Source organism: Rattus rattus, chromosome X (genome assembly GCF_011064425.1).
Source record: "Rattus rattus isolate New Zealand chromosome X, Rrattus_CSIRO_v1, whole genome shotgun sequence".
Classification (NCBI taxonomy): domain Eukaryota; kingdom Metazoa; phylum Chordata; class Mammalia; order Rodentia; family Muridae; genus Rattus; species Rattus rattus.
This window is the reverse complement of record NC_046172.1, coordinates 115907869-116052047: the sequence shown is the minus strand read 5'-3', so window position 1 is coordinate 116052047 and position 144179 is coordinate 115907869. Positions and strand designations below refer to the sequence as shown.

The 144179-nt window shown below is 40.8% G+C and overlaps 2 protein-coding genes across 2 annotated transcripts; one reads left to right on the top strand and one right to left on the bottom strand.

The window, feature by feature from the left end:
* Positions 1 to 43246: 43246 nt before the first annotated feature.
* On the bottom strand, positions 43247 to 69336 carry Fam122b (family with sequence similarity 122B). Its single transcript, XM_032890152.1, is given in 9 exon segments — positions 43247 to 45176; positions 53658 to 53754; positions 58730 to 58791; positions 59618 to 59700; positions 59986 to 60087; positions 60336 to 60390; positions 60487 to 60530; positions 65733 to 65823; positions 68377 to 69336. Coding segments are annotated over 9 exon segments (702 nt in total). The 5' UTR covers positions 68475 to 69336; the 3' UTR covers positions 43247 to 45106.
* A 9152-nt stretch (positions 69337 to 78488) lies between these two features.
* Positions 78489 to 99252, top strand: LOC116888163 (protein FAM122A-like). The gene is made up of 7 exons (XM_032889486.1): positions 78489 to 78673; positions 83235 to 83313; positions 94460 to 94516; positions 95221 to 95264; positions 95365 to 95419; positions 97540 to 97635; positions 99202 to 99252. Exons 1-7 carry the CDS (start codon positions 78489 to 78491, stop codon positions 99250 to 99252), a joined length of 567 nt encoding a protein of 188 aa, XP_032745377.1.
* The last annotated feature ends 44927 nt before the right edge of the window (positions 99253 to 144179 follow it).

The following is a 144179-nucleotide window of genomic DNA, read 5'->3' as shown; positions in this document are numbered from 1 at the left end:
GAATCCATTTCATTGTGTACATGTACTACAGTTTCTTTCTCTTTAATCTGTTAATAGGCATCTAGGTTAATTCTGTGATTTGGCTATTGTGATAATATTACAGTAAGCAGGTGTCTCTAGGGTGATCCAATTTTCATTTCAAGAAGACTAACAGATGAACAGATGTGCCTTCTTTTTATCCAAAACACTCAGCAGTAGTGAAATACGACTTCTCTCCAAAACTGACCTAGAGGTGCACTGCAATACTAAACTAGAAATGTCAGCTGGGCTTCACGTATCAATTGACATGTTGACCGTAACACATAGAAATGCAAGAGACGGTCCAGTCTAGTTAGATGGCTCAGTGGGGGAAAGTGTTTGTCTTACAAACCTGAGGATCAATCCCTGGAATCCCCAGGCTTGAAGGAAAGAGCTAATTTTATTCTTCTTGAGACAACTTCTCCCATTGAAACTGAAGTCGACATTTTGATTACATTAGCTGTCTAGCAAGCTTTTGAAATCTTCTGTCTATATCTTGCCATTCAACACTGAAGTTACAACTTTTTTTTAACCTGGCTGCTGGCAATAAGAACTCAGGTTCTTACACATACACAGCAAGCACTTTATCCACTAAGTTCTCTAAACTATAAATGTTTTAAAATACTGTGTTCATATGTTTTTAAAAATAAAATGTTGGTGGATAAACTCACTTTGGTATTTAAAGTCATTGAATTCACTTCAAATAAAATAACAATTCTATTTTAAATGCTAACCTTTATAATAGATTGGAAAATAACATCTCTGCAACCATTTACACTTATGATTTTGAAATTATATGATAAAAATTTACAAGGAGACACAGTTATTAAAAGGTCAAGGATAGCATGATGTCACTTCTTTGGTATTCTTGCCAGAAAGGCCATAACTCCAAAGAGATTGTAAAATGAGGGACATTCCACAATGTAGCTGCTGAGATTGTCTTAATTAGCACCAACGTCATGGAAGAAAAGAACCAGACTGAGGACTTGTCACAAGTTGGGCTATTTTCGCCTAATCCTTCCATATACGCGAACTGTATGTGGAGCTTTGATACAAACACTAATCCTATTCGAATTCCAAACCACTTTTTACAAAGCAGTACCATAAAAGACTACATCACCTCATGGTTTCTGACATCATTTTCGACTATGAGAGAAAATTCCATTGTGTGGATAGACCCAAACTGTTTCTGGAGCGCATGCTCAGTTTTGTCAGTAGGTGTTAACCATTGGAGGGGTGTGAGGACTTCCTCTCTTCTGTCAGAGTCTCTACACACACAGTAGGTACCTAAACCAGGCTATGTAAAAGAAGCTGTGGCTTCTGTACTATCAACACATAACTAGGCTGCAGTATACTGTTATTCCTCATGGATGATGGAGGATTAGATGTCTAACTCGCAGCCCTATTTAGAAAAAAATCCTTTTATATATTTTAATACTTATCATTGCATGTGTGCATAACTTATGAAGAGATGCTTCTAACTAACAAATTATACTAATGTACTATATGTTGAAATATTAACTGTGGACAGTACATAGTATATACAAAATAAAAAATGAGATATTACATGTGCATTTATGATTTGTAAATTGTAAACAGGCACTGATGAATATATATATATATATATAAAATTGAATATGTGGAAAAAAACTAGAGGCTTAAAAATGATTTAAAAAAGAAACAATAGGGGTTGGGGATTTAGCTCAGTGGTAGAGCGCTTGCCTAGCAACCGCAAGGCCCTGGGTTCGGTCCCCAGCTCCGTATAAAAAAAATAAAAAGAAAAAAAAAGAAAAGAAAAAAGAAACAATAGCTGGATGTGGTGGCACATACCTTTAATCCTAGTACACAATAGGCAAAATCAGATGGTTCTCTGTGTGTTTGAGGCCAGCCTGGTCTACAAAGCAAGTTTCAGGACAGCCAGAGCTACATAGAGAGACCCTGCCCCAAAGGCAAAAAATGAAATAGAAAAAAAAGTTCTACTATTTTTTCTGCATACCATATTCCACACCACTGTGGGGAAAAATCACTAGATAGGAAATTGTCAATAGGATCCTTTTTTTTTCTTAGAGAGAAAGCCAGCGCATCAGTTTTCCCCCCAAACCTTCAAACTTCTGTGACTGAATCTAAGGAAGGAACTCCACCCCAAACCCCCTGGACGCCACCAGGCATTTCAAAGTGAGTCCTGCAGGGGTCTGCTGACCTCTGTGCCATGTGATTGTTCATTACACAGCTTGTATGTTGTCTATTAACTTGAGATTCTTGGAGTCTGTAGGCAAGAGGCAAGTCATTCATGTGTCCAGTACTTAACGGACAGTTAGCCTTCATTGTTCGAGGCCACTCTGATTTGTAGACCAAACACTAGCCCTGGAGTCAGAAAATCTGGATTTTAGTCTTTCCTGTGTCCCTTGCTTAATTGCATGACCTTGAACATTTATCTCTGTGGAGGGATCCTCGGTATGCTGCATGAGGCAGTATGACCTGGCAGAAGAGACATATGCGCCAGAATCAGACAGGCTATGCTTATATCTCAACCCTGCCACTCGGGCACTGTGCCATTTCAGGCAAGCTTATCTTCTCTTGGTTTCCACACTTGCATGTTGAATCAGGGCAACAGAATAACTATCTCAGGGGCTTGCAAAGAGATGCTGTGAGTGTAATGAGAACAGACCTCAATCAATGTTTGCTGTGTGTGAGTCCTTGGAAGGTAAGCAGAGTCACCAAATGTCAGAGCTCTCAGAGATCATCTGCTCTAACCTCCTCAGTCTATAGCACATTGAAGACAAGAGATTTGTCCAATGCCATACCTTGAGTTCCATCTCTTCTATAAAATGAATGAATCTGGATTCTCTGCCTAGTCCTATGACCCTCTGCAGGCAAATTTCCCTTGAGCAACCTCCTAGCTTGTAATAAATGTTTAATAGCTTTTTAAAAATGGGAGACCAGGAGGGGAAGGCAGATCTATGACAGTAAACTAAGGCTCATAAGCCATATTAAAAGGATTAGGCATTGAGAAAGAATTTCTTTTTCAATGCTGCAGATCAAACACAGCCTCATGCCTGCCAGGCAAGCACTCTACACTGAAGGACATTCCAAACCTTTGGCCTTTACAGACAGAATCTCATGGCATAGACCAAACTCCTTCTTGACATTCTCCTGCCTTTATCTCCTACATTCTGGGATTACAGGATACAAAGCCATGTCTCCCCAGAAATAATTTAACAGTGGCAGCCACCATCACATGTGTTCACAGCTTGTTAATGGGCCTGGTATTATTCTAAGCATCTATGTTAATGAATGTATCCAATCCTCATAGCAATTAAATCCCCATGCCATAGTAGAGGAAACTGGACTTCCAAAAGGTTCAAAAGTTGCCCAAGATTATCCAGTAGGAGAGCTACAATTCCAACCTAGGTAGTCTGTCCAAGAAAAAGGTCCTCCAATTTGAACAGTTGTCACAGTTACCTGGAGAGCTTGCTCACAGACAGATGGCTTAGTAGATGTAGGATGGCGTACAATTCTGCACATTTGTGTTGAGAAAATGGCTCATGTAGTCAAGGATGGCCTCAAATGTAGCAAAAGTTGATCTTCAACTTTGTGCATGTAAGTCAAGCACTCTATCAACTCTACCACATCTCCACCCTCAAGGATTTAACATTTTAACATATTCGAATGACATTGATGCTGCTGTCACAGGGGCCACATTGTGAATATCAATAGTTCTAAAGTCTGTGGTCTTTTAAAAATGTTTTGTATAGTTATGATTAATTCATAACGTTCTTGATTGGCACATAATATTTATGGGGTAGAAAATAATGTTTTGATTAACATACATGCTGGGCTAGGGACATAGCTTTAGTAGTTGAGTACTTGGTTTGCCAAGCATGTGTAAGCCCAGGCCCAATTCCCAGAGGGGGATGGAAGGATGGAAGGATGGATGGATGGATATAGGTAGGTAGATGATGGATAGATAGATAGATAGATAGATAGATAGATAATAGACTTATAGACAGAATTGATAGATATTATTATGTTAATAAGCATACCCATCGCCCTCTACTTTTACTATTTCTTTATGATGATGATATTCCAAACCATTTCCTATTATTGTTACAGCCACCTTATTTACAATAAAACAGAGGAATTTATTGTCCCTGTCCAATTATAATTTAGCACTCATTGGTCAACTTTTACCCACCCATCCTATTACCATAGCTCTGCAAATTCTCTGGTAATCAGTATTCGGCTACATACTTTTCTTTCCTTAATATTCCACATGAGTAAAACCATGCAATGTTTGTCTTTCTGCATCTGGCTCATTTCAATTAACATAATGTCCTCCAGTTCCTTCTATGTTGTTGCAAATGACAGGATTTCGGTTTGCACTCTTAACTACCTCTCTGCCATTATCCAGGTCATTCTCCTGGGAAATCTTTCATTGACTCCTCCATAAGCTTCAAGATAAAGTACAGATGCCTCCTTAAAGCATGCAGAAAATTTTGTGATCTGGCCTTACTTAACTTTCTAATCTCATTTCCTTCTAGAATTCCTTATATATCCCATATTCATCTTCTAAAACTATTTTTCCCATTGTAGATGTACCCAAATATGCCAGAAATTCTCTATGGCTTCTGTGTACATTTGCTGTTCCTTTTCTCTAGGATAACTGTACCCTTACACATTCCTACATGTGACAAAGTCGCCATTGTGAGTTTCAGCTCAAACGTTACTAGGGGTTATACTGAACCCTACTGCCTACTCTCACCCCTGTCTGAGCTCCCCAGGCTTCCCCCTGTCACAATCTTGTTCTCACTGTAATACTATTTTCTATACCCCAATTTCCTGAACAATCTTGAAGGATCTGTTTTATTCATTTCAGTATTTCCAGTGCCTGACTATTATCTGTTCAATGAGTATTAATGGGTGATACTTGAGAAACATTATAAGAACTCAGATGATAACATTACATGCTTCTTGGAGAGACTATGAACTAAGGGAGAAAAAGGCCAACTTTCTCTTGCTCTAAGCCTGTCTCAGAAGCAAAGTATTTCTGACCATTCTTTGTCTCAGTGAGTTTCCATTTCTCCCTTTCTCTCCCAGGTCCCATGACCTTCCAGTGTTGGAGACATTCATTCTGGCCACATTCTTCAGGCTTCCTTTCCAATCTCTCTGTTGTACATGTTCTCTTCCACCTTGACAGCAAAGCTGTTCCTTTTGCTGTGGAGGGAAAGCCTCAAGTGCCTGTGTCTGGCAATATCACACAATTCTAGTTTCTAAACAACTGTAACTCCCCCCAAACTCAGGAAGTTTAGGAGTGGAAGGAAATGGGTAGGGCCATCTTTCCTGGGTTATTTTATTTTTCCTCCTGCCTTGTGGTTTGTTTTTATTAGAGCATTTTCGAGCCCTTTTAGAAGAATGGAATGAGATCTTCTCTCATGCCTATAAATCTCTTGTTATTTTTTTTCTCTTCCTGACATGAAGGCAGATAATGAATACTGATTGGCTTTGTGATTTATGACTTATTTGAATGGAGGTTGCTCAGCTAAGATCTAAGAAGCATCAAGAAAAGCTTAATATTTATGCCTTTCTTTTCCAAGTGACTGGCCTCGAGTTTCATCAAAAGAGTTGTTCAGCAGCCAAAGCAAACAGTAGGGAGAGTTCTACTTTATAAACTATAGCTATGAAGTAGGACCAACCACTTCTGCTAGAAGTTCAAATAGAATGTCTCTGAGCAAACAGCCACTGCTACTACAAGCAGCACCCACAGCAAACCTGGGAGAAAAAGAATCCAGCTTCCAGGGTTGCTACATACCGCACTCAGAAGGTCAAGTTTCAGAGGAATTTGATACCTGAAGATAAACAGTCCATACGCAGGATTAAGAACAAATTATTAGAAAGTATATCCACAAAAAAGAAAAAAGAAATGAACACAAAGAGAGAGAGAGACAGAGACAGAGAGACAGAGAGAGACAGAGAGACAGAGAGACAGAGAAAGAATCATTTTTTGGATTTTTTTTAGATGAATTTAAGTCAACTATTTTAATGTGTTAAAAAAAAGCTAAAGAGAAACATATCTAAGGGCTAAAAGAAGATAAGAGAATGATGTCTCAAACAAAAGAGAATACACTCAGGCATAGTGTGAAAATAATCCTAGCCTCTCAGAAGGCTGAAGTAGGAAAATCATAATTTCTGGACCTGCCTGCATTACAGAGTGAGTTCAAGATCATTCTGGGAAGCGTAACGAGATAACATTTTAGAAAAGAAACAAGATGGCTGGAGATGAAAACAGTGGTAGGCCATTTGTTTGGCATACACAAAATCCTGAGTTCAATTTCCAATACCAAGGAAGAAAGAAGGTGGGGAGGGACAACCTGAAAAGTTTAACAGCAGGAAGAAGCCATTTACTAGAGCTGTTTGATGGTAGGTATGGATGGACAATAGAATTAATTAAAAGCCTTGAAGATCCAGACGTAATCCAGTGTGAGAAGCAGATAGGGAGAAAGGAAGAGACATGAGGGACACGAGGGACCTGAGGGACCCTTCCTAGCATACCAACAAATTATCATAAAGAGAGCACAGAAGGGACAAGTGGTAAAAGGTCTGTTGGAAGAAAGAATAGCCAAAAATTTCCCCAAATGGCTGAAAAACATTAATGTACACAGGAAAGAAGCTCAGTCAGTTCCACAAAGGAGGATCTCAGTGCGATTCACACCCAAGCATATTGTCACCGCACTGGAAGAGGCCAAAGACACGGAGGACCTTAGAAACAGAAACACAGAAGCCATGCATCATCTCACAGAGATCTGAAGCCAGCTGTGATGGCGCATGTCATCCCAGCACCCGGGAGGTAGACTGTAGCTCACCCATGACTACATGCAGACTTCCAGGCCAGCCTAGGCTACATGAGACCCTAACTAGAAATAGTCTCCTTAAAACTGTGCAGGACATAAGCGGGTGGAATTGGATTAATATGTTCAAAGGACAACACATACACACACACACACACGCACACGCGCACACACACACACACACGGGACTGTAAGAAAGGGGAAAAACACCCGTTAAGTTTGTATGTCTAGTAAAAATCCTTTAGAATGAAGAATAAATGAAGAAGATTCAAAATGTGAGAGAATATACTACAAGAAGAGCTGCATTGTAAGACACAGCAGACAAGAACAAAGTGTAATGATCCAGCTGTATGAGAAAGCCACAGAGAAAGCAGCTCCTTCCGATGCTGACTACAGTTCTTTAAAGAAGATTGAAAGTCTAATTTAAAAAAAGAAGCGATTAAAAGGCCAAACTTTATATTGTGCCTATTTTGCCTCCAATACAAATATACATACATACATACATACATACATACATACATACATACCTCACGCACACATACACACATATACATATATGTGATAGGAGCCTACACAGTCTTGTCAGAACCTTATATCGGGAAATAAACAAGCCTGTAGATACGTTTGAAATAAAAGGACACCAAATAGTAATTATAAGCCACCGGAAGAAATAAAGAATGCTTGTAAAGTAATATTTAAAGGCATATTTTCTTTTGTTTTGTTTATCGAGACAAAATTTCATGTATCCCAGGCTGGTCCCAAACTCACTATGTAGCCAAGGATAACTCAAACTTCTGATCCTTCTTCTTTCCCCCACTGTGTGTGCTGAGATTACAAGTGTATGCCACCACATGTAGTTTATAGGTAAGGAGGGGGACATGGAGGTGTTGGGATGAGCAAAGGGAAGGAGAATATACATTCATATTTTAATTAAAATATGATTTAATATATTAAATATAATATAAGAGAAATTTCAAAGGTTTAAGTCTATTCTCACAATCCCCATATCCTGACTCTTAAAGTATAGAGTGGTAATTACAAATCTATTTGGGGCACATGATACGTAAAGACAGGAGGAAAGCAAGGCAGGAAAAGGAGGTGCACTTGTCTAGGGTCACACCAGAGCAGAGGAGTAAAGACTAGGACTGAACACAAACCTGGTTATGGAACTTTGAGAACTAGAGTTGAAAATGCTGGCTGTGTTATGTAAGGTGACAATTCTGGGTCTTTTTCCACGAAGCTGTCAGTTGGCGCTATTGAGAGAAAGCTCACAGCATCCCAGCAAAGAGGCTCCTTCCTTCGTGGGTTTTTGAGGTATCCTTCATGCACAACAGGGTAGGGGCACACCAGATACTCAATAGTTTATGCAAACATGACTTACCTTTATCATGAACCTGAAGTTTAAGTCATTTTTTAGTGAAGAAATGGTAAGACTATCACTCACAAAGTGCCTCCCATTCTCTATGCTCTGTCTCTGTCTCTGTCTTTTCCTCTCTCTGTCTCTCTCTGTCTCTGTCTCTCTCTGTCTCTCTCTGTCTCTGTCTCTGTCTCTCTCTCTCTCTCTCTCTCTCTCTCTCTCTCTGTGTGTGTGTGTGTGTGTGTGTCTGTGTGTGTGTATTCAAGTTACCCAAATTTACAACCTCATGAGAACACGTAGTGAAAAGGCATAATACCTATCCCATTTACCGAATGAGGAAACTGAGGCAGCAACACACAGTCATTTACACAATGTCTCATAGCTAGTAAGGGACAGTTTCAATATGACCCAAAGCAGTCTCCAGTATTCGTGTCCTTTCTACTTGATCATGTCAGTCAGTCCTGGCTGGGACTGCCTCCACTATATAATCTAGTTCTCAAATGGGGTGGGATTGCTGGCATTCTGACATAAGAATATAACTTCAGGAGATCGAGAAAGTTACCTTCTCTCAGTACCTCTTGACTATCCCACTTGCCTTGCCGACTAAGGTCTAAAATTTCACTTAGAAGTTTGTTCCTTTAGCTTATTATCCCCGATTCCCAGAACACAAGCCTACCAAAGCATAGAGTTTATGATGTGCTAGAGAGGACTTTATTGCCCACATGCAGACAGCCAATGGAGGATGCTATGGGAGAAGTCAGGAAGGGACCATGAGATCAGGAATGACTGAGGGTTCCACGGTAGAGAAAGTTAGACAGCTGCAACCCACAGATGTGACCATTCTGGAGACACTCAGCCTTGTCAAATGCCAGTCACTGCTCTGGAAGCTCATCAATTCATCTTCACAGCCAACAATGAGTCTCTCTCTCCCAAGGAAAGACTTTTCTGTGGGAGCCACTGGAGCAAGGTTTCCCAGGAGAACTGACTGCTCACTTCCGGGAGTTGTCTGTTTATGTCAGAATCCACTCGCTTAGGTTGGAATTGCTTCTCAGCAAAACCCCTTTAAGTGTCATTGCTACCTGGGAAACAGGTCTTGTCTGACTGTAAAGAGAGCAGGGAAGGGAGAAGCAGAGGTGGGGTGGCCTCCGGGTGTGTGCAGGTTGCAGCTAAGAGCTGTAATGGGGGATGTGTTTTTGCCTGATCTTGGCTCTGCCCTTGATGGTTGGATGACCTTGAACGTCTTTCCGGCTGCTTCTCTCATTTTTCCTGGTGTCTCTGTGATAGGTCCCATGTCTATCTCTCCCCAAGCTTGGAGCTACAGAGCTGTTGTCTTAGGCTAGGCAGAGTTCTCTTCCAGAGAAAACTTACAAAAATGTGACGAGGCTTATCTTTATTTACTTGTCCATAAAGTGACCACTATTTCTGCCACCTGACTCTGAAATCTACGCTCTAAGCTATTCTGGGTTTGATTTTCAGTGCGTCCACTTCTAGTGTTGGATTCTGATAAATGTGTCTAAGCCGCTGTTTACTTAGCTACAAAAGGGGTATGTAGTTGTACATACCTATCACCTGGAGGATTTGCAACATATCTGGCACACATTTAATATTTAACTTAAAACACTCAACTCTTAAAAGTGAGCAAATGAACAGTGGCTAGATTTGATTTCCAAACTCATGCTATTGTAACATTAGAAGGTGAGGTAATTTCTCTATTTTTGAGACATCAAATCAAATCAAGGCCAGTTCATGTATAAATGCTGGCAAAGTCTTCAGCCTCCTCATCTAGTCTCCCTCCAAGGCTATGCAAAGGCATGTGCACTATCCCATACTTCCTGAGTGCCCCGTCTGAAGGCCATAAGCCTAGCACACTGTCTGAGGGAAGAGAGAGATTGGCAGCATGCGGCGGGGACTCATTGTTCTGTATTATGTGACATTTCTGAGGCTCTGGCCCTGTTAGCCCAATCACTCCTCCTGGTGCTCGAAATTCCCACTGTCCTCGGAGGAGAACGTTTTAAAAAAAAAAATCCAAATGCTGAGCTCTCGTCCCAGCACTTTGGCCTCCACCCCTGGGGGACTCTTACCTCCTTGAGTTCCCTATTAAAATGCCACAGTGTCCGCAAGTCCTGTCCTAATAATCAAGGACTCTCATCTAGTGAGTTACTTACCAAGGCTTGACTCACAGAGTGGGGGTGGCCCAGGCACCAGGACTGGAACCAGAAGGCTGCCTGCCAGCAGAAAAATCGAGCGATGTGGGCGGAGCTTGGGCTGCGTCCTGTCTTCCTACTATACCCCACCACATGCAGTCCAGTACGTTTCCTGTCTGTTTACTCTTCTAGAGGGAAGTGTAATCTAACACCTGATCAGCCCAAGACTGGACCCTCAAGTCATACCAATTTGATCTAATCCGTGCAGAGGAGGCTGGGGTACATGATGGGCCATTTTGTCAGAGATACATTTTTATGACTGCCCAGCAAGTACAGTAGCATAGAACTAATAGCTAACTAAAGGCTGCCAAGTACTGGGCCTGCCAGATTTGCTTTAATGACAAGATAAGAACATTTACAATTAGCACTTTCTGCCTGCAAGTGGGCTTTCACTACACTCCTCGCCAACAACGTCTTCCCAGGATTTTAAGTAGTATGAGCCTCTGTGCATAGTCCAGTTTGGAGGAATATCTAGTGAGGAGTGGGGCATAGCCAGAAGGGAGGGGTGTGACTTCAAACCCAAGAGTTACAAAAAAGACATTTGGAACAAACTACAAGGATGGTGAGAAGGCCCCCTTGCTGGTCCCTGATACTGCCAGGAATAGACACCCACTTCTGCTTCCTCCCCCCCAAAATGGAATGAATTGACAAAGGTCCTGTGTGCATTCTCCCATGGTATACACACACATTAACACACACATGCATTCTATACACAAGTCCTTTGTTAGGCTTTGAAGCAGGAAGTGGGAAATTAAAAAAGAGAGCTTCCTGCCCTCCATTGAAGGAGCCAGCCCTGGGTGATACAGACCAGAGTCCCTTTCACGGAATCTTCGAGTTCATCCTAGATGCAAAGCAGCAAACTTCCAGGGCTCAATGCAGGAGACAGTTTGCCTACTGGATGCTCAATAAACCCCACAGTTGCTCTGAAGGTGCCATGGGTCTGTGTGTGTTTTCGTGAGGAAACCAACAGAAAAGGCTCCAGTCACCTACTCTTGCTATGTCTGGACAGGCTTCATACTTTTTTTTGGTTCAGGGGATTTTTGGTGTTTGGGTTTTTGGTTTGTTTCTTGCTGTTGTTGTTGTTGAGGGGATCCCCTGACTACCAGGGAGACTTGGACTTGGTGGGGATGTGCATATAGGCATTTTGTGTCTCACAACTCCAGGCTGGCTACAGCAGAGAGGTCAGAGACACTTGACCCTCTTTCCTCAGAGAGCAGGACATGTATAAGGTGGAGAAGCCATAACTTATCAAAGGACATTCCAGAAGGAGCCCTGCAAGGTGGCAGGGGTGGTGGGGACAAGGATGTCCATTGACCTGGGGACCTGAGGCCAAGAGAAACAATAAGGGAAGAAGAAAACAGATTGCTCTTGTAGGAAACTACAAGTTACTAGTATAAGAGAGTTCGATACCCTTCCTCCTCCTCCTCCTCCCCCTCCTCCTCCCTCCCTGCCTCTCTCTCTCTCTCTCTCTCTCTCTCTCTCTCTCTCTCTCTCTCTCTCTGAGACCTTTGAGTGTGTACATGAGTGTATGTGAGAGAGTGTGTGTGAGTGACTGTGTTAGTATGTGTATAAGTGTGTGTGAATGATTGTATGTCTGAGTGTGTGAAATGTGAATATATGAGTGTGAATGTGTCACAGTGTGTGTGACAGTGCATGTGAGTGCGAGCATGTGCGGGTGTGGGAATGTATGTGTGTGTTGTGGGGGTTGCAGACTGATGTGATTTCGCTTGCAGCACGTCCAGCACAAGGTCTGTCTAGTAGCCTCATCTTCGTAGAATAAATCTCTCATCTTCAAAGACCTGAGTGGATCCTGGGAAACCTGCTTGAGGTTCTTGCCCAGATGAAATAGAGTGAGCCAGGACAGCTGTGCCTGATGTTTCCTGAGGAAAACAAAGAAGCCTGTGCCTGGCTTAGCCTTGTCTGGGAGAGCAACATTCTGGTGCGAGCCTCCACTACCAGACCCCACTCAGCTTCTCTGCTTCCACACCACTTCCTCAGCCCTAGCTGCGACCCCCTTCAAATCAATTGGGTGGACGGTTGGGAATAAATTGTTGCGGTGAGGTGGAATTTTTTTTTGTCCTTTGTTTTGTTTTGTTCTTTGTTTTTGCCCAGACTCCATCCCGGTGGCCTTTTCACACTTAGCCTATTGTCCACTGCCCAATGACACCAACCTGGACTTGATCCCAAAAGCAAAGCCTGCTAATTTCTAGATAACTGTTGAGTACTGGGAAACCGTGGGACTCAGGGTGTCCGCAGAGCTCAACAAGCCAGCTCCCTTTTTCTGCTCTTGGGGGCTGGCAGGAGTTAAAATGCAGGCCGAATCCCTGCACTCCACACCTGCAGAGGGGACAGTGAGCCTAATCTGCCCCCAGTGGCTGCCTATACAGGGGCCTCATTCACAATTCACTGCCTTCTAAGGGGCACTGCCTCTCATGAACCGTTCTTTCAGGAGCCTTTAATCTAAGAAGCTACTGCTAACAGCAAGCTATCCTAATCTGGTGGATAGGCCTCAGCTTCTCTCCCTCAGCACATTTTTTAAGGAATGGTGTCCCTCCCCCCCCAGCTTTTTTTTTTTTATCATCATCAAAATATATTCACAAAACACCCACATCTCTGTCCACACTATAAATCAGGGTGGGGAACCTCTGGCTCGCAGCCCAGATCTGGCCCTCAGCTTGATTCATCTGCCATGTGGGGGATACTGTATTGGCCGCCACAGCTGCAAGCTGAAGAAGAATGCCTCCCTCCCCATAGCCCCCACCCCCACCCTGCTGGGGCCTTCCCACTCCAAATAGAACCTCAAAAATAGCCAGGCTCCAGTGTGTGTGACTGTGACTGTGACTGTGACTGTGACTGTGACTGTGACTGTGACTGTGTGTGTGTGTGTGTGTGTGTGTGTGTGTGTGTGTGTGTGTGTGTGTGTAGGGGGGAGCATCTCCTGCAAGGTGTTCACTTGCTATTAAACAGGAAACGGCATGACAAAGCCGATGAGGTGATTTTCACATTGAGCACACTCGATATTTCGTGGCCACTTTGCTAATTTTCAGGAGTGGCCAACATTTTCTTCTCTAACCTTCTTTGCACTAAGACCTCATGTTTCCCTCTACAGGGGAAGGGAGGCAGGCGAGTGAGTAGCACAGCTGGGAAGCAAACAAGTTCCCACACAGCTTACAGCAGAGCCACTGTAACCATTCTGCCCCACGGGTGTCCTTGGAGGAGTCTGCCTCCAAGATGAGGCTTTAGTTTTTTGGTTTTCGGTTTTCTGTTTTGGTGTTGTTGATCTTTACTAATTTATTATCTATCTCTCTACTTGCTGATTTCAGATAGAGTCTCATTATGCAGCTCTGGCCTGACTGGTACTTATGAAAATTGTCAGGCTAGCCTTGAGCTCCCAGTAATTCTCCTTCCTCAGCTGTACTGAGATGACCACCACGTCGGCCACCACACCTGACCTACAAATTGGGCCCCAGTAAATTAATTCTCACAACTTGTGCTCTAAAGAATCAATTTAAAAGAGAAGGCCATGGCTAGAGGATAGAAAGTGTGTTACTTATTTAGTTAGAATACAGCTGAGACAAGGTCTCACTCTGATACTCAGGCCATCCTGAATCTCACCAGGAGAACAGACTGGCCTTGAACTTGAAGTGATCTCTTTGATTCTGCCTCCTAGGCTGGGATTCTAGATATATAGCAACTTGCCTGTTTAAAAACAGTGAAATTCTTCTGAAGTTCAAAACACTTTCTTATTTGTCTATATATGCCTTACTAATTCAGGGAAATGAAAGGAAGACACACACACACACACACACACACACACACACACACACACACACACACAAAGGACTGGGATCTCAGAGATACAGAGATCATGGGAGCCCCCAGGTCTCATCTACCAAGTGACCTCTTCAAATCTTCCTACAGCACTTTGTTGCCTCAGCTCCTAGAAAACCAAGTTGGGTTGGTGGCTCTGAGTGGGTCAGATGAAACCCAGAAACTATATCCCAATAAAATTGTCTGCTCAAAAAAACAAAAAAAACAAAAAAAAAAACAAAAAACAAACAAAAAAAAAAACAAAACAAAACAGGATGTGTTCAGGAGCACCAGAAGTGGAATGGTTAAAGGCAAAGAAAGGACACATAGTCATTTCCAATGCCAGATCATCTGTTTGTCTTTTTTTTTTTTTTTAAGTGCGGGTATGTAGTATAAAATGTAATCTACAGATCCTAGCAGGCTCACAAATGCCCTTTGCTGACACTGCAAGGAAACAACCAACTGTTTGGGTTTAGGAAAAATTAGGGGGAACTCTAGAAAGAAACAAGAAAGAAAGACAGCTGCTCGATGACAAAGCTTGGGGGGAGAGGGGCACATTCCTATTTCTTAAGGCCAAGCGACTAGAAGTATAGAATAAAAGGAAAGCATGGTTGGGCTTCTGAGCCACCAGCACGGGTGTCTCTGCATCCAACAGCTGGTACTAACGGTCCTGGCAACACAATACTCCAAATGAGAACATCTTGTCCTCTCAAGATCCTTGGTGACTTAGGATTTGCTATGCTCATTATGAGAGGGTCCTGGCACCCTTCAACCCATTTGTACCTCTTCATCATTTCACCAAACACTTGTCATCTGGCAGGCACAGCTGCAGGCTCCTAAGAAACCATGGCCCTAGACCTGTGGAAGACCACACTGAAAGGCACCAAGTGGAAGAGGGCCTCGAGAACCATCATTCCTAGAAGTCACTGGACTCTACAGGACTGACCACAGGAAAACCCACGCCTCTGTCTTCACAGATGTCTTGCACGTTCCCCCTGGATGGCATTCCACACGTCAGCAACTCAAAGGAGGCTGATTCTCCTCAGAGGGAAGTGTATAAAAACTACAGGAGTGTAAGGAAGTAAATCAAAATAGCAGCGCATCTTGCAGCCTGGTGACCTATTTCCTGAATTGGATGCTGGAATCTCCTTCTCATAGAACAGCCAATTGTAATGTGTTAGTATTTTCATGCTGTGCAGCCCTCTGGCATAGAGGCGCTGCCCCATTCCTTCCCAAGGAAATTCCACTGCAGGCAATGTTATGATTAGTGGACTAATAACACTTGTCGTTGGAATACTCCAGACAAAGCTCTAGTGTGGACTGGCCTCCAAGTCCCTTAATCACCTATTTCATCATCTCGACACTGAAGCCCTGGCAATGGGGATGGGCTTGTGGATCCCAATAATTAACCAAAGGGACAGCTGCTCCTTTGCATGGGGATCTCCCTTCCTTCCATTCATAATTCCAACCCAATCTGGGGTGTTAACTAGTGTGGTTACATTGGCCAATACTTAGGGTTTGGGGGCTGCTGCAGGCTAGTTCTGAGGCAAGTCACTTGCTGGTTCACTCATGACATTCATGCACGCACAGTTTCCTTGTGATTAGCTTGCTGGCATTCTGGACCAGGGCCAGAGGAGGAGCCAGGAAATGCATGAATGTGCCTGAGAGATGGTTGGGAGCACCGCTGATTCCCAACTACAATGGTGTGCAGATTTATATTTCCCCTTGACGTTGTAAAGGGGGATGTGGAGGAAGAGGTGCAGAAACTCCATACATACCAAAGTATGTAGGAAGCCAGTTTGGGTGTATGTGAAATCAAGAGGAGAAGGGGGAGGGGGAAAACAAGAGATGATTTTTTTTTCTGGTCCCTTTTGATTGAGTTTCAAACCGAATGGGAGTTAATTAGCTGAAGGCAGGTTCTTATAGGTTCTGAAGGAACTTAACTTACAAACGAAGAGTAGAAGAGGGTGAAGCTGACATGATCAGAAGGTGAGAACAAGAGCTTTCGGGGACTTACTGTTTTCTCACAACTTCTGTTTATCACCAGGCCAATGGACCTGACCTCCTTTGTAATCCTGAGAGCCCTCAGAGCTCTTTGGCCACATCTTTGAGGAAAGAAATAAACATATAAGGAGAGCACTGTGATGAAGGGAAAAGCGCAGAATGGGAACAAGATGGTATATGAGCGAGAAAGAAAGATTGACTGTGAAGGAGAAAGGCCAATTATTGTTGGGAATGGGTTTCCTAATGGCAATGCCTGGGAGTCCTCAGCTGAAGCACTGGAGCTCAGGAGCTCCTGGAAGTGACCTTAGGGAGAAGCTCGTCTCTGATGTACAGAACTGGACTGTGTGAAGCATTTCAGCAGAACTCTTGGAAACCACACCCAAAGCACACAATTCTCCATGAGTTCCTTCCCACAGATGTTCTGCTCCAACCCCAGGTTCCTTACAGACATGTATTGGTCACAGGGTTCAAACAAGCTCTTTCCCAGGATGAGATGGCTCCCCGTGCCTGGAGTCAAGTGGGAAAATCTTAGGTTTCTAGCCCCACTGGGCCCAGGTACCAAGAGAGAAGAGTTGTATCTGCTCCCTTCTCCACCCACTTTGGGAAGGACAAACTGTGCAGTGACCAGAAGGCTCCTGGAGCAAAGGCCCAAACATTCTCTGGGAAAGTCCCACCCAATCCTGTTCCCACTGACCTTTCCAACATTCGTTTGGCTTTGTTTTGGGCTCCACAAGTTATGAAAGTTAAGCTTCCAAGGGATCTGGAGAGAGGCATTCCCAGTGTGGGATTTAAAATTCTTCATTTCCACTCAAGTACCATAGTAGAGTTTAAGGCTGTTTCTCCCTCATATTTAGACAATGACGCAAAACCTGTTGATTTGTTTAGATATAATTGTCCCTCAGCAGGACAGATGGTTTCCGACAGAATGGAATAATTAGGAAATTTAAAAGAAATAATTATGTGGAAAATACAATTGGAGTCAAGGAAGCTTAATAATCTATATGAAGAATTCAGGTTAAAACTGCATGAAAATTGTCATTATGGATTTATTGCCTTGCTATTCTCAAGTAAGATAACTCCATCAAGAAGTCATGTTGTATATTATCCTATTAAAGACAAACTTAAAAAATGTATTCATGGGAACAGTGACACAAAATGTTCAGTTTTTGAATTTCTTCCTGTGGAAACTAAAGTTGCTGGTGAAAAAATTATGTGAAGCAATGACTTCATTGCACCAAATCGTTTTTTAAGAAATAACACAGTAGGGTGTGGGAAAGCTATTTTATTAAATTATTTTGTTATTGTTATTGTTTTCCAACTTTGAGCTGCATTTTGGTGCTTTGAAGCTCAGAGTCCAAAAGATGGGGTTTTTTTTTTTTTTTGTTGTTGTTGTTGTTTTGTTTTGTTTTAAAACAGATCTTTCTTTAAATGAAAGTGTTCAGGCTCTGGAGGTAGAAGTCTGTGGTAGAGTGCTTGTCTGCTATGTGTGAGGTCCTGGGTACCATTTCCAGAACCACATAAATAAATAAACAAATAAATGTTTCATGCTTAATACTCTTTTGCTCTCACAAATGAGGGGAAGATCTTGCCTGAGACACTTAATCCTGAGCCAGTTGACTCTTCCAGCAAACAAGAGGCCTAAGTGTAGGGAAGAAGTAAATTGGCCTTCCTTTCCTCTGCTTTACTTCCTGCCTCTACCTCCCGAGGACACTTGTCCACACAGTGTACTTCTTACCTTACCCAACACCCCATGCCACTGACTCGTTTTCAATCCCATGATCTGATAAGGACTATACAGCAGGAGTTTGGCCTAGCATGTTGATGGGAGTACTTGAGCCCTTGAGCCAGAACGACAATGTGTAATTCTTTAACATTATCCTTCTAAGCTGAATAGACATACATCTTAGGACCCATAAATTTTACTCTGCGTGCGAGAGAGAGAGAGAGAGAGAGAGAGAGAGAGAGAGAGAGAGAGGGAGAGGGAGGGAGGGAGGAAGGGAGGGAGAGAGAGAGGATGCAAGTAGAGGTCAGAGAGCAACTTTTAAGAGTCAGATCTCCCTTTGTACTGGATGTACTGGATGTACAAGGATGGAACTCCTCAGTCTTGTGAGGCGAGCACACACACACACACACACACACACACACACACACACACACACACAGAGTCGCTTGCCCATCTATTCTTTTGGTTTTGTCATTTTTTTAAGGGGTCGAATATTGTTAGACTAGTCTCAAACTCTTTAGGTAGCTTAGCAGGCCTTGAACTCCTGATCCCCTCTCATGTTCTGGGATTATTGCTGTGTACCACACACCCAGCTTAATTCTATTGTTTCAAGCCACTAAATGATAGCCATTTTGCTGAAGTCACAGCTTATTATTATAGGAAAGTTAATCCTAGGTCTTATTCTGGTCATTTGTTTTGGTCATATGAGTAGTTGGTTTTTAAAATTCAACATCTTAGCCAAAAAACATGTTAAGCAAATAGGCCAGATTAAAAGAGACAAATGTTGCTTGTGTTCTCTAATAAGAAAATCTAGATGTAAATATAAATAATATGGCAGGAAGGGAGATTACTAAAGGAGGAGGAAGAACCTGTAGGAAGGGGAGAGAAAGGAATAGGAGACACAATATCATGTTGTTTTTTTTTTTAACTATATACACATGTGATGTGAAGGCAGATGGGGACTGAGGGGAAGGGGGAAGAATGGGGCCATCAGTGGGGGAGGATCAAGGTAGCAGAGACATGAATAAAAGAAAGTTACCATGCATGAAAAGACCATAATGAAACCCATTCTTTGGTACACGAATTTCAAAGAGGAATGCACCGAGAGGGGCTTTCCATTTACAGTCTTCCCAGAGATGAGTAAACTAAAGACTCGCTTAAGAGGAAGGCACAGAGCTCAAGCGTGTAGTGCCAACTGTTTGGACGGCTGGGCAGGGGTCTCTCTTGAGCCAGGAGGCGGAAGCAAGCCTGGAACCATAAGGACACTTAATCTAAAGCAAAGCAAAGTTCGGATTGTCCGCCGATGATTCCCATTCCTTTTTCCATGTGTACTCTCCTTCAGTAAAAATCTATTTTAAAAGTCGATGATTCTCTAATCTATTTCCAAGTACTCACCACTTTGAATAAACAGAGGTTGGCTTTATGAGGTTTTTTTTTTTTTTTCCTTTGAATTATATGAGGTTCTGTTGTTTGTGTTTGAGCCTGTCTCTACAATAGGAGGCACCCCTACCCCAATTTTTTTAAAGACAGGATTTCAGGTAATATGGGGTGGGATGAGAGAGGGGGTGGGGGTCTTGAACTCACACTGTAGCCAAGTGTAGCCTTAAATTCTTGATCCTTCTACTTCTCCCTCCAGTTTGTCGAGATATAGAAGTGCCATCATGCTCAGTTTATGTGCCCACCAGGCAAACCATCTACCATCTGAGCTGTACCCTCAGCCTCAGCAACTCCTTGTTACCAAATCAAAAATAGAGCAAGCATACACACACACATACACAAACATACACCACATACACACACCACACCACATGCACAACATCACCCCCACACACACCCACACACACACAGTCCACCACACACACATATACACATATACACACACATACACATACAAACACACACACATACACACCACACACACCCCACACACCACACACACACACACACACACACACACACACACACACACACACACACACCACATACATACACACAGACATATACACACAAACACCACATACACACAGCACACCACATACACCACACCACAGACACACACTCTACCACACATACACACACACACACCACACCACACCACATACATACACACACACCACAAACACAAATATTGCATCATACCATAAACACAACATCACACACACATACACACACACACATCCAAAACATACCATCCACACACACACACCATACCACATACATACACACACTCACCACACACACACTCACCACGCACACACTCACCACGCACACACACCACACACACACACAGACACACACACACTCACCACACACACTCACCACACACACACAGACACACACACACTCACCACACACACACAGACACACACACACTCACCACACACACACACTCACCATACACACACCCACCACACCACACACACACACACACACACACACACACAAATATGCGCGTGCGCGCGTGCGCACACACACTTTGGACTAGGAATACAGCTTAGCAGTAGAATGTTTGCTTAACATATTTGAGGCCCTAAATTTCACCTGAAGCCAGCCTTTCCAAACAACAGTACACTTTGCCCAGGCCTCCATCCCCCTCTAGTACAATGAAACCAAAATGCCAGAGCAATGTGCAAACATCCAGTGTATATGGACTTCTTTCTTTCTGAAGTAGGTAACAAAATACTGAAGAGACAGCACATGTCTGGACGTCTTAGGTTGGGAGTAAACATGTTCAAATCAGAGAGGACCAACAGTGTGGCCAGCGCTGTACTTTTGCTCAAAGTGGACAAGTTTTGACCCACTTGAGATGAACACATTTTTTTCCCAAACTCTACCTAACTTCATCTTATGTAACAATTCTATAGTGTGTTGGAGCAAGAAGCCTTCCACAGTGTTGTTAAGAATGGGATTCAAAGACAGTTTCCTTGTCTTGAAGGCAGGAAAGGAACACACTTGGCAGTTTACAAACAATAAACCAGTGGAGGTTTCATATTTTTCCAAAAGAGTGAAATGCCTCCAAACTGAGCATGTTTTCCGTCTTCCACTCTCTCCAAGCCCCGGCAGATGATTCTGAGCACACACTCTCCTCTCACTGGCTCTGAAGACGTTAGCCCTTGCCAGAACTGTGGACTCAAGGCGAAAGCCAAGTGCAGATGGAAGTGGCTGCGCAGAGCAGGCCCCAATTCCCTCAGCAGGGATTACTGTGGAACGAAGCTGGCGGGGTGCAGATTTCAAACAGTCACAGGTGCAGAGAGGCCCAGGGTGGAAGGTCCAAGAAGGGGTTTTGGGAAAGGGTGTTTTCCCACCCTTGTTTGGGCAGCTCTCATGCAAGTCTTTTTCAAGGGGGCCATTGCTGCCCGAGGACAATGACCAAATGTGTAAATTCAAGGGGGCCTCATCTCTGAAGATGAGCATACAGGCCTACTCTTGCCTCCATGAGAAGGTTGGCCCTCCCTCACTGATTGTCCTGGCAGAGAACACAGAATGTGAGCATGGGACATTGGGAAAAAAAAGAATAGAGTTTGGGCTTTAGTTTTCAACTCGGAGAGGACTTTGGAAGGCCCAAGGAGGAACGGATCAGGTGTGGTGATGTATGCCTATGCTCCCAGTACTCTGAAGGTGGAGACAGGAGAATTACTGCCCATTTGAGGCCAACCCAGGCTACACAGTGAAACCTTGCCTTAGAACACCAAACAAATTAGTAAGTAAAATGAAATCAAATTAAAATAACACTAAAAAAAACTAAGAAAAGTGACAGAGCAGAGGCAAGATAACTCTGGCATTGATTTGGCGCTGACTTCCAAGAGGTTAAATTGGGTTCAAATTAATGAGTCCTCAAGTCCTGTCCTATGCTGGACTCCCCGAATGTGTGTGTTTTCTTCTGAACAAATGTCTTGTCTTTCCCCTTTTTGAGTACAAGCAACAAAGACAGCAAGGACTGTTGTCACCTTTGAGCTGTTGTCATCTACGTGCAGCTGTTAATATTTAAAAAAAAAAAAAGACACAAGAGGAAAAATGAAGGCAAGTGAAGACAGAAGTGAATGGCCGTGTGTTCCAAATTAAGTCACTCTTGGATGGCCAGAACGACGGGACTTCTTCAGCAAGATGAAAAGCTGTGCTAGAGGGAGAGAGAGGAATCGGGGGAGGGAGGGGAGGTGGAATAAGAGAAAAGTGAAAAACAAAACAAAAAAAAAAAAAAACCCCAAAGCGGCTCCTCTATAGGGTAGGAAAGCAAAGCAATGCTGTGAGAGCAGATAATAAGTAACCAAGTTGTCAAGATGTCAGAACATTAGGTAATGTGAAATGTTCATCCTGAAACCTGGACTCCAACATGCATTGCATATTTTCCCCCTAATTCGGTTTTGTCTGTGTGGCATTCCAGCCAAATGTTCTAACTGAAAGCCCTTGAGGAAAGCCGGAACATGAGACAATGGCTCCCAACTCCATTCTATCAGCATTCGCTGACTGCGGACTACGTGCTCTTTCTGCTCGGGGTTGTGCTGAAAGGGTACGAAGCAAAAGGCACAGGCAGGACATGCGAGGAGCTTACCAAGAGGCAAGTACAGAGTCCAGTGTAAAACAATGAAAACCATTTGATAGGACAATAAAAACAGAGGGCTGGTAAGATGACTTAGTAGGCAAAGGCACTTGCATTCAAGCCTGGTGATCTGAAGTCAATTCTCAGATTGCGAGTAGCCAGTTGGATGCTGCAAACTGAACCCAAGCCTTCTGCAACAGCCACGAGCACTTTAACCACTGAGCAATCGCTCCAGTCCCTTGTTGCTGTTGGCTTTTTTTTTTCTAATCATAAAAACTTTCTGATTGCCACTAAGGTTTAGAGAAGTTCACAATTACGAATCTCTGTCTAGGACTCAGTCTATCACTCAGATATTTGGTGCTTTGCTCTTTGTCAGATTTGTTCTCAATATTTTATAATTTTTTAGATGTATTTACCTGACTGTTATGTGTAGTATGAGTGGTTGGGCTACGTTTATGTATATGCAATCTGAGCATACCTGGCTCCTGTGGAAACCAGAGGAGCGTGTCCATTTCCCTAGAACTGAAGTTGCAGACAGTTATGAGCAACCATGTGAGTGCTGGGGGCGGAACCTGGGTCCTCTGCAAGAACAAGTACTGTTATGTATGGAACTAGCTCTCCAGCCCCTGCCCCCTACCTCCCCAATCCCCAGTTTTTGAGACAAGGTTTCTCTGTGTAGCTCTTGTTGTCCTATAACTTACTCTGTAGACTAGGCTGGCCTTGAACTCAGAGATCCACTTGCCTCTGCCTCCTAAGTGCTGACATTAAAGTGTATGCAACCTCTGCCTAGCCTCTTATGTCTGTCTGACAGACTCTGTATGTAACCCTCTCCCAATCTGCCTAGAGTTAGGATTACAGACCCACACTATTGGCTCTTTCCTCCTTTGTTCTTCTTTAAAAAATTGTGTGTGTGTGTGTGTGTGTGTGTGTGTGTGTGTGTGTGTGTGTGTGTGTGTGTGTGAGATGAAAGGTCTTTCCTTAGAGGCCCACAAGAAATTTTCCTTTAGCTTTAATTTATGTACTAGGTCATATACCCATTCGAACTGAACCTTGAAAGCAGAGATAGATCTGAAATATCCAGGGCATAAAATTACCAAGACTGCTCAGGCCAATTAGACTCCATCTTCAGGAGCTGGAAGTAATAGCCAAAACTAATTTGCTAAACAATGTTCAAGGGGTAGAAAAGAATGGAAAGTTGTGGGACCACAATGGCCACCATCGTATGCATAGTGTAGCTGAGTTCCTTAACTTTAGAGATAATGAAAAAAATAGCCCTGCTACGAGCAATTGGCCTCTCCCTGAGAGCCAGCTGAAGTTCAGGTCTACCCCAGTGACCTCTTTGAAACTATAGTCATATCCGGAGTACCAGGAATGCCACTGCCTGGAAAAACAGGCTTCTTTTCTAAAATGGGCTTTCCCTTCTGGCCAGACTGCTTGGTCCATAACTTCAGTTGATAGGATCTTTGGGAGAGGTTTCCTTGGCCTTTTGTTTGAATGTTGTGCCCCCTTTATGATCCTATACATGAATAGGAAACCAGCCCTTTCCAGCTATGTCAGGACCCTGATTAATGCCTCAGTAGCAAGCACGACCCAGGCCATAGGGAACTGGGTTCCTTCCTTTCCCAGAAGGAAACTAACCCACTCTCCCTTTGTTTGAAGGTGCTGCACTAAAAAACACCAGCATCAAGTTCAGAGGGAAGTGGGGGTCGGGGACAATAATCTGCTCTCTTCTCTGCTCGTTTTGTTAACTTGAAAATAAGTCAACCTTGAGAAGGGAAGATTCATCCAAGACAATGTGCATAGCCATGGGTAAGGCTGCAGAACTCAGTCACAGGCAAGACTGCAGCACTCATTGTGACCCATAGTTCTTGGGGGCTACAACCAAGGGAAGACCTGTGGGCCTCAGGGTGAGACTCTCATCATCTACTTCTTCCTTGACCTGTTTTTAATTTTCCAAATCCCTGCACCTCCTGTAGAATAGTTTCAGTTCCTTGTCTGCCCTCTGCCTTGTCTTTCCTGGGCATGGTGACTTGTTCTTTCTCCCCTGGCCTGTCTGGCTAACTGCCTAGTCATCCCAACAGACAGGAGGGTACCCTTTACATCTCTGCTTTGGGTCCATTTTCACTACTTTTCTGAAGTTCACATCAACGACTTAAAAAAACCCTTTGGTAAATGGAGATATAGAAGCTAGATAGGACTGTGGTCACTTTGGCCCTCATTTTTCTTGTTGCTTACAGAGTAGGAAAATTCAGTGCTGTTTTTGGATTTGACCCAATACCTTTTCTGTCCAGAACGCCAATAATTCATTCTCCAAGTGACTTGTTTGGCTCCACTGACCATATCATATACCATATATTACAGATAATTTATCACAGTCATTGGCAAAGCTGACCACTGCCCAAACTCCACTCATGGGCCCGTGTCAATACTGCCAGAGGCAAGCATTCGTTCACATTAGGGAGACGTGGTGGGACTGTTAAACCAATCTCTGTTATTTGAGGTGAAGGAGTGGAAGCAAAGAGACTTCCAGGGCTCTTGGATTAGTATCAGTACAATTGCTTTTGGACTGCAAATACTTTTTAAAAATTGCATTTTCAACATGACTTAGAATTTGTTTTTCAAGTCATGTGAACTGTTGTGTACAGACCACTTTTCTCAGTGTTGAGAGAGCTACAGGGTTGGAGTAGTAAGGGGACATACCATACACTCTGAAGTAACGTTGAACAAACGACCCAAGGCAGAGAATAGACTAGACTACAGAAGTAGGGAACTCTATCCTTACTTGATGTAGAACAGCTTAACTTATTTCTAAGCATTGCCCTTAGGCTTTTTTCATTTAGCACAATGACATACTCAGGGAGAGGTGGGGTGGAACACCACTGGCCATATAGAGTTAAACGAAACCTCTCATTAACCTATAGCTTCCCTGTACCCAAAAGTTCAGTTACTGGTTTGCTGTGGCTAGAGTTGAACTATCCAAGAGGCCAAAATAGTGTGGACCCCGTGGTTTATATGACAACTTGCTTTTTGCTGGGAAGGGAAGATAAATGTGTACAGGGGTGGGGAGAATGTTGATCGGACCTCCGTGGGAAACACCCTGCTATATTTTGAGTTGCCTGGTCACTGAGCTTAAAAAAGTTTAAAAGAAGACATTATTTTGTTTGGTGACCTGTAACAAAGCTTGAACTCTGCCAAAGAAGAGAAAATAAATATCTTGGGGAGGATATAGTGGGATGCTCCTTAAGAAAGCCTCTGCTGGTCATTCAGGTTATTAATATTTAAAAGAGACACCATGGGGTCAAAAGGGAACCATGGCCTGAAAGTCAGGAAACTTACTATAAGTGGGCTCAAAAGCAGATGTAGGGAAAACTCTGGCTTTTGGAAACCTACCAGTGGTATTTAAAATAACAATAGTGGCATGAGTGTTTTGTGTGACGCAACTTAATTCTTCTTCAAATCACTTTCAGACTTTCTACCATAGAACCATAGCATCCTAAGCACAGGATGGAAGAGTAGAAATTATCTAACACAGTAGCATGGAGTTGGAATCAATCCTAGCACTCAAGAAACAGAGGCCATCCTGTGGTGCATGGAGACACAGTGTCTCTCAAAGGAAGAATGAGATGGAGGGAAAGAAGAAAGGAAAGAGAGCTAGAGAAGAAACTAGCCAATGTAGTCTGCTCTTCCAGAGGACCCAGGTTCAACTCTACAACCTTTAAGGTGGCTCATAACCATCTGTAATTCCAGTTCCAGATATTCAATGACCTTTTCTGGCCTTATTGGGCACTACATGCACATGGTGCACAAACAAACGTGTGGAAGTGGGGGAGCACTCATGACCCAAAAAATAAATAAATCCTAAAATTACATACTGAGAAAGCTGTATATGTGTACTTAGGGAAATATATGTTTATACATATACATATATGCATATAACAACTACTAAAAAAGAGACCGTGAATTTGAAAGAGACCAAGGAGGGGTATACAGGAAGGTTTGGAGGGAGGAAAGGGAAGAGAGAAATAAAATTAGAAATAAGGATCTTTAAAAAGATTTATTTATTTTTATTTTGTATATGGGTGTGTTGTCTGCATTTATATTTGCATACCATTTGCACCCAGCACTTGCTGAGGTCAAATAAAGGTCACTGGGTTCCTGGAACTGAAGTTGCAGATGGTTGTGGGCTACTGAGATGGTGCTGAAAATTGAACCTGGATCCTCTGAAAGAGTAAGCAGTGTTCTTAACACTGGGACATCTCTCTAGCTCCTTTCTCTTTTTAAAGATTTATGTTTATTTGTCTGTATGTGTGTCTCCGTGTGTGATGTGCACATGAGTGTAGTGCCTGTGGAGTCCTGAGGAGGGCATCAGACCTCTGGAGCTGAAGTTGTAGGAAGTTCATGACTAATTGTGAGTCCCTGACTAAGGCAATTTTTGCTGATAAGAAAAAAAAAATAAATCAACCAAAACATATGTCAAGCCATAATGATTCCCAAAGCTACAATTTAGAATGAACTCCTTTTTTCTTTTAAAGATTTATTTATTCTCAGTACACTGTAACTATCTTCAGACACACCAGAAGAGGGCATCAGATCTCATTACAGATGGTTGTGAGCCACCATGTGGTAGCTGGGATTTGAACTCAGGACCTCTGGAAGAGCAGTCAGTGTTCTTAACCACTGAGCCATCTCTCCAGCCACTAGGATGAACTCTTATACACACTGAGGCTCAAATTAAATGAAAATATTAAAAGTCCACTAATAAGTTAAAACCAAACAGTTGTTCAAATGCAATACAGAACCTCATGTTCTTTAAATATAAGAAGAGAAAATTAACTCAGAGATTGTATATTCGATGTTCTTGCGTGCGTGCGTGCGTGCGTGCGTGTGTGTGTTTGTGTGTGTGTTTGTGTGTGTGTATGAACTTGCTAGTCTATTCCACCCAGTTTTTTATATGAAGAAGACTTCAATGAGATATCAACTGATAGGGAGTGGCCTCTGAACAACTGAAACAGTTTTGCCTTTTAGAATAAAGAGTGTTATTCTTTATACATTAGAAACATGTTGAGTTCTACTCCTAGCAATTTGAAAACTTCTTTGAAAACTTTGTTTACTTGTGGCTCCTGTACTTACTAAGGCAGCTTTATGTCTTTGTTATTATTATCAGGGCTTAAGTGGAGAAACCTTGATATTTTATAACCAGTTGCATTTCTTCTTTTAAATTATTGTTTTATTATTTTATGTGTGTACACATGCTTATGTGTGTGCTAGTGACTTTTCTATTATTGTGACCAATACAACTTATAGAAGAAAGAACTTATCAGGCTTCCGGCTTCAGAGCATTACTCTATGCCCATCATGGTAGAGTTCATGACCAAAGACAGGCAGGCATGGTGCTGGAGCAGTACTGAGAGCTACATCCTGATTCATAGGTACTAGGCATAGAGAGTGCTAACTGGGAATGGCCTAGGTTTTTGAAATCTTGACACCCACCCGCTAGTGACAGACTTTCTCCAACAAGGACACATCCCCTTAATTCTTCCGAAACATTTCTACCAGCTAAGGATCAAACATTCAAATATATGAGTCTATGAGGGTCAATATCATGCAAACCAGCACAGTGTGTGCATGTACGGGCAGGCGAGCATGTGCAAACAGCACGTGCAGAGATTAGACTTTGGAGAGAGCTTGTTCTTTCCACTGTGGGATCTAGGGTTTGAACTGAAGTCAAGCTGTCAATCTTGAATGGCGAGAACTTTTTACCAACGGAGCCATCCTGCTGCCCTGGACTGCTTTTCTTTAAGCATGAAATGACTGGCAAGAAAGGAAATGACTTAGGTCTGATATTGGCAAGTTAAGGAGCCAACATCTGTTTTATTTCCCTTCAATCCTTGGCTGGAATGATAAAGAATGGAGAGACCCTGATGCTCTTTTCTGACCACCAGGCTATAGTAAATGAGACGTGTGCTCGGTTTTAATCTGATATTGGAGGAAGTGTTCGAATAAGGATTACTCATAATGGGCTTTTGACACAATTTAGCTACTTCCAAGAGTATGAGGATGCAAAGAAAAATGAGACAAAGCCTAACAGGAAAGCCTAATTAAAAGACTTTTATTTCTTCTGTATTTAAAAATATGAAATTGAGGGCTGGAGAAGTGGCTCAGTGGTTAAGAGCACTGACTGCTCTTCCAGAGGTCCTGAGTTCAAATCCCAGCAACCACATGGTGGCTCACAACCATCTGTAATAAGATCTGATGCCCTCTTCTGGTGTGTCTGAGGACAGCTACAGTGTACTCACATACATTAAATAAATAAATCTTTAAAAATATGAAATTGAGTCAGGCTTAGTGGTGTAGACACATAATCCCAGATACTCAAGAGGGTGAGACAGGAGGGCTGAAATTCACGGCCCATATGGACAACACAGAGTGAATTCAAGAACAGCTTGGCCAGTTTAGTGAGACCACGTCTTAAGATCAGAAGAGGGCTGGAGATGTAGTCAGTGACAGTACACTTGCCTAGCATGTGTTATGACACTAAGTAGAGAAAATAAGAGAAGGACTGAAGAAATGTTTCTGTTTTTAAAGAAGAAAAAGTTTTAAACTTCGTTATAATTCTTAGGCTTGAAAACGAACCCCTGTATAGTTCATAAATTTTTGAAACATACAGAAAATTCTACCTAATCAGTTTCTATATGCTCATTCATTTTATTTTTCTTCTGTACAGAAGTATCCATATTGTAAAAAGTTTCACTTGACCCTGTCTCCCATCCCAAGAACATCTACAAAGGGTATTTGTTAAATGGGAATGGATTTACCCTACACTGTACTATAATACTATACTTTTTATGTCTGTATGGAAACCCCTGCCAGCACTAATCCCATCACCAGAGATGGGTGGGTGAGTAGCCCTAAGCTTTGAGAATAAGAGGTAGGCAATGGAATCTGCCAGGTCACCTTACCTTGACCCTATCAAGGCTTAGATTTACCAGAAAAGAAAAGAAAATTAGCTAGGCAATGTTTAAATTATGAAACACAGCTCTTGGAAATACACTTAAGCATAACTTTCTAAGATTAAACTACACAATAACCCCCTCTATATATCCTTTACTTTTCTTTCTTGTTTCATAAGAAACTTTCTCTGGAATGAACACCCAATTAGCCTCATATAAATTTGAGTCATGTTGGGCCATAGTTTATGCTGCCAACTTCACATTTATTTCCATCACTGTCCTGTTGTTCTTTATATTGCAAGAGTCTAACTTTCCTCCTGAGTCTCCACCCCAGTCCTCTTCCTCACAACTTGACAATTACATTCATCAAAATTTGAAACTGTGGTCAGAATTCCCCTCCCCAAACCCCAGCAATGAGCATCTTGGGGCACATCTCATCAGGTGAAGTTTTAAGTTGTACTGTTTGCATACTGGTGGGGAAAATGCATGTGTGGATGTGGAATCATACTATTCTCATCACAGAAAATTCTACTAAACAACATTAGTTGCTTTGCTTGGTAGGGTTCTCTGATGTCTTATGTCATAGCCTACTGATGGTCTTTTTATCCAACACCAATGAGAACCATCGCACAGGGACTGTCCTTCTCTCCTAACCACCAGAGCCTAAAATGCCACCAAAGTTTTGGAATAAGTGCCACTTTCCTTTCTTGGTCTCGCAGGATCTGTCTAGTCTGCAGAAATGGATCTAAGACTCTACAGCATTCTTCACCGGGTCTTTTCAATCATTAACCTCCTAAAATGTCTTCTCTGGTCTGTTCCTGCCACCTCTTGTCTCTTTCACATCACCAGTGCTATAGACGTGCTGGTTAAATAAGGCAATATACACTTGCTTCCCAGGTCACTCACTCCACTAGGCGCTTTCCTCCCACCTTTCCTCCATCTTCATGGTCTGGTCTTATGTTCTTCAGTCAGCCCTCCACTTGTGAGCTCACCTTCTCTCCTTTGGCTGTGTCTGCTCGTGAATATGGGTTAGTGCTGTCCTATTCAGCAGAGGCAAGATATGAAATCAGCCTAGATAGCCACAAGCACATGAAAGGCTAACGAAAATGTTATTATCTATATAGGGAAATTTTAAGCAGCCATAAAGAAAAAATAAAATTGATTTTTCTTTTTTTATCCACAGGATCTGATGCCTTCTTCTGACCCCTGCAGTCACCAGGCATACACATTGTGTGGTGCACACACGTGCATACAGGCAAATATTCATAAACATAAAAATGTTAAAAAAATCTTTTCCAAGAATTAAAAAAAATTAATAAATCTTTAAAAACAAACATATAAAAATAAGTCTCAATCTTACCATTTAAGTGACTAATTCTCACCTATATGACTGGCGTTACAGAAAAAGCACCAAGAGCAAATGTTTATATTATCCGTGAATGGAGCCAGTGATACAGTGAGACTTTTCTCCCCATCCCAGTTCGCTCTGCCGTTGTACCACCATGGGGGACATCTAACTCCAAGCAGTGGTCTGTCCTTTCTTTGTGGCTGTGGGGGTGGCTGAAAGAAAACCTGCAAACTAAAAGGCACAGGACATTCCTAGTCAAAAGGAAGAGAGCTGTGTTACTCTGACACAGTCCTTTCTTCAGGACAGCATGAAAAATGCCTTCCCCTTTTTCTTGTTTCTCCCTTTTTGAATGAATGGAGGAATGGGTTAACAGCTTCTCTCTTGCTTCTTTCTAGAGACCCCCACAATCGTAATGGAACACCGGTCACTTCACCAGGGCAATACCGTGCCATAAGCCTGAAGCAAATTAGACGTGGGTGTTAGGTGAAGAAAGCTGACAGGGCAGCGCGGGTTCCCTTCTCAAAACGCACACAGAAAGTACACGGCACCGGATGCCGAGAACTAACTGAGAGGGAAGGCTTTTTTCCAGCCTTGCCTCCCTCTGCCGCTTTCAGTACACACATCGCTGTGCTGATTACAAGGCTAAGCACACGGGAGTTAGGAATATACAGCTTATTCGGTTCCGGGAAAATAAAAGAAACATTGACAACGTGGGCTAAGATCCTTGATTTCTCACATGTAACTAAAAGAGCAGGGGTCCCCGACCAATATCCTTAAAGTTAAAGTCAATATTACGAACCCTTAAGTGACATTAAGAACACTGGGGAAAAAAAAAAAAAAAAACAACGGGAGAAATTTATGTTGGACACACGTGGGATGTCCCGATACTTCGCGACCTTTTATAGCTGCAAGGTCAAGGGAGTTTTTCCACAGTGATTTGCACAGTTTGCTTACAAAAGAAAAACAGATTTAAGAGAGCATTCAGCTACGTACAAAATAATCAGAGTAATAAAAGATAACTCCCCAAATGAACCCTGACTGAACAATTGAGACGAAAATTCTATAAAAGGCGGATTGCTCGGGCCAGCGGCGCAGCTTTTGTTGCACTGGAAGCAAATCAGTAGGTGAAGAAACTTCTTTACAAATAGAAAAGGGAACGAGGAGAAAGGAAAGGAGGAAGGCCTCCTGCTTCACATCTGTAACCCCAGCATTTAGAAGGCTGTAGGCAGAGTGACCATCACGAGTTCAAGAGCAGCCTGGACTACATCGGGGTTTGATACCATCCTGGGCTACAGAGTGAGAGACCGTTTCAAAACTATCTAAATTATAAATCAAAACACACTAAAATAAAAGTGAAAAAGAAATGGAAAAAATCAATAAATTGATTTTTTTTAAAGAAACTTACTATCTTCCAAAAAGGCTGCCTTCTCTCAGCCTTCTGCCAAACAGATTCTGTTGCTAGGTAAACATAAGCTAGCAACAGTTTATGTACACACACACACACACACACACACACACACACACACACACACACATGCACGCACACATGTGCGTGCACATACACATATTTATCTCTATTATATATAATTATAGTTAAGAGGAAGCTTATGAGCTTATAAAGCAGATGGTAGATTTGTGTCACAGCCTGGGAATGAATGGTTCTTTTGATATGAGAAGCCAATGCAAGTGTATCTGACAGTTTCCTAGCTGAATAAATGTTCTGGCCATACATGTCTGGAAGATGGATAGAAGGGAGAATCCTGCAGGGCAGAAAAGACGAGCCCTGGCATCGGCGACACTGATATTCTTTATGGTGGGGATTTGAATTTTCAGCTTTGTGCTCAAACATGTTTTACCAGCAGAAAGTAAACCACCCTGGCTCAGAAGGCGACATGGGGCTGGCAATCTGGTTTGGAGTAAATTTTAATAAACCAAAGACATTAACTCTACTTGTCTAGCACTATAACTAATCAAAGGAAGGCTGGTCAAAGCATCAGGGATGGGAACAAGAGGACATAATTTGTGAATTGTGTTACTTGAGTTTCCATTGCTGTTTAAATTTTGAGAGAGAGAGAGAGAGAGAGAGAGAGAGAGAGAGAGAGAGAGAGAGAGAGAGAGAGAGGCGCGCCTGGGGGGGGGAAGAGGGAGAGGTTGATTGATTTCAGGCACATAAAGGCCGTTGCAGCTCATATTTCTCATCGACAAGGAACTGGTGTTTGTTTAATAAGCAACTGGTTCACAACTGGGCTTCAACTGTCTGACCACATCCTGGAACACGCTGTTGAATCACACTCAGACCCACACTGACATCTGCAGGTAATTGAAGCAGGGCTTTCCAGGACTGGATTCGAGACTCTGGATCGTCACTCAGGCCTTTCAGCTTATCCCAGTAGGGTGCTAACCCATAAAACTTCAATATCCTGCATGGCAAGGAGTTTCTTTCCAACAGATTCTCAATGTTTAAGTGCTCCCCTACAACAAATTAACGCAGCATATAGAAAATGTGCTTGATTTCATAGCAGAGGCCACTGACACGGCTGTTTCCACCTGGTGTAATTCCAGCAACTTTTATTTTCACTTTACACTGTTTCCCCTTCTCACAAAGTCTCCAAGTGGCCCACAGCACTTTCTCAGTACCTTATGGAACGATTATTCCCCAAATCTAAACTCAGGTTGGTAGTTATCGTATAGTTCACATCCATGAAAGAGTTTACACACACACACACACACACACACACACACACACACACACACACAGAGAGAGAGAGAGAGACAGACAGACAGACACACACACACACACACACGCACACACAGCACAATTTACTGTAATAAATCTTTGCTAATCGGCACGTTTATTCTTATAGTCCATTAAAACTCTAAACCACCTTTGCTGCACCATTCTGTCTAAGCATTTAATTTGTCTATAATGCTTTTCAACCTGGCAAAAATGACAAAGTAATGTTTATTAGGTCGATTTATAATTACTGTGTTAGCAACAATAGGATTTGTTAGCAAGAGGCTCCTTTTACAATGACTGTCTTAGGGAAAGCCTGGTTTTCCAGGCTTGTAAAATCAAGTGACTCATTCCACTTCTGAGACAAAAATCTGCATATAAAGAAGGCCTTATTCTACACGTTGAAAACACAAAATTAAAAAAACACGTCAACAATGCATGTAGGATTTCCAGTGGTAAGAAACCAAGATAACTAGGATGAGCGGGTGTGGTTGTGCACACCCGGAATCCCAGCAGTTAGGAGGTAGATATTGGATGAGTGTGAGAATCAGGCTATCGTAGTCTGTATAAAAACAACCAAGCAAGTTAAAAACATTTATAAAGGGCGAGCATGGTAGCTCACACCTTTTAATCTTAGCACCCAAGTGACACGGTTATCTGTGAGTTTGAGGCCAGCCTGACCTACATACTGAGTTCTAGGCAATCAAGGGTGATACAGTAAGACCTTGTCTCAAAAAAATGATTTTAAAAAGAAAAAAAAGAAAAGAAAAGAAAAAGAAGGAGAAGGAAGAAATGAAAAAAAAAAAACCCAAAACAAAACCACGAGGGTAATTGCTAGCTTGAAGGCTAATTAATACATTCCATCAACAGGCACTCAGAAATAGACAGTTACCCAGTTTGACAATGTGTTCCATTTCAAATATTTGTTGATATATTTTTTTTATTTTGGGTGCCCAGAATGTATTTTCTTAAAGAAATGAAGCTATAGCGGTTAGAGTTGCAAGTTAATTAGCGAAAGTTAAGATACTGTATGTCTGCAATGAGAGGGTGGGAAACAGTTGTGGCAGTAAGATGAAACATATGTTGGAATGATTTTAGCCCTGGTTAGTTCTCAGTGTTCTAGTTTGCTCCATGAGGACATCATTACAGAAAGATAAGAAAGCAGGACATTTCAAAGCACTTAAATGCTAGTGTCTGATTTCACTTGAGAATTTCCAACTTTTCTTACTTTTGATGACGGCCCATAGTTTATGCACATAGGCACCCCTGAAGGTTTTATTTAACAAATGGAAACATAAATTGGGGAGAAAAGATAGAATGGAGATACTGGCATGGAAAGAGAGGAAGTGGGGAAAGAGCTGGAGAAAATATGTATTTAGACTCCAGTCCTGCTCCCACGTGTTCATTATTTCTTCTTTCACCTAATATGTGGTGAGCTGTATTAGTGAGTATGAGGACCACCTAGTTCCATCATTTACTCATTTAAAAATGCTAACTGGGTATTAACATTATGCAGGGACTAAAGTATAGCAGCCTGAAGCAGATAGATGAGGTCACTGCCCTCACAGACATGGGACAGCTAGAAGCATTAAAGTAAGGAGGCTAAGTCTATCCCTGACTATCTGCTCTTGAAGGCTTCAAAACAAGAACAAAACACTAACAAGCAAAAAAAAAAAAGCAAGCAAATAAATGTAAACTGATGCCCGGAATCCCAGGTACTTAGGAGGTTGAAGCAGAAGGATCACCACAAAACAGAGTCAATATAGCAAAATCTAAACCAGCTAGGGCTACACTGTAAACATTTCTCTGTCTCTCTGTCTCTCTTAGTCTGTCTCTTAGTCTGTCTCTGTCTCTCTCCTCTCCCTCTCTCTCTCTCTCTCTCTCTCTCTCTCTCTCTCTCTCTCTCTCTCTCTCTCTGTCTCTCTGTCTCTCTGTCTCTCTCTCTCTCCCCACCTGGGTGTGTGTGTGCGCGCGCGCGCGTGTGTGTGTGTGTGTGTGTGTGTGTGTGTGTGCTCACACGCATGTGTTTTTAAAAGTTGAGGACCAGTCTGGGAAGCAAAACTATATCTTCAAAACCAATAAAGAAAAATAAATCAAGGTCAGAGGAGCCAGGCAAGGTAGCACAATCCTGTAATGTAAGCGCTTGGGAAATGGAGGTAAATAGATCAGGAGTTCAAGGCCAGCCTCAGCTACAAAGTTTGAGGACAATGTGGACTACATAACATCCTGTCTAAACCTAACCCCCACCCCCCCACACACACAAAGAAAAGAAAAGAGCAAGTGTAAGTGCCAGGAAAGGCGAAGCCAGCCCTCGGCTTGCCTCCTGGCAGCACAGTCACTCGTTTCCACTAGATGGCTAAGGGTAGCAGCCTCATAATACCAGCTGGAGCCAGGGCAGCAACTGGTCTCCAAGTGACTTAACTGATAAGTTAAGGGCAGTCAGGCTGGGCCCTGAACAAAAGAACCATCCAGTTTACACACAGAGCACTGTGGAAAACAAACAGTTGTTAGTAAGTCTCATTTTCAAGGGGTAAGGTAGTCTATTTTATGACAGCTCATCCGGCTGCTCAGGATACATCAGTCCTGTAACCCTAGTGTTTGGGAGGCTGAGACAGAGAGACTTTTTTAATGAAGAAATTTTACTGTGTATCATTTTTAGAGGGGGGGGGGGGGGGGGGGGGGGGGGGGGGGGGGGGGGGGGGGGGGGGGGAGGGGGGGAGGGGGGAGGGGGAGGAGGAGGAGAAGGAGGAGGAGGAGGAGGAGGAGGGGAGGAGGAGGAGGAGGAGGAGGAGGAGGAGGAGGAGGAAGGAGGAGGAGGAGGAGGAGGAGGAGGAGGAGGAGGAGGAGGAGGAGGAGGAGGAGGAGAGGAGAAGGAGAAGGAGAAGGAGAAGAAGAAGAAGAAGAAGAAGAAGAAGAAGAAGAAGAAGAAGAAGAAGAAGAAGAAGAAGAAGAAGAAGAAGAAGAAGAAGAAGAAGAGGAGGAAAACAAGGCCAATTTGTGTTGCCCACATACTCACTGGAGCATGGTCAAACTCCCAGTGGGAAGCCCTTTAAAGAAAACTGAGTCCTTCCCCACCCCCACCGTGCCAGAAACCATCAACTGTGAAGAGGTACACAGTCATAGTACCCTGACTAGTGTCTTCTGGTCTCAGAAGCTAAATGGATTAGTGCTTGGATAGGAGACAACAGGAGTTTTTAGAGGCCAGCCTGAGCCACATTGCAGGCAGGCCATATGAGAGTGAAATTTCTTTTCAAAAATAATGTTCCCCTCCATGCCCAAACAAATAAGCTGCTTATTGTGCAAAATGTTGGAGAGAGAAAAGAATATGTGGATACTTTTTTTTGTACGTGCAAACTTTCTCTGCCAGTGTGCAGGAGAAATGGAAAACAATTGCTTCTGGGGGAAAGGAGCTACAGTAGATGGGACTGTGGCAGGGAATTCATTTAGAATTTAAAATTTAGAAGCATCTGAATATATTTCCTATGAATGAATGATATCTATTCTTTATACTGGGGTCTTTCTAGAATCCTCAAATAATATCTAGGGGAAACTAGGAAATCATAAACTGGTATAATCTTTGTAGTTTGAAGGCATGGCTTAAGCAGTGCCTATAAAAATATGCAAATACATATGCAATTCCCAGAGTATTCCTGTGAGAATCTGCCAGAAGCTGTTAGCATTGGTTGCTTTTGAGGGGAGATATATTATACCCTTTTCCCTATATACCCTTTTCACAGTTTGATTTTAATTTTAAAATTTAAAATAAAATGTTTTATTAATTCATTGAGAATTTCATGCATGCAAACAATGTATCTTGATCATATTCCCCTCCACTCAGCCCCTTAAACTCCTTTCAAATTTACCTTCCCACACTATTCACATCCAACTTTGTGCCTTCTTGTTTTTTTCTTTTTTGTACCCACTAAGGTCCAATTTTGTGCTGCCCATATATCTCTGAGTGTCGACTGTCCACTGGAATGTAGTGGACCTAGTAGGAGTCACACCCTTAAAGAAAACTGAGTCTCCCTCCCCTAGAAGCTATCAATTATTGGTAGTACCGTGGCTAGAGGCAGGGGTGGGGAGCCCCACCCCTGCCATGCTGGAAACTCACTGGTTTGTTCTGCAAGTTTTGTGCAGCCAAGCACAGAGATTTTAAAGTACGTACTAAACTTGCATTGTCTTTCTGGGGGGAAACAAAGTGAAAATGCACATGGCTTTTGACCTAGACATGTTAGTACACAATTGTAATCTCAGCTACTCGACAGGCTGAGGACCAGAAGTTGGAAGTCCAGTCTCTGAGACACAGTGAGAATCCTTGCCTCTCCAAAATGTTTCTTACAGAAATACAAAAAGAAACAAAGATGTAAGATCCTTAAGTTATATACACTAATATGTTACTTAACAAACCATTTAATGGGGCATGTGAGATGAATCAGTGGGTAAGGACACAAGTACAGTCCCCCAAACCACATGGTGTAAGAAAAGAACTGACCCCCTCAGGGTGTCCTCTGACCTCTAATACTGTGGCATTCTCTACCAGGCCCATACACACGAACAAGTAGGAATTAAATAAATGTAAAGAGAAGTAGAGAACCTAAATGACCATCAATTAAAGATTAATCAAAAATGTAGACTGTTCATAAAAGAGAATACTATATAGATATGAAAAATGTATCCATAATTCACCACCTTGCTCAACTTGTAATATATTTTTGTTTGTTACAGGGCCTCACTGTGTAGCCCTGACTGTTGTGGAATTCACTCTGTAAAACAGACTGGCCTGGACCTCACAAAAACCCACCTACTTCTGCCTCCTGAATACTGGGACTGAAGGTGTGTGCCATCACATCTGGCTAACACAGAATATTCTTGAACTCCCAATGAACACCCCTTCCAGTCATCATTTTCTAGGAACAATCACAAACTTTGTAAACCTTCTTGCCTCAGCATCCCACGTGCCAGGATTGCAAGCACATGCCAACACACATGGCAGAAAGCCTCAAATTCTTGACCCTTCACCAACAAACACTGTCGACTTTTCAAAACTCCACAGGTCCCTGAGGAAGATAAGTGTGTAGAGTGCACACCTCTTAGGTTCAGTGTAATCATCTTGTCATCAGAAGACTTAGGATGAAAATTCTTTGGGCCCAAAGCATCAGGCCTCAGGAACTAAATAAAACTAACTAACTAACTAACTAACTAACTAACTAACTAACTAACTAACCAACCAACCAACTAACTCTATCTATCTATCTATCTATCTATCTATCTATCTATCTATCTATCTATCTATCTATCTATCTATATGTTTTTATATATAGCAACTACATATGTTGCTATACTCCATATAACAACAAATCTATAGTTTCAGGATCTATTTTTTATATGTATGTGACACTTCAAAAATTTTTAAGCTAGATGTCGTGGCCCAGCCTTGTAATTTCAGCACATAGGGGATGAAGTAAGAGGATCTTGAGAGCATCTGGACGACATAGCAGGTTTGTGGACAACCTGGACCCTGTATGAAGACTCCATCTTCAAAACTTTGAAAAATGTTTTAAAGTGTGTGGGAACCATCTCAAATGTCTTTGTGTGTGCATAGAAGATGGTAATTATGTGTATAAAGAAAACAATCAGACTATTTGTAAAAGGTATGTAAGAAAAGGGAAGATTAACTTCAACATTTTCCTGATTTGAACTTTTTCTCCTGATTTTTCCCCTTAACTTAAAAATGAATTAAAATAAATATGGAATAAGAGAATTTTTGAGACAGAGTCTTGCTATATAGGCCAGGCTGGCCTCAAACTCTCAATCCTCTTGCATCAGCTTTCCATGTGCTAGGATTACAAGCACATACCAATACACATTGCTGAAATCCTAGAATTCTTGATCCTTCACCAACCAACACAGTCCCCTCTCTTTTCAGAACTCCACAGGTCCCTGAGGGAGAGAAGTGTTAGAGTGCAGAGTCACCCCAGTTAGATTCAGTGTAGTCATTTTGTCATCAGAAGAGTAGGGCTGAAAATTCTTTGGGTCCAAAGCATCAGGGCCTCAGGAACTTGACCAGACTCTTCTTTCTCTGAGGAATCCATTCGGACCTTAGCTCTCCTTTAATTGGAGAGATAAGAAGCACAGGCCTTGAAGGGCATTTTAAGCCCCTATGCTGTAAGCCTTATGCAAGTTCCCTCTTGTCTTTGAAGACAAGATGGGGTGGTGTTTTAAGAATGTAAGGGCAAGAGTGAGGCAAGCAGACCTTTTTCTTACCATACTTTACAAAGAGTAGAATCCCCAAAGGAGAATCCAAAGACCCCTAAAAGCCTATTCCACAAAGACTAAACAGCTTCTCTTTTCCACACATCAACACGACCCACTGTGTTTCTGTATCAGTGTTCTTATATATATTTATCCCTAAGATTTTGTCCATATCTAAATACTGCTTAGACCCATTGCATCCCTAGTATGGTTTTTTAGGTCAGCCTTTTCTTTGCTATTTATTTTTTAAAACACAGGACCTTAGAAACCTTATTTTCTACATTTAGCTCAATAGAAAACTTCATACTATTCATATAAATGGAAAACGAGGATCAGAATCAAGAGAGAGAAAGAGAATATTAATAAATATTACCTAAGATGGAACTCCTTGTCAAAGGCTCCTCATGCAAGTTCTCCTCAGAGATGTCTGAAAGGAGGGCCCCTAGTACTCCTCCTCCTAAAGGTTATAATGTCTGGGAAACACTCTCCAGGAGATTTAGTTTCAGCTTCTCCTATAGGTTAACATCCCCCTGTGATTTTCTTTTAGCTCCGCCCATAAGTGAGAGTGACATTCTTTCAGCTCCCTCTATAGGTTAGAGTGTGGGATTCTTAGCCAGCACAATTTTATTGAGTGACTATTCTTTTTCAGATACAGCGCTAACTGCTTGAGATACAGGAGAAAAGGGAAGATAAACTGTAATTGAGCCCAGATGGAGAAAGGCAAGCGACAGGGGTGCGGTTAGAAGACATAGGACAGACTAAACACACCAATAGCCTCCATCTTCTGAGCCCATCTATTTAAACTATGACTCAAAGCACACTGGCAGGAATGACTCAGGGACTTTCAAATGATCAGATACAATGTGAAACTATCAGCCCCAATGTTAATTGACCTTAGTAATCACTCCCTCCTTTGCTTCACAGAAGCAGTTGGCTGCAGGGATTTCTCCTATCTCCCTGCCACCTTCTCTCTTCTTTAACCAGATGCCTAAATGTTGATGGTTCCCAGGATTTTCCCCTTCACCGTCTCCTCTTGACCTTCCTGTTGACGTCTGCACATAGCTTCTACCTACACAGTAAGCTAGATTCCCAGACCCCAAAAGAACACAAAAGTTGTTTCCCTCTCTGTTCAGCCTGTTCCCTAGCTCCATCTACCTAATTCCTGTTTCCATCCCAAGTTCGTTCAAGGTTCAGTCTCAAGCCACTGAGACACATCAACTGTGAGAGCATTTGACTGAAGACCCAGCTCCAGCCTTCACTGTGCCTTCCGAGAAGCCTTCTGGAACTGCAACCTTTCTTTATATGTTCCAAACACACTCTACTCAGTCCCTTTGCTGATTATTATCACTATTATTTATTTATTTATGTATTTATTTATTTATTAGAGAAGGTCTGTTAGGCTTGCTGGCACAAACCTGTAATCCAAGCACCTGGGAGGCCAAAAAAGCATGAATTCTAGGCCAGTTTGGGCTCCAGGGCTAGAGAAAAAAATCTGTCTCAAAAGAAACAAACAAACAAACAAACAACAGAAAGAAAATGTGAGCTGTAAATAGTCAAGTGTAAATAAAAAGGAACTTGGAGGCATATGGGGTTAATCACTGGTGTTTAAAATGAGGTTTTGTTTTGTTTGCTTATTTGTTCTAGCCTATTTCCTTCCTTCTGCAGGGACACCAATGCAGGGAGCCACAAGGACAGTCCTACAAGAGGGCTCGTGCTAAAGAAGCCCAGTGATGCCTGGCAGGACACTGGTTACATATCTTATAAAGGAATAAATTATTTTTCAGATAAAAGAATCACATCTTTAACTGCCAGAAAATGGAGTTGCAAAGGTGTTTAGTGAAGACACTGAAATGATGCTTGTGATGGTGAATTGAAATCAGGAGTACTAGCATGAACTCATAGGGTTTTTATTTTCTTTTACTGAGTCAGGGTCTAAATAGCTAGGCAGTCCTGGAACTCAAGATCCTCCTGCCTTAGTTTTCTGAATGCTGGGATTCCATGTGCATACTATAACAGAATTCATTATTTTCTTTCTTTTTAGTCTTTTTTTTTTTTTACTTTATTTATGAGTACACTGTAGGTGTTTTCAGACCCACCAGAAGGGGGCATCAGATTCCATTACAGATGGGTGTGAGTCACTTTGTGGTTGCTGGGAATTGAACTCAGGATCTCTGGAAGAACAGTTAGTGCTCTTAACCGCTTAGCCATCTCTCCAGCCCCAGAACTCATGATTTTCAATAAACAGACACTCAGTCTGTGCAAGAACATTTAGGTGGTATAATATGCTTGTTGAGGCCTTTGAACAATTATGCCCTGGTGGCAATAGTGATCATTCCTAGTGCCTTACCTAGTTTTCAACATCACTCTCTATTCAAATGAATCAGAGCCTCTTGAAGAAATGGCTGATCTCAGAGGCTAGGATATAGAAAATATGAATCTATGATATCTTGTAATCAACAGCTTAAGAAAAAAACCACACTCGTAAACAGCATCCGGTAAAAGGACACAGAAGGGGCTGGAGAGTCTGCCAAGTGCTTGAGAGAATTTGCTGTTCTTCCAAAGGGCCCACGTTATGTTGCTAGTGCCCTACCTTGGGCAGCTCAACTACCTGTAACTCCAGTTCCAGGGGACCCAATGTTTTCCTTTGGCCTCAGCAGGCACCCATGCACATTCAGTGTATACATACATACACACAAAGGGTGAAGGGCACATATTTAGAAAGAGTGATAAAACAGATGTGGCTCAATATTAAGAACTGGGGGTGAGGTGAACATGGAATATTAAGAACTGGAGGTGAGGTGAACATGGAATATTAAGAACTGGGGGTGAGGTGAACAGTACATGGAATATTAAGAACTGGGGGTGAGGTGAACAGTACATGGAATATTAAGAACTGGGGGTGAGGTGAACAGTACATGGAATATTAAGAACTGGGGGTGAGGTGAACAGTACATGGAATATTAAGAACTGGGGGTGAGGTGAACAGTACATGGAATATTAAGAACTGGGGGTGAGGTGAACAGTACATGGAAAGTCTGGGTGTTCTTGCACTTCTTGTGGACTTAAGAAATTATTTCACAGTGTACTCTTTTAAAAGTAAGTTGTCTATTTCTTTAAAAAGTACTGAAAAAAATCAAGTGTTTATAATGTGAAACATGCATTAAAGTCTTTATTTTTGCCTGTTTATAGAGGCTTATAAAGGTTTTCTTTAAAGATAAACTGAAAGCAAGGAAGAAATTACGTCACCCTGGCCAAAGCCATCTAAATTGTTGAATTCGACAAAATACTCTTGAATTGACAGATCGTGCGGAGAGATTTCTACTCCGCTGGGATAGACAGCTTGAACTTGAGGAGAGCTACCTGTTAGTCGCTGCATGCAGCATAATCTTTTACTCAAAACAGAGAATAAGCCCCTGGGATATGGCAACAGAAAACAATATTAACAAGGAATAAGAGAGGCAGACTTGTATGATTCCATCTTTTTATACACGTATATATACTTTATTAAATTCACAATCTCAGGATATACACTAGGTCAACATTTCACAAAACTTTCTATTATCCCAAAAGCAGTTATCATAAAACAGTGATTTATAAGTCATTCAAGCAAAACCAGTATCTATAGGATTTTATTATGGTTTCATTTTTGTAGTAGTTTTCAAATAGAACCTTAAAATATATGATATAATATGAGAATAGGAAGAAAGAATTTTACTTTGTAACAATAACTACATTTCAAATATTAGACTTTATATAAAAATAAAGGGGTACTGTCAACAAAGCTGCTCTGTGGATTAGCATATTACCATTTTTATTTGTTTCCAAACAATCCCTGCACAAATTTAGCTTTCTAGTCCATTTAAACAATAGAAGACAACAATAACAAAAGGTTAGTTCACAAAGGAAAAAACAAGAGTGTGGCAAAGGAATCTGTAGAAAGAAGTGGTGACTGATGAGTAGGAGAGAGATGAGGGAGGGTAGGGAGCAGAGTGATCAGAATGAACTGGATACGCTTATGGCAAAGAATGAATTTAAAACACTCAGAATCATTAGTAAAGGAGTTGGTCTAAAACAGTAAACTGAATCCTCCTGCCTCTTTCACCTCACCACACCATTGGGACGATTTCAATCTCCTGCTTTTACCATCGAATTTTAAACACACCTTCAGATAGCATCACATTTCAACGATTATTTCTTAACAGGCCTAAATTTGGACTCTAAATTTGAACTGCAAAGTGTCCCTTTAAGTCAAATAAAACAGAAGAAGAGTGAAGGCAGACAAATCTCCTGAAAGAAAAACTCATCTCTTATCATTATGAAGGCAAAAGTCTTTCAATATGGTTCATTAACAGAGTGGATACACCAGTGCTATCAAAGAGACGGTTCTTTAAAATAGCACACAAGTGAGTGATTCTTATAACAGCACGTTTATGTTAGGTTTGGAGGATTCTGAGCTTTTCACAGGCTAAAGTAACATGGGAACTCAAGCCAGTAATAGCTGTTATGACAGTGATTACAATGTAAACATAAGAACAAACCCGATTCTATAATGGAACTGCAGCAAGTTAAGTGATGTTCTGTGATAATTAGAATAGAGGTTTTGCTTCAAGCACACTAATTTCTAGTCTGTAAATACCATCAAACCACCTCCAACGATTTTAGACTTCAAAAGACTTAGGTTTAACATTTTCTGTTTGTTTCTTACATTCACTTAATATCACGATTCTAATGGGTAAATTAAACAAATAGTCCACCCACCAGGTTGAACATTAAAAGAAATCTAACAACATAAACATTGTACTATTACACTGTTACACTATTTCTAGTGTAATACATAATAAATAATGCCACAATAGATCACACTTGGATTTCTTAAATATTTTAGTCAGAGTTTTCTCTTGTAAAAATGACAGAGTATATGTTCGTCACACTGCATATACACTGCTTAGAGCTCAACAAAACTTCTGGAAGCAGAGGGCACAGGAGCACACTGACCTTTTCAGCTCCTCAAAGCTTCCTTAGAGATATCGAACTGACCTCTATAGGGCAACGAGGACAAGAAGAGGGTTCTGACTCTAGCACAATACAAAATCAGAACACCAGGTCACCACATGACAGAACAAACGCAAGGACAATAAGGAATCGGGAACAAAGCAAACAGAATAGCAGTCACATACAGAAAGCTTCCATTTCCACAAGACCCTACGACACATGTCCCCTACATGACGGCAACGTACCCCAAGGCACCTAAGGCCTCATAATACTACCCAAGACACTGACAGCTTCATGGACGCTTGCTTTTGTACAGTGCTTTGTGTAAATAACTATTCGTTCATTTGTAGATGCTCCACACATCTGGTCAAGGCAGGAATTTCTTCTCCTTGATAACACCACCTAGAAATATCAACAATATTTTACATATTCCTTAAGGCACCAGGTTTGGGGAGAGAAATAACAACTGTGGTAGCAATGTCCTAAGAACCTGGGGTGACTAATGCAGGCATACTGTGAGTCTAGTCACATTCTCCACTCTACAATCAGTCTCCACTGCATACATTCCAATAGCAAAGAAGCAATATGGGTGGTGATGGAAGCGACTATGGGTTTCTTCCCCAGGGTGAGAAATGGCAAGGAAGCAGCTCAAACAGGCAAGGGAAACAAAACAATGTCCTTTAAAGCTGATGCAGAAGAAATGAAAATTTGATAGCAATCAAAAAAACAATTTGAATATTACCATGAAATAAAGAGATGGGAAAGTATGTAGTCAACAGAATTTTTATCAATCTCTCAAGCAAGAGAATTTCTGATCAACTCTGTTTTGCCACTGTGAGGGAAATGAACAATTATAGAAAATATGCATTAGTGTTCCCCTTAAATGTTTGAAAGTAGGTGCTCTTTGAGGCACTAGGGAAAAAAGTCATCCAAGCAATCAAAAACGTGTATTTGAGTTTTAGTCATCAAAGGCAAAATGAGGTCAGCCCAAACAGATGTTAGTAAGGTGACTGCTTGCAAAATTGAACTTTAGAGGAGAGATGCCCAGAAATAGGCGCATCATCGGAATGATTGCAATCTGCCAAACTTTAATCCCCACTGTGGATCAAAGTTCAGATTCCTCACTGAATGTTTTATGTGGGAAACAGTTAAAACACTCAATCAGAAATGGGTGAATCACTTTGGTGGAGAGATCATCCATCAAGATGAACGAAGAGCATGGATTGGAGCATGCTACTGGAGACTCTGCGGGAGCGCTGCCTGTAGCCAGTGAGTCTGAGGACAAGCCACTGCTGATACTACTGCCATCCAAAATATCTGAACTGAGGACAAAGCAAAAAGAATTATAAGCGAATGCATGTATCAGGGTCAACATAACATGCAATGACATGATTTCAAGGACACACACATCAGTACAGCATTGGTAACTAAGAAGAAGCATAAAGGCCACAGTGTTGAAATGCATACTGCACTATGTTGAGAGAGCTGTGAAATTCATAAAGCCACAGAAACCCAAAGTGAGACGTGCTGCGCCATCCTGTATTATTTGATTTTCCTTCTGTAGGCACCTGACTGACATATGATAAGTGTTCCTCTGGACGTGCCATGTTTATTATGAAAGGGGTCCTGACTTCTGTCTAAACCATTTTCTCTTCATATTTATCTTCTTACCTTTCAAGAGCCCTAGAGCAAGAAAAACTGCTGTTCTTAATAGTTACTAAGCTATCTGTTCTCAAACTTGCTGAGTGTGCCTTCAGACATAGCACTGCTATTTGTTGAGGAAAGTCTTTCAACTGCCCCCAAACTGACCATTTTGCTTGCCCACACCCAAGAGGCTTCAAGGCACATATTTTGAATGATTTCCCCCTGTAACTACATGCCTTTGCTGTTCTCATTTTATGAATCTGTTCTCCTGTTTCCTTTCAGACCCAAAGATCCTCCTGCTCTCCATAAAAGCCTCCTTTTCTTCCACCTCTCAGTTCCTCTCCAGCTAAGCTTCTGAAATGCTCTCTTCTCACAGTCCCCATCACATCCCTTTAATCTGAACAACTGGCCTCTGGTCTCCTCTTCTCTCTGAAACTGATGCGGACACCAAGGGCCTCCATAAGCCATCCCAGGAATATGCTTCCCACCCAGCCCAGAGGCTCACTGTTCCCACAAATCAACCTTGTCCCACCTTAAAAACCTGGTTTCTTTATACTTTTCATGGAAATGAAAGCCTTTGCCTGACATCGAGCTGCCTTTCTTGCTTCGATTCCCAGAGCTCTATGCTCTGCATTTGCCTTGAATTTACTCACTCACTTATTCTAATATTTACTAAGTGCCCGCCAAGTGTAGAAGTTAGGTAGATTTACAGGATAGTAGAGGAGACAGAGATTTAAGTATTCAAGTTCATATGAAAATAATTACACTTTGTGACATGAGTAATACACAGAAAAAAAGATTCAGGGAGTATAAGAATCTGATCTGATCTAATGTGGAGTAACAGTGAAAGGATTCTCCAAGGTGAGATCTGTGTTCTCATGTGAAAGGTGAGTAGGCATTAAGTCGGGAAGGGTTAGGAAGAAGCAAGGATAGTTCTGGAATTAAAAGCAGGCAAGTACAGAGGCAGGATAGAGTCAAGAGAACATAGTGCGAGCCAAACTGAAGGAGTAGTCCGGCAGTTTAAGTTTACACAGACTTTTTTATTTTTTGAAATGGAAGAAAAACATAGAATCAGAGAAGGAATTATGACTCAAGGCAATATGGGTTCTAGTCTGCCACTAACTCCTTGGCCAAAGCCCATTTTGTTCTAATGGGGGGATTGAAATGTTACGTCTTTGATATTATTTGTGTAAGTTTCCAAGTTGATTTCTTTCCATTGTAAAGAAGCTTACAGTACACTTGTAAGTCTCTGGCCTACACTGTCCTTCTGAAAGACGACCTTTCTCTCCTGTCTTTCTACTCATGCTTTGTGGATGTCATCTCTTTCTTTCATGATTTTACCTGCAGTGCTAAGCATGGGGCCTAGGCCCTCATACATGCTGGGCGAGCATGTTATCAGTGGAGCTATAGCACAGTCCCCTCTGCCATCTCTTTCTGTTGCCTGGGGGTTGTTTTTAGGTGGAGACAGATTACAAATAGGTTTTGGAAGACTAAAATTAAAAAATGGAAATAGTCTACTTCACATTGCTCCTACACTACGTGCATAGCTGTCAAATGCATCATTAATAATACCACTTTTAAGGAAGAAGTCTGGAAAACTAAGTTGGCACTGATATTTGCTAAACTACATGGCCAAATGGTCCAAAAATATGAATTATTCAACAAATGAAAAAAGTCACACAGATAATCCAAGACACTGGAAAATCAAAAGGACCTTTCTATTTGCCTTTGGAACATATGTGGATTTTCCCCTGCAGCTTTCTGCCTAGACTAATATTAAAATGAATTGACTTTCCTAAGGCACATATTGGCCAAGCAGCACAAGGGCATGCTCTATGCCATTTGGCAGGAAGAAAAAGACTTAGATTAAAATTTGGCCACCAGTTAATCTGAAGATAGAGAAAGAATTCCTTATTGCACACAGCAGGATGACAACAAGCCTAGGATTAGAAGATTTTATGTACCAAGACCTGGTAGCTTAGGTGACTCCTGTATTCATTCCAAAACAAAATAAGACTATGCAGTGAAATGGTTTTTCTTAATATTGTTGATTACTTTACGAAAAAAAAAAAAACTAGAAAAAAAAAAACCCTGAACATTTGAAAATGTCTTCTTCACCTCTACACCTGAAAGTGTCTACTTTTTCTCACTGTTGGAAAAGTGGCATAGCTACACTTTGTCTCCACGATAATTTAGCTTCAAAACATAGTAAAGATTAAAGTAGATGTTGCTACTGAACTAAGACTGGGCTTCTGTTCTAGTTAACCTGGCAGAACAATATATGGTCATAGAAGCTGAGGCTGCAGGCATATCACCCACCTCAGGTCATTACTTAGGTCCATGTAGAGCAGGGCTTGTGCAACTATGTGAAGATAAATTGTATGGCTCGCCACCACATCTTATACCATAGCTTCTAAAAGCAACAGAGCCTGGCCAATTTGAGGTTTTATTTTCTTCCACCACCTCTGATGAGACTGCTAATGGCAATGAACCTTACTTTCACTAGGGGCCCAAAGCTAATCAATCATAGGAAAGGAAAGATAATTCAGACTAGACATAGGACTCTCTGAATTGAAAGTGAACTAATTCATTCCAGCCAGGATGGGTGTGGTGAGATGGTTCAGTGGGTAGAGGCACTTGCTGCCAAACTTGAGGACCTGAGTTCAAAGGACAGAACAACTCCTGATCTCCACATTTACATGCCCCCACATAAAAAATAAATGATAAATAAATAAATGTAGAAAACCATCTAGTCATGGTGACACATGTCTGCAATCCCAGCATTTCAGAGGCATAGGTAGGACCACCAGGAGCTCAAGGTCATCATCCTTGGCTACATAGTGAGTTTAAGGCTAGCTTGGATAAAGAGTAAAATTCTACTCCAAAAAATTAAAAAAATAATAATGATATAGAGTGTGAGAGCTCATGCCTGTAGGCACAGAACCGGAGGAGGCCAGGGCAGGGAAATTGAAGTTCAAGACTAGACTGGGCACACACTAATTTTCAGACCAGCCTGAGCTATGTAATGAGAAAACTCAAACTATGGGCATAACTCAGAATGTTAAAATTAACCATCACATTAAACACTGATGCACAGGGCACAAAACTTAAGATTTTTTTCCTCTTATAGGCAAAACAGGGTACCACTTAATCTTTACCACAGGCCGGGTAGCCTGAAAATGCCTTAGTTTGCTCTGCAGTTCTACAGACACATACAGTCTTATTCCCAGTTCAATAAGGAACAAATGGGGAATCTTATTATGAAAAACAAAATAAAACAAAGTCCCATACAAGGCATATTCTGAATTATGCTCAAACTCTTGATGTTCACAAATACTAAATGTAAAAAGGTATAATGCTAGCTTTGTAGTAGCAATGTTCCCTGCACTTTGTTGACAGTGACTTTGGGATTTTGTACTTTTAGGGGGGGAAATGAGCTAAAAATTGTTCCCAAATGGACACAAAGCCTAAATGGGTTTACATCCAAAGTTCTAATTTAATTTATACTTCAAAGATGTCAGATTTTAAAGATTATTAAGTAGCACATAAACTTTAAAGACTGTAAAATATATCTTTTCCTTCTCTTTGTGGTATGGGACAGGGAATAAAGAAAAGTTTAAAAAGATGAGATCATATCTGCTAGTTATCAGATTTTGAGATACTCTCTAAAAGATAGTAGAAGAATGAGTCCTTACTTATCAAGTATACTGCCACATTTAGCAGCAGAAATAAGGACACAGGTGGTTCTTATCTCTGGACCTTTTTCTAAGAATATGGATATCCGATTTTGACCAATTGAACTGCATTAAGAGACAGATGTTTCTGACAATGCAGAATCCAGATTCAATATTAAGAGTAACTCCCACAAAATCTCCTCACTGTAGACATAAACGTCAGCATCCTTAGTATTTAAGGTGCCCCACAGATCTTAACACAATTTTAAGCTTTAAGATGATTTGAGACTCCACGAATTTAACTAAAAACATTCCTTGAAAGCTAATTAAGTGCTTTTGCAAGGCTTGTGTATGTATTTGTATGTGTAGTGCATTCATGTGTGTGCACATGAATATTCATGTCTATCACTGCTCGTGTAGAGACCAGAGGCCAGAGAATGCTGGATGCAGGGTGGTCTGCTTTATCACTGTGCCTTATCCCTGGAGTTCCCAGTTTCTTGGCTATGCTGGCTAATCAGTAAGCACCAGTGATGCATCTGCTTCTTCCTCTCCCCCAAGCACTGAAGTTATAGTTGTGTGTGGCCATGCCTGGCTTTTATGTAGGTGTCACAGATGCATGCGCGCGCGCGTGTGTGTGTGTGTGTGTGTGTGTGTGTGTGTGTGTGTGTGTGTGTGTGTGTGTGTGTGTGTGTGATGTATGCATGTGTGTGCACAGAGGAAGCCATTGGGTGTCATGCTTTCACAGCAAGTGTTCTGACCCACTGAGCCATCTTTCTAGTCATTGGTTTTGTTTGGGGGAGGGAGTCTCCATGTAACCCCTGGCTGAAACTGCTAGGCTCTAAGATCCTTTCAACTTAGTTTCCTGAGTATCCAGGGCTATAGACATGCGCCACTAGACATGGCTAGCACCTGACAACTTACTTTTTGTGAACTGTGAAAAGTAAGTTTCTGTATTAGTCAGTGCTGAGCCAGGCTTCCACAGTCTATAAATTTTCATGAATTAGGCAGATATCTTTGAGGTGATACTTTTTTCTGTTTTGCTTTTGTTTTGTTTTTGAAATGAGGCAATCATGTTCGAGGCTGGTCTGGAACTCACCATGTAGCTGATGCCACTCATTCACTTTAAGTTTCATTTAACATTAATGTCCATGTCTCCAGGACTTGCACAGCTACTACAGGTTTACTCATGGTTTACAACAACAGCACTGCCATAGCCAGCTAAGGCTGCTTAGAACATGAGTGGCCGCACAAGGAGTGAGAACCGCAAATAAATACTGTGACTTTCCCTTTTCTTTCTTGTTTCATTTTGGTTTGAATTTTGGTATTGTTGTGGATCAAACTCAGGGCTGCAAGCATGCTAGAGAAGTGTTCTATTATTGGGCTATGCATTCCTGTTTTTCTTTCATATGATACAGACTTACTATATAGCTGAGGCTATCCTGTTTCACTAAGTAGCTTAGGCTGGCCTCCAACATGGCAGCATGCCTCAGCCTGCACTGTGCTAGGATTACAGGCCTGTGCTACCACAACCAGCTCCCTAGCCTTGCTTTCTAATTTGCATGAACTTCTTTTGCTGTTTTGTGGCAATGTAAAAAAAAAGACATAGAAAAATAAATATATATAAATCTCACCATGCATTATTTTGCCATGCTGGAGAGAGAATGCAGAGCCTTATAGAAGCGAAACACGCATTCTCCCACTGAGTTACACTCGCTCCTCATTATCTTTGTTTTCTGCTTGGCAGAATGCTGTGAACTTTTCCCTCATTGGATCACTTGATAAACAAGTGGATCTGCAAATCTCTTTATAGTCATGTGCCTATGCTTGCACTTTACCATAACAGCCGCATGCAGTCTGCAGCAGGTCAGGTATACAGTTTCATCCACTAGTCCTCCTGAGCAGTTTCAGGAATTGCTCTTTGCAAGCTCTCCATATCTGAGAAGACACTCTGCACCAAAATTAGCACACTGAGCTACCAAGGACACATGGAGACGGTGGAAGATACAAATAGGAATGATCTAGAAGGCATTCCAACAGTACCAGTCAGCAAGTCTCTTTAACGGTAATGAGCTAGGACTTGCTCACCTACAAGTACAAGTTATCTTAAATAAAATAATACACGTGCAATTTAGGAAGAAGGAATTGTCAGCCCTTAGATGAGTGAGTGGCTTTTATACCTTTTCCATTTGGAGAGTACCATTCTATTTTTAAAGTGAGTGCTCCCATGAGTTTTTAAAAAAGGATTCTCATCTTTAAAACCCAGGGAACAGAAAGTCCTAAAAGGTGTTACACAATTGTATATAGAATATGGATACTCAGCAAGGTAACTAGGATATCCTGAAAGATTACAAAACATTACCTAGGAACTGCTACTATGCCTTCCTCCCAGATGTCTGTCGGCTTCCAATTGCTCAACTTCAAGAATAGGAAAAGAAGTCAATTCTCTCATAAAACACCGAAAACCCTTACATTACAGACCTAAACTAGAAGAAGACTATTTAGTCATGTGACCTGAACCATAAGAATAAGTAACTGTTACTAACAAACCTCACATTTAAGCTGGGGTTGATGGGACATGCCCATGGTCCCAGTACTCAGGAGGCTAAAGCAGGAGGGCTATAAGTTCTGGACCAGCCTTGATTACAGTGAGCTTGAGGCGAGCCTGGGTTATAAAGTAAGACTATGTTTTGCAATGTAAAGAGAAACTGCAATCTTAATGAGCATTCTGATTGACTACTATAAATTTCCTAAAAAGATGTTACCACATTAGATCACGTTACTTAGCAAATACCACAGGCACAATGTTTTGATATGAAATGTCCCGAACCAGCTCATGTGTTGAATGCTTGATTGCTTGGGCACTGGCACTATTTTGGGTGGCAGAAACTTTAGGAGGGGGAACCTATTTGGAGCAGGGAATCTACTGGGGGCATGAACATGAAAGTAATACCCTGTCCCTCATCTCTTCCTTCCTGGCTTTTATGAGGGCAGTGGCCCCTGCCAGATGTTCCTACTCATGATGACCTGTGTCACCACAGCCTCACAATCAAGCGAGTCCGACGACATCAGACTGAAACCTCGAAAACCATGAGCTGAAATAAATCTTTCCTCCACTGTTTACACCAAGGGCTCTGTCACAGTGATCCAAAGGTCAACTGATACATGTAGTGAAGATGTAGCCATCTCTTATAAGTCAACAGCATGGAGCATGAAATGCAAGGAAAGCAGTGATGATCAGTACATTTTCTCCACAGGAACCCAGAGATTCTTTCTCAGACCAGTTGGTTGATAATACTATATACCACACCACCCCATCGTTGAGAAAGGCTCACCTAACAGAAGCTAGGAACAAAATTAAAGGTGGAAAAAAAAGGATACATACACTTCCAAAGTAGTACTTGGGACTTTCAGAGGACCTGGTCATTCAAAAATCACTTACACCTCCGTGGAGACTCCCCCTATGTGAGCATGGATTATATTTTACATTATCTCAATATTCTTTCAATGTGGTTCTTTTTAAATGTGAGTCATACCCTAATAGGTTTGTTTTTAATTTCATTTTTACCATGAACTGAAATCAGACAATTGTGTAGCATCTGTAGACAGCATGTTGGTGGCTCCTTGGAACGGTCTCTTAGGCTGGCTTTCTATCTCCATTTCCCCTACAACAAAACAAACAATTTTACACACACAGGACTGGTGCTAACTGACAGCAATATTTGCTTAGTCAAATGAGACTACTTTTAGATATTATGTAAAAAGCTCCCGTGACTGCCAGGTGCCTAGAGTTCCAGACACTAAGGCAGAAAGATCGAGAGTTCAAACCTGGGCTACATGGCTACTTCCAGGTCAGCTTGCTCCATATAAAATCACCTCTCAAACCATACCCCCCCAACAGTGACTTTTCCATGTGCTTTAACATAAAAGAAATATACTTCTAGATACTTTGGCCAAATATTAATAACTTTTTATGCATTCTGCACAGCATGTTTTATGCACACACTTTAATAAAAGAAAACAATGATTTTATCAGACAACTTAAATAAAAACTAACCAATGGTAGAAATAAAGTATGAATTCCCAAACAGTTAAAATGTACAGCGAATATTTTATGACTAGCAAAGAAGATTTATTTTATATCCTTTAATATCTTAACATTTCTTGAGATAGCAACAAAGTGTATTTTCTGATAGGTAGAAAATGGAATGTTGAGTTGGAAGATATACTAAAACATAGAAATAGAGTTGAAAGTACAGCTTTGAGAAGGCAATGGCAGTAATTCGGATCACACATTTGCAACTATGCTGGTTTACTCAATCCCAGAGGTTTTCACAGAACCAGTAACCACAAAGCGCAGCATCCACAGTAAGAGCACCTAACACTTGGCTGCTAACTACTGAGTGCTGTTTGCCAATTCTCCCTGCCCCACGCTGTTTTTATTTCAAATGTGAACATTTTAAAAATTTGATGCTGTTTATATGAGCTTAAAAAGAGAATAGAAAATACAATTTAAGATAAATGTGAATATGTGTGCAATCCAGCATTTGGGAGGTAGAGGTAGGAATATAACACCAAGTTTGAGAGCAACTGGGCTACCCAGGAAGTCACTGTAGCATGCACTACAGAGTAAAACCCTGTCTCCAAAGAAGCAAAGAAGCAAGCGAAAATTATCAAATCTGTCTACACTTCAGCAGAACCATGGAGCCGGACTGAAAACTATATGAACTACTTATGACAGAAAAAGATCCAACAAGAACACATGTAGCCTTTATTTTCCCCTATTATGAATGAAATCATATTATTTTTCTTCTGGAGCTACTGTGAAAATTATTAAAGTTCATAAAAGCTATGTTTCTTCACTTGCTTTGTTCAGTGCTTCAATATGCAGCTTTGAAAATACAGGGTCTTAAGCTCCAGCAAAGAATCCCTCCACCTACTGGTAAATACTGGAATAGCTACTAAACAAACACTCATTCCATTAACTTTCTGGACAGATTTGACTTTAATAATAACAACAATAGATTTAGCTTAAAGTGTACTTTCACCTAATACTCCTGAGAATATTCCTAAGGTTATAAATAATTGCTTGCAAGATTAAATAAAGGAACTTTTATTCGCTAAATACAATTATTGTCACTATCAGGATGTACTTTCCAAAGCACATCATCTTTAATATTTTTTGAGACTTTCATGTATGTATAAAATTAAAATGATCATATTTACCCCGAACTCCTCTCTCCTACTCTCCTTAAGTCTTTTACCCATGCCCCCATTCCAATTTCATATCTTCCTTATTTTTTATAACCTATTAAGTCTAGTTGGTATTTTTATATATGTATGAGTTTGAGGCTGTCTACTGGAATATGGGCAGTTTACTCCACTACAGAGTGGTCCTCTTGCCTCTGACTTCCAAATATATGCAACAACATGCTGGGTATATCCTCCCTATACCCTGCCCCTGGGCCTTTGTGTCTTCCCAACCCTCTTTCTTTCATAAACATGTTTTCATGTATCCATCCTAGGCTGGTTTTGAACTTCCCAGTTAGCAGAGAATGACCTCGGCTTCCTGATCCCCTGCTTCTACCCACCAAGTGCTGTCATTACGGGCATGCACCAACGAGCTGCTTATGCCACAATAGAGAGGAAACTCCAGTTTTCATAATGCTGTATCCGCTACCAATTATACTATGCCCTCAGTCCTATTTGATTTTTTGAGACTGAACCTCATGAGGCTGTGATGACCTTGAATAAATCACTAGGAAGAAGAGGAATAATCTTGAACTCTTAGTCCTCCTGTCTCCACTACCCACATGCTATGATTACACAGTTGTATGGTGCCATAATTCTAAGTTGTCTTAAATACAATACTTCTGAATGTGTGGTGTGTGCTAGGACTAGAAATACTTCACCAAAGCCACATTCCTAGAATTACTTTATTGCTCCTGAAGGTGATCTGAATTGCTTATTTTTGAGGATTTGTAAAGCAGATTTGTTGAGTTTTATATGTGTGAGTGTTTAACCTCCAAATCTGCATGTGCACTAAAAGTGTGCCTGGGGCCTGCAGAGAGTACAAGGTACAAGGGAAAGTATCAGATCCTCTGGAACTAAACTGAATCCAGGTCTTTCAAGGGCAGTAGTTATCCCAGCCACTGAGCCATCTCTTTAGCCTGCCCTTCCCCCTGTTTGGTTTCTTGACACAGTTTCACTGTGTCCAGATTGGTCTGGAACTCACAATGCCCAGGATAGCCCAAGCCCTAGCAATCCTATTGTCTTAGTCTTCCAAGTGCAGGATTCCAGGCATAAATCTCCACACTAAGCTGAACTGCTTTTTTAAAACATTAAAGATTTATTTTGATTATTTTTAACTGTGCATGTTGTCTGCATTCTTGTTGGTGCGTGCATGAGCGGAGGAGGCTTTGGAGGCCAGTGGTATCAGATCCCCCCTGGATCTGAGGTTACAAGTGGCTGTGATCCACCTAACATGGGTGCTGGATACAGAACTCAGGCCCTTTGCAAAAGCAGTGTGCTTCCTTAACCACTGAACCATCTGTTCAGACCCAGAATTACTTTTTTTTCCTTAAGGCAATTGTTAAAAATCTTCTTTAAAATGTCATCTGCTTATACTTGTAGCTTTAAGAGTTTTCCTCTAGCAATTCCAGTATTTCAGGTTTTATATTACAGTCTGTGATTTATTTTGTATTGCTTTTTTGTGCAGGATGAAAGATATGGATCTAGTTTCATTCTTCTGTATATAGATGTCCAGTTTTCCCAGTACCATGTGCTAAAGAGGCTGCTTTTTTTCTCCAATGTATGTTTGGGACACCTTTAAAAAATTAGGTAGATGGGGGCCAGAGAGATGCTCTGTGGTTAAGATTATTTGCAGCAGTAGCAAAGGACCAGGGTTCGGTCCCCAGTACCCAGTGGTAGCTGGCAGCCATCTGTTCAAACTCCAATCCCAGAGGATCCAATACCCTCTCCATTCTCCACAGGCACTTCATGCATGTGATGCACATGTATGCAGGCAAAACACTTCCACATAAAACTTTTAAAAAACGTTTAAAATTATATAAATAACTAATAGTAAAAATAGTAATTAATTAATAGTAAAATAGTAAAAAATATGTAACTGTGGGTATGTGAGACCTGGAGATCCCAGATTCAATCTTTATACGTGTACATTTATTTTTTTAAAAAAGATTTATTTATTTATTTTATGTATGCGAGTACAGTGTAGCTGTCCTCAGACACACACCAGAAGAGGGCATTGGACCCCAGCACAGATGGTTGTGGGCCACCACGTGGTTGCTGGGATTTGAACTCGGGACCTCTGGAAAGGCACTCGTGCTCTTAACTGCTGAGCCATCTCTCAGCTCCACATGTGTATTTATGTGTGAGTGTGGATGTGGGTATAGAATATGAGACTAGAATAGGTCTAAGAAGAAAAGGAGGTCTTCAGTGGAGAGGAAAAAGGAAGATCAAAGATACAAATAAGCAAAGCACTAGGAGAGGGGAAGAAAGGGGTGAGGTCAGGAGGGGAGGATCCATGTTACTAAGTTTCTGTAAAACACATAAAGAAACCCATTGTGCTGATCCAAAAAAGAAAAAGAAAACTAGATGGATGTGATTAGCACCTACCTAGAATCACAGTTTGGAGGTAGAAGCAAAATGACCAAGAGTTTCGAGGCCAGTCTTGGTTATTAAGTATGTTCATTGCCAGCCAGAGTGACATTAAGATTATGTATCAAAACCAAACCAAAGCAAACCACTAATAACAAAAAGCAAAATAAAATAGTGCCTGGCACTTCTAATCATACAGTCAAATTGCCAGGAATAATGACTAAACCAGTATCAAATATCTCAGCCATGTTTAAAGAAACAGATGCTATCAAGGGCCTTACATAACCATCTAACACTACTGCTGACTGAGAAAACTTTAGTGCTTTGTGGTTCAAAATAAGCTATCGACACAGCACCGACATACGTAAAAAACTTAAGAGACGTGACTAGTTGGAAACTTTATTTTGCTGACGCGTACTTTGCTGATGGGGAAGTGAATCCCACCTGAGCGAATTCCATGTCTACAGATCTATTTGCTATGCCAGGGTAGATTTCTGCACACAAGTCTAATTGTGCATCTCTTGGATTCAGATCACCGAAAAGCAATTATTTTTGGAATATATTGATAAATATATATATCATATATTTTATTGGAATATATATTATATATTGAATATAAGAATCTGATTCCTATGTGAATTATAAAAATATAGACAGCATAAAATGGTTAATTTATATAACTTAGAACCCATAGAGCATGTTGAAAATATTTAACATTTCTTTGGGAAAAAAAGTAATTCTGTGAATTCATTTCAGACTAGAATTCTAGTTTCTAATACAAGCTTGGCTCAATTCAATGGCAGAAGCGTGATAGATCCTCCCCCCCCAATATTGCTAAGGTAAATGTATACAGACTTAGTAAGGTGTGCAGTGTCAGGATCTGGTGCATATACAAATACCTCTATTACCACACCTACTTTACCTTTTACCCGGTGGGTGGGAAGCACATTTAGGATCTTCTCTTGTAGTAGTTTTAAAGTACATAATATATATAATACATCAACCACAGTTACCACATACCTTTTCTCTTAAGAGGACCAAGAACGCTGGGCCTAATGCACCTGACTGGGCTCTGACTCCTCCTGCTTTGACAAATAAACAAACAGGATGATATGAAGTGCTTCCAAGATGAAAAGCAAACAGCATCATAGCTCACATAAGTAACATGGACAGTCAGAGACGGAAATACAAAGTGCTTTTATTGTGGGGCGATTTGAATTGGCAAGTGGCGATACGAAAAGACATGGCATTTTAAAGCCATTTAAAAAATTCTGTAAGACAAAATACACACAATTGCTCAAAAAAGTGTCTTATTAAAAATTTATTTGCATTTTGATTTATAATCTTTTATCTTTAAAATGGGTGCTAGTATGTAAGTGTGTGGATGAGTGTGTGTGTTTATGTGTATGTGCATTTTCTGATCAATATTCTTGCTTCAAGCCTCAGTATCACAATCAATTCATCAATCAGCATTAAGTCTCAAGCACAGACTCTTGTAAAATGTTAATGCCTCAATATAAGTGGTGAAATTTTTGTTCATTATGAAGTTCTAACAATTTTGATGTCTATCTGAAAAATTCCATAATGAAATTAATTGGAGGGAGCTTGCGCATGTTCAAGTTCACATACTTGTGTGGTAAAGCTATTGCAGGTCAGAGGAAAATGTTCCTCACTCTCCACCTTATTTCTAGGAGATAAGGTCTCTCACTAAATCTGTAGCTAGGCTAAGCATCCAGCAACCTGAGCTATCATCCAGATTCAACCCCTCTAACTGCTGGGGCTACAAGTGTGAGTGGCCTTTCCTATGGGCTCTACAGTCTAATTTCAGATCCTCGTGTTGGCAGAACAAGTGCTTTACCCACTGAGCCATCTTTCTAGTCTTCGCATTTAACATTCAAATTCACATACCTTGAAAAATGTCTTGGATTAGGAACAGAACTTGGTGGCACCTCACTGCTGCCCACAAACATTTGCAAGGATGGCGACGTGCACTGTTAGAGAAAGTACACGCACTGTTACTACAGCCACAGCACTTCTGTTCTCCAAAGGGGCTTTGCTTTTGTTCTGTTGTTTTTCAAAAGGTTCTTTTGAAATATGACAGAAGCAGCATAGCTATGCAAGTGCTTCACACATATGACATTTTTTCAATTTACTGACACAGTTTTTCATTGCTTCTTCAAGTCTGTGGAGACTTGAAGTGAGTTGAATTGTATATGTGTATTAGAATAAACAGCTTGCTGTGAAGAAGACAGTTAATATCTTGTCAACAACCGTACCTTTCCAAATCCTCTGGTTGGGGAAGGCGCTGGAGAAACTGGAGTGAAGTCAATTCTCTTTGGAGAATATAATTTCTCTGACTTGTCAAAATCACTATCGCTCTGTAAACATAAAGCATTAGCCTCGTTCAGCATATCACAGATCTGAGGAACCACTCCAGTAGCATGCCTAGATTCTGAAGAGTACAAATGGACGCAGTCAAACATTCTGCCGATTAAGCAGAGATCAAAACCAAGAATCACTCAGGAAGCAGGAGGAACATCAGTCTAAGAAAGAATCGAGCAAGTCAGGTGAACAACACAAAGCTTTCTGGAAAATGACAACACAGGCCCACAGCGGGACACTTTACCAGGCTTAAGCTTTCGTCCCATGAGTGGCTTATCTGCATTCCTCCTTGTGGTTCCCTAAAAAAAAAAAAAAGTTAAACATAAAAAATAAACGAACTGGAGCTTACAAACAAGCCACATTAGGGGCTAGGCCCCACCTTTCTAACCACTAACCTTTAATTTGCAGTTTCTCTGTTCATCAAATCCAGGCCTTCTTCCTAGAAGGATAAGCATATGTGCTAAATCATACCATTCGCCCATGGGTGTATCATTCCAATAGACCTGAAATAATCCCAGGATCAAAACTACCATCCTTAGATCCGCGGCCGCGCTGGGACAGGATTTGGAGTGTTTAGAGCTAACTGGAGCTGCATCTTTGATGATTTGTGAGATTTTAGCCTTCAATTTAAGACTGAGCTAGTAAGTTAAAATGACCCTTCAGATTTGATGCAGTCTGATACTAAGAAGAGGATTAGGTAATGGTGGCAGCAACTGGGAAGGAAATGTAAACATTTACTACTTCTATAACACAAAGCATCAGTTACCATAGTGTGCAACCTCTTCCTACATAATTCTTCATATTCTTAGAAACTTAGCTCTTCGAACCCCTAAACATTAATACACTAGAGGCAATGCATGCAGTCTTTAGAAAGTACACCAGGTGTCCAACCTCAAGGCACCATCTGTCGCTAGACAGGCACTGACTTTAGCACTTTTCCCAAATGACTGGAAAGCTGTGTAAATCTAAGGGAAACAAGTCTGCACCTTGGAAGTATTCATTATTCTACTAATGTAAAATAAGAAGCTATGTGAAATGGGAAAGAAAACAGTGCCAATGCTATCAATTTTTATTACTGATGCACTAATGAGTAAAGATAGGCTAACAGACCCAATGTAATAGTTTCTATATGATTAATGTTCTCCAAAATACTTTAAAATGGCAAGAAGGACATTTTGCTTCCATGCTATAAATCATATCTAAGGTTTTGAGTTCTAATGCTATCACTGTGAGTCATAATAGTTAAAGAGAGAGCAGCTTTAGGAAAGTTTGCCCTGCATGCACGCTGCTCTATGTTCAATGGAAAAGGCAAGGTTAACCTTCAAAATAACTGCAGCTTTTGCTTACACCATCATTTCTTCTCTTCTAGACAGGGTTCCATCCATGTAGCCCAGGCTGGCTTTGAACTCACTGTTTAGCTGGGGGTGATCTTACACTTCTGATTCTCTAGTCTCCACCTCTTGAATATCTGGGGTGTGGAGGGCTGGGGATAAATAAGCCCAGGGCTTTTTAAATGCCAGGCAAGGGCTCTAGCAATGGCCTCAAGTCCCCGGTTTAACATCACAAATCTGAAATGATTTGGAAGCCAAATTATGTTCCTTCAAAATAATCACCATCTTGTCACAGAATGTAAGATATAATTCAAGCCAGTGGATCTTACAAGATTGTAACAGTTGTAATGTAAATAATTAGTATTTTCTCCTAAGAAACGCAAATGAACTTGTAAGAGTATAAAATCAAACAAGACAATTATTCTGCTTAAAAAGCTTTATGCTATTACAACTTAAAAAACAATTATAATGTAGCAAGTGGTATAACAATGGGCTTTTTAAGCAACAGCTAATTCAAGTAAAATTATCCACTGAGACATGATTTTACCTTAAAAGATATACTCCCATTACTCACCCCTTTTGTATTTTTCTCTCCTAGTTTTGAAACAAGAAAAATTTTACAAGTAAAATCTTTTGTAATGTTTTGTTGGTGGTGACAGGTTATTTTTTTGTTGTTATTTTTTGCATTATGAAAGCAACACAAGCTTACCACTGAACTTTTAATGAGTTCATTGAAAAATTATAAACTACCAGGTAAGGACACAAAACAGGGTTGCTCTAACAGGCTGATGATAGTCTGAGGTGAGAAAGCACACATATGTGTGTCAGTTTGAGAACTAAAGATTGCCAAAAGGTAGTGAAATCATCTGCAGAGCCAAAATGTAGAGGAAGTCAGAATTTCAATGCAACATTGATAAAATATACAACTTCTCAATATTAGACAAGTCTACAAAATGGCTCAGAAACAGAGAGATAGGAACAGAACTATATTTAGAACCAGAAACAAGAATAATTTAAGAGCTGAATTTTTTTCTAATAGCTTTAGGGAGATGCTGGCTAACGGTGTTAAAGAAAGCAAAGAGCTCAAGTGGGATAAGAATGAGCCCCCTGACACTGACACTTAAGTGGGCATTAGTGACATTTTCAAGGACAGCCCTTAATGGAGTTGTGGAGAAGCAGCAAGATTACCAACTAGAAATTAGAAGACAAGGAGCTAGATACAGTCAAGGCTAGATTATTCTTTGACAAAGATCAGAGAAGGGAAAGGAGAGACAGATTTATGTGAAAGAAAGCCACTGTCTCATATAATATGTGTGAGGAGAAGGTGGGAGCCAAAGATTTGGCAAGGAGGAAACTGAGGGTTTAAGACAGGCGACAACAGCTCTGCAGAGTGGCAGGAGCATCAAAACCAAACCAAAGCAAACCAACCAAACCCCAAACTGTACTATCAGGGAGAAGCTTCATATGTGAACACAAAGGTGTTTTAAGGACAAGAAAAGTAGTATTATAAAAGACAGGTGTTACGCAGGAGAAGCAGCTCAGCAGTGACGAGCCTCCGCTCTGGCACAGGACCTGGCTTCAATTACCCACATGACACCTCATGACTGCCTGTAACTCCAATTCCAGAGGATCCAACACCCTTTTTGGCCCCCATGAGTGCACTCTGTGTACATATATTCATGCAGGCTCACACACACACACTACGAAATAATTTTAAAAAACTAAAAGGTGTCTGTTTTATCTGTGAAATCAGAAGTGTCTTTGGCTGGAAGTGAACAATGGTAAAGCAGGAAGCTGGCAGAGACTAAACAACAACAGATTTGGAGAACAGTGCAGAGGCACTGGGAACTTAGCCCCTGAGAGAGTTAAACTACCCATCCTTTCAGCTTCTCTCCGTGTACTCAAGGCAATACCACTCCCTCCCTGGTCACAGTGGAACAGAATTTCAGTCAGCTGGAGTCCTCCTTCTCCTAGAATTGTTATTTTAAAAAAGTTGTAAGAGTGTAAGGCTGCTTAAGCAGAATAATTGTCTTATTTGGTTTTATACCATTACACATTCATTTGTGTTTCTTATGGAAAATAGTAATTATTTACATTATGACTGCTACAATCCTGTAAAATCCATCGGTTTGAATTATATCTTACATTTTGTGACAGGACTATGATTATTTTGAAGGAATGTGATTTGGACTCCAAATCAACTGCTAGCAAGTATTGGCAGACTTTTAACCCAAATGTATCCCTTCTGATTTGCTGCCTCTAACAGAGCACTGAGAGGAAGCTTACTATAACTGGGTATAAATGTTCGATGGTTCATATATAGCTAATTGATTGGCAAATTCTGGAGGTCCTGCCTCTGCTTGTCTTTTTAGCATCTCAGCTCTTCCATTTCATTTGCCAGCATTTTACTCTTTGCTTGTTACTATGGGACACGGGTGAGCACATTAAGATTTATACGGTATGCTGTAATATTAGTATAGAGTGTCATTAATATCATGATGGTGCAGGAACGTGTACAAAGGAGATAGAAGGATTAAACTAGGTTTCAAAGAAGCAGAAATGCTAGAAAGGAGGAGGACGAGGTTGATGGGTAGCATAAGGACCAGTGAATTACCAGGGCCCTTTAGAAAATGAGGCACCCGAGCAAAGGATGGGAAGTGATGACAGATGAGCCTACCCAGAGCGGATAAGCATCTTCACCTCTTAGAAAAGAGCTAAGTGAAGTGGAGAGAGGCAAATTGCTTTTTCCTGGTTTTGCTATGCTTTTTTTTTTTCATTGTGAGCACAGCTGTATAAATACATAAGAACATTTTTCATATATCCAACAAAAATAAGTACTTATATTTTCAAGTATCGTCAGGGAAGTAGGTGAAGCAAATCAAACCTTTAGATAGCTAACATCCCCTTTTAGTATTTTTAGCCAGTTCAGTGGAAATCTTCCCAAAATGTGTAATAGTGTTCCCTTTCTCAAACAGGTTACAGCAATCAGAATGGCACTGGAAGATCTTTATTCCAGGGCCAGCTCTGCTGCGTACTACTGTGTGAGCCTAAGCAAGTCACTTATGTCATTTGAGTCAGTTGCTACAGCTTCTAATTGGGGAAAAAAATACCTTTTGCCTTGTCTCTCCTCTGCTTCATGGAGACTGTTACATGAACTAAATGAGTGAAAGTACTTTGTAACATGTAAAATACCATCGAAGTGTAGATGTTAGTAGAAATTAAGAAAAGGTTAATGACCAGAGATCCTTAAGAACATGACCATATGTTGGGGATTTAGCTCAGTGGTAGAGCGCTTGCCTAGCAAGCGTAAGGCCCTTGGTTCGGTCCCCAGCTCCGGAAAAAAAAAAAAAACAAACAAAAAAAAAACAAAGAACATGACCATATGCTTCTATACTGGTGACACCCTTGGGACTATCAACAGGCTCCCAGCCCTTGTGCCAAACCACAAACTTATTGTGAGGAGGGAAAAAAATCCTTTCTGCTTTCTGTTTCTCCCTCTCCTCTCTTGCTAGCAAGTATTAGCAGACCTTTAACCCAAATGAACCCCTTCTGATTTGCTGCCTCTAACACACCACTGAGTTGGAAGCTTATTATAATTGTGTATAAATTTTAGATGATTCAGAGGTCAGAGAGGCTGTCCTATAAATAAATGGATGAACCTTTGTGCACAGACTATGGAAATCTAGTTCAGCCATTTAGAGGTCTGTGTGCTTACTTCTCAGATGTCTAAAGCTGCCGGCTGAGTGAGCTCTGCATGTGAAGTGCTACTATATAAAAACCTCTTCATAATTTCCCCAGTGCAGCTATCTAATCCAGTGACTCCCAACAGCTCTGGCTACAGAGAAAATACACACTCACCCACTCTTCTGGGAATATAAACACATATTTTACAGGGGTCTTTATTTTAGACAACCAGTGTTATCTGACAGATGTGTGTCAGAAACATTCAGCCACAATTTGATTTTTTTTTTTTTTACATCCTAGGACAAATAAAGACCACTGTGCTCAGCTATATTTGGAGGTTACTCCTGATTTACCTCACAACTGTGACGCAAGTAGAAATAAATAACAATGAATAATTTTTTTTACAAATACAAAGCCCTAGAGCAATGAAAGCAATTTTAAACCCTCTCCCTCTCCTCCCCGCTCTCTCTCTCTGTACCAAAAGCTGAATGGCCCTGGCAAAACTAGTAAGCAAGATGTGTAAATTAAGTCTTTTTTAAAAAAAAACAATTGTACCCAGCACATAATTTCCCAGAAAGAGCTATATTTGAGAGTATTTTCCAGTGTAAATCACCCCACATACTTACTTTGACACTTACCAAGCTATGATGGCTCATAACTGTCGCACTGTTCCTCCCAGGTCTACGTGGATATGGCTCAAAAACCTGGGAAAGGTCACTGCAAAGGAAAAATATAAAATAAAAGGATTAGCATCTTCTAAAGGAAGCTATCGTTCAACTGAACTCAACACCCTCTAGTCTGTATTTAACAATGGAATCTTCAATGGCTCCTCATTTCCTACCGACGAGGAACTCCTTACCTTCCACTTGGCCGAGCCAGGCTGGTATGCTGCAGATTCAGTTTTTGCTAGATACTTATCTCCTCAGTGGTTGGGGGACAGCTCTGAGAGGTATAGGGCGGAGCTCTAGACTGGTTCATTCCAGCTGCTTCAGGTCAGAACTACACCCCCAAACCAGTTCCTGTTAGATGTGAACAGCTCGTCTCTTTACCCCAGAGAACCATGAGGATTACTTATTGCTCCACATGGCCTACCAACTGAGAAGAGCTGGGGAGTTCTTAAGACTGAAGTCTGACCAACATGTCTGCCCTAAGCACTGGAAATACTGTTCTACCTCGGACTCCCGATGTCCAAGTGAATAGATGGAACTGAAGAGGTTTGCATTTTTTCTTTCTATTCATGTTTCCCTCTGACCTCACATGCTGTCCTTCTTACTATCATCTGTGAAAATCCTTTCTCTCACTCCACACCTACCCTAAGAGCCTTACGTCCATGAAAGCATAGCACAAATTTCTCTTTATTCTTATTCTACAAACGTAATGCAACCATTGCCCATTTTGAACTCAGAGAAACTGGGAGATGGTAAGCTTCATAAGACGGCTCCTGGCTTTTCAAAGATGTGTCATCCGGGCTTGTTTTTGAACTCCTGGGCTCAGGTGTACACCATCACAGTCGGGTAAACATTCTTTTTAATTTTGTCTTCAGGACTAGAGATGGAATCAAGAACCTTATATATCCCCATCTAAAGCTCTACCTCGAGCTATGCCACCAGTACGATACACATGTCTGTATGTTCCTGTGGATGAAGCCATGGCTTTACACATGCTAAGCAGACAAGCACTACCAAACGGCTACATTCTGAGCTCACCTTCTATTAAAAAAAGGGAATCCCAGCATAACAACAAAAGTAGAAAGGGGATAAAAGGAAAGAAATTGAAAATAAGTGTAAATGCATATTAAGTTACTCGGGAGAGGCGCTTTATTCATCTTCGTATAATATCACTAAGTGTCTAGCAGTCTGTTCTGCCCATGATAAGAATTCAAGAATTTTCAAAATTGAGCTGTGCTGGGCTCTAAGAGATCATTGGCAATACCCATTTCAGCTATTCTCATTTTAAAAAGAGAAAACAGACATGAAAAGGTTAAATAACTCACCCATTAGCACAGCTAGTTGGTGACAATTGAGACCAGGCCTGGTCTCTTCTCCTCTTGTCTGTCACATCATGCTATCTTCCAAGTAATTACTTAAATTGTGGTTCACAAAACAGTGGGCTTTTCCTCAATTGTCTAAATGCAGGTCAGTGGGACAGCCCAAGGCCTTAGCAATTGCTTGCTTACCAGACTTTCACAAGACAAGGAGAGGGAAGGTGGGGTAGCAATGAGACAAAGGACACAGTTTCCCCTTGTATATCCCAGAATCCCTTGATAATGCCAAGGATAACATTAGAAATGTAACTATCACTTCATCATTCCCCCAGTTTCAAAATTGTACTTAAATCTAGAAAGAAAGTGCTTGCCTCTCTGTTAAATACAGATGTTATAATCAGTTCAATTGAAGGCAAAGCATTATGAAGTCTTCAACTGTGCTTGAAGAAAGGTTTGGGGCTAATATTACTTCCATCCTCTGTTCTGTCCTGAAGTAATGTCCTCTCTGTGGGGCCTCAAAATTTACCTCAAATGAATTGTCTACTTACAAAGGGGAATTGAGAGTTTCCTTTAGGTAAGCCAACTAGCCTTCACAATCTCAAGCTTTTACTTTAAACTCCTTGGTGTTTGTTCACACGAAAAGACAACATCCTGTCAGTAAAATTAAAGGAGTGATTGTTCCCATTATTTTCTCAAACCTGTGTTTTACTGACTTAAGCTATAAACCTTCTCCCTCTCTTTTTTCTTTTGATCCATTGCAATGCATTTCAGTCAGCTTCAAAAACTATAAACACTGTAACAAATCCAAATCACTTAATAGGATATGACCACACCATGTAATCCCAAGTTATTAGATAAACTGTGATTTCTTAAAGCAAACCTCTGTTAATGCCAGGGTTCCTAAACTCAGCTTAGAAACAGCACCTCTTAGAGACAGGCATCAAGTTACAAGCCTAATTCAGGGGATTCAGCTTGACTTGCCCTGATGGAAATAAGCCAGAGCAAGCAACCTGTCAGCAGACCCAGAAGGTTTCTACATGCGCTCTCTTTTAGAACTGCACAACACAGCCCCCAGGTACAGGGAGGGCCCCTTTCTCAGACATGGCCAGAGTGTGAGGTCAAACTTTCCCTCCATCCAGGGAACCAAGTCACTATGAAGAAAATAAGACCTCGACTCTTCAGTTTGGAGTCAAGATGAACTCGAACTAGCACTTTCGGGAAGGAAGACTTCTTGCCCAGGGACAAACCTCTGAACCCCACACTCCGTCCTCCCCAATCCAGCTCACCTGAGCACATGGATCAGGGGAGCACTGTTGGACCGTCTCAGGGTGCCCCCCTCAGATGTGTCAGCCTCAAAATCCAGCTCCATTTTCTCCTGAGCCATTCGGAGACTTGCTAGCCAGCACAGCCGGCAGTGCTCTCAGCTCCTGGTGCTTTGCTATGGACTCACTGCAGGACTGAGCTGCTGGGGACTGGCAGCTGGGGGCGGGGGCTAATGGGCGGAGGCTTGGGCGCGAGGGCGGAGAAAAGTAGGAGAGGAGGATGCAGATGAGGAAGGATGTGGGGGGCGGGCGGAGGAGGATGTAGAGCTGGTGTTGCGAGGGTGACAGGATGAAAAAGAGGAGGGAGGAGAGACAAAGGTGGGAGAAGGAAAAAGAGGCACAGGGGTTGATAAAGGATAACTGGAAATGCAGGGCATAATGGAAGAGGATAAAAGTGGGAAAGGAGGACAAGGGCCAGGGTAAAGGGGCACAGGGATGGAAAAGGAAGAGGAAGGGGAATGTGGAGAGGAAAGCACAGAAAAAAAAAGAAAGAGGAGGAAACTAGGTAGCAGCAGAACTCATGCTGTCATTTTTCCCGCCTAGGACCGCAAGCGCGGCTCGGCTACATTTATAGTCGCTGCCTTTGCAGCGCTAGCAACGAGGACTTGACAGCTGGCCAGGCGGCCTCGGCTGCTCCACCTCCACATGCTCGGGGTCTCTGTCCAGTCCGCCATGCTCTGGGCCCCGGTCCCCGGGGCCCCTCAGCGCAGGGATGGCGCTTTTCACCCCCTGGTCTCTGCCCGCCTTCAGGAATTAGAAGAGGGATCGGCCCTCTGCGCCACCGAGGCTCTGCTTCTCTCTCTTATTGGCTCTAATGACCCGTGGGACCCTCTGGAGCTCAAATTGATTTCTATAACCTGCCGCCTCTTTTTGCCTCCCACGCTTCAGAAATGGGAGCCTCCGAGGGGCCAGCTCTTCCGCATCTTGTCGCTCATTGGGCATTGCGCATGCGCCTTACAGCTGCTCCAATGGGCCTGCGGCCAACGCGCAGGCGTAGTAGCCTCTCTCCGCAAACTGCCTTCAAAGGGGAGGGGCGTATCTAGGGGGGCCCAAAATCTTCCTGCGTGGCATTGGTCCGGGAACCCTGGCGCCCTATTTCGAAAAGAGCCAATAGTTTGGAGACTGAAGCTTCAGTTTTAAGTAGTTTGGACTAATAGTCAAGTAAAAGCGATTTTCACGTTATTTCACTCCAAATTTGTACTCTGACCTTTGTGATCCACAGTCTTTAAAAAAAAAACTTATGTGAAAGTCTGTGTGAGTATGTGCGTGTGCGTGCATGCGTGCATTCCCATGGCGGTCAGAGAGGTCGTTGGATTGCCTGGAGCCGCAGTTGAAGACCATTGTGTGCTGCTAAACATGGGTACTGGAATTGGAACTCAAGTCCCCAACAACAGCAGCAATCACCCTTAACCTCTGAACCATATCTTCAGCCCCCCTTATTTATTAAATTCCTTGGTTGTGTTGGTTTTCTGTTTACCAAGGTTTGATTTTTTTTTCCAGATCATCTGCTTCAGCTCCATTAGACAAAAATAAAAGATTGGTTTTCTTTCCAAGGCTCATGGAGATTCTAGCAATCATAATATGATGCATGTGCCAGCCGGAATTGTTTTAAAAACACATACATGGCACTTACTACATGCAAGGAAGTATTATAACAACTGAGAAAATATTAAATCATCTAATCTTAACTGCCTGAATATCCCTTCTGAGATACTACATCTTTTCAATCATCCAAATGTACAAAGTATGGGAGATATAATAGTTGTGAAATTGGTTTGAAAATTAGCAAAACAGGGCTAGAGAGATGGCTAGAGAGTGGGTGAGAGCTCTTGTTGCTCCTCCAGAAGACCTGAGTTGAGTTCTCAGCATCCCTCTCAAGCAGCTTCTTAAGCTCCTATAAGTGGTTAAGAGCATTTGCTGCTCTTGCAAAGAACAGTTAAGTTTTCACCATCCAAGTCTGGTGGCTCGCAACCACCTTTAATTTCAGCTCAAAGGGATCCAATGTTATATTTTAGCAGACACACACACACACACACACACACACACACACACACATACACACACACACACACACAGAGAGAGAGAGAGAGACAGAGAGAGAGAGAGACAGAGAGACAGAGAGACAGAGATAGAGACAGAGACAATTGGTTGATCTATATTAAAATTATCTACATAATTTGTCATTTTTACAACTCAACATTTAGTTATGCTTAATTATAAAATGTGAATTGATGGGCTAGGATTGGCTCAGTGGTAGAGTGCTTGTTTAGGGAAGCGCAAGGGCCTGGGTCTGGTCCCCAGCCCAAAAAAAAAAAGAATTAAAAAAAAATTGAATTGATGTATTTATTGTTGTTTTGTGTATATGTGTGCTATATGGCCTACATTGAAGCTAAGAAGATAATTCGAGGAGCCAATCTACTTTTTCACCATTTAGGTAGGTCCATGGGTTGAACTCATGTTGTCAGGCTTCTCAGCAAGCTCCCTTATCCTTGTGATCCATCTTGTACTAGAGTCCTAGAACATTGAGCCAATTTTGTATATATTTTTAATCTCAAAGTTTCAACAATGCTCATTCCTCTTGCTAAATAGTTTCCTTCCCAATACCTACCAAGACATCTTTGTTGATCATATTTACTAGCTCTAGCTGTGACAAGTAAAACAACTGTTAAAATGGTCTCTGAACATATAGTCTTTAGTAGAATGCCTAACTTTTAAGAGCTTAACAATTTAGAAAAAGTTTAAGTATGTGTGAGAAAAAGGGTGCTATTTTGGACATCATTTCTAGGTTTACTTGGGTTTTTTTAAGTTTTATTTGTTTTACAATTATTTATTTTGCATTGTCTTTCTGTGATCATGGACATGCTATAAAGCACACATGGAGGTCAAGAAACAACTTGTGGGAATTGGGACACTCCTTTCACCACATGAGTTCCAGGGACTGAAATCAGTGTGTCAAAGTTGGGCAGTGCCTTTATTCACTGAGCCATCTTGCCAGCCCATTTCCAGGTTTTATATATTATTGATAGAAAATGTCATGCATTGAATGGGTAGCCTCTCAGGGCTACATCCCTGAAGAAAACTGACTCTCATTCTCCCAACTGCCTTGTTGTGTTCAGCAACCATTTTTGCTGTAGTCATCCACAATTTTGTCTTTTATAATATTTCCACTTCCTCTTCTGAGATAATCCCTGAGTTTTGGGATACAAAAGTGTGATATAAATGTCCCATTTAGGGCTGAACACTGCAATCTATAATTTTCTGTACATTGATCAGTTGTGGATCTCTGGACACCAACATCTGCTACAAGGGTTTAGAGGTGAACTTATCTCGACAGGTATAGTCTTTAAAACTTGGTTTACCACTATACCCTCTTGGCAGAATAATAGCAGTAGGTTCTCCATTAGGACCTATGATCTAGTTCTTCTGTTAATGTTACCAGGCACGAATTTTGTCTTTTGGACTAGGCCTTAAATAGAATCAGAAAGCAGGGGGTTGGGGATTTAGCTCAGTGGTAGAGCGCTTGCCTAGGAAGCGTAAGGCCCTGGGTTCGGTCCCCAGCTCAAAAAAAAAGAACCAAAAAAAAAAAAAAGAATCAGAAAGCAGTTGGTTCCTGTCTTAGTTTTCTATTGCTATGAAAAACACTGTGACCAAGGCAACTTGTAAAAAAATGTATTTAATTGGGATTATAGTTCCAGAGAGTTAGAGTTTATGATGGTGGAGCTACTATATGCTAATAAATTAATGAACTAATCTCCTTGGTGGAGGAGATTTCAAGACAGCTCAATATTTCCTCTGTCACATGGTTATTAGTAATCATTCATATGCTGGTCATATGAGCAAGTCAGAGAAAGGGAATACAAAATGTACAGCTTGAAGAGAAAAGGAGCGCTGGGAAATTTGATGTTGGAGCCAACGCCCTGTGCTCAAAGAGATAAGGAGATCAAGGTGAGGCCTGATCTGTCTTGGGATAAAGTGAGAAGTGACCTCAGGGCAAGATCCTACCCAGATAATCTCAAGACTTTGAAAAGAAAATGCCTAAGAATTTTTCTGTTTCTAAAAAGCAACAACAAACCAAAGCTGTGGTTCAAGGGATTCAGGGTTCACCTTGGCAGTCTTGGCCACACGCTTCTGAACTTAGCGTCATGACAGATGCATGAGTAAAGGGATTATGGAATCATCCTGCACAGTTTAGGAGAACTTCTGAGGCCAAGCATATGTCAAGGAAATCTTAGCATGGAGACCTTTAAGGGCCATTGCGTAAAGCTAAAAGTAAAGCATGGAATATGTTGGAGACCACAAGATGTTGTAGATGTCAGAAGTCATAGGATGTCTGCCACGGAGAGCTCCATATAAAAAGTTGAATCAGCCTAAGAAAGAAAAGTCTATTGCAGTCATCAAAGTCAGAAGGATAGAGCCATCTAAGGACTTAGAGTTTTCTGCTTTAGTTCGGTATTTTCTCATTATGATACCAATTCCTTCCTTTTAGGATGGTATTGGTTATTCTGTGCCATTGTATGTTAAAAGTATATAATCTGCTTTTTGATTGTATACGGGTTACAATGAAGAGGTTGCCTTGAGTTTCTGAGAGACTTTGACCTTTAGACTATTAAACAGTATTGAGACAGAAAGACTATTGGGACTTTTGAAGTTAGACTAAATGCATTTTGAATTATGATATGACCATGAGCCAATGAAGGATGTGAAGAAGAATGTGACAGTTTGACTGACAATGACTTTGGCTTTTTAAATACTGTAGCCATTCCCAGTGTGCCCTCTGTCTCCTTTCAGATCAAGGTGTGAGCTCTCAGTTCTTCCTGTGGCCGTGTTTTTGTTCTACCATCATTGATGCTAATTCTCTGGAACTATAAGCCCAATTAAATGCTTTCGTTCATAATTTGTCTATACTGTGGTGTTTGGGCCCAACAATAGTAAAGTAACTAAGACAGTGAAAGTCTTTTGAAGACTCAAAGCCTTCCATTACCTCTAACAAGGTTATACCTTCTAATCCTTCCCAAATACTTCCACTAACTGAAGACCAAGAATTCAACATTTGATCCTATGAAGACTATTCTCATTCAAACTGCACATGTACAATTCTATTGTACCAGTGAGCATATCTTGCCAGGCAGAACATTACTGTACTCCACATGGTTCTCTGTTGGGTAGAAATAATGATTATATTTCTCCCCTAGTAATCTTCATAGCACCTTTCAGCACTATGAAAACTTGTACCAGATCGACTGCCCCATGTTATTTGATTCTAGTATGTAGTTTTTTTCAAAATTAGGATCTTACCATCAAGTTCTGGAGAGTAAGTAGGAGCGAGTAATGGCAATAGTTTATAATGTTTGAGATTTAGTGTGTGTGCGTGTGCGTGTGTGTGTGTGTCTGTGTGTGTCTGTGTGTGTCTGTGTGTGTGTGTGTGTTTTCATGTGTCTGAGAAGGCCAGAGATATCTGTTCCCTCAGGGCTTAAGCTACAGATAGTTGTGACCAGCCTGATGTCAGTGTTAGGAACTGAACTTAGAGCAGTACAGGCTTTTAACGGCTGAGACTTCTCTCTAGTCCCCATGTCCAGTTTTATTCATACCATCAATGTCTACCTAATTTTTGTTGCCTTTCATGTGAATCTTTTAAGAGGTATGGGTTATTTGTGGTTGGTGACCAGGGATTTACTTGGCTTGCTCTTGTGGGAGCTAAAGGTTGAAATGTTACTTTAAGGTTGCTGTGACAACCCACCAAATAAAGAGCTGTTTATGACACGTCTGTGGGACAGCTTTATCAGATGAGGAAATTGGCATATGGGCAGCAGACTGGGACATACGAAGAAAAAGATAGTATAAGTTTTAAGGTAAAGGTCCAAGCGAATCATTGATCTGAGACCATGGCCTATTGTAGAAGAGAAATCACTGAGGGCGAGGATACTAATGTTTAGGTAGAGGTGTAAAGAAGTAAGACTAATCTCTTTAAATATTTTTGTTGGCCGTAATAGGGTACTGTGTTTCTCTGGCTTTGTAGTACTTGATCCTTTTGATAGTCTCACCTGAGGATGTACTGGGGCCTGTTTGTGTCTTTATAGGCTTTCAATTTCTAACGTGGAAATCTTCTCTTGAGAAAGAGCATTCTTCTTTTGAGTAATAGAATTAATGTCATCTCATATAGTCAGTCATTTTCTATTTCTTTGCCATCCCTTTCTTTTTCTATTTTTAAGCATAATGTCTTTTTATTATTTGAGAATTTCATATATATATATATATATAATGTACTTTTATTATTCTCATACCCTAATCCTTCCCCCAACTCTTTTCATGTCTTCCATACCACTTCAACTTCCCACCTCCTATCCCCTTCAACTTCACTTTCTTAATTTTTAAAACCTATAGAGTCCAGTTCATACTTCACCTATTTATATAGGTGTGGGGCCAACCACTAATGTATGGCTAATCTACTAGGGATCACATCCCTAAAGACAATGGACTCTCCCTCAGCCACCAACTGTCGTAGCTTTTCAGTTAGGAGTAGGTGATTGCTATCCCTTCCCTCCTGCTGGAATATGGACTAGCTCGATCTTTAGGTAGGCAATCACAGCTGCTTAATTTCAAAAGTCTATCAATCCTGTCCTGTCTTCACTCAAGCCCTTCCAAGGTGCTGGTACTTAAAACTGCCACACCTCTTTCCCAATGTTCTTTAAGGCTTGGGTTGAGGGGTATGGTATAGATGTCCACTTTATGTCTGAGCACTTAAAAAACACTTAAATCTCTACATTTGGACCAGTTGCAAGTTTCCACATTAATTGTGGTTCACTGTACAAAAATGTTTCTCTAATGAGAATGGAGAGTACTAATTACATACCAAGAAACCATATTTAATGGGTAGTTTATTTAATTAAATATAGCAAGTTCACCCCTGACATCTATGAGCTCCACAGACAAGGGTTCTTGGTCAGAATTACAACATATGGCATGGATTTCCTCTTGCAGAATGGGCCTTAAATCCAATTAGAAAGGAATGGGTAATACCCACAGCATTCATGCCACTATTGTACCCAGGAGCATATCTTGACAGACCAAACATTACTGTGGGTCATAGCATTTACAGTTAGGTAAGAGTGTTCATGACTTTTATTTTTTAAACCTTAGCAGTCTATATAGCATGTTCTAGCACTATGAAGCCTACCCAGTGGGCCTGAAGCTTCTCAGTCAGGATCAGCTTCATTCCTCTATGTACTGTGACAGAGGGTGTGGTATTTTCATCAATAGGGTCTTAACATCAAGTTCTGGTAGGAAAGCAGAAGCAATGTGTACAACCCCCTTTTTTTTTTCATAGAAACATAGTTTCTGTTACATTTTCCTTGTTGTTGCTTCATGTTTGTTTCTTAGTGTTATTGAATTTAGATATTTAAAAACTCTGTGAAATGCAAAGGTATATGAAATTTTGTCTATTTATTCAAAATACAGTCATTAAAACATATTAACTCCAAGGATATTAATATACAACACGAAAATTAAGATAGAGGCAGAAACTTTTGTTCACATAGTTTGGTTACACAGTTTTATCTTGACCTATTCTGTCTTTAAGCACCACACTTTTCCTGTAATCTCTCATTACTCAACTTTTTTAAAATTTTTTTGTTTTTTTATTCTTTTTTTAAGATTTATTTATTTATATGTATATGAGTACACTGTAGCTGTCTTCCGACACACCAGAAGAGGGCATCAGATCCCATTACAGATGGTTTTGAGCCACCATGTGGTTGCTGGGAATTGAACTCAGGACCTCTGGAAGAGCGGTCAGTGCTCTTAACCTCTGAGCAATCTCTCCAGCCCTCATTACTCAACTTTAAATAATCATTTTTTTTTACAAACTTTCCAAATACTCTGGGAATTTTCACAATGCCTTTCAGATCATGAGTGGTAAACTGGATTTTACTGGTACCAAGTTATATATTATTAATCTTTTGGGATCTGAATGAACTGTTAAAAAGTAGTAGTGCATATGTTTTTCAAGACAACTATGAAGCATAGATTATTTAAATTTGCATGTATGTATTCATATAACAGCTTAATAAATATGTATTGAATGCTTATTAGTATAGAAATCCTGTTCAGACATTCAGAGGTGCCTCGTCTATGTTTTTACCTTACCAGAAAGGCACAGGAATCTTGTCTTTGCTACTCAGTAATTGGAATTTGAATAACCTCTCTGATCTTTGGCTTCCTCCTTTGAAATATAGGCATTGCAATGGTGCCTACCTCACAGAATTATTTGTAGCTTTTAAATGTGACCACATATTTAAAGTGATTAGGATAGTACCAGGCACATAAGTGCCCAATAAATGGTAGCTATTATTAACCTGTCTTACATCAGGAGTGGAGACTCCAAATCATCCTCATGTCTGGGATTTAGATAATTTAATTCTGCTGAACATAATCAAGTTTTTCTTCTTCTATTCCCAGAATGAATGAAAAATAAGAGATTATGATCTTACATGTCATAACTTTTCACAAACTATCTCAAGACAATTCCATTAGTTTAAACTCACCACTGATTAGCTGAGCAAGGCTGATGACTGAACCAATTGAGACATATGAAAACATTTTATAAACTCTAAAATGATATTCAAATATTACAGCTATTTTAATTTTTAAAAAATCCCATTTCACTAGGTTTATTTACCTTTTTGGCCAATTCTGTTTATGTTTCCTAAAATGTGCAGCTTTATATTATTAACATGCTGAAGTTATACCTTAGCAGTGAAGCCTTTTCCTAGTGTCATGCTCTAGGTTCAGTCCCCAGTATTCCCTCTTTATCCACACACACTCAAACACAGAATTAAATGTGGACATGGTGGCTTAAGCTGCTAAACACTCTTGAGGCTAAGGTAGGAGCGTTGCTACAAGTTCAGGATCAGCCTGTGCTACAGGGTAAATCCCCAGTGAAATTGGGCTACAGTGTGAGACACTGTCTCAATAACCAAAGACACTTCCCCTAATATTACTAGCATGAAGTTAGGATTTTAGCACTGGATAGGAGTCATTACATGATGCTGAACAAGTCTAGATGAAAAGTTAAATGTGAGCTGCGGAAGCAATGCTGAAATGAACACAGCATCAATAATACATAAAATGAAACACTGATTTCGATGTATTCTGAGATTTTTGTTTTAAGAAAAAAAATAAGCTTCGCTATGTTATATCTGTAAATCAGCCGAGGACTTGGGCCAACAGTCAGTTCTAATACACTGTAAATATTCATATCAGATTATTGTAAAAAAAATAGTTACAAAACGATGATTTATCTGCACATTTGGTTCACTTGGTAAAGCAATTTATCAAAGCCATAAACACTTAGCATTTTGCTCTTTTCTCTTTCTGGACTTGAGTTGTGCTTTCTAATTACAGAGGTATAGTTTGTTATAGGAAACACACATGCATGTCATTAAGCAAGTTTGTTGGTTTCAGAAAGGTAAGAGATCAGTCCTGGAAAAACTGAAATATGGGGCAAAAAGCAAAGAATTCTTTATAACACACACCTCTGAACTCTTTCCTGAATGCCATAGTCAGCATAGGAACAGATAAATGACCTTAGCACAGCACTAGGAAGAACACAGAAGAAAGGAGTCATGGACAGACTCTTCCTAGACTGCACATGTGCTACTCTGCTACTCTGGTCTTGAGCCATAAAGGATGGTAATTGCTTTCGTAGATAGTGTGTATCATCTTGTATCATCTGACTTGACAACAGACATTGGTGGAAGCAATATTGCCTTTTTTCCTCTTTTTCTCAGGACAGAAAATCTGTAGGGTTTTTTTTTTTTTTTTGACAGTTACTTGTGCCATGGCTTAGAAAAGGGAATTTACTCAGTCATTTGTATTAGTGATTTAGACTTTTTTGGCAATTAGGGGTTCAGGTGAGAACTAGGAGATTTTAAGGTGGTTCTGTCCAGATTTATGTCCATTGGTATAAGGGACACCAGGGCTTCAAAGGTGAGTGGCCCTACTCACCTAATGGCTTCTGCCACTATTTTCTCACTCTTCTGCCATTGGTTATTTTCTTTACAGTATCTTACCACCAAGACATGTCCTTAAATGAGCAGGAGCCAGATACCATCCAAAATTTCCAACTTGGCAGAGGCTTTATCCTCAACACTGATGTGACTCAGGAGACTATGGAAGTGGATTTAGGCCTGGGACCAGCTTCCAGCGCCGTAGAAAACTTTCACCTTAGAAGATCCACTAGCATCCCTTTGGTCAATGGATTTGGGTGAGCATTATGTACCTGAGGGCAAAGGTGGGGGGTGCTGGATACAATGACATATAATAGAATTTCCTCCCATATTCCTGGTGCCTAAAGACCCCACCTCAGCCTAGTAGAGGAGAAGGTATGGATGGGGCAAACTGAGGGGCAGCATTCACCCCATCTTGACCCATCCTTAGCTTAACACATGTCTGAACCTCACCATTCTCTTTTGATGGGTCTATATGGACCCAACTGTAGACACCAGTTTGTGTGGAACACTACATTCTTCAGATTTCACTTTATCCCTTAGCTACTCTGAAGAAGCTGACCAACCCTCCACTCACGTTGCTTTTTCATTCTCTCAGCTCACTTGTTACCTTTGTTTGACCTTCACCTCCTGCACACTGAAGATGGAAATTGTTGTCAAGCAAATAAACCTGGACGTTTTTAAATACCTAGCTGTTTTTTTTTTAAATTTAGATCCTACAGAAAATTGACCTCTTACATTACGCAATCTCAGTGGGTAATATCCCCCGCGCGCCCGCGCGCGCATGAAACACAGGTATACATGTGATATATGAGCAGATAAGTAGCACATAGGTTGTTGTCTTAGTTCTTTCCTATTGCTTGGATAAAGCACCATGACCACGGCAACTTAAAAAGGAAACATTTGAGGCTGGCTGTTTCATATTTGAGAGTCCATGACTATCCTCTCAGGAATCGTGCCAGCAGCCAGGCAAGCCTGACACTGGAGCAGAGCTGAAAGCTCACATGGAGACATTCCCCAAAGCAGAATGAAAGAGACACTGGGGATTGCTCCAGCCTTGACACCTCAAAACTGGCCTCCAGCAACACATCTCCTTCAATAAAGCAGTATCTCTTAGTCCTCCCCAAACAATCCCACCAACTAGATACTAAGTGTCCAAACTAGTAGCCTGTGGGGCCATGCTCATTCAAACCATCACAAGGTCATTAAAGTTTTTTCTCAGGGCTGGAAAGATAGTTCAATGGGTAAACTGCTTATACCCAGACATGAAGATCTGAGTTCAGATCTCCAGAGCCCACAATAAAAGCCAGGCTTGGCACTTAGACCCTGTAATGCTAGCTAGCACTTAGGGTCCATAAACAGGTAGATCCCAGGGACTTGCTAGCCAAGCAGACAGATTAGCTTAAATGATAAGCTTTGTAGCTTTAATTCTTACTAGATAAATTGCCATTAACTCAATTTTCTATACAAATGTTACTTCATGCAATAAGACCTTGAGTGATGGAATTTATCTCAAATTGCATATTGATATTAAATAAAACCCTTTAATCCTGTGCACGACAAAGGAGACTATGGAGAAATACTCCCCCCCCTCTCTCTCTGTGTGTGTGTGTGTGTGTGTGTGTGTGTGTGTGTGTGTGTGTGTGTGTGTGTGTTGGTGTTGGATATCTTGCTCTATCTCTCTCCACTTTGCTTTTTAAAACAGGGCTTCTCACTGAATTGGGAGCTCACCATTTCACTTAGCCAAAACTTTTGACCTTGGTATTTTTACTAATAAATGATGTTCATAAAGCATGGCAGAATGTTTGACTTGTTTGTTTTGAGAGTCCCAGGAATGAAAACTAGAGCCTGTAACATACTAGGTAAACTCAATACCACTGAACAATTTCCTCAGCCCAGGAAATTCGCTTCTGTAAATAATGCTTCCAGAAAGATATACTTTTCTATAAACAGAATTTGATGCAAAATTAGACAATCACTTGGAATCCATGTGGCAGTGTTGAGCAAACTGCAGATAGAATTGTTCACTGTTAGGTGTAGCTTAGAGAGTAGGAGGACACTAAGAATTTGAGGCATGAGTAAAGGAATATAGTGCATATGCAACTGGAAATCTAAGACAGGGAAATGAATTTGACTAAGGCTCAGTACGGTCCTGCTTTAGACCAATTGTCCCTTCAGAGTAAGACTCTGACTTCACCCTAGTTCATAAATATGCCATAAACAACAAAAAGTCCTCACGTAAGCAAGTCTCTGACTTTGTGCATGTCAGACATGATTCTTATGGTGTGTCAAATGCTTTGGTAGCTGAGTGAGGTGTCTCATACTTGTATTCCCACACTTGGAAGGCTGGGGCAGACGGATCCTCATGAGTTCTTTATACCCTCAATCTCCACTTACTTAATTTCTAATGTCAAAACTTTGGGCAGAGTGTTACAGAACAGGCTGTGTTTAAACTGATGATCTATTCCCTCCTCCACCTAAGTGTTGGGATTAGAGATAGACATCCCCATACCCGGCATATAAGGTAGTTTTTCAACACTACACTTAAGGTGGCTTTTCAATACTATATTTGAAAGTAAGGTTTTTAAATAACCTCTTTTCTGGCCCTTATTTTAAAGCTTAGACGGTCGGAGAGGGGTATGACTCTCCAGCAGAGTGCTCGCCTAGCATGTATGAGAACCTGGGATCGACTGCCAGGATTACACACAGGCAAATGAAAACACAAACCTACCTGAGCTGCAAAGTGAGGCCAAACCAGCCCAGGCAACTCAGAGAATAGAAAGAGGGCTGAAAATAGAGCTCAACAGTAGATCCCTTGGCTAGCATGTTCTAGATGCTGGGTTCAATCCCCACAATCTAAGTATAATAATAAATAATTAAACTTGTGGTCAATAATATTTAAAAGAATTAATTACTATTAATTGTACATATTTGTTGGCTACATAATCATTCAATATTTGTGGATGATATGTAATAATCAAACCAAGGTAGTTGCTATTTGTATTTCCTTAAAAATTTTAAGTTTAGATTAACACAAATAATTGCATTTTCAGACTATATATATGTATATATATATATATATATATATGTATATATATATGTGTGTGTGCTGGTCAAATAAGACTAATATTCTGCACTCTTGGCTACTTTGTGTCTGTAGCCTCTAATCTCCTCTCTTGTAGTTGGTTCAAAACTACAGACTAGGTTGTTGTGAACTCTGCTCACTTCACTGTGCTATACCTGGCAAAAGAAAAACAGAGAATCTATGTTTATGTCTAGATTTTGTTCGGAAATTCTCCTAGCCTCTGAAATCCTAAAGTCTGTAGCCAGAGTGTGGAGGGCTTTGAAAGTCATAATAAAGACCTGAGTGTGGCAGATAATAGCCACTGGAAATTGTGAGCTAGAGAGCAAGCTGTTCTTTAGGAAGGTGACCCTGGCAGTCTGCTAAATAGCTTGGAATAGGGAAAGAACAGAGGTGAGGAGGCCAAAGAGACTATTGTGCAGTTTGTGTATAAGGAAAAATGTTTTGAAGTGTTTTTGGCCCTAAAAAAGAATAAGATGGATAGAAAAATAGAGTTTATGGGTACAGCGTAAAAGACTCTTGATTGGATATAAACAGCAAGCAGGAAGTGTTACAGTTTTTGTTTTTTTGGTTTTTGTTTTCTTTTTGGGGGGGGAGAGAGAGGCAGAGAGACAGAGAGGCAGAGACAGACAGACAGACAGACAGACAGACAGACAGACAGAGACTGAGACAGAGACAGAGAAGGTTTCATGTAGGTTCAAATTCAGTATGTAGCTGAGACTGGCATTGGATTACTGATTCTTACTGATTCTCCTGCCTTTACTTCCCAAGTGCTGGGATTATAGGCATGTATTACCAGTCCTGGCTAAAGACTAAATTATTTGTAGTCAGTGGAGAAACCTGGAGAAAGAGTACATGGGAACCATCTGTATTCTTTTGTGACTTCTTTGGAGTTAAACTGAAAAGCTACGATAAAAAAGAAACATAAAAAGTAAAAGATGACTTCTTCGGGGTGACAGGGTCAAATAAGATTGAGGCCACCTGTGAAGGCAACAGTCAAGCTGGGAACATAGGCTCCATTTTCAGTGGGCAGTAGTTGGCTGCTCAACTTGTCTGCTCTTGTTTGCAGTGTGGGAATGTGGCCCGGGGTTGAACAAACTTGCAAATTTTCTATTGAAGACAGAGATATTGAGTCTGGATTTTTTCATGTGAAATCTTTTAGAGTACACAATGAATTTAAAACCATTTTAATACCCTAGGGCAAAGTTTACCTGCAGACAATGGCAGACCCTGTGAGCCCTGCTATTGGTTATGGTTCTTTTTTGGAACAGTTCAGATATTAAGAGAGAATTTGTGCTTGTACATTGTAGCACTGATCATAAAATTAAATCAGTTACAGGTTTACACACACACACACACACACACACACACACACACACAAATGACATATTTCCAAGGTTACAGTAAATTATGCTTATTCTCAGGAGAACAATTAGAGGCAAAATGGCATCTCTGAGAAATTCTTACCTTACAACTTGTTTAAGCTTGCTGAATAAATCCCTTCTCCTGAATCTCTCTCTCTCTCTCTCTCTCTCTCTCTCTCTCTCTCTCTCTCTCTCTTCTCTCTCTGTGTGTGTGTGTCTGTGTGTGTGTGTGTGTGTGTGTGTGTGAACATCTGCAGCTATCTCCACCAAGATTCATTTTACAGTCATAGTGTTCCTCTTTAATTATAAGATATACTTGTTTAAAACATTGGTAATGGACTTTATATAGCAAAATGTTTTCTTTTGTCTTAGTGATAATTCACAGGGACTCCTTCTTAACCCCACAAGAATGAGAAGGAACAGCTCACCATTTGCGAATCAGCATAGTTTGGTAAGAAAATGCTTACTATCCCTAAGTAAGACATACCTCTTGGTCTTCAGTGGTGGCTCTCAGACTTGAGTGTAGAATATGGAAGGCTAGATCTCACCCTGCAAAGTTTGTGACTTACAATGTCTAGGATGAAGCCCGAGAATGTACCAGAATGTTCTAGAAAATTTTGGCTTTGAGAAACAACTTCTCTCAACATTACTAAGGGAAAGCAAACACATTCAATATGCTTATATTATATAAAAATATAATTATTTTTCTGCAGCTGCAACTGAATTAGCTTTTAAATTCCTTATGTAAATCCATCTAGTTTCCACCTCAGGCTCTCTTAAAAGTTGTTTTTAGTCCTTTTTAGTTCAACTTCTCTCTCACATTCATCTGAGATTGTAGTTAAAAATTCCAATTTGTGATGTTACCATACAATCTCTAAATTATAACTCCTTTTCTGATAATTAAAGCTAGGAAAATAGAAAACATTCTTATAGGTCACTAAGTCAAAAGAATAAATGATTCATCATATAAAAAATTTTTAGATGATGTAAATTGTTGTTCACACAACACTCAATGAGCTATTTTAGGGAAGCAGTGAGCCATTCAGTGCATTCACCCTGTGTTTGAATCACCCTCTCTCTAGTTTCAACAAGTGCATATCTTTGTCTCACTGATGGATTGGTGGGCGGCCTTTTAGTATTCCACCCTGGACTAATCTATGAAGGGCCTTTGTCATGCTAAGGAAGTTCCCGGCTACTCCCACCTGTTTGAATTGTTGTACTTTTTCTGCATCATTTGAAATAATTGTGTGTTCTTCCCCTTTGTGCTATTAATAGGGTATCTTATGCAGATTATCTCATATTGAATCACCTTGAGATTCCTGGGATAAATCTTCTGTCATTAGTCTACAGTTTTCTTCTCCCCCTTCCCCCTCCCCCTACAGTTTTCTTGTGATAGTTCTACTGGTTTGGGTATCTCAGGAATGCTAGCCTCATAAAACATTGGCAAGCTAGTGATTCTTCTTTGCTTTTCCTAGACCCCTAATGCCCCATCCCCCCTCTCATCTCCTCTTCCCTTTCCTCCACATATGCCTTCGTCACTTACCTCCTCTTCCTTGCTCTTTTTGCTCTCTCCTACCCCTTCTTCTCTTTTCACTCTTCCTTTCCTCGCTCCTTCTGCTTCCTAAACCCTCCTATTCCCCTCCTCATTTCCTTTCCCCTCACTTTCCTTCCTGGTCCCCACTCTTCACCCTCCTCTCCTTCCAATGCCCATCCACTCTCCTTCCTCTCACTTTCCCTCCCTTTCTAGCCTACCTCCTCTCTTCCTCATCCCATCCCTTCTCCATGTTCCTCTCCTTTCTGCTTCTTCCCCTCATCTCCTCTCCCCACTTCTCCACTCCCCCTCCTCTTTTCCAGTCCCCCAACCTACCCTTCCTGTCTCTCTCTCTCTCTCTCTCTCTCTCTCTCTCTCTCCTCTCTCCTCTCCCCCTCTCTCCCTCTCTCCCTCTCCTCCCCTCTCCCCCCCCTCCCTCCTCCCTCTCCCTCTCTCCTCCCCCCCTCTTCCTTCCCCCCTCCTCTCCCTCCCTCTCTCTCTCCCTCCTTCCCTCTCTCTCCTCCCCCTCCTTCTCCCTTTTTCGTTCACTCTCCTGTCCCTTCCTTCTTTCCTTTCCCATTTTCCTTCCCTTTCTCTGGCCCCATCCCATCTCCTCCTTTTCCTCCACCTTTCCTCCTTTTTCTCTCCATTTCTTCCTTCCCCTCACCATCTCCCTTTCTGTCATCCTCTCTCCCATCTCCCTTGTTTTTCCCACTCAACTTCTCCCTCCTTTCCCTTCTCCTCCGTATACCCTCCTCCCTTTCTCCTCTCCTCCCTGGCTCCCTCTCTTTCTGCTCCTCAACCTCTCCCCCCTGCTTCTCCATACCTCTTCCACTCTGCTTCTTCTTTTCCCTTCCCCTTTCCCTGATTCTCCTCACCTTTTCCCCTCATCCCCTTTATCTTTCTCTCCCCCTACCCTCTTCTACCCTACACCTCTTGTCTTTTCTCTTTCCCCTCAACTCCGCTCTATTTCTTCCTTCTACTCCCTTCTCTCCCCCCTCGCTCTTCCTATCTCCCCTCATCTTCTCCCCTTCCCTCCCCTCCTGCTTCCTTCCCTTTCTACTTCCCTAGTCTCATAGTCTCCAGAGTCTGTCATCCTGCGACCCTAGGACTGAGGAAGGGCAGAACTGACTCTGAAAGTTTTTCTTTGACCTTAAGATTCTTGTGCAATGGGATACACCCACACACATACACAAATAACAAATTAATAATTAACCATTGAAGAAATAGAGGCCATGAATTTGAAAGAGAGTAAGGGCATATATGAGAAAAGTTGGAGGGAAGAAGGGAAAGAGAAAAACAATGTAATTATATTTTAATTTCCAAAAAGAAAATATTTAAAAAACTACGAAAAAGGAAAAAAGCATATTTGGTGAGCTAGAAGTAAAATATGTGGAGACAAGAGCATATGAACAGCTTTGGAAAGAATACTCTGTAGGTAGAACGCCTGGAAGGTGGGAAGACATGGGAACCAGTAGACTAGCATAAGATCTTATAGATTGAGGTGTGGTAGCACATGCTTGGAATTCCAGTTTGTGGGTGCCTAGAGTAGGAAGATTGGGAGTTTAAGGACAAACTGGGTTCTATAGCAAGGCCAAGCTGAATTATACTGTAAGATTTTGTCTTAAAACACACACACATGCATGCATGCATACATGCACACATACTTCTAACCAACAAAACGACAACACAGGACCTTTTTGTTGCATTACACTCTAACTATTCTATATCTTATTTTATGCTCAATGAGAAGTCATTGAAAAGTTCTATGATCAAATTCGCAATTAAAAACCTCACCCTGGGGGCTGGGTGGTGGTACACACCTTTAATTCCTGCAATGGGGAAGCAGATCCAGGTGGGTCTCTGAATTCCAAGCAGGCTTGGTCTACAGAGCAAATTCCAGGACAACTAAGGCTCCAAAGGCAAACTGTCTCAACACAACAAACAGACAAACCAAAATTCTCCTGGGGGCTGGATAGAGATAGCTTGGAGGTTAAGAGAACTTGCTGCTCTTTTTCAGAGGATTGAAGTTCCTAGTACCCATATTTCATTCCCAACACAACTCCTGTTCTTGGGGGTCTAACATCTTCTGGCCTCAAATGGGGAACTATACTGACATGCACACACACACACACACACACACACACACACACACACACACACAGAGAGAGAGAGAGAGAGAGAGAGAGAGAGAGAGAGAGAGAGAGAGAAAGAGAGAGAGAGAGGTTGAGGCATAGAGTGCCAGCCCAGCACACATAGCTCCCTCAGTTTGATCCTCAGCACCCTATAAACTGGGTATCCTGATTCCTACCTGGAATCACAAAGCTTGGGAGGTGAAGCAGAAAGATCAGAAGTTCCAAGTCTTCAGTCATGTGCTCAGCAAGTTCAATGCTAGTGCAGACTGCATGAGATTCTTTCTCAAAATAAGTTACATATATTAAAAAAAATGTTTAAACTACCTTGCCTTTAGACTCAAAGGTAGAGTAGAAGGCAGCAAAGATAGATGGGAGCATATCTAGTATCTTCATTAGGAGGGCACTTCTACAGTAACTATGGCAAGCTGGTTGATGGTGAGGCTCGAGAGATGTCTCAGTGGTTAAGAGTACTTGCTGTCTGGCAGAGGACCTGGGTTTAGTTGGGAAATTAATTTCATTGTAGAAAAGTGTGAGATTCAATGAAGACAGATTGGATTCTGTTGAAGGATGGAAAGTAAGGACACAAATAACACTGACTGGGTAGTGGTGGCACATGCCTTTAAGCCCCGCCCTTGGGAGGCAAAGGCAAGCAGATCTGTAAGTTCAAGGCCAGTTTGCTCTATGGGGTGAGTTCCAAGACAACCAAGGCTGCACAGAGAAACTGTCTCTAAAAACCAAACCAATCAAACAAACAAACAAACAAATAACTCTATGCATATGAACTCAGTTCAACTGTTTGGGGTCAAATTACATTTTCTAAGCCTTAATTACATCATCTGTAAGATGAGAATGTGACAACATTGACATTATAGGCTTTCTGATAACTACATCTAACTTAACAAAGCATTTAGCATAGCACTCGCACATACTGAAAAGTCAATAAGTATTGGTGTTTGTGTTTACAAGGGTGCATGTATAGGTGCATGTACTAGTGTGTATACATAATTGGGGAGGGCAAAGTTTGATATCAGTTGCCTTCCTCAATCCTTCTTCACCCTATTTATGGGATACATGATCTCTTGCTGAACCTGGAGCTAACCAAGTCAGTTAGGATGGCTGACAAGCACGTTCCAGGGATCTCTCTGCCTCTGTCTTCCCAGCTCTGGGATGACAGGTGCACACCATCACTCCGGACTCTAGCCACCATGTGGTTGCTGGGAATTGAACTCAGGACCTCTGGAAGAGCAGTGAGTGCTCTTAACCACTGAGCCATCTCTCCAGCCCATCACTCCGGACTCTAATGCACAGGTTAAGGAACTGTACTCATGCTTCTATAGAAAATACTACAAATTGATCCATCTTTTCAGTCCCAAGATGTTTTTAGTACTGGTAGTGTGTGTAGACAGTCACCATGTGCCCAACATTTTAATGCAAATCCATAGGGATTATAGATTCTTAATTTACATAAGGTTCAGCTTAATACAATGTGCATTTAAAATAAACCATCGTATATAATGGATCCTCATTGCAAAGAATTAAAGTCATCTAACTTATTTAATGATGGGGATTTCAAGGCTGATGGATTTAGCTTGCTATGATAACACAAGGCATATGTTTTTATTGTGTCAAGGTATCAATTCATTATTAGTATAAGACATATGCAAGTATATGTTTACATTAGTACAGAAATACTGTCATCTAAGAGAATGACATGATTAATTACAGGGCTATAGGCAGCAGCAGCAAAATCCAATTAGAAGAGGCTTAGACTATAAGATGTCAGATGATAGAAGAGGTTCCAGGATTGGCTAATTCAATCGTTCAGTGATGTCATTAGAGACCACATTCCTTCCATCTCTGCACACTCCTTTCCTCAGTAGTCTCACTAACAATCTATGTCTCCAGCACTTAGACCCTGGTTCAAGATTGTATATAACAAAGGGTTGGGGATTTGGCTCAGTGGTAGAGCATTTGCCTAGCAAGCGCAAGGCCCTGGGTTCGGTCCCCAGCTCTGAAGAAAAAAAAAAGGAAAAAGAAAAAAAAGAAAAGATTGTATATAACATGATCATATATGTGTTTATCAAACTGTTCTTAGTAGCTGTCTCTGGAACATACCATCAAAAGACAAATTTAACTTCTACTTTCTACATTTCTATAGTATCTAAATGTTTTATCTGCCTTTTCCCAGACTCTCACAACCCTATTCTTTCCATGTTCGTGGATTCTCACTATGTAGCCTAAGATGGCTTCCAATTTGTGATCCTTCTGCCTCTACCTCACTAATTTTTTTATGTCCTCTGATAAAACATAGCTCTAATGTGTGACTAGACATTTTGTAGAGACCTTCAAACTTTGGTCATAGACCTAAAATCTCCTGGTTTCACAGTATAACAAACCCTTTGTGAAATGACTTAGAGAGCATGATTTTCTAATCATCCTATCCATTTTCTTCTTCTTTCCTTTTTTCCCATTTTTGTCTTCAAACTTGAGATCTTTGGGCAAATGTTGGAATTGCAGGCTTGTGCTACAAGAGAGGACCCAAACATTTTAACTATATGATCCTTAATACCTATCTGATCATCAGCTTTATACATTGGTGACCACAAGTTCCAAATCGGTTTATGCCCCCTTAATAGCAAGTGCACCATGCCATTTCTAGCAGCATTCTGTGTTCTGTCTATCCAGCCTACATTATTTCCTGTACAAGCTGTCTGGAGTCATCATTTCTGGAACCAGGCAGAGTGATCTTAAGCATAGCCCACAAACAACCCTTCCTTCAGTATTATCTAAGCATTTCATCTGTGACAACTGTAATAGGAAATGGGTTAAAAATCGTGAAACTAGAATATTTCTAAATTAATTAATTTTTAAAATATCCATTCACTTTAGGTTTTATTTTCCATCTATATTTCTTATTTCTATGTATAGGATGAACTCAAACTCAAGACCCTGTCCAACCTCTAGAGTTCTGGGATTCATATTCATCATATCCAGCTGTGCTTTTAGAAAACAAATCCAGACTTCCTTAATTTCTCCAGTGAAATGCACTCTTTGGGAATGAGGTTTAACTAGCACATCCTCCAATCCCCTCCCCCTCCACTTCCCTTAAACATCCATAAGCATGCACATACTCCCCCCTCCTGACCTCATTTCTTGGCACTGGAACTCTTGCTTCCTTCCAAGGACTAGGAGAAAAAGACACAGTAAGAATTTACACAAAAGACACTCCGGAAGTTTATCAAAATCTCAGAAAATGACTGAAAACTGAACTTAGAGCCCTGAGCATGCTAACCAAGACTTCTTAACCACTGAGCTTCACAGCCCAGTTCTGTTTCGACTGTTCTATTTTTCTGTTCCACATAAGAAAACACAAAGCACTTTTTTTTTGCCAGCATCACCAGCAGTTTCTTTGAGGGAAACTTGCTCCCACCCCGCCCCGCTGGAAGCAAGAAAATCTCTGGTTTTCCACTACTAAAAGAAGCTGCCAATCAAATAATTGAGCTACATGTATCCAATTTAAAAGTCTTCCAGTGGCTTATGGTTCTGTAAGTCTACTTTAGTCCCACTCAACACAGTGGGATTCATTTCAGTCACACTGTCCTCTCATGATTTCCTGGACAACATTTTCCAATAGGAAATTTTAGATCTTTGTCTCAAACAAAACTGTCTCTTCACCACCCATTTGGTATCAATTTAAAATATGCAATTGAAAAATTTGCATAATGACTTTAGAACATTTTGCCACCTCACTCACTCGATCACTCGATCACTCACACATACTAACATGTAATGAAAACTCAGCTAATGCAAAGTTTTCTAAATAGAAAATATGTATATATTTACATTCATGTTACCACAACTTTTCAATTTGATTATAAAATATCATAAACATTAATGTTTCACTCTATATATTGAGAACTGTTATAATTTGAATTATGAAAACATGACTGTGTGTAAGCTTTTTGTAAAATTGGGCATCAGGAAACTAGCAAATGGGCCACTAAGATGACTCAAGAGGTAAAAACCAGGCTTAACAGTGCATGCATATAATCTCAGCACTCAGAAAGCAGAAGGTAGATCTCTGCGAGTTCAAGGCCAGCCTGATCCCTTTAGTAAGTTCCAGGCTACCTAGTGAAAACTATTTCCAAAAATTTGTCTCGGTCTCTGCCTCTCTGTGTGTCTCTTTGTCTCTCTGTGTCTCTCCTCCTCTCTATGTCTCTCTTTTTCTTGCACACACACACACACACACACACACACACACACACACACACACACACACACACAAACACTAACAATGTTGTTGAAACATCAGGCCAAAACCAAGACTTAAAAAAGACTGGCCCTCTGGCTAGAAACTGTAGCATGCTCAGAGCTGACCCTCTGCTCATGTTCATCCCAAAGCCAATAAGGAGTGCTTCTGGATATAACCTGCTGCTTGCTCCTGTCCTGTATTTACCAGACTCAATCATTTTTCTGCACATAAAAATCTGAGTGCAACTTATAAACTCTCCATCTTCTTAAACTCTTTTGGCATCAGAGCCTTGTCTTCTTTCCCTCCCTTCTTGGATGCACACCAGGTTAATATTCTTACCTAAAATAGAGCAAACACTTTCACATTTCTGTGGGCTATGCTACCAAATTCCTCACTCCACAAGGCCCAACTCAAATTAAATACTACCTTAAGCCGTTCTCCCTGTCTCCTACTCTGCTGCACATCCCCTCACCTTTGTGTGTTCTCTTATCCCATTCTTCTTCCCTTACATTTTACATTTACTTCTTGTCTCTTTTTGTTCTTTTTGTGTGTAAATGTTTTTTGATGTATGTGTTTTTTAAACATTTACTTTACTTTTTTAAGTGTGTGTGCGCCTGTGTGTGTGTGTGTGTGTGTGTGTGTGTGTGTGTGTGTGTGTGTGCACATGTTTGTGAATACTCAAGGGGTTCAGAAAACAGTGTTGAATCCCCTGGATCTGGAGTTGCAGGCAGTTGTGAACCATATATCCTGGGTGCTGGGAACTGAACTCAGGTCCTCAGCAAGAGCAGTGTACACTCATGACTGTTGAGCTCTCTCTCCAGTCTCATTCTAAATGACTCTATTTGAAGAAAGTATTTGCACTGGGTAAGACTTTATTTTCTTCACTCCAAAAGAAAACAGCACGATGGGAACAAACTTTGTTTCAGATGGAGTTCTATGTTTCTCCAGGGTCCTACTGTGTGTTCCAGGTTATTCTGAAACTCGCATCCTCCTGCTTTAGGTGCCGAGTTGGTGATGCAGGTGTACATCATCATGGCCCATAGTTCTTGTGGTTTTGTTTTTTGTTTGTTTGTTTGTTTGTTTGTAGTATTTGCTTCCATTGTTGGTTTCCTAAAGGAATCATAAGGTTAATATCTATAGCTTATAAGCTGCTGTTTTAATCTCTTCTCTTTCTTTCCGATAAGAAACACAACTCCTTAAATATAATAAGGGTATGACAAATACTAAAATGTATGAGTTAGCCATACTTGTACAATGGAGCACTATGGTGAAACAGTGATGCTAATCTTCACATGTAATTTCGGTGGGAACTCAAAAGAGTTCCCTTTAAGAGAAAAAATTCTTGGTGAGACAGGGTTTCTCTGTATAGCCCTGGCTGTCCTGGAACTCACTCTGTAGATCAGGCTAGCCTTGAACTCAGAGATCCTCCTGCCTCTACCTCCCAAGTGCTGGGACTAAAGGGATGTGCCACCACATCTGGTATCACCAGTAATTTCTATGTTTTGAATTTTCAATTCATATATGACTGTTGTGTTGTCGTTTTTACACTGTTCTTCCAGCTTTGGACAAAATACCACTAAGTGAAGTAACGTGCTCCTGCAAAAGTCACATGGTAACATTTGAAAACCTAGTAAAACATGAAATCATCTTTCATAAAAGCATACATTTATTTGACACGTATTCATCTTCCCTCTTTTTCTTGGCCACAGTATACCTATGATTTTCCACTTTGAGCCTTCGGCTGATCTCATCGTTCCAACCCGTTCCTGTCATCCCAAGACCCCTTTTTAACATTTAAACCACGGACTTTTTTTTAGATCCTTCTTCTTTCACATGAAGCTTTCCCCACATACTGCTGCTACCTTTTTCTCTCACCTTTCACAGCACACAGAACCCGTTCATCTTAAAGACCGATAAGATTTAGGAATGCTGACAAGCCTATACTTTCTTTTCTATTGAGAACAAAGGCTAAATTCCAAAATTTAAATTACAATTCAATTTCAGCCACTTTTCATCTAATTTATTTTCTGCCAACTCCTCCCAGTATGTTTTCAATACCTTAAGCTTGTCTGGGTCTTAGACACGGACCTCGACCTGACTTGTTTCCCAGTCACTAGAATATCTTCTGTACACAGTAAGAATTCCTACCCCAGGCTGCAGTGTTGCTGCAGTGGTTAAGAGCAGTTGCTTCTCTTGCAGACAACTTGGGTTTGATACCCAGCACCCACATGGGGACTTGCAGCTTCTGACCTTGAAGGGCACCAGGCACACATGTAGACTCATATACACATGCAGATGAAACATTCAGACACAGAAGTAATAAATAAATCTAAAGACAAAAAGAATTTCTGTCTACTCTGTGAGGCTCTGACACTTACCTGGCCTTATTTATTGTTGTTGTTTGTTTGAGAGCCTCAGCTCCTAGCAAGTGCTGGAACACATAGTAGGTACTCACTAAGTATTTTTTAAGTGCTCCACTTAATATATGTTCTTAATATATATGCATACATATACTTAATATATGTATATGTACATATATTGTCTACATACTTAATATATGTTATTACTATATAATGAGGCTGGGTTGTAGTTCAGTGGTAGGACACATGTCTATCTTACACAAAACCTTAGGTTTGAGTCTCCAGCACTACAGATAAAATCAGAATGTGAAAGCCAGATATGATAAATTCAGTCGCAAGCATTTCAGGAAACAGCCAGGCTTGTTATCTAGTCTAGATAAATTCCTAGGGTAATTTAAGCTTTGTGTCCATACTTAGCTTTAAATCCCCTCATTGTTTCATTCTCCTCTTACACGGGCTTTCATAAGCTTTGAGACAAGACAAAAAGGAGAAAGTAGCTCTGAAAAAGAGAAAGGACCTAGGCAACAAGTATCTTAGCAAACGAAGAGGAAAATGTTGTAAACTACTTGAAAGTGTTTGCCTTAAGTCAACCCATATTATGAAAATTAGTTGTCACCGGCAACCTTCTAAGATATTTGATGAAATTATTCTGTTCATGTTTTCTTTGTATGTGAGGCAGCCTGGCTGCTGATTTAATAACTGTTTGAGCTTTTTGCTCTGGTAACACCTCTCAGTAAGCTTTAGTGCTTGGCTAAAACCTGCAGGAAAACTGAGGTCTAGTATCTTAGGAAAGAAAAGTTGGGGATGGGGCTGGATGGGGTAGTGTACTAGAGATCCAGGCATGCAGAAGTGGAGGGGCTTCCCTGTATAAGGAATTTGAGGCCAGCCTGGTCTACCTGAGACTCTATGTCAAAAACAGATTAACTTCAGAGGTAAATAAAACATTGTATTGATGATTTGTCTCGTGTTTCTTCTGTTATCAAGTGTAATTTATTCATTTATTCATTTATTTTTGATTTTGGTTGTGGTTTTTTGAGAGAGTTTCTCTGTATAGCTCTAGCTATCCTGAAATTCTCTATATAAACCAAGCTGGCCTTGAACTCACAGAGATCCACCCACCTTTGCCCCCCCAAGTACTGGCATTAAAGGCATGTGCCACTGTTGTCAAAACCCAATTTTAGTTTTGGAAGCTTTGAAGTTAGCAGATGCCATTGCTGCTGTACACTCAATAAGTATTTTAGACAGTATAACATAACTTCCTATTTTAAATTATTAATCAAAAACATTACCATAAATCTGACTCATATTTCAATTTTTAGTTGTTTCTACCTTCCCGCAGTCGTACATCGGCCAACCGGATTTTCCAAATCAAACAGGTTAGATAATTTTCAAAATTAAGTTGCCCATTTTAAATTAAGTTTGCGTGGATTTATTTATTTATTGGAATGTGTGTACGCATGCATAAGTGTGTGTGTGTGTGTGGGGGTGTGGGGGTGTGTGTGCATGCCATGGCATGTGTGTGACTATCAGAAGACAACATGTAGAACCTAATAGTCTCCTTCCTCTTTGTACTTCCTGACAATCAAATAGGTCATCATCAGGAGGCTTGGAGCCAAGCATCTTCCACCAATGCACCATCTTACCAGCCCCACTATTACTATTGTTATTGTTATTATTATTATTATTATTATTATTATTATTATTATTGTCATCATTATTGTTATTATATCTGCTTTTATAATGCATTACTACTTTTTTGGGGGGAAAGTAGCTATGGTGTGGGAAAAAATAATAAATAAAAAACAAAGTTTTCTTTAAGCTAAAAAGAAGAGCAACATGTAAGTGTGTCAGATAAATCAAGGACAAAGAAATAATAATGTGGAGCACTTTGTAGGGTAACAAAGAGAGACAGACACTTGTATAAAGGTTTGTTTATAAGGAAACAATGTAGCTCTTCCATAGCCTGGAGAATTACAATAAAGTGCATTTTAGTGGAAATCTGAAACTCCCAACCCAAGTGCAATTTCGTAGAACAGTAGTCGATTGGCACTTGGTTTACTATGTTTTCCCTGCCTTCTAGGAAGAAGGGATGGACATAGCCATCAGAGAAGCAATGCATGAACGGTGAGCACTATACCTTCAGTTATTATTTTCATCATTTGTATATTCAGTTTCATCTTTTCCTTCAGATGGGCTGACTACTGTATTAATTTCTCTTCTTCAGGGACATGCACACTGCAATGCAGATAAGTCAGAGTTGGGAAGAGTGTCTAAATCTGGTACAGTATTCACATTTTAATTTGGTAGAAAATTGTTGTTTTCACAAACATAGTGTTGTGCTAACAGCACCCACATGGCAGCATACAACCTCCCGTGATGGCAGTCCAGTGGCTCTGTCACCTTCTGACCTCTCTGGGTTCTTGCACACATGTGATTCACAGAAACTCACTCAGGCTCCCACATATACACATTTTAAAAAGATATTTTAAAAGAAACAGTTTGTGATTTTACCATAAAAACGAAATGTCATTATGTGAAAGAAGGGTTGAAATAACATGGTTTTCTGACCCTACGTTATAGATGTTCCTGGGAATGATAAAGTGCCTCGATAGATGTAGTCGACAGTGGAAAAGCAGAGACAGAAGGATTCCTTGAGCTTAGAAATAGCAGGCCAGCAGACAGCATAGTAGGAGGGAGAGAAGAGGGATGGAGGGAGGAGACAGGGAGGGGGTGGGGAGATCCAAGGCCCGAGAGATACACAGATGACACAGAGAGATCCAGAGACACAAAGACAGAGAGACACAGAGAGGAACAGAGTCAGAGAGATTGATTAAGGTTAATTCTGTTGTGGACCAATGGACCAATTTGCTCTCTGTTCTGGCTAACCTAAGAAAAGTTCAGTTGTTGCCAACACTGGGTAGGTAAAGACTGGAGGATCAGGAGAGTTCAAGGTTATCCTTGACTATAAATTTGAAGCTAGCCTGGATACATGAGGCTCTATTTTGTTCAGAAACTATAGATTAGCACGTTAAGGGGTAGATTTACTGGGCTTTATTCAATAATTTAGAATTTTTCCACTAATATTTTGATGTTTAGGCTATAGGTATAGCCTTACTTTATGTTTTTAAATGTCTGCAAACATTATGGTTACTTAGTTGTGATTGTTACAAGACTTTTACTCTTCTTTTCTGTGAACATCTGTGATCAAACAAGAGTTACGCTAAAATTTGAATGGGATTGATTCCGGCTAATGTCAACAATGTCTAGATTTGGGAGTCAGTAGATTCGGAAATATGTTGTTGACAGAAGACATCATTTCCTTTCAAAGATGTGTCAGATGGGCACCTGGCCCTCATTTCAGGGTAGCCTTTGAAGACAGCGAGGTGCATGTTGTTCAGAGCTAGATCATATAGTATAGTCAGGCTTTGGAGCAGGGAAATAGCTACTGTGTGGGAAAATGATAAATAAAAAACAAGGTTTTTCTTTAAGCTAAAAAGAAGAGCAACATGTGTGTCAGATAAGTCAAGGACAAGCAATAATAATGTGAACCCTGTGAGCCCTGACTTTCATTGCCATTTATAGCCACAAGGAGAAGACAGCCTGTCCTTGTGTCCCTTGACTTTATCTAACTGAGCTCTGTGGTAACTGAAAACAAAACAAAGCAAAAACAAACAAAACAACAGCAGCAACAACCCCCCCAAATCAAAAACCAAAACAAAATAAAAAAAAAAAAACAAACAAAAACCAAACAAACCCGGAGTCTGGGTCCTTCTCAGACTTCACAGTAATTTAGTTAGTGGATTCTGTTAAGAGTTCTTTAATGGAGCAGATTCTAATTACTTCAGGCGTTGGTCTGAATGGAAGAAGAGAACCTGAATGTTGGGTTGAAGTGGAAGAGAACACATACTGTACAAGTATAAGTTTACTCTAGATGGAAAAGAATATATTTTAAAATGTTGAGGCATGGGAGTAATTCTTTGCAGGAAAGGACCAAAAAATATTAGCTAAGATATAAGAACTAAGATATAAATGAAATATTGGAAGTAAATGTGTTTATTACCTTATAGTTTTCAGTAGTATAGAAGTAAGTACAACCATAGGAAAACACTAATTTAGAGCCTGAGTATATTATATATATATATTGCTCAGTATTGACTGTTCACAATGTCTTTCTGGGGCACTAGGTAAACACCACATAGTTCTCACTTTTAGAAGACCAAGTGTGCCATTGCTTTATCTACATGAACCTTGTCCCCCCCACCTTGCTTCATAGCAAGACATCCTCACTGTAGCACTGTGATCCTGTACTATTTCCCTGTTCATCCAAAGCTATTGGCCCCTAGTCCTTGATTAGCATACAGCTAGTGCTGCAACTGGACACTTCTTTCTCTTTACATAGAATGATGACAACAACACCATGAAGTCATCCACTAAAAGGAACACCAATCTAAATCCAGTTTCCCAGGCGGCTTCTCTCGCCAAGAAATTTGGGAAGGTAAGAAAGGAGTGCCTAAAAGTCTATGTTTCTTGTAATGTTAAAGTATATTAATAGTCACCCACTCAAGTCTTTAGGGGAATATATTTGACTATTGTATATCTGAGTCTTTGCGATGGATTCCTGGTGACACTGCCTATAATCTCAGAAAACTGCCTGTAAACTTGAAAGTTGAAGCCTGAGGTCTCAAGTATGAAGCCACATTGGGTTACATAGTGAGACTGTTTCAAAAACAAACATAAGTGACTCTTAAACTTTCTTTTTTTTTTTCTTTCTTTTTCTTTCTTTCTTTCTTTTTTTTTTTTTGGAGCTGGGGACCGAACCTGGGGCCTTGCGCTTGCTAGGCAAGCACTCTACCACTGAGCTAAATCCCCAACCCTCAGGAAACTTTCAATTCCAGTTCTTAAACATGTTATGCACAACCAACTAAATTCAGCAGCTTTTAAATGTATAATTAAATTAATTTTGGAATAATGTACATGTCTGTGGCTATAACCATAGTAAAGGTATAGAGCAGTTCTCATGCTAATTTGTTGCAGGATATTTGATCACAGTGTGAACCCCAACATTGTGATATTAACTGAAAAAAACTTTTTCTGATTGTGGTATCGCTCAGCCCTTAACACACATCTCTATCCCTCTGGTTGAAATTCAGACACATGCTTAGTACATACATTTAATCCCAAATGATGAAGGTAAATTTAGTTTGTAGAAGGAAGTACCAGGGTTTGAAAGTGCCGTCTAATTGAATGGCAGACGAAGTGATGAATCAGGGAAATATTTGACAGAATAGGATATGCCCCACTCTCATGAGAAGAGAGAGGAAAGGAACATTACTTGAGGGGCAGTGCAGAGAGAAGGAGGCAGGCATTTTTACTGGGAGGGTTGTACAGAGACAGGTTTTAGAGAAAGAGAACAAGCTAGACACACGTGAAGACAGAACAAGGCAGAGAATGAGAAGGAGACAGAAGATTAGAACAGATTGCTAGAATTAGTTTGAGGCCAAGTGGAGCAATTCAGCTAGAAGGTGAGAGAATCCAGATTGAATCAGTCAGCTTGGAGGGCAGTTTAAGCCAGAACAGCTGTGTTGACCAGCCAGATAGAGATCAGAAAGAACTAAAAAGGGGTAAGTTTATTCAGCAGTAAATCCCAGAGGCTGAAAACATTCTAGGCCTAGAAAAGATTGTAGAGAGGCTAGAAGCTTCCAGGAATAGGCCTAGGTTAGCAAACTGAGGCAGAAAGCCTCCAAGACGACAATTACATCAGGAGAAAAACAAATTTTCTTTACACTAATTCCCTTTGGATGTTTGGTATTCAGTCTTCTTCCATCATACCTGCATGCCCTAGGAAGCCACTAATTTGTTTTCTGAGAAAAATATTGATTTTAAAATATCTATTCCATTTGGTTTTAACAGTGATTTTTCGCCATCCTTACAAATATGTGGGAATTGCAGTGGTTTGCCTTCAAGCCTCATTCACAGGTCCATGTGACAATTTTAGCTTTTTTGTTATTGTTATTGTTACTGTTATTGTTATTGCTTGTTTATTCAAAGTCTTTCTTTCTAGACAGGATTTGAACTTGTGGTGATCCTCCAGCCTCGGCCTCCCAAGTGCTGACTCATATATGGCCATTTCTTTTATTTTCTCTCTTCTACAATGTTTTTATTTTTCCTTTTCTTCCTTCCTTCCTTTCTTTCTCTCTCTCTCTCTCTCTTCCTTCCTTCCTTCCTTCCTTCCTTCCTTCCTTCCTTCCTTCCTTTCTTTCTTTCTCTCTTTCTTTCTTTTTCCTTTCCTTCGTAGAGATGGATCTCAGGGCCTTGTGCATTCTAGTTCAGCAATCGCCCAGTAAGCTATACCCTTAGAATTTATTTTACTTTTTATTTTGAGACATTATGTTGCTAAGTCACCCAGGGTGGCCCTGAACTCACTCTGTATGTCATACTGGCCTTTAATCTGTCATCTCCTTGGCTTGATCTCCTGAACAGTTAGAATTGTACAGTTATCAGGTTAAGTGACAATGACAATGTTCAATTTAAGTTTATGTTGTCTGAAAATACTAAAATGCTTGTAGAGTAAATTTCTTTTTCAATGCTAGGGATAAAAGTCAGGCTATTGTGCAGACAGGGCAAGCACTCTAGCACTGAATTTACCTCTGGCCCCCAAGTATTTCGGTGGCTTAACAGAAAGCACAGCTCAAAGTTCTGTAAAAACAAGTTATTTCGCTTTAGTTAAATTAAAATGCCATTTGTTTCCATTTATCATTTCAATTATACTGAAAAGAAGCATCAAGTGATCAACAATATGTGATGAATTCAGTAATTTCTTAACCCTGGTTTGACCATAGTCTTTCTCTAACAGAATTTGAATTTGTTCTTAAGCATCGACTATCAATAGCTCCTTTTTTATTTTCTTTTAAAACAGGATCTCATATAGTCCATGCTATCATCAAGCCTAATAGGTAATGGGAAAAACCTTTAATTTCTGATCATTCAACCTCCACCTCCTAAATACTGGGATTAAGGGCATGCACTACCATATCTAGTTTATATAATGCTGAGGATCAAACGCAGAGCATTTACCATGCTGGCTAAACACTCTACCAAGTCACCTATAGCCCCAGCTTTCTAAAGCACTTAACAGAAAAATCCCTGGGGATCTGTAGCTTAGTGGTAGTACTCTGAAGTGGTTGCCTATCATGAGCGAAATCATGGGTTCCATCTCCAGAACTGCAAGAACCTTTTCATCTGTGTTTTTTTATCTTATTTCATATTAATGTTTAGAGAAAGGCAACACAGAGATGTGATGTTGTTAATACACATAGTTCTCACTCGTAAATAGATTCAATTGTTTATAATGAGTTGATTGATTTTCTTTAAAAGTTTTCTTATAATAATTATGATGGTTTTATTTTTAGAATTCACACGATCGTCAGACCTTTTAGATCAAGTATCCTGGAAACATCAAAAAGTAATGGTATCTTTACATTCTGGCAGATATAACTTTAAATTATATTGTACAATTAGCTAATATTAAATATTATTCATTTTTGTTTTTATTTGGTTATTGTTTTTTGTTCTTTTAGAGTCTGGGTGTCTGGAACTTACTATGTAGACTAGGCTGGCATCAGACTCATGGAGATCCACCTGCCTTTGCCTCCCAAATTAAAAGCCACCACACCTGGCTAAAAACTTCCTTCTTTCCTTCCTTCTTTCCTTCCTTCCTTTCTTTACTTACTTAAAATGTTTAATTTTGCAAAAGTTCATACATGAATCCCATATTTACATACTTTCCATCCCTCCCTCTCATGTATATATCCATGGGTGGCTATATGCATGTCTGCAGCTGTCCTCAGAGGCAAGAAGAAAATGTTAGATCTCTTGGAGTTACAGGTGGTTGTAAGCTGCCTGGTGTGGGTGCTGGAACTGAACTGGGGCCTTTGCAACAGCAGTTGTGCTCTCAAACGCCAAGCATCTCTTCAGCCTTCACAAAATTATTTTAAAAGACATCTTTCACTTTATTCCAATAGAAATACTTTTAAAGGGGCTGGAGAGATGGCTCAGTGGTTAAGAGCACTGACTTCTCTTCCAGAGGTCCTGAGTTCAATCCTCAGCAATCACATGGTGGCTCACAACCATCTGCAATGGGCTCCAATGCCCTCTTCTGGTGTGTCTGACAGCTACAGTGTTCTCATATACATAAAATAAAAATAAATCTTAGAAGTACTTTTAAAGACACATTGACAACTATAGAATTCTATATAACTATGAATTAGAAAATTTAGTATTCATCAGCACACACCACACTTTCCACACATGACATGAAGCTATGTTCTTCTTCCTTTATAAATATGACTACTGAACTGTGGACTTAGTACAACGTTCAACTACTGTTGAGAGGAGAAAGGGTAAATAGGAAGGAAATTAAAATTGTGTTTGAGAACACTAAATTATGGGAGGGAAATAGAAGAAAAATATAGGAAAAAAATTGGTACATCTCTCAATAGTTTCTGTATTTTAGATTAATTAATGACATTCTTCCTGACACTGTGTCTCATTTGGGCTTTTTATATTCTAAGAAATAGGTAAAATTGGGCTGTGCATGGTGCCTCACACCCATAATTCCAGCTACTGGGAAGTAGAACCAGAAGGATCTGGATTTCAAGGTCATCAATAGCTAGACAGCAAATTTGATGCCAGCTTTGGCTACTGCATGAGACATTGTCTCAAAAAGAAAGGACTAGATACATTTTGGAAACTGATTCAAATATATGAGCAGTGTAAGAGCTGTAAGTTAAAGTCATTTGTATATTTACGAGTAAGGAACTGGGGAGTGTGGAGAATTTGGTAAAGTACCTGCCTAGTGTGCAAGAAGCTCTGAGTTCAGTTCCTATCACTGCGTAGACCAAATATGGTAGTGCATGCCTGGGTCCCAGCATAATGGAGGTAGAGGCAAGATCGGAAGTTTAAGGTCTTCTTTGACTATATAGAGAATTTAACGCAATCCTGGGCAACAAATATCATGAATTAATAATTAATTAAAAATAGGCTGTGTCTCAGTAGTGAAGTGCATCACTAGCATGCTTCTGGCTCTGGTTTAATTAAATAAATAAGCCAATGATGTGTTTAAATTAGAGGCAATTTACTGCATTGGAGTTGGTTTTCCTTTTGCTACAGTTACATACAAAATATTTTATTACATGGTGACATTTTCTTAGAATGTATAAATTAAAATTTTTCTTTGGGTTTGATAGTGTGACTGAGTTGTAGAATTCTGGTCCAGCATGCATGAGGCCCTGTGTTCAATCCTTGGCACTGCTTATAACTTTTTATCATTCAGTTTTGGCATAAAAAGCGTGGTCTCTTCCCCGTGACATGCCCTCCTCCTCCCCCTCCTCTACCTCTTCTCCTTCCTCCACCCCCTCCTCCTCCCTCTTTCTGTCTGTCTCTCTGTGTCCTCTCTGTTTCTGTCTCTCTGTCTGTCTGTCTGTCTGTCTGTCTCTCTCTCTCTCTCTCTCTCTCACACACACACACACACACACACACACACACACACACACACACACACCCTGGGTTTCAGCTATCTAGAAGACAGCTGCCTTATTTGTATATCTGTAAGGCAATTCCAAAGTGAATTCTCTGTATACCACTCTCCCTGGCATATCCTATACAAATTTGATAAGAATTCATTGGATCATTAGTGATCAAACTCAATAGCAGGTGAGTTGAAATCTAATCTCATTTAAGTATTTTGGAATATTAACATTCACCTGGGAAACGACCTCTTTCCTATTTGGAGTCCATTAACACAAATGAAAATCAGAGAACAATGGTATAAAAGTAAAAATGAAGATTCTGGTCAGGAAAACTGTTCAAAAGATTGAGGACTCAGAAAACTTTGGGAATATGAAATGAAGATTAGCCTCTCAAGTGTGTGTGATAAGGAGCAATTCAGTCCCGTAGGATAATCAAGAGCTGATGAGGCTTCAATTGGCCAGTCCAAGACATTTGAAGATGCCAGACAGCTGTAAAATACTATCTTTAAACCAATACTAGGATTATCAAAGCATATTTCAAAGTTTCTTTTATAAGGAATGCATTTTTGTTTTTCACGTTTTAATTTTAAATGAAAAGGGGAAAATGGGTCATTTGTTTCTAATAGCAGTCTAAGCTTCATCTGGCAAGGGATGGCGTGCACTGTGTAAGCCATGCTTTTATTATAAGAAGAGCTAGTGAATCTATCTCTTGGGCCCTTTTGTTGTTGTGTTGCTGAGAACTGAACTCATGGCCTTTTCACATGCTAGGCAAATACCATGGAACTACCTACCGCTCCAGGCCTTGGATGATTTTTAAATGGTAGCCCTGATCATTCATCATTCACATATACTCTACTTGAGGATCAGGTTTTTCCTCATGGGCAGCTAGTATTATAAGATGTAAATGGCAAGCATTAATACTTTCATCAAGGTAATGACTATAGCAATTCTGCTTTACATATATACAACTAGGATTAACCCAGGGCCTCAGCTCTCCTATGATCACAGTGCTAGTTTTTCACAGGCAAATGTTTCTGGTCGGTATTTTGAAATGTGTTTATACAGTTCATTGCGTGCTGTAAGAGAATTTATCTCTTTGGCTATAAATATATGTTTATAACTAATATGTTTAGAAAAATAAAGCTAAGTATAGTGACATGTGTTGATAGATAGATGATAGATAGATAGATAGATAGATAGATAGATAGATAGATAGATAGATAAAATGTCACATTATGGGGGTTGGGGATTTAGCCCAGTGGTAGAGCGCTTGCCTAGGAAGCGCAGGGCCCTGGGTTCGGTCCCCAGCTCTGAAAAAAAGAACCAAAAAAAAAAAAAATGTCACATTATGGAATTTGGTTAATAGTAAAAATGGTAGTTTCTTAAAGATAATTCACTTTATTCTAATTAACTCACAAATAGAAAGCATACAGCTAGTTTAAGGTAGCTACTTAAAACACTGGCCTGGTCCCAAATTCTACACATAGAGTTAAAATGGCCATTCTGAAGCAATGGAGTTGTGCTTTAGAATTCACATTTTCACTATCAAATATCTACAGGGTAGAGGGGGGATTTGAAGAGGGGACTATGATTAAGTTGAAACTTTAAATAAAAACCTAGATTTATATCCACTTTCACAACTCGTGTATCCAGAGTTCACATGTTCGATTCCTGGGTGTGCCCTTAACTTCCTTGCAGTAATACTTAATAAATCTCTGCTGAAGATCCAGTTATACACCTTTCAGGCATGAATACCTAGACAATATTTCACTTTCATTTTTTGTCTGTTTGATGCAAAGTCTCATGTAGCCCAGGCTGGCCTTCATGATCCTCCTGCCTCTACCTCCCAGTTGCTGTGATTACAGGTATGTCCCAACACTACCCCTTGATTTTTTTTGTTTTATCTGATTTTGTGTGATTGGAGACAGAGTCCAAGCTTTTGCACCTGCTAGGCAGTAACTCTACTAATGGGCCACATTCTCAGTGCCTTCTTCTGGTTTAAGAACTGAGATCTGGATTTACATATAGTAACAAATCAATGAAATTATTAAACATAAGACCATAGATTTTTAATGAAGTATAATTGTTCAATTAACCACCAAGGAATATAATATTAAAATTGCATGCTTAGATCTGGAAGTGCAGCTCAGTGGCAAAGCACTTGCCTAACATGCCTGAGGACCTGTGTTTGATCTCCAGTACTGTAAAAAAAAAGATTCTTAATATCCACACCTGTTTTAAATAATGCTATCAGTAATTGCTAGTTTCCACATAGGACGGAAATGTCATCTATCAAAGCAATTATGAAAACCAATGCACTTAGTTATCCGCAGATGCAAGGATTGCTTATTTTGCACAGGAATCCTTGGGTGTTTAATTTGTTGGGAAGGTGTAAATAGAGAAACAGCAAGATGAATAAAGCTAATTGAATAGAAAGAAAATCATAAGTAATTGGGGCTTCACTGACCTTGTGTTCAACTGATTAGCCCTGATCAACTTTACATTCTAATTAAGTGTGGGGGGAAAAAAGAAAACGTCAACAAACTGTAGCCTTTTACATTTTTATGAATTTTCTTTTGCTCATTTTCATGACTGTCACCAGACTTGATTGAATACACGTTTACTCTATTAGGATTTTTGAAACAAACAAACAAACAAACACAAAACAAAAAACCAAAAGAACTCCTCATATTTATAGGTGTTCATTAATGGTTTTGTGATTTTTAAACCTCACTTATTTTCTTTAAAAAAAAACCTTAACAATTTGTAAATAGGAAAAACATCATGTTAAAAAATTTAAATCGAAAGTAAATGCTTTAAGTAACTTGATGACAATATTAGCACTTTGAACAGTAGAAATGTACCATCATGAAATGAAGTTGAGAATTTGTTTAAATTGCCCTAGCATATGAAATAGAGAATTGCTTAAAACATTAATGAAAAATTATTTACCTTTAAATGTAATCGAATGATGAAAATCTAATGTAGGCCTGAGGAAATGATTGTGCTGTTGTTTTTGTTTGTTTATTGTTATTTGAGACACCTTCTCACTGTGTTGTGATGGCCTTGAACTCACAGTGATCTACCTGTCTCACCATCCCAAGTGCTAGGATTCTAGGTATTAGCCACCAGGCCTCTTCTGAGAAAATTCAAAAAACAGTGGCCCTGATACATATGAGTATGTTCATCTGTGACACAACTGAATTTTGAAACTTGAATCAAGAGTTTTGCACAAACTAGGCAAGCACTCTACCACTGAACTACATTCCCAGCCTTTTGATTGAGTATGAATGAGGTATGAGACATGATAGTCCCCTGAAATGAGACAGGATCTTATAAATTGGTGAAGGACAAGTGACCTAAAATATTTTCTTTGTTACTCAACTTCATTGCTTGCCACATCTTTCATGCACTACTTAAGAACATATGAGGGGATCTTCAAGGAATGAGGTCTGTTTGCCATGGTGTTTCTTCCTGAACAACACACATAAAGGTTCACCCATGCCATTGGCCATTTAGCCCCAAAGAATTTTGTACTATAAAGGATGATAAGTTCAAGTATAAAGACTAGTGCTAAAGGTAAATAATGGGAACTGACAAGCCAAGCTTGGTGGCATTTACCTGTAATCCTAGGATTTAGGAGCTGAAGGCAGCTTGACGAAGAGTTCAATACCATTCTAAGTTTAAAGCCAGTCTAGACTACATGAAATCTGGTTTCATAACACACAGCTAGGATACAAGGACAACCTGGCTAAGGCCATGCCATTGAGTGCTAGGGCGTATCCAAATAATCTGGCTAGCTAGGTGTGTGTACCCGTCCCTCACTTCTCCTATATTGCATTACTGAAACCATGTGTTTGGACAAAGTATGGCATTCCCTACAGAGGAGAGAGAGGAGGATATGGTCTTTAATCATGGATCCATGCAGCTGTGTTCCCCGCCATCTCTCTCTCTCAAATCTCTCTCTCTCTCTCTCTCTCTCTCTCTCTCTGGAAAGAGACTAAGAAAACACACAGAGAGAGAGAGAGATGATGGGCTATGAGACAACTTCTGAGTTAGATAAAGTACTTGTCTTGCCAGCAAATAACTATCTCAATCACTTTTATTTCCACTTCAGGCAGATACACTATAGCTGTTCCATTCCTTTGGGGGTTTGGTTTAATTTTTGGATCTTTTGAGGCTGATTTTGCTATGTAGCCTTGAACTCTTGAGTCTCTCACTTTAGCCTAAGTAATAGGAACATAGTCTTGTGACGCATAGCTAGCCAGTTCTGACTGGTTTAGTTAGTTGTACACAAGAATGCCACAACTCATTCTGATATGCTAAGAATCAAAGATAACATGGTGTTTCATTCTCTTTGTACATGGGAAATATTTATTTTCTCTTCCTTTGTTATCCTCTCATTTGTTTTTTCTTTAAATTCTTTTAAATTATTTTAGAGACAGGGTCTCATGTTGCCAAGGTTGGCCCCAAACTCACTATGTAGTTGAGGCTTGCCTTGAGTTCCTGTTCCTTCTACCTGCACCTTCTCAAGTGTTAGAATTACTTAACTTCCACTCTTTAAATGACTTTTTGTTGTTGTTGATTTTCACCTTACAGCAATTGTAATTTTTTCATGATTTGTCTTTTAGTTTTCTTATTTTTAAAAATTGTGCTAAAGCTGTATTTTGTCATCTTAACTGAAATCTTTGTCATCCCAAGAATTGTCATATTAGTTTTTCACAGTGACATGTCCCTAGAGATAGTTTGACAATGCACTAGAAGCTAGCTGGCTGTAAATCATGCAAATGAGGGGGACAAGAAGCTAATAAAGGGGATGGATATTATCAAGATGCACTCCACACATGTATGAACATGTTACAATAAAACCTACTATTTTGTGAAGTTAATACATGCTAGTAAAAATGTCTAAAATGGACTGGGAATGTAGCTCAGCCTAACTCAAATATTTCAAAGCATAATGTTTAAGCCTAATATATGTATTTCATCACATTCTTATCTTACTCATGACTTTATAAATGGATTCCAATCTGTACTTACTTGAGTAACTCGTTGAGATTAAACTAGGAAACTCACTTTATTAAGTTGAATTGCTGGATCAGAAAAAAAACAAGAGTTCTTTAAAAATGTATGATCGCTAGCCAGTCATGCTGGTGCATACCTGGGATCCCAACACTTGGGAGCTAGAAACAGGAAGATCAGAAGTCAAGCTCATCCTTGGCTATGTATGAAGTTTGAGGATAGTCTAAGTTACCAGAAACCCTGCCTCACAACAAGAACAAACTTTATGATAATTAAACCAAGCAAAGCAGAAATTTGAAGAATTTTCAACAAATACCTGATGATTTTCTGTGAATAATTTTTATACTAAAAATTGTATGATATACAAGGAAGCTTGAGATACTATCCCTATCTTCAGGTAAGAAGTATCAATTATTAAGGACATAAGGCATTCTTTTTTTTTTTTTTATTAACTTGAATATTTCTTATATACATTTGAGTGTTATTCCCTTTCCGGTTTCGGGCCAACATCCCCCTCCCCCTCCCCTTCCTTATGGGTGTTCCTTCCCCACCCTCCCCCATTTGCCGCCCCCCCCCAACAGTCTAGTTCACTGGGGGTTCAGTCTTAGCAGGACCCAGGGCTTCCCTTCCACTGGTGCTCTTACTAGGATATTCATTGCTACCTATGAGGTCAGAGTCCAGGGTCAGTCCATGTATAGTCTTTAGGTAGTGGCTTAGTCCCTGGAAGCTCTGGTTGCTTGGCATTGTTGTACATATGGGGGTCCCTGAGCCCCTTCAAGCTCTTCCAGTTCTTTCTCTGATTCCTTCAACGGGGTCCTATTCTCAGTTCAGTGGTTTGCTGTTGGCATTAGTCTTCTGTATTTGCTGTATTCTGGTTGTGTCTCTCAGGAGCGATCTACATCCGCTCCTGTCGGTCTGCACTTCTTTTGCTTCATCCATCTTGTCTAATTGGGTGGTTGTATGTATGGGCCATGGGGCAGGCTCTGAATGGGTGTTCCTTCAGTCTCTGTTTTACCTTTTGCCCTCTCTTCCCTGCCAAGGGTATTCTTGTTCCCTTTAAAGAAGGAGTGAAGCATTCACATTTTGATCATCCGTCTTGAGTTTCATTTGTTCTAGGCATCTAGGGGTAATTCAAGCATTTGGGCTAATAGCCACTTATCAATGAGTGCATACCATGTATGTCTTTCTGTGATTGGGTTAGCTCACCAGGATGATATTTTCCAGTTCCAACCATTTGGACATAAGGCATTCTTTAATAACATAAGCTCAAACACATGAATGAAAGCTCTTTATACTTTAAAGGCAGCATAGAAGGGAAATATGAGAGTCCAGCATGTGGTGCTCCCCTGTAATCCTAGCACTCAAGAGACTAATGCCGTAACGTTGCAAGTTCAAGGTCAGCCTGGGCTATAGAGTGAGACCCAGTCTTGAAAACAAACACAAATGACAAAGCAGAAGAGGAAAGATACAATGGTGATATAACTCATTTCTAGAAAGCTAGAACTGTTTGCATAGACTTCGCAAGGGCTCGTAGGAGGGTGGAAGTTATTAGATTATTGAACTCATAAACTCTTTAGAATCTAATTCTTTCTTTATGTAGTTTTCAGTCAGAGTTCCACAATCCTCCTGCCTCCAGCTACTCTTAAAATGGAAGGACTTTGGAAGTGTTTTTAACCAATGTCTCAACAAAGTAAATCTGTAAAAATTCCAGGCAGATACCTAGAACTCAGAGGTCTAAAGAGTGAAGCAGGACGATAGAGAGTTCCAGGTCAGCCTAAGAAACAGAAGACCTGCATTTAAGGAAAACAAAAACAAAACCAAGCCACAGCAGTAACACATGCTGTTATCCCAGCACTCTAGAGGTGGGCGAAGGATAAGGACTTTCCTCGTTACATAGTAAGTTTGAGGCTAGCCTGGGCTATGTGAGGCTGTCTTCAAAACAAAAGCAACAAAACAAACACATAAGAAAAGCCAAATTAAATAACAACAACAACAAAAATCCAATGGATTCCAGAAAGATCCTCTTTCAGCCACAGTTTGAAATCTTCTTATGAGCCAGCTGTCACGGCAGTTAGTTCTCTTGTTAAGCAGCTCTCACAATTAGAAATCTCCAATTTTAAAAACTAGGGACTGGTTTAGGTTTAAAGTTTTGGCTGGGTGGCTTGTTTCATTGGCTCCTTAGTGCCAAGGTAAATCAAGTAAGCTATTAAAAGCACACACGTTAGGATTCTAATCTGCATTAATCTTTGTCCCTGCTCCTTGAATTATTTGTACTCCCACAACAGGATATATTTAATCTCATCGCCTAAATGAAAAATTTTAATTCACCTAGAAGCAACTATATGTAAATGCATGATGAAAATGCATCTATGGTATTGGATATCTATGGGGGAAACTAATTATGATTCCCACTCAAGTGTTTTAAATTACTTTAGAATCTTAGAAGTTGTGCTTGAAAATTCTATTATACAGATAAATTTTGTTGTCACATAGTTGAAATTGTGCATTTAGAAAAGACCAGGAAGTCATATGAATGCCCCGCCCCAAAAGATAGCTTATTTCTTGATAGTCTATGATTTAAAAGAAATCCAGGCATTGGTAGTAAAGACCTGTAAGCCCAGCCCAGTGGAGGCTGAGGCAGGAGAATGCTCAAGATCAAAGGTCAGCTTGCCCTACACAATGAGTCCTGGTCCTCATAGAAAGATTCTGTCTTAGACAAAGTAAACAACCGATTTCCAAAAGCCTGAAATATGTAAGTACAGAGATTCATCATCCATCATATAGGAATCTCGGAAGTGTGCTCAGCCCCTTTAATAGTAGGAGACTTAATGACCCTGGTTCCTCAGAAACAAAGCATTAAGTGAGTGATGTTACTAGTTGGATCCTTAATGAATTGACCAATAGCTACTTGTATACACGTTGGAAATCCCTGTGGATTTACTGATGTAAAGGAAACTGGTGACAGAGATCCTATAATCCTTTTGCTGGGAGCGTCCAGCCTGTAACTTTTTGAGATGGGGTCTCAATATCTAGCCCTGGCAAACATAAAACTTGCTTTATAGACAAGGTTGACCTTAAACTCAGGCGCCTGTTTCTTCTGCTTCCTGGGAGCTTGGATTAAAAGCATGCATCTCCATACTCAGCCCAGACTCCTTTTTTTTAATTTTTGGTTTCTTAGTGATTTGCCTGCATGTCTGTATATGCCCCAAATGCATGCTTGGTGCCTCAGGAAGCCAGAAGGCATAGAGTTTCCTGGAACTGGAGTTACAAGTGGTTTCTGGGCCATCATGTAGGTACTAGGATGTGAACCCAGGTCTTCTGCAACAGCAGCAAGTGCTCTTAACCTCTGAGCCAACTTTTGCCTCCAGATTATTCTTAAGAAATACAGGAGTCCTGACTTTAGTAGCTCAAGTTCTGCTTGGGGTTCTGAGTGACTTTGAATAGGGTCACCTCAGGTCCCTGGACTTCAGGTGTTTGATCTGTAAAATAGAGTTGGACTGGACATTTATAAGGTCCCTTCTGCCTCTTAAATTTTTATTGAGTCTGTGAAAAATATCTTCCTCCATCTTTGCTAGGATGACAATAAAAGTTGTGATGGGATGAAATTTCAGGACACTTAAAAATATTTAGGAAATTAGACAGCTTTGTTGCAAATATTTTTATTCTTCTTGGCAACAAGAAACTAATTTTGTTCAGCCTCATCAATAGTCTCCTCTATTCCCTAAATTATGCATGATTTATGATGAAATACAGAAAGCTAATTTCCCCCTGGTTTCTTGTTTTGTGTGAATAAATGGTCCTCTCAGGCTTTCCTTATTAATAACAAGTTCCAATGGACAGAGCACTCGCCATAAAATTTTCTTTGTACTGTAACTACAGCTTGAGACAAAACAAAATAAGAGTTATGTTTGGTACATTTGTTCCAGAGAATCAAGAAAGACATGCCCAAAGTGCCATCAAGTATAAAAATGCTGTCCTGGGAAGCACTAAAGAGGAAGCTAGCAGCAAACGAGCCTTTTCTTCTTCCTCAATAATGACTCTATGGCTAGAAGATAAGCCCTCAAAGGTTAATTTAGTTTATTTCTTGGCATGGGCCTTTGCTTGGTAAGTCTCCATTAAACATGAATAAAAAAGGACACACTTGAAAGTCGCAAACAGCTGGCTTGTGACCGTGCTGAGGGAGGAAATACTTAAAAATGTCATTATCCAACAGAGGAACCTAATTATACTTTCCATTTCTAGTCCTGCTCTTCTGAAAGGAAGGGTTTGGTGTGCTTCCTTAACTAGACTTGTAGGAAGCTCCTCCTGGCTTTACGTCAAGCCCTGTCCTTGGGTTCTCTTCCCGGAAGAGTGACAGCTTGGAAAAGGCAAAGTACAGGGGCTAGCAAGTCAAAGGCGGTTCAGCTAAAACTCCCTTTGGTTAGCTTTGGACTCCACTTCCATGCCCTATTAATTAGCAGAGTTTGTGTTGGTTCGTTTTGTTTTGTTTTTAATGTTAAGAAAATGCAAAGCTGTTGGTAATATGGGGAAGGTGCTGCTCAAATTCAGTATGCTGGATTCCTAATGATCTTGCTGGTGGAAGTTTGATATTGCTCAAAACTCTTCAAGCAGTGAACTATTTTTTTTAACAGTTTCTTCACCACCTCTTCTTCCTTCTCCCTAAGCCCTCCTTCCTCATTTCCTCCTTCTCCATAGCTCCTCCTTCATTCACTGCCTATGCTTCTTCTGCTGGCGCTGACAATAAACCTCTGGGATGCTCACACACTAGGAAAGCATTCTACACAAGATACAATAGTCCCACTCTTCACTCTCCAGTACAGCAAATATAGATTTCTTAGGGAAAAATAAGACTGAGGCTGAGGCTGTAGTTTAGTTGGCAGAGTCCTTGCCTAGCATACAGGAGTCTTGGGTTTGATCTTTGGCACTACATAAACAGAGTGTGGTTGGTGGTCCAATGCCCTACCCTAGCACTTGGGAGGTGACATAAGAGAAACAGAAATTCAAGGTCATTCTTGGCTATGTATTGGGTTTGAGACCAGCCTGGAATACATGAGAAGCTGTATAAAAAAAGAAAATCATTATAATATTCTTTGTAAATGTGAAAATTTGAAGATTATTGCCTTTAATGTAAGATGTTGGGTCTCTGGTATACATTGTCTTGGGCTGTTAATCAAAAAGTTGGTGGTTGGAGGCCACCCAGGAATGGCAGCATTCCTTTCCTTCAATCTTTCCATGGGTTCATTTTTTAAATTGTGACCTGGAGATCTTTTAGCCGGCTATGGTGGCCCATGTAGCAGTTGGATGGTGTGAAGGCAAGAAGATTAGGAATTCAAAGTTATCCTTCTTACACAGCAAGTTCGAGGCCAGGCTGGAGTTTCATGAGCCCCAGAACACAAAACAAAATACAAACCAACTAAAAAAATCTATATTCAAATAATGATGGTTGGTCATGCAAGCTAATTAAGTGTTGATATAGATGACAACATTGATGAGTCTTGAAACAGTATGTTAAGGAAGATAAAACAGACATAAAGGACCAATATTATATAATTTTAATCATATTAAATAATTCCAAAAACATATTAATAATAGCAGAAGGTAGATTACATTAGAGGTTACCAGTGGCTGGGAAGGGGATATGGGACATCATTCTCAATAAACATAGTTTCTGCTTGGGGATAATAAAAACGTTTCAGAAGTAGATAGTACTGGTGATCATGCAATGTTGTAAATGCAATTAGTGTCAGACCTTAAATGGTTAATTAGTTTTAGGTGAAAACACAAAATGAAAACTCCCAATACCTAACACCAGCATTTACTGTCAGTCTAACATTTCTCTAGGTATTTTATAAAACACGAATAAGTCAATATCCTGGCAAATTAAGAGGCCACCTACAGGGAGTCTGGGGTCAAGACAGTTCATTCAAGTCAGTTAAACTCACCTCTCCCTGTTTTCTTAACAGAAAGAAAAATGAGTTTAGTACACCACAGACAGGGCAGCTTGGCAGTAACAAAAGTACTGCCTACAGCCTACACTCCTCTTTGTCATCATGAAAACCCGAGAAAGGGGATGTGGTGTGGAGCATGTTCCAAGTGTCTAACCTATGTCCTTGTTTCTGAGCACCCATTTTGTGGCATCAGTACTACATAGCACACACTTTGGGAAACACTGGGCTAAATAAAGTGCATTTAGTGAGAAATCTCCACACATCCTAAGAACGATGCTGCACATCACATACCACTTGTTATAGAAAGAAACTTTGACATGATAGGATGTTTGTGACTGCAATGTTGCCAAAACACTGTGTCTAATGGAATCTTTTGTTTTAAAAAAAGTATATGGATATACTGTATTTTTCCATATTGTGTATAGATAAATATATATGAATGTTTTATGGATGAGGGTGATGACTTTTCTCAAGCTTCCACAAATAGGCTTTCAGACCTCTAGCAATCTGTATCAAATCTATTTTTCTGTGGCTTTTTCTACTCCCACTACCATTTCTTTGTGTGTGTGTGTGTGCATGTGAATTCAGGTGCCATAGAGGCCAGAAGGAGGTGTCAGATTCCCTGGGGCTGAAGCTGCAGGTGGTGGTGAGTTGCCCGACATGACCGCCCGGAATCAAACTCCTGTCCTCTCGCTCCAGCCCCCTGTCATTTTTCTTTGAGACGTCTTCTCTAATAGCTACTTTATTGATATTCTTAAAGTGTGGCACTCAGAAATTACCATACTACTCCATGCATTTTGCAAGAAACTACTACCCTTTGTTCTTACAATTCATGTTATATATAAAATTATATATAAGACAATTTGGTACCAATAGTTTTAATCAAATCTTGCAAAGCATATGTCTGGCTCCACATTTATTTCTGCATTGCCTTTGAATTTCATATCGAGCCCCTTAATGATCTAGTACAATCTAATTCAGCATTTTCTATGTAACTATTCTGAATGCTACCCTATGATTATTTGAAAGACATTTGTATATTCACCTTATTTTTCCTCCTTGAGACAGAATTTTGTTATGTAGCCCAGGCTAGCCTCAAACTCCTTACCTCAGTCGCCCTAATCCTCTCTTGGATTAAAGGCATATTACACCACACTCATTATCTACCATTTTTATTTCTAAAGTTGGTCAACATGTTCCAGCTCCTAACATATTCCCAGTCCAATTCCCTGCATTTACTAAAGTGTTATGAGAATTTTTGTTTTTTTTCAATTGGATATTTTATGTATTTATATTTCAAATGTTATCTCCTTTCTCCTTCCCCTTCTCCCTCCCCCCTCCTCTGCTTTTATGAAGATGCCCCCCCCCAAAAAAAACAAATTTTAAGACAGAGTCTCACTGTGCAGCCTTGGCTAATTTGGAAAACACAAGATCTGCCTACCTCTGCTTCCAGAGTGCTGGAATTAAAACTTGTGAACTAGCACACTGGGCCCTATGTTATTAGAACTCTTTACCAAACACTGAAAGAAAAGGGAGCTTCCATACTGATGGGGAAGGCAAGGGACTCCCTGCAGCTTGGCCATAGAATTTGGAGTACCTCTTGCCACACACCACTTTGTACTTATTGGTCCTGTCATTGCTATTGGTTTTGTTTGACTTTGGTTCCCACGGAGTTGTTAGATAAAGGCAGGGTACCTAAGGGCAGGCTGTCTTCTCCTTGTGGCTGTATGGGAACGGCAGTGATGGGCAGGGGCAGGGACACAGTGCTCTGTATTATTATTTCTCGTCCTTGACTTATCTGACACGCTTACATGTTGCTCTTCTTTTTAGCTTAAAGAAAACTTTGTGGTTTTTTTTTAATTTCTGTTATCATTCTTCCCACACAGTAGCTCCCTGTCCCCTAAAAACCTGTTAAAACTATATGACCTAGCTTTAAACAGCGCACAACTCGGTTACTTCCACTAACCCTGTGCACTGAGCTTTTCCAGAGTAGCTGCTTCCTTACGGAAATATGTTTGAATCTTCAACTCCTTAAGTTTTCCAAGCATGCATAGTGGCACATGTTTGTAAATAGAGATCCTGGGAGATGAGGTCACAAGCATCAGGAGTTCAGTTATCCCTGGCTGCACAGTTTGAGGCCAGCCTGGACTCCATGAGAACCTGCCTCAAATAATACAGCGAAACAATTGCGCCAATTTGAAGCTTGCAATCAAAAATGCAGGCCGTTTCCATGGCTACGTAACATGTTCTCTTGGGTTTATCCTCCTGCTTGTCCAGCACTGGCTCTAGGCAACCACTTATCTCTTTTTCATCATGTAGGATCTAATGTATGCAATCATAGTGTATCATTTTTGTATCTGGTTATTTTTATTCAGAATAATAGCCCTGGAATCCATCTGTGTTGCTTCCTGTATCAGTTGCTCATTATTGTTATTACTGAATCTATGTAGGGTACAATTGGTCTCCATCCAATTTAGAGCTATTACTAGGAGAGCTGCTGTGAACACTGGTATTCAATCCTTTATATGGTTTGAGCTTTTTAAAAAATATTTTTTGCTGTGTGTACCTGTGTATGAGGAAGCAGGGTATTTCTGCAGCAAGGCATGTGCGGAGAGGTCAGAGGAAAACTTGCAGGAGTCATTTTTCTCTATCCACCCTTGTGGTCCCAGGAATTGAACTCAGATCATGAGACTTGGCAGCTTTTACTTACTGAGCCAGATCGCCAGCCCATGGAAGTATCTTTTGCTTTTTCTTGAGTAAATATGTAGCAGAATGATTATATGATGAATGTATGTCTAACCTTATAAGGAATTGCCAGTCTATTGTTTTCAATATGATTTTACTGTGCTTTGTTCCCAGCGACAGTGAATGGTCTTTAATATAGTTCATATTGTTATTAAATAACAGATTATATTTTTTTGGTTTTCGTTCACTTGTTTTGATGTTGTTGTTTTCTTTTATTTTGTTTGGGTATTTTAGAGAGAGTCTTCGTGTGTATTCCTGGCTTGCCTGTAATTCCAGGCTGGCCTCAAACTCCCAGGAACTCTTGCCTTCATCTCCTCAGTGTTAGAATTAGAAGCATTTGCTGGCTAAACAGCATTTTTATTCTGAGGTCTAAATTTTAAAAGTTGTTGTGTCCAATATTACTTGGAACAAGAAAATTATCAATGATGACAGAAAAATAGGTTCCAATATATTTACCAGAATTGTTAATCTAATTATATTTTTGGTCAAATTATTTAACTCGCATGCACTAGGTTTTAGTATTGGGATAAACATAGTTATCCATCACTGCTCCAAAGGACTGGCTAAAGAGCTTTTGGAGTTCATTTGGTTTGGTTTGGGGTTTTGGTTTTATGAGACATAGTATCTCAGGCAGGACTCAAATTGTTCGTTCTGCCTCAGCCTTCCAGATTTAGAATGATTAGCATGTGCCACAGCACACCTGGTTGTATTTTTTTTTTTTTGCTTCTTTGTGGTTTTGGCATGGAATTTTACTATCTACTCTAGGCTGGTTTAAACCTCACCAATTCTAGGATGACACCATTGCTGCTGAGAGCATACTTACTTCTAAAATCAAAATCCAAGCTGGGGACAATAGGGTTCACTTGTCACTTTAGCATGTGGGAGGCTGAGGCAGGAGAATTGTAAGGTTAAGGCCAGTCTGTGCTGAATAAAACCCCATTTCAAAACAAAAGCGGAAATTCAAGGTAGGTCACATCTAATTAACGAGGACTCAGGACTTGTTGAAGTCCCAGTAACATATTCAGTGTGCACGTGGCTTTCTGAACTCTCTAATTTCCTGGCAAGAAGAGAATCTGACTTCATAGAAAGATACTTGCGAGTGTCTCATTGGTTATCTGGAAAGCTATCAAGTCTAGTATTACCATTTGGGTCTCAGGGACGAGAAGAAAATAAAAGCCAATTAAAACAGTAGATGCACTTGCTCTGCGTTGACCATAGCAAAGATCTAAGGGTTTACATGGGACACATGGTACCGAGTGACAAGCCTCTTTTAATCTTGCCTTGCAAATAGAAATGATAACATAAGTGTCAGGAATGGCTGAGTCTTGTCTGGAACATCCCCAATGCTGAGCAGGAAAAAGAAGCCATTTATGTTCTGGATGGTGTAGTCATGCTCTCAGCAGGTTGGTAACTAAAGAAATCGTGGCCTAGCCTCACTCATATGATGAAATCAGTCTTTGGAGATTTTGATCATAAACTTGTTTTGTTTCTGTGGTGATATAGGGCCCAGATCATGCCACATCTGTGGCTGTTAGGCAATACCTCCCTCTACCAGAGATTAACCCTTCTACTTTTTTTTTTTTTTTTTTTTTTTTTTTTCAGAGTTGGGGACCGAACTCCAGGGCCTTTATGCCAGGTGCAGCCTCTACCACTGAGCTAAACCCCCAACCCCAACCCTTCTACTTTTAGCTTTTCTATTTCAATGGGAAGCTTTTGTTTAGTCTCTTGTTTCATCTGAGCAATTTAAAAATATTTAATCTATGCAAAGGATCTCTTTCCCTTTATAAATGGACTGTTGAAGGACTGCATTGAAAATCCCATTTCAGGTTTCCTCCCTTGCATTGAACTTTGGTTGGGAACCTTTAATGAACTCTGGGTGACTCTGGAATTCTCATTATGCAGTGATATGTGGAACCAGGGGGAAACATACCTCTAGTTAAGAGTCTTTGCTTCAGTGTGGCAAAATCTAATATTAATTTCATGAATGAAAATGACCTTCCTGTAAGATGTTGAACCCATGCCTGTAATCCCAGCACTTGGGAGGTAAAAGTGGGAAGATCGGGAGTTCGAGGCTGGTCATAGCTGCATAGTAAGTTTAGAGCCAGTCTAGGCATCATGTAACCTTTAAAAAAGAAAGGGAACTTCTATAAAAATATCCAATAATGAATGATGCACACCATTAAGACCAACATTTCATGAAACCAATACAGGCAAATCTCTATGAATTCAAGGCCAGCCAGGGATACATAGTGAAATCTTATCTCAAAACAAATGAACTTCCAAAATCTACTAAATGGGGAGGTAGAGACAGGAACGTCGAGAGTTCATGGCCAGTTTCTGCCATATAGTGAGTTCAAGGCTAGCTTGCAGTACGTGAAACCTATCACCAAACAAACTACTCTCCCTCAAAATGAATCTCCTTTTTACCATATCAGGCTGAATTCTCAGGAAATTGAAGAGCAGTACTTAAGCCTTGTGAGAATCATCAGGTAAACAGGACCTCATTCATGCCTATTTGTCCTCAAAGAACTTGAATTAGAAACAAATGAACAGGACAGTTTATCTTCAGCTTCTCCCTCCCTTCTTCTTTGTTGTTTCTTTCCTTCCAGCCACTCACCCTCCTCCTCAACCAACTAGTATTTATCCTGATCTGGCCTCTCCTCAAAGGAGCCCATGTCTTTCTTCTTCTAATCAAACACCCCATCTAACAAGACTGACATCAATTTGGACATTCCAATTAGCCTATTCAAAGGACAATTAAAATGAACAACAAATGTAACTCTATGGGGAGGCATTTGCATTTTCAAGCCATATTCTGGCTCAAATCTCAGCCACTGGGAGAGTCAGCGGTTGGGTGCAGCAAGTCTCTGTCGTCTTCTCCCCCAGCCCCCACCCTAGAAAGCTTCCCTTAAGCTTGAAAATGGGGCAGGCACTGGCTTCGTCCCTCAATTTTCATTACTATTTCTGTTTGTTTGTTGGAAACAGTAGCAAGGGAAGGTTAAATACAAGCCAGGTTTCTTCCTAAGAAAGCGGGAACAATGAATGATGTTACCTATTTCGTAGGTTATTGTAAAGATGGATTCACGGTCTGTGTGTAAAACAGTAGGCTGCCCAGGACATAATAAACATGCAATTTAGGACGCGTCTGGGATTTACAAAGTGCTCGCCGAGAGGAAGACAATAGACAGCTACCAAGTGTCTCTCCTTGTGTCCCTTCCTAGGCTTTCATGGCTTATAATTCTAGGTTTTGATTCATGTGACTGTGATGAAGTTCCCTTTAAAATAAATTATGGTAGGAAATTAAAATCTTTAGGTACTAGGTATCCAGTCCTATGTACACAGGTTAAAAGATAATAAATGTAAGCAAATGATTATCTGTTTCCTCTTGGAGAATGTGTTCAAATTATGGGTATCGCTCACTGGTACAGATTTGTCTAACAGTGACAAGTCCTTGGTCCTTGGTCCCAGCACACACACATACACACGAGCACACATACATGCACACAGACAGACAGACAGAGACAGAGACAGAGGATGAAATTGTCACAATGATCCTGACAGGCACTGTTTGTACTATATTGTCCCTTGCCTGTCACCACTTTCATCCCTGTCTCTACTCTCATTCCTTTTTGTTTGCTTGTTTGTTTTTGTTACTGTAGTTATTGTTTATTTATGTTTTATTTTGAGTCAGGGTCTCATACTTCATCCCAAGCTGGTCTGGAATTTTATGCAGACATGACCTCAGGCTTATGTCCATTCCCCTGCACATGTGGAAACCAGAGGTTGACATGACATATCATGGTTAATTGCTCTCCACCTTATTTCTTTTAGATAGGACCTTTTAGTGAACAGGGAATCTCATCAATTTGGCTAAGCTGGCTGGACGGTGAGTTCCAGGAATCCATCTGTACCCCACACCCAAAAGTGGGGTTACAGGTGCCTGCCAACATGTTCAGTTTGAGTTTGAGTCTAACTGAGGTACATTTTGAATTCCAAGATAGCCTTGGTTACAGGCAAAATAGTATATCAACAACAACATTAAATCTGCAAATACTCATTGATTTTTGTGGTGTTTTTAGAACTTTGCAGCCCACTCATATGCTTGCCCGTGGGCCAAGCTTAAGTCAGAGAATGTGTTGGAGAGTTGCTGCGGTAGCTTTAATCTCTTGTTAGATATCACAAGGACAGGACTCATTATTATGTAGTGAGTACTATTTGCTGTGGAAGGTCATGTAGCTAATTTCAATCCAACTTTTTAGATGTCAGGTAGTGTAATTTGTTTTATCTCATCTAATTTTCATAAAACCTGGTAAAGAAGTTACTATACCAAATAGTTTATGTTTAGCACAAAAGAAACTGGACTCAGTCAGAGAAGTTAATTTTCTTAATTTAAGCCAGACAATAAGTGACAAGGCTTCAATATTCTAAAATGTATTACGATAAAGACTTTGCATATATGATCTAATTTGTAATATATATATAAATGTGTATATGAGCATAAAAAACAGAAGAAAATGTTGTTTTTGATTGATGAATGATTGATTAGTTGATGTGGTTGTGGTTTTGTTTTTTTCTTCTATTTTATGTATTTGTTATCATTTTCTGAGACGGAATCTTAACCATGTGCCCAGGCTGACTTTAAACTTCCAATCCTCCTGCACACACCTCACCAATGCTGAGCTTACCATGCCTGGTCTGGTTTCTGAGTTTTGTAGCAAACAGGAAGAGGAAGTGAAGCCAGGAAGCAGATGAGTTACTTGTGTAATTTTAAAGATTGCTAAATCTGAAAAGTCTGGTGGCAAAGTGGTAATTGTTCTTAGGTAAAGAGGAAAAAAATAGTGGAGAGTGAAGGCTAATCCAGAGGGAAGGGAGATAGATTCTAGAGTTGAGTAAGGGGAAAGCGAAGGAACCTAGTGCCAAAGCTGTAAGGGGCAGGGGTCAACTTGAGCCTCAAATATCCACTTCAGGGAGGCTGGAGGTGGAAAGGTGAAAGGCACAGGTGAGTGGGCGGATGAAAAAGGCCATGACCTAATGACCTGTCTGTTCATTAAAATCCAAAGCTAGGTGCTGGACAGAGGGCTCTGAGGCAAGAGTCAGGTAGTGGATAGGAGAAGATAGAAAGAATTTGGAACAATCACTGAGAGAAATGTGATATCGATGTATAAAAGGACCGCCTCGTAGCCCTTGGGGCCCAGCGGGGGCTGGCCGGTCAGGCTTTGTAGTGCAGCCAACTTCCTGACCTTCTCCAGCAATAGCAGGCTGCCTGGGAGAGGGTGATGGCAAGAATGCACACTGTGCTAGGGTTTTCACAAGGCTGGGGATTGGCAGAGCAGGTGCTGCTGAGAGGGGGGAGAGCTAAAATGGCTGGCCATGGGCTGAATTGGAAGTTGCTGAAAGGAAGCCAGGAAGCTACTTATGGCTTCTGGGAAAGGAGAGGGGAGGAAGGGTGGAGTGCTAGCTATGAGGGCCGATCTAGGAGCAGGGGATGGAGTTGGGGGTGGCAATAGAAGGCTAAAGTCACAGAAACAAGTGTCTCTGAGGTTCAGATGTTGATGTGGGCCACTACAGGACCCCGATAGTAAGTGTGAAGAAACAGGGACAAGAAAGCTTAGGCAGAATTCAAACAAGACTTACCTGAGCGAGGATAACATAGCATTATTTATCAGGATTACACACATTCCACCCATTCAGCAACTCTGCCACAAGGAGCTTTGTCTTACCCACTTGCTTCTGTGCAGGAGGACTGCATAAGAAGAGACAGACACTGCACCATTGTCTGTAACTGCATCTGATGAGAAACGTCCTGAAACGTAGTGTGCTACGTTTAGTCCATAAAGTGGAACACTATATGATGGTAGAAAGGGGTGCATTTTGTGGGCTGATATGAAACAATGGTTGGGTAGTGAGCAGGAGAAGCAAGGCATAGCTGCGTGTGAGTAGTGTGCAGTGCGTTTGACAATATCGGCATCCAACAGTTGCAGAAGGAGACACAAATTAATAGTGGTTTCTCCAAAGACGGCTGTTGACAAATGGACTGGAGCTGGGAACTTTGGCCTGGGGACAAAGAGGGAATGGGACCTGACACACAGTTAAGAAAAACAAAAAAGCCAGGGGTTTATTATGTAATCATGGCTAGCCTAGGACTCACTCTATAGGCCATGTTGGCAGATCTGTCTGCCCCTGCCTCTTGAGGGTTGGGGCGAAAGGTTTTCACCTTTATGTCTGGCTCTTTTTGTAAAGTTATAAAAATTGTGTGTGCATGCTTGCATGTGTGTGTGTGTGTGTGTGTGTGTGTGTGTGTGTGTGTGTGTGTGTGTGTGTGTGTGAACAAACACTACTGAGTATATACCATAGTATATACTTGGAAGGCGAAGGGTAACTTGTGGAACTGGTTGTCTTCTTCGAAATCAGGTCATCAGCCTGGTGAGCAAGCTGTTTTATTCACAGAGCCATTGCATAAAGCCTTCCTTTTCCCTACTTTCTCCTACCTTTTGTATTTTGAGTTCTGTGAATATATTACTTGCTGAGAAAACAATTTAAAACAGATGAATTTAATCCTTCAACTTCAGTTTTATGTATGTAAGTAATTTGTATCTACTTTATAGATATAAATCATTAGAATAAAGGTACAACAAAAACATCCACTAGAATTTTGCTTCAAACCAGTCATTTTGCTAGGATATGTGGTCAGGGTTTGGATGAAATAAAACTGACCATGTGTTGAAGTTAAGCGATGAATACATGGGGATTTATTTTCATTTGAAATATGAAATTGCTTTTTTTTTTTTTTTACACAGAGTCTCACTCTGTAGCCAAGACGAACTCAAAGGTGGCTTCAAACTCACCTGCCAAGTGCTTTGATAGCAGGTAGGACCTGCTAAAATGGCCGTGTTTTGAGAGAGACAGGGTCTCACTATGTAGTCCTGACTGACCTGCTACTCACAGAGATTTGAAGGGCCTCTAGCTCCCAAGTACAAGGAAAAACTTAAAGCGGAACAGCAAAATGGTTCAGTGGATAAAGATGCTAAGCCTGGGGGGTTGGGGATTTATTTAGCTCAGTAGTAGAGCGCTTGCGTAGCAAGCGCAAGGGCCTGGGTTCGGTCCCCAGCTCCGGAAAAAAAGAAAAAAAAAAAGAAAAGCCTGCCAACCTGAGTTCTGTCCCCAGAACCCTCATGGTAGAAGGAGAGAAGCTATTCCAAAAGTTGTCCTTTGGCCTCCTCAAGTGCACCATGGCACTTTCCTGTGTACACACACACACACACACACACACACACACACACACACACACACACACACAAATACAAGTTAAAAAAAAAAACCCTTCCTATCAGGCTCATTCTACAAACATTCATGTCTGATAATTGAATGGAAATTCCCATCCCCCGTTGACTTCTGAATCAGCATCATTACCTGGCTGATTTCCCTTTATTATGGGGCCTGCTACTGTTCTCAGGATTTTTCCTATTAATGACAATCTCTCCCCATTCTGTTGGGTGTTAATTGGCTACTACCTTATTCTTATTGCTTGCAAAGCTCATCTTGTTCTTGAAAAATCACTTCATTAGTTTTTTCTTTAATGACCACTTGACATTCTCTTTCTGCCCCAGTTTATTATTAGCTAGCCTAACTAATTTATGGTCATTCCCCTAACCTGGTTACCAATATTTATCAATCTAGGGGCTGATATATCTTTGGCATTCAGTTACACATCACAGCAAAGGTCATAGGTAGGCACGCTTGTATTCAACCTTTCAACCTCAAGTTGTTTTGCTTATGACTACCCTTCTTAAGTTACTTCAGAGACCACAGGGCCTCAGCCTGGCTGCTCACAATTTGCTAATCCTTGCCTTGTCTGTCCTCAAGAAGCAAGTGGCTTTCGTCCTCTGCAGGCTCAAGTGTCATCTCTATATCCTAATAGGCCAGTCACCCCTGCACGCATGTCTCACCAGCGCCCAAACCCTTCACAAGCTTTCCCACCTGTTACGGTTTGAGTCCGGAGTGCCCTCCTCCCCCACTCATAGTTTGAATGCTTGTTTCCCAGCCGGTGACACTATTTTGGGAGGAGGCTGCTGAAATTTTAAAAGGTGGAGCCAACTAGCAGAAATAGGTCACTAGGGGTGAGCCTTTAAAAGTGATGTCCTGGCCCTTGCTCCATGGCTCACCATGATGTGAATAGCCTGTTCATCATACTCCTCACAGATGGCACAGAGGTGCCCTGCTTTCCTCTCTGTGCCTGATGGAAATCCTGTCTTACGTTCTTTCTCTCAGGTACTTAGTCACGGAGATGCAAAAATGACTTCTGCAGCCAACATAAGCCTCCTCTCTTGTCAATCCTTTTGTTTTAGATGGGGATCCTACTGTGTAGCCCAGGCTCTCTGGGACTTCATGAGATCCTCATTGTCTCTGCCTCCTGTGTGCTGAGATTACAGGGGTGCTCCACCATGCCTGGCCCAAGCTCCCTCCTTATATCTCCTGTAAAGAGCTCCCCTGACTCCTTTCCCCCAGAAATCTGAGCTTAGCACACATACTCAGGCTCTCCCATAAGCCTGTACCACATGGTACATACCTGCAGGAGGATACCATGTTTGAGGCCAACCTGAACAACAGAGCAATGACATCACTCAAAAACAATAGAGGAAAGTAAAAGGAAAAGAAGCAATACATTGTATACAACCCAATTTCGTATTCAAATTTTACATGTCTGGTGACCTATATCACTACATCACATATATAGTTGTGTTTCTTTTCTTAATACTTCTTAAACCTGGAATGGTCCTCCCCATGATATTGCCATTTTGGCTGAGTCTAGGCGAATTATTTTGGAGAATATGCTTCAGTTTGGGGTTGTCTGTTCTGCCCTCCTCATGAGTCAGGCTATTCACATTTGGCAGGAATGAAACACTACAAGGCTGTTGATACTTACGTTCATTCCTTGCCCCAAACTCAGTCTTCTAGGCTGGAAGAGGCAGAGTCTCTTCCAGAACCTTTCATCTGAGCTCTAAGCAAGCTCCAGCCACTTACCTATCCCCAGCCCTCTTAGACTTGGCATTTCAGGGATGGGCAGCTTGTTTTGGGGTGTTGTGATCTGAATGCTGGCCCTCACAATTATGACAGGAGCTACTAGTTGCTGAGACAGCTCTCCAGCCCCCGTCTTAATATTTCCTATCAAATATGAGAGCAGAGAAAGGAATGGAAGACACTCTTGCCTTTCCATTGTATGGGGATAAGGAATAGGAGCCCAGTGTGGAAGCAGATGGCTGAAATTTTAGTACTAGGGATGTTGAAACAGGAGGGTCAAGGGAGGTCTGGGCTACATAATGAAGCCAGAGGAAAAAAGGTTCAAGCAAAACTATGAGATTTTGTTCTTGTTTGATGGGATTGGTGGTGGTGGTGGTGGTGGTTTTTGGGTTTTTAGATGTGAGATGAAGTTAAGGGTTCTTTCTAAACATTTCTGCTGTTCAGAAGACCACATTAATTAGATCAAAGCACAGTTCTCATGGTGTACTTATGGGCAGGAGGAGAAAAAGGCACCATAACTACACTGAGGGCAGAGGGAAGTATGTGGTAGGGGATTGTGTTCTTCCCTGGAATTGCTGTTCGACAGCACTATAAATCCAGTCTTTTTTAAAAAAGATTTATTTATTTATTTATTTATTTATTTATTTATTTATTTATTTATTTATTTTATATGAGTAGACTGTTGCTGTTTTCAGACACACCAGAAGAGGGCATCAAATTCCATTACAGATGGCTGTGAGCCACCATGTGGTTGCTGGGATTTGAACTCAGGACCTCTGGAAGAGCAGTCAGTGCTCTTAATCGCTGAGCCATCTCTCCAGCCCCACACAGCACTATAAACAACAGATATTTATTGGTTCCTATATTTAGAAGCTAGAATATGAAGTGAGCATGTTGGTAGGGCCATACTCTGCATGTTATAAAGGAATTATCCTTTTCCAGCTCCAGGAAGCTCCAGTTGCTCATTCACTAGAAGCTGCACAACTCCAATCTGTGAGTCCATTTGCATGTGACCGCCATCCTTTCTCACTTTATATTATTGTTTGTGGGGTGGCAGTCCTAAATGACTTTTTATACACAGGCTAGGTAACAGATAAGAGCCACCCTAATGACCTTTTCTACCTTGTCACAGTCTTCATCTGGTGCACTACTAATTGAACTGCTTGTGAACTCTTCGTGGTAAGCACTCCATCACTGAATTACACACCCACTTCCTTATTTTTCTTTTAAGAGAGAATCTCATTACATTGTCTAGCCTGCCTTCGAAGTCTCCCTATATCTGAGTAGGCCCTTCACCTTCAACTTGTGATCCTCTTGCCTCAGCCTTCCAAGTACCTGGGTTTATGGGCAGGGACTACCACACCCAGTTTGTAATAGTAATTTTACAGTGGAAAGTCCTTACATGAGCAGATTTCCCCACAGGACTTCGAGCTGTCTTTTAGGGGGAATATTATCCAGTGCATTTGAGAACACAAGTGGAGCTCTGGTCTTTAGAACGCTTAGAGCACTGTAGAAGAAAACTCTAGCTCTGTGTCACATTTAGTCTAGCATACCAGAATTTTTTCTTTCCCACTCATTCTAGTTTTGGTTGGCTTTCCCACAAGTAAAGAAGAAAAACAGTCCGAATATATCTGGTGTCCTTAAAATAGACTTAGGACATACATTTCAAATGACAATAGCAGCTATTCACACACCTATTACACAGAGGGCAATCATACAGAACACCCAGACTCTGCAGAGGTCTCACCCCTGTGTTCCTTCCTATGATTCTAATAATTGTTTTAGAATATAAATAAATGTGACACCTTTTCACAGATGACATGAGTTCCAGGGACAGAGTGACTTCTTGTAGGCTATACAACTACTGACAGTAAATTGCATGCAAGAGAAGGGACATGTTTGGAGGTTATCAAATATAGTATAGTCAGTCACTTATTCAGCCAAGAATATGGACTGAAGGCCTGCCACCTCTAGCCAGATGAATGGATAACCAGATTGAATGATTGGATCACTGAAACTTGATTTACACCTCTTGTCTTCATTTCCTGACCCATTCCTCTAGCCACTGTACCTCATGATTGACCATAGGCTAAAGTAAGGGATGCTGAAGTACCAGGGCAAAGGACAGAACATTGGTGGAACTGGATCCATTTGAGATTCTCTTGCTCTATTTGCTAACATCCATCATGACAGTCTTTGAGTTGATTCTCATTCTTGTTCTGTGCCTGTTGAACTGAGCAAGAAGCCATTGTTGTCGAGATATTAAAAATTCTTTGGTTTATGGTTTTATTTGACACATAACATTTGTCTGAAATATCTTTGGACAAAAGGCAGGCTTTATCACATGAACAGTTCTGTCATGACAGTGTATCAAGGAAGCAAAGAATTAAATCTGTTGACTGCAGATGTGGATCAGAGATAGAATGCTCGCCTAGTATTCCTTGGGTTCAATCCCTAGAGCAACAAAAATAAATTAAATATTGAAATAAAATAATTCAGTATGTTCCCTTCATATGTCTGAGATGGGATGTTGGCATCTGTATTAGTTATTTTTCTATTGCTGGGATAAAACACTGTGACCAAGGCAATTTATAGAAGGAAGTGCTTATTTGGGTGTACAGTCCCACAGGGTTGGAGTTTATTGTCATCATGCTGGGGAAGCACAGCAGCAAAGAGGCCGAGAGATTAGAGCAGGAAGCTAAGAGTACACATCTTAAACAGCAGCAGCAAGCAGAGAGAATGGTGTCTTTAGACTCTAAAAGCCCACCTCCAAAGACACACTCCCTCCCGCAAGGTCGCACCTCCTTAGTCCCCCCACACAGTGCCACCAACTGTGGACCAAATATTCAAATGCTGAGAGTATGGGAGACATGTCGTTCCAAACTACGACAGCATCCCTCCTGCATATTCTAGGTTTCCATCAGCAACACTAGAAGGTCCCGTGCATTTTAGCCTTGCCAACAAGGCCACAGCAGCAAGCTACTGTCTTGGGTTTGATTCTAGATAACTGAGCGACAAAGAATAGAAGCTTCTAGAGGAAAGAGTAATGTGACATCCATTAAAAAAAAAAAAACACAAAACAGAGAACTGAGCAAGGAGGAAGGTAAATTAGCAACTGTTAGTGCCAAACACTTTGTAAATCCTGTAAGGGCAGGAGTTTCCCTCATTCAACATCTGACGGATAAGCAAAGTGAGGAGCGCAGAGTTTTAAGTCAGAGCTTCTTAATCTTTTACTATGTGGGACTCATTTTCATCTGAAAAATTTTACAGGAACCTAGGTATATAAAATAAGTATACAAATTAAACATTTCCTGATAATAAATCACAAAGAAAGTGTTTTAAATAATCCCTTGGTAAATATATCATTTTACCATTTATTAAAAAAGAAGGCAAATTTGCATACTAATAAGATGGATGCCTTTGTTTATTTTTACATAAAGAATTAAATCTTGCCTCAATATTTAATATAGTAAGGCATAGAGCATCTTTGGTGTAATAGATGGTTTGATTTTATAATCATCAGTCCTGAGAGAACAAGTTCCCACAAATACATAGAAGTGGCAGAAGTACACTTATGGCAATTTTAGAAGCTGTCCTAGGCTCAGTGGATAGAACTTTTGCCATGCAAACACCACGACCTGAGTTCAAATCCCCGAATTTACATAGAGGTGAAAGGAGAGAACTAACTCCATAAAGCAGTCCTCTGACCTCCACGGATGCATATATGCTCCATTGTCACACACACAAGCATGTCTATACATTCATGTCACACACACACACATGCACGCACGCACGCACGCACACACACACACATTTTAAAAATGTCTTTATTTTAAGAAGTCTGTCCTAATCCCAAGTCAGAAATTCATTTAATTTTTTAAAATATAAAGCTCAAGCCAGCAACTCAAACAGCACTTTTTATTTTTATTTATTTAATATTTATTTCTTGCATGTGTGTGTACGTGCATGTATCTTCACATGTATACAGGTGCACTCAGATGCCAGAATTCTGTTAGATCCCCTGGAGTCAGTTGTGAGATATTTAACTGGGTGCTAGGAACTGAACTCTGGTCTTTCAAAAGAGTGACAAGCACTTTTAGCCAATGAGCCATTTCTCCAGCTCTTCAAACAATTTTAAAACTTAAACATTCTAACATAATTCAATCCAAAAATTTATTAATATAATACTTATTCGCTGAAGAATGGTGGAAGAAAATATTTATAGGCATTTTTCATAATTAAACATCTCCGGTTAAGTGTGGTAGCACTCAGGAGGCAGAAGCAGGCAGAACTCTTGTGAATTCAAAGCTAGTCTGGTCTACACAGTGAGTTTCATGACAACATAGTGAAACCTGTCATTTTTAGATTTATTTATGGTAGATCGCTTGTCTAGCAAGTTAAAAGGCCCTGGTTCGGGTCCCCAGCTCCGAAAAAAAAAAACACAAAAAAAAAAATCCCAAGAAAATAAAAGCTAATTTTCTGTAAGAAAATAAAAGCCTTTGTATTTAGTAAATCCACATCAGTCCATAGCTTATAATAGTGTTAGATCAGAGCTAAGGTGTTTAAAGCAGCAGCCAGTGGTGTTGTCTGGAAAGACAGCATACATCTAGCAAAGTGTGCCTTTGTACACAGAGAGAAGCAAGACTCAGGGAAGTTGCTGATGCAATTTAGACAAGTGTTTCCAGACAACTCGAACTCATGGTATGTTTGATTTTGAGCTTGTTTTTCTGTAGAGCCAGGTCTCATGTATCCAAGGATGGCCTCAAATTGTCTGTGTAGCCAAAGATGCCTTTAAACCTCTGCTTTTCCTCCTTTCACCTGGCTAGTGTTAGGGTTACAGGCCAGTGTCACTGGATCTTATTTTTTAATTAATTTATTACTTACTTTACACCCAAAGCATAGTTTCCTGTGCCTCCTCTTCTTCTTCCACCCCCCCCACCTCTCCTTCCCCAACATATCTACTTTTGTCTTGCTCTGTTTCTCTTCAGAAAAGGGGAGGCCTCCCAGGGATATTAACCTGCCTTGGCATATCAAGTTGGAGTAGGCACATCCTCTCTTATGGAGGCTAGATAAAGCATTCCGGCAGGAGCATAACGGTCCCAAAAGCAGTTGTCAGAGTCAGAGGCAGCCCCTGTCCCCACTGTTAGGAGTCCCACAAGAAGATCAAGCTAGGCAATGGTTACATGTTTGCACAGGGCCTAGGTCAGTCTCATGTAGGTTCCCTGGTTGCACTATGCCTCATTTTATGCAGTGCTGGGATCAAAGCCAGGGTTTGTTCCTGGTAGGCGAGCACTCTACCATCTGAGCAGCATTCTGAGCTCCTGGATTCGAATTTTGACAGTTGTATGTTCAGAAACTTTTTACTGTTGCTATTTTCCCCCAAGGCTCACCTTGGGCCATGACTGAGAGTTTAAGAGACTATGGTTTAGACAACTTCTCTAAAACCATACAACTAACAAATGGCAGAATTACTCACATTACCTTAATATGGTACCAGAATATGGAAGAGACAACTTCTATCAACTTCTGGGTTACATCAACCAGATAAGAGGTGTGGAAGTCATTTCAGGGAGGTACATGCAGTGTATAAGATCAAGATGGGGCCTCTGAAAGGTAGGGTGTGTCTGGAATCTCACAGCCTGTGACACACATTCCCACTCTACACTCTTTCTAACCTGCACAGTACAACTGAAAGGTTTGGACTCTGTCCACGTCTTCTGGTACACTTGAGGAAGTGACCTAGAAAAATAGTTTTGGATTTCTGGCTTCTCCTCAAACTACATCCTTTTGAGGCTAGATGAACTGGTATTACTCCAACAGCATTATTTCTGGAGGCAGTCTCTCATGGATCTTGACCTCCAGAACACAGCTGCCTCTGGGCCCAGCTGAACTCCAGGCTTTGCATGGTGGCCTGGTGCGAGTCATCTCAGGACCTTAAGGCTTCCCAGTTCCCTGGCCTGCCCCCTTTTTCCTACCTTATGCTTCTTTTCAGATTGAAGTATTGAAGGAATTTAACCTCTTTCTGCTCTTTTTTTTTTCTGCCATGGCAGGGAGAAGAGTTGTCTTAATCAGATACAGAATGTTCCCAGTCTGTTCAAGTCACCATCAGCGGATAGTTTTAAACTAAACCATACATTCATAGGTCACAATAAAAGAAAGACGCATGCATTCACTGACTGCCCCTTCCCTAGTTCGGGTTTGGGAATTTTGTTTTGTTTTCTGGTATTGGGGGCTGAACACAAGGCATGATATACAAGCACATTAGAACTGTCCCAGTTTCATCTCTGTTGGAGTGATAAAATACTCTGAAAAGAAGCTGAAGTTGGCTCTCTGGTCATGAAACTGGTTACTCCTCCAGAGGACCCATGTTAGATTCTCAGCAACCACATGGTGGTTTTCATCTATCCATAACTCATGTTCCAGGGATCCAACTTCCTTTTTTGGCCTCCAAAGGCACAGTGCATAGACAGACATGCAGGCAAAACATCCATACTATACTATAAAAGAAACATAAATCTTTAAAAATTAACCAAAAATACTCAGATAAAAGCAACTAAGGAGAGAAAAAGTTTACACGTTACAATTTCAGGTTATATCCTGTCACAGTAGGGAAGTTAAGGCAGGAACTTTAAACAGCTGGTCACATCACACCACAATTGAGAGCATACAGAAATGAATACACACATGCTCACTTGCTCACTTGCTTAGGTTCAGCTTGACTTTTCCACTCATACATTTTATAATTTCCTACCTAGGGAATGGTGCTGCCTATAGTGGGCTGGGTCTTCCTATATCAATTAACTGAATTAAGATAACTCCCAACAGACACACTCACAGGCCAACCAAGGTTTTCTTTCCGGATGATCTAAGCTAACTATTATACTCCACCTCCTTGTCAATTCAACAAACAAATAAACCGTAGCCAATATAGACAAAGTCATAGCCTTTCGCTCCTTGTGTCTAGAGTCTCTTTTTCATAATGTAAAATACAGTCCAATATTAAAAGTCCCAAGTGCTTTTTAAAACCACACGTTTCTTAACAGCGAACTCCTATAAAATAAAGTTAAAAGCTATAGACTTAAACATATGCATCTTGAACTCGGAGATCTGCATGCTTCTGTCCCCTGAGTGCTGGAATTGAAGGCATGAACCACCACACCTGGACCTAAGTGGGTTTTTTTTTAACCTTTCCACAAGATCTTTACAAGTTCTGCCTTGCTGCATTGTAGTTCATTACAGATATAGTCAAGTTGACAACCAAGAAGAGCCATTCTAATGCATCCTTTGTCAATTTGACATACAATCATATCTCCTCATGTCCAAATATAAAAAATAAGCAGATCAACACCTAACATAATATAAACTATCCCTTGCTCAACGGCAAACACGTAAACAATAAGCTGGGTGGGGACTTGCCCTGAGGTCACCACTCCCTTCCACACACAAATTTCCCCAACTTCCCTGCAGCTTCCCAAAGCCTACTCAGGGCTACACTCTGCCTCCAACAGGGCCGCACCTACTCCAACAAGGCCCTACCACCTAATAATGCAACTTCCCATGGGCCAAGCATATTCAAATCACCACAGACTTCCAACACATAATGGCAACGAGCAATTACACTTGTTTAAAAGTGAAAAGTTAGAGCAACTCAAGAAATGGTCGGATCAAAACAAAGCCAAAGTCTAGCAAGGAAAATACCAAATTGTGTAGCTCTAATGTCCAGCATTTGGGACTCATAATGCAATCTCATCACCAAATGACTTGGATAGCCCCATCCCTCCATATCTACCATGAGCAGTGTACATAGCTTCTCTCTCGGGCTTAAGCTGGCTTCACTTTACACCTGAAGGTTCCCTTAGTGGCCATCCCATGACCTGACTTTATCATCTCCAATATCCTGAGTTCTCCATTGAAACTGAGATTTTACCTTTTCAGCCCCCTGCAATAGCTTCTTAACGCCCTCTCCACAAAGACTCTGACCAGGTCACAGCGTCCAAGGCCTCAAATGTTTTCCACAAGCTCCTCAATCTTGCATCTCTCATGTCTTTAAAACAAGTAACATGTAGACAGTGCTTACATTGCTATGTTCTGCCGCCAGCTTGAGATGGAACCCAGCTTCCTTAGACAACAGTTTCATGAGCTTCTGGATGCTGGTCCTGAGAAACCACGTTTCTGTAGTCCCAGTACTGGAGGTTTCACTTCAGGGATGCTGATCTTCTTGACAATTGCAGCTGCTTATTCATCCCCAGTACACAGAACGTTGGCCAAATTATTGCACAAATAGCCTCTCTTCTTATCCAGACAGGTTACAAACTTAACCCTAAATCCTAGCACTCAGGAGGCAAAAACAAATAGATCTCTGAATTTGAAGCCAGCCTGCTCTACAGAGTGAGTTCCAGGTAAGTCAGGGTTTATGTGCTGACTGTGTTTTGTGTGTATGTGTGTGTGTTATCCATGTGCATCTATCTGTGTGCGCACAGGTTAAACTCATTGATGGGGGTGCATGTGGAAGGCAGAGTTTGATGTCAGGATGTCCTCCTCAATCATATCTTCACTTTATTATTTTTCTTAAATATTTATTTTCATATTTTAATCACATGTGTTGATGTGTGAGCACAAATGCCCAAAGAATACAAAAGGGGTCACTAGACCCCCTGGAGCTAGATTTGCAACAGCTTGGGAGCCACCCAATGTGGCTGCCAGGAAATAACTCAGCGCCTCTGCTCTTTAAAGTCTGAGTCATCTCTCCGTCCCTTTACCTTAGTTTTTGAGACAGGCCGTGTGACTTAACCTAGAGCTGAACTGTCTGGCCAGCAAGCTCCCGGTATCCACTGAGCCATCATCCTGCATCCTCTTCTTAACATTTAATCTTGAAATAAAGCATGGATTTCCCAGAAGTTGCCCTTTAACCAGTCTTCCTCATTAAATCTATTGCTCATAATGATGCACACTAAAAATGATAGAACATTTGCCATTGACACAATATGTATCCACTTCTGTCCCATCTTCTTATTACATGTATGCTTTTGTGGACCTACAAATGTAATCAAAATATTAAGCTATTCCCTCACCACAAGGATGTCCCTCATGTCCCTTTGTAGCCTTCCCCCACCTTACCTCCATTATCCCAAATTCCTGCTACTACTTTATTCTCAATTTCTACACTTTTGGTACTTTAAAGTAAATTTTCTAGTGAGTTTATACATACCTATCACCCTAGCACTCAGGCTGAGCTAGGAGTACAATAAATTTAAGGACAGCATGGGCTACATAATGATATCCTGTTTCAAAACCCCCCTCCCCCCCACACACAAAAATTTAGGTTTCCAAATAATATGGATCAACATACCTAGTTTTACCAGAATCTCAGGATCTCAGGCTCAGCCTTTCCAGCTATGCACCCCGCCCTTCTGCAATGTATGTGCTGAATGCATAGCCAGTTGCATACACAAATTGCAAGTGTCCTGTCAAGGGAGATGCTCTAAAGAGAAAAACCTCTCTCTCTCTCTCTCTCTCTCTCTCTCTCTCTCTCTCTCTCTCTCTCTCTCTCTCTCTCTCTCTCTGTGTGTGTGTGAGAGAGAGAGAGACAGAGACAGAGACAGAGACAGAGAGAGACAGAGAGAGAGAATGCAAATTCTCCCAGGAATTTCAGATTTCATGTTAGAATAAAATAATGGATAAGACTTGGGTGCCACCTAGGAAGGGACTAGTTCTGACAACTTATCCAACCAAAACAGACTGGGGAGAGTCAGCCGAGACAATGAATGAACATTGAACAGGACTACACCTTGATCAAGACTGCTTAATTAGGAATATGTCTTGTCTGGGATTAAACCTAAGCCTTGCATCAGTGCCTTTGAAATCAAGGCTTGTTATTTGTCCTTCTTTCCAGTGTGAGCACACTGAATACATCTTGTTCTGCTTTTCAATATTATTTCTACCTTGAATTGGCATGTTGGGGAAGGGTGACCAAGACTAGTTGGCTGAAGTTAGCATTACCTAGACCTTTACCCTAAAAGCTCTACTTAAAAGCCAGAGCCTGCTCTAACATTCTAGAGTTGTTGATGAGTTTCACCAAATGTTTAGAGCAAGGACAATCTTCCCGTTCATTTCCTCTGTAATTAGCAAAACCCTTATCTTTATTTAGCTTAACTGTTACAAATGCCTTCCCACATGCCAATACCCTCATCTCACAGAGGCCTGTTGGAACTGGAGTTTAGAGGGACAAAAGCCTGGGATCTGCTAGCCTCTCCCTTGAAAAACAAACTGGATACAGCCACGCATCCACAATATGCAAACTAAAGAGATGGGGCATGATGAAAAGTACAGAAAGGGTATTATTCAGGATGGATTAGAAGGAGGAACAGATAAAGGAGTCTAGTGATTTCCAAGCCTGTCTTTGGGGTGGGGTAGGAGGATGTGAGCTTTCAGTTTCCGTAGAGAGCAAAGTGGGACAGGGGGCATGTGGAAGTGAGCTGTCCCAGTCAGGCTGAAGTCTGGTTGATCATTGTCTCAGTTCTGATTCTCCAAGGTGCTCAAAACTCCTACTACAATCTTGGCTTGAGGGCAGCAATCTGGTCCTTCTGCCCCAGAAGCTCACATCATCAGGAAGAACTGTCCCTAACTATGCAGAGGTCTGTTCTGTAAGTACTGTTTCCTTCTAGAATCCAGGGTCATTAGAGATTTAAGACAAAGCTTTATCTTTGTGACTTCAGCCTGACAGAAACAAAATGAAGGAAGAGGTATCAGGCTTTTATCCAGTATTTGGTTCCCTCTGAGGCTCTCTGAGGAGTGAATGGTGTTTGTTAGTTTGTTTGTAACTTAGTTTCATGTACGTCAAGTTGGCCTGGAACTTCACTATGTAGTCAATGATGACTTGAACTATTGATCCTCCTGCCACCTCCTCCCAGGTGCTAGAGTGGTAGATTTCAGAGTGGGTGTCTGTCAAACAAACATCATGTCTCCTTTTTCTGTTCCTTTTACCTAGTAGGAAGGTTTGAAGATCAGGAAGCCTGGAAGGCTCACAGGAAATTCAGAATTCTTTCAAAAAACAGGTAAACTAATCTGGCCTCCAGCAACTGGAGTTTTCCAGAATGACTGACTGTGATACCTGAGGTGACTTGAATTCCCACGTATATTGCTAGCATACTGTCTACCTGACACATACGTACAAGAGTCATCCTCTGAGGTAATCGAAGTAGAACAGCACCTTGTAAGGAATTGTCTGAGTAGGACACTTTACAGGACACTCTGGAACCCACTGTATCAAAAACAGGAACAGACCCCAAGTCACGCAAAGACCAGAAGAAGGCCAAAGGGAAGCCCTGTCTGTCCCATGTTTGGAATGAATTTGGATTAACTATCTGCTCTCTCTTGCTTGGGCTTTGTTTTGTTTGTTTGTTTAACATCATTACACTTGGCCCTACTTTATCTTTCTCATCACAAAGAACTCCAAGGGCACCTTACCTTAACAGCAATACATACACAAAGCCAGACTCAGAACCTTTAAGATGTGCTGTCCTGGGCTGGAGAAATTGCTCAGTGGTTAGAGCACAGCTGCTCTTCCAAAGGATCTACGTTAAATAGCCAGCACCAACATGGTGGCTCTCAGCTGTCTAGACCTCCAATTCCAATGGATCTGACTCCATCTTCTGGCATGTGCTAGTGCTATAGACATGTGCTCACAGACAGACATAGCTGTAGGCAAAGCGTTAATACACATAGTAACTTTTAAAAATTAAAAAATAAAAGTGGTAGCCTTTAGAAAAAAAATGACTCCAGACTAATGGCTCCCTCCACAGCCAGGACCAGAAGTAGAGGAGCCAGTCTTTGCTTCAGAGGAGACTTTTCGGTCCTGGCCCTCAGGCCCAGTTCCCCACTTTCTCATTAAGAACTCCCTTGCCTTCCAGAACAATGTTTATTTCCTATATCCTTAGCTGCCTTGGTTTATTTGGGATCCCTTGTGTGGCCCTTCCTGTGCTGACATTATAGCCAGTATTACTAGCATGGTCAGCTTGCTGGTGTTGGCTTTGTCCTGCACTTGCTGTGAGGCCCTCTTGTGGAGAGCCAGTGGTATGAATTCTTAGAGCCTTGGTTTCCTTACTTCCAAAGATGACAGACATTAACTGCCTTTCTATCTTTACAAAGATAATCATTACGATTAAAGGGGGAACTTACAACGTCAGTGTAAAGGTTTCAAAGAGAAAATACTGTGATCAGGGCATTGTTAAAATACAACGTTCACAACACTCGGTTTGTAAAGATTTGTTTTAGTTTTAAATGTGGTGTTGTGTGTGTGCTCTGTGTGTGTGTGTGTGTGTGTACACACACACAAGACGCTCACGTGCATGCACTCACATACACAAGCACCAAAGGCGTCAAAGGAGACCAGAAGAAGGTATTATATCCCCTGGAGCTGGACTGACAAGCAGATGTGAGCTGTCCATGTGGGGGCTGGGCCACAATGCAGTCCCTTACCAAGAACAGAAAGTACTCTTTTTTTCTCCATGTTTGGCTTCTTGGATTTTTAATTAATTAATTTTGAGATCAAGTCTCATCATGTGGCAGTGAACTCGATTCGTAGACCAGGTTGGCTTTGGACTAGCAGAGACCTACCTGCCTCTGACTCCGGATTGCTGGGATTAAAGGTGTTTAGACATTTTACCCTGCCTGAACTTTTATTTAAAAACATGTACTTAATTATTATGTGTGAGTGTCTTGTCTGCATATGCCTGTGTACTGTGTGCATGTCTGGTGCTCACAAAGGCCAGAAGAACGCATTGGATCCCCTGGAACTGGAATTTAAGAATGTCATGGGTTACCGTGGGTAGAAACCCAGCCCTAAGAACAATTAATTACTTTTAATTGCGGAGCCATCTCTCCAGAATTAATAATATACTGAAAAGTAATTCTTCCAGGCCCCTCTGACCTGCGGCCCCTGGGCCACATGCATCCCAGGATAGCTCTGAGTCTGGCGCAAGACAATTTAGATGACGCTGGCATACAATAAAAGAGCTGACACTATTTCATTTCGTTTTGTTTTTCTCTGATACAAAGACTCATTCTAGCCCAAGTCCACCTGGAATTCACCATGTAAACAAGTCTGACTTCAAACTAAGGATGCTCTTCTGCCTAAGCCTCCCAAGTGCTTCTGGGAATATCAGCTTGCACCAGCACTCTTACGAAGGCTGCAGTATTTTACCTTAAGGGGTTCTTTGTTGTTAATTTGATTTCATTTGGTTTTGGTGTCCTTTTTCTAGTATGTTGACTTAATTTTTAGTATTGTTCATTATATTTTGAAGTACAGGGAAAAGGCCATACGATATTAATAAATCGATTAAAATGTGGCATCAAATTGTCCAAATAGCCATTTAAATCGCAAAAAGGATACATTAAGAATTTAATTTTGGGCCAGCCAGATGGCTTAGCAAGTACCTGCTGCAAGCCTGACAACCAAAGTTCCGTGCTCAGGACCCACACCACGGAAGGAGACAATTTGTCCCTGCATGTTGGTCTCTGAGCTCAATACCCATGCATAGGCATGTGTATATGTGCATGGATGTACTCACATGCATATGAACATGCACATACCAAATAATTATAATTTAAAAATAGAATTTCATCTCATGCTGGGAAGAATATTGTGGGTAGAATGCATAGCTAGCATTCAAACAGGACTGAGTTTAATTGCCAGCCATGCATAAAACAAATATGGTGACTTGTGCTTAGTCACAGTGCTAGAGACACAGACATGTAAATGCAGGAAAATAAGGAGTTCCTTGTCAGCCTTAATTCATAGCAAGTTCAAGGCCAGCCTGAACTACATGAGAACCTGTCTTAAAAAGGAAAAAAGGGGGGTTGGGGATTTAGCTCAGCGGTAGAGCGCTTGCCTAGCGAGCGCAAGGCCCTGGGTTCGGTCCCCAGCTCCGAAAAAAAGAAAAGAAAAAAAAAAGGAAAAAAGGAACAGAATCTTATCTCCTTTGTAAGGACACCTAAACAAGGTGTGGTGTTAAGTTTAAACTATGTAGTGAGACTCTGATGTCTCAAACAAAGTAGGATTCTGGTTTCACAGTCTTAAATTATGTCCAGATTATTTGATTGTAAAAGACAGAACTCTAGTGGTGGCTGGCCTATTACCAGTCCAATTTTCAGAGTTCATCACACAACCGAGCACATGTGAGTGAGTCTGTGTGTGTGTGTGTCTGTGTCTGTGTGTGTGTCCATCCACGCACAAAAGCTGGGATGCTTTTTGAGGGCAGACCACCTGTACTGGGTCCCTTGGGCAGAGAGGTGATGACATCAGAATCCTGCTATAATGTCATTAATAATCACATCAGCTCATTGCAAAATCAAGTGGCCATGCTGATGCACTAATACAGGCCTCCCAAGTCATTAGGCATCAAAAGAGAAGGCCCAATCTCCTCCTATGACTAGAAGAGAAAGGTTTCCTGAGATCTAATGAGTTCTGAACCTGGAAGTATGTTCCTAACTCAGTACTTTTTCTACCTTTTCCAATATATATATATATATATATATATATATATATATATATATCTCCTCTGGACAAATAAAAGGGCCCATTGTTTTGGCTATCCAGGTGGAAGCCTTTCAAATACTCTTCTCCCTGTAAAGCAATTTTCAACTGGTTGGAAAACACTGCCATTCAACACATGCCCTTCCTGCCTGTATGATGGCAAACCGGCCTCATAGCCTTTTAAATGCATTTACCAATTATTTAAGTCTATAGCAAATCTTCTCTTTCTTCCTGGAGAGCATGTAGTTGGCAGTTTGATTCATGTTTGGTCAACAGTCACTGGTAAGAGGGAATAACTTTCACAATTGCTCCATTTTTTTTCCTGACCACTGAAATATTTAGCTGTCTACAGGGTCCCATAATAACTGTGCAAAGGCTTCTCAGCGAAGCAAGTGATTGGCAGCCCAATAGCCAATAGTTCAGTTTTCCTCCATTGTGACTGAGCGGACTGGCTGTTGAGTAGATGCGTTATCATTTTGGTTTCTTTTTTAGAGTTGGCACTGAATTTAACTCACTAACTGGGAGAGGCACGTCATAAATCCTCCATGGGTAGGGTAGACAGATCTAAATTTGTCAACTGTGGGATCCTAGGAAAGTCAAATACTATGTCTCAATGCTAGTCAACATGTTTAATTGTTGGATTTAAATTTATGTAACAGTGTGGGCCTTGAATTGACTATAGCCAAGGATGGCCTTGAACTCTCAAACTGGTGACCTTCTTGCTTCCGCACACCAAATATTCATTTATATGTGGGCAAATGTCTACGTTGTAGAGTTGCTGCAAGGTTTTTAAAAGACTAGGCAGTGTGTGCACTCTGAGAGACAGATGGTGCTTCTCAACTTCTACCACACATCCAAATCCCTTTGGGATGTCGGTGAGATTCTGACTCTGAATGAGATGGTTTAGGAGATCCCCATTGTTAAGTTGCTAGGCAATATACGTGCTGCTGGGACCACACTTGGAATAGCAAGAGTCTTCTTACTTGCTTGTTTCCTTGTTTGCTTGCTTTAAGAGACTGTCTCGTGTAGTCCAGGCTGGTCCTGAACTTGGTATGTAGGAGGATGACCTTGATCTCCCAACCTCCTGCCTCCACTTTCTAGGTGCTAGGATTGTAGGCATGCACAAGCACTCCCAACCCTAGGTAGGTCCTTGTTATCGTTTGAAAGCACCCCTAACATGGGGTTGGGAATTTAGCTCAGTGGTAGAGCGCTTGCCTAGGAAGCATAAAGGCCCTGGGTTCAGTCCCCAGCTCGAAAAAAAAAAAAAGAACCAAAAAAAAAAAAGCACCTAACACAGTTCGTGCTTAATAGGCACCACAAAATATTTCAAGCCCACACTTTATTTTTCCAGTGTCTTTCTGCGTATCCTTGGTGACTAGGAACTTACTATTTAGGTTAGATTTACCATGATTTTGCTTTAACCATCCTGTCTTTGATTCCATCTTAAAATTATATTTCCTATGTAGAATTGTTTTGCTAGCACGTATACCTGCGTACCAGATGGATGCAGTACCCACGGAGGCCAGAAGAGGGCACTGTGTCTCCCAGAACTGAAGTTACACATGCTCGCTGGCCACTGTATGAGTACTGAGAATGAACTCGGGTACTTCGGGAAAGCTGCCAGTGCTCTTAATGGCTAAGCTATGTCTCTGCCCCCGTCCCCTTCCCCCAAGCCCATGCTGTTGCCTCTTGTGTCCTGGGATGATAGGTGTTTGCCACAGGTTAAATCACTCATTTGAAAAGTAGCAAGAAGAGAGAGATAAGAGGGTCACTTGAGCCCAGGTGTTCAAGACTGGCTGGAATAGTACAGTGAGGATTTCTATCTCAAAAAAAAGTGGGCTGGAGAGATGCCTCAGAGGGCTGGAGAGATGGCTCAGTGGTTAAGAGCACCCGACTGCTCTTCCAGAGGTCCTGAGTTCAATTCCCAGCAACCACATGGTGGCTCACAACCATCTGTAAAGAGATCTGATGCCCTCTTCTGGTGTGTCTGAAGACAGCTACAGTGTACTTATATATAATAAATAAATAAATCTTAAAAAAAAGTAACATGTTTTGTTGTTTGGTTTAAATTTATGAAACAGAGTGGGCCTTGAATTGACTCTATAGCCAAGGATGTCCTTGAACCCTGAAACTCTTGATCTTCTTGCTTCCCCTTCCCCCTCCACCAAGTATAGGTGTGTGCTGCTCTGCCTGGTTTCAAAAACATATTCGTTCAAAAAAGAGTTGTCTCAATATCTGAAAAAAATCATTCCTAACTCTGATTCCCTGACACGCATAATTGTACAAATATAATTTATTGTGGACTTTCATTTGCATGTGTCTGTCTCTCTGTGTGTGTCTGTATCTGTGTGTGTGTGTGTGTGCGTGTGTGTGTGTGTGTGTGTGTATTCACCTGCACACGTTTTGCCATCTATGTTTCATGTCAAGACTTAGCAGTTTCCTCACACATTGGCACAATTTACACTGGGCAGAACTATACTGCCTTTCCCTAACTCAATGAACTACAATCTGCTCACCTCATGAAATCATTTCTTTTCACTTTATTGAAACCTGCCTGTCTGCCATCTACCATGATCACATCCCAAACGCCTGCCACCTCATGTGTTCATTAAGGAGTGAATCACAAAGCAATTACCCAGCTAATTAGAAAATTCATTTAGTGAGCTGGACATTCCCCAAAGCCGCCTCCTTTCCAGTGGGCAGCTTCTATTAAGCACCGAAGCTGTCATAACTCCAAGTAGGTGACTCTTTAATATGTTGAAAATCTTTTGACTAAACAAGCAATCAGCCAATCAGACAAAAACTAAATGAACAAAACAAGGAACACAACCAGACTTCTAGGATCCCTTAGACCAGTGTTGTAGCTAATTCCATCTTTCTCTGCCTGTGGCTGACTTAAGGCACCATTGATAGTGTAACTGGACAAGGTGTCGTCTTAATGCCCCATAGCTGGGTCTACTTCCATGCTGTTTAGTACTTACCCTGGAGCGCCATGTTCTGCTCTGACATGTTGTTTACCACTCCCAGATTATAGGCGTATCAAATATCTTCTTAAAGCAATAATCCTAACTTGGCATTCAGTAGCTGGAATGCAGCAGCAGCAGCAGCAGCAGCAGCAGCAGCAGCAGCAGCAGCAGCAGCAGCAGCAGCAGCAGCAGCAGCAGCGAGGCTCTGGTGGACCCCTCCATTTTGAATCTTGTATCACAACCGCACAGTCACAGCACCTCCCCCAACTTTCTTCAGTTCTAAATTGCTCTTTTTTAGGCATGCTCTCTCTAAATGACAGGGCATTTGGTGCCACTTGCAATCTTCAATCTTTTTCATAATGGCAATTTCTAAATCCCAGCGCCTGGTTCCATGTGCGCACTCAGGCACCACTGTAGCTATCTCCTCAGAAGCTGCTACTCAGAAGTCTTCCCATTTAATCGCTTGCTTAAATGAAAACATCTAGACCTTGTCCCCAGAATCCTTCTAGAAATCCCAAACTTTATATACTCACCTTGCACAGTTCATTTTGAAGTGAACTCGGATGACAGTATTCTGCTGGCCTAACAATTCTGAGGTGGCAGACACACCTGCAGTGACAGATAATTGCGAGCACTGCCCTGTGTCGTGTTGCAGGTTTCCTGTTTGGTAGCTCCTTTCAGGATGAATCACACTTGTTTTTCCAATGGTGGCTTAGGCTCTTCCTTCACTGAACTTTGGAGACATAAGGCCCCTTGTCTGGCGGGGCCTTGTGCCTACTACTTCATATTCACCTCAAGTCCCTGATAATGAAGCTTTCTTCATAGCACACTGGAATAGTTCACACATCAGTCTCAACTATCTCCCTAGACAACGTTGCAAAACAACTTCTCAGAGGTTGTGGTGCTCAGCCTGGCCCTTTCTGTGAACCCTTCTCTGTAACCAGACTTAGGCACACAAGACTGGCTGAGGTCCCACTTCTTTGAACACACAATTCTTAATTTTTACCCCAAAACACTAATCTATGTTTTTATTTTTTAAGCATTTTTTACTCCAGTGCCAGGGGACCCAACCCCCTCTTCTCCATACACATGCAGATCTGTCTATTTCTCTCACACACCCACACATAAAAATGTCTGCTTTTACAGAAGACATAGGTTCAATTCGCACATAGCAATTCACAACCATTTGTAACTCTAGTTCCAGGGCATCTGGCATACTCTCTGGCCTATGTGGGTACAAAGCACATGTGTACACATACATCATTTAATTTATACATATA

Bases quoted from the DNA above. Each gene is read 5' to 3' on its own strand.
- LOC116888163 (XM_032889486.1), top strand. From the start codon at position 78,489: ATGTCCTTAAATGAGCAGGAGCCAGATACCATCCAAAATTTCCAACTT. The intron at 78,674-83,234 runs GTGAGCATTATG...CTTTTGTCTTAG, and splicing joins CCTTTGGTCAATGGATTTGG to TGATAATTCACAGGGACTCC. The intron at 95,265-95,364 runs GTGAGCACTATA...TCTCTTCTTCAG, and splicing joins AGAGAAGCAATGCATGAACG to GGACATGCACACTGCAATGC.